Source organism: Haliotis rufescens, unplaced genomic scaffold, assembly GCF_023055435.1.
Source record: "Haliotis rufescens isolate VD_foot unplaced genomic scaffold, xgHalRufe1.0.p SCAF_10, whole genome shotgun sequence".
In the NCBI taxonomy this organism is placed as follows: Eukaryota; Metazoa; Mollusca; class Gastropoda; order Lepetellida; family Haliotidae; genus Haliotis; species Haliotis rufescens.
The window spans coordinates 41,539,883-41,667,409 of NW_025963780.1; the positions used below are offsets into that span (position 1 = coordinate 41,539,883).

At 39.1% G+C, this 127,527-nt stretch overlaps 3 protein-coding genes across 3 annotated transcripts; 2 read left to right on the forward strand and 1 right to left on the reverse strand.

The window, feature by feature from the left end:
- Positions 1-7,519: 7,519 nt before the first annotated feature.
- Positions 7,520-10,019, reverse strand: LOC124146708 (latent-transforming growth factor beta-binding protein 1-like). Its single transcript, XM_046517140.2, has 4 exons — positions 9,696-10,019; positions 8,773-8,901; positions 8,223-8,357; positions 7,520-7,737 (listed from the first exon to the last, which is right to left on the reverse strand). The coding sequence occupies exons 1-4, from the start codon at positions 9,754-9,756 to the stop codon at positions 7,631-7,633; spliced, it is 432 nt and encodes a 143-aa protein (XP_046373096.1). The 5' UTR covers positions 9,757-10,019; the 3' UTR covers positions 7,520-7,630.
- Positions 10,020-26,270: 16,251 nt separating this feature from the next.
- LOC124146738 lies at positions 26,271-94,092 on the forward strand. Its single transcript, XM_048390751.1, has 12 exons — positions 26,271-26,645; positions 35,305-35,341; positions 36,215-36,364; positions 40,183-40,307; positions 41,467-41,599; positions 73,503-73,714; positions 77,160-77,240; positions 86,371-86,500; positions 88,638-88,712; positions 89,310-89,435; positions 91,223-91,294; positions 92,708-94,092. Exons 1-12 carry the CDS (start codon positions 26,523-26,525, stop codon positions 93,652-93,654), a joined length of 2,211 nt encoding a protein of 736 aa, XP_048246708.1. The 5' UTR covers positions 26,271-26,522; the 3' UTR covers positions 93,655-94,092.
- Positions 94,093-112,901: 18,809 nt separating this feature from the next.
- Positions 112,902-124,184, forward strand: LOC124146739 (MOB-like protein phocein). The gene is made up of 8 exons (XM_046517183.2): positions 112,902-112,979; positions 114,775-114,837; positions 116,380-116,480; positions 116,830-116,872; positions 118,426-118,515; positions 119,859-119,938; positions 121,246-121,357; positions 122,233-124,184. Exons 1-8 carry the CDS (start codon positions 112,911-112,913, stop codon positions 122,356-122,358), a joined length of 684 nt encoding a protein of 227 aa, XP_046373139.1. The 5' UTR covers positions 112,902-112,910; the 3' UTR covers positions 122,359-124,184.
- The last annotated feature ends 3,343 nt before the right edge of the window (positions 124,185-127,527 follow it).

Sequence of the window (127,527 nt, forward strand, 5' to 3'; positions counted from 1 at the left end):
CTAACCCTAGTCTATGGACGTCACGGCCACGGTCAGACGTTGTTGACAATCGGTCTGTCCTGTTATAACGTTAAGAAGTGTAGTCAGATGTACACACAGCGACAAAACGAAACAAGGTTACAATTCAAACATATTTCGGCCAAATCCAACTATTTCAATTTGTGGAGGTTTCAACCCGCCAGGTCTACAAGCACAGATATGGCTACTGATCCCGATTGCTTAGGCCTCGTGCCCTCGCAAAATTGTTTCGCAATTTACATCTCCAAAGTTGCCAAATCGTATAAAATGCCTTAGCTACGTCACAGTTAGACACTGATTTTCAGTATATTAGACTGTTCTTTTGATAATGATAGCAATTATCCCTGTAGTATATCCAGTTTCCCGATGGTTAATTCTGACTCGATCGCCGAATGACGAGGGCGACGCCATGTTTGTTTATAAACAGTGAAAGCAGTCCTACTTGACCTTTGATATTTCCATCTCTATCCGCATATGACCCCAACGGATATCGTTTTTAACCGTTGGCTTTATCCTGCCGAGAAACCTACCCATTATATGATAAATAGAGATTACTACACGAGTGTCTATCAAATACCATTGATCTTACAACGAGCTGTTTCAAAAAGTATCTAACGAGTGAAAGCGAGTTAGCTACGCTTGGTAACAACGAGTTGTAAGATCAATGGTATCTGACAGGCACGAGTACAGTAATCTGTTTCTTACACACCCTCAAATCGCACCATTTTAGCATCGAACCGATGGATTTTGTCTATTCTCATGATTGCAGTAGCGCATTAATACATAACACCACTGTCATAAGTGACGTCATCCTATGTGCTGCTTACTACTCATAAATAATGTGACCCTACACAAAAAGGTTTCCGTCATATATGTGGATTATCAAGGCGATGATGAAAATGCAAAAAAGACAAAAATCAAGAACACGCTGGATGCCGAATTAAAAGTTTACACCTCAAAGAAATTACCAAATTTGTACAACAATGTTTACTTCCGTATGACATCACTACCGATGACCGACTTTTGCAAAACGGCGTGTACACTGAAATCAGTACACCTCCAGAGGAGGATTTTCGTTGATTGAGGGATCGTATATACATAAATGTGTCACATAAGTAATCAGAAACATTCTGACAATCTGCGTACTGTTATTTGTTTACCATTTTGTCCAACGTAACAAAGAGAATAAGTCAGAAATGCAGATAACTACCGTCGTCGTTGTGCGTGATTTAGCGTCAGTCATGGCGTCACACTTGTACGGATTCTAATGAATTTACCACATCATTGTAAAGTTTATATTTGGATTCCATTATTAGTGCAACGCTCCTCTTCCCATGAATATTCTCAAACGCGTGATCGAGCAAATGCATGAATATTTTGATTTGTTTACATTTCAGCAAGTACAGTTTTCCGAGCACAGTAGTAGTATATAGTGAGGGCGCAGGAACCCCTTTTGGTTGATCCGGTTGATCCAGGCGGATGCGAAGGTGATTGGCTGATCCAAGTCACGTGATCGGATAGGATGACTCATGCATCAACAGCGCGTCACAGGTGAGGGGGAATGAAAGGTGTGTGTTTATAAGACAGAAAAGAATTCATAAGAAAACAAAAGTAAAAGGTTATGAATAGAGCTATGTGTATAGCGTGCTGCCTTGAATAGACAGACCGTACCCGTCAGCCCAGTTTGAATTGAGCGCGCTTAACAACTGACGTGGCCTCGTCGTTTAACCCGCGCTCGCTAGAGCGTGCGACCCGGTTTTGATGAATACAGGGTGTGTGTTGAAAGTACAAGTACCACAATAGAGATGGGTTATGTCAACACGATATACGCCGGGTAATGTAGGAAAAAAACTGTACGTCTAGCTGGATCAGATCCATCTTATACGGTCTACACGTTGTACACCATGAACGTTGGACAACCTGTATGGAAAAAATACATAGAGACAAAATAGATAAGACTACGCAACCAGCAAGCTTGCAGTTTACGTTTAGCGCGCAAGAACGAGCTAATGTATAGCAGAGAGACTAAGCGACCGACCGCCCATAACAATGTCAACATACCCCGGCCTTACAATTAATGTTAACATACCAGCCTCGCCTGAAGCTTCCCATTCATAAATGGTGTGACCAGTGTCCCGTATGTATGATACGTTAGGGAACATGTGTTGTACATTTGTTATTTTAAAAGGGAGTTATTTCAGAGAGGATATATATGGGTATTCCCCCTCATTAAATCTTTCTTTCGTTGGTGTCTATTAAACGTATCCGGTATTTAATACATTTGAATGATGTAGGAAAGTATGTGCGTGAAGATGTTGTACCTATATCCGAACACGAATGTGTGACACCTTTCAATAGATCAATTACGTTTCTAACCACGACACGCAACATGACTATGAGCATGGTTAGCAGTTCATATTTATAAACACATCGTAAATGACAGATTTCTGATGAATGAACTCGCCCGCACACATGTCTATAGGGTTATGTTCGCCCGAACTGTAAACAGTGACACATTGATAAGAGGAAGGGTGTGTGGAATGCACTCGTCCTTGTAAGGGTAAAATACGCGTTTAAACGCACCATTTAAATGATGATGACATTACTTTTTAGATGTATTGGTATCAGTGAGTGAGTGAATTTAGTTTTACGCCACACTCGGCATTATTCCAGCTCTAGGACGGTGGTCTGTCAATAAACGAGCTTGGACCAGACAATCCAGTGATCAACAGCATGAGCAGCGATCTGTGCAACTAGGAACCGATGGCACGTGTCATCCGAGTCGGCGAGACTGACCAACCGATCCCCGCCGTCAGTCGCCGATAAGCATGGGTTACTGAAGGTCGATTCTATAAACCGGGACCTTCACGGGTGTAGTACGACGAAGACTATATACTAATATGCAAAAACTGAGAAAAAATAAACAGTTCATTCGTATCATTTATTGATTCGAGTCAATCGGTTCCATACAAAGCCGTGATATACGAATGGACAATAGTATTCACTCTGGAACATTATTTAGTCACTCATATACACATGCTGCTGCTGCTCGAAGGCCCTATTGTTTAAACAGCGAGTCCATGTTTTGAAACACATTTCGCACTGGACTTGCGGCGGCGGGTGGGCTTGTAACGGCGGGATGGCTTGACGCAGCGGCGGCGGTGGATGGAGTTGTAACGGCGGATGGGCTTGACGCAGCGGCGGCGGCGGCGTTAGCGGGTGGGCTTGTAATAGCGGGTGGATTTGCGGCGGCGGTAGCGGGTGGGCTTGTAATGGTCGGTGGACTTGCGGCGGCGGTCGGGCTTGTAACGGCGGCGGTATGCTATGTTTATTTCTCCTGTGTCGTAACATGACATCTCTCCTTGGAAACATTTTTTCACAGTCCGGACAGGTGGCAACCCTCATGGTGATTACAATACGGTGTGCGATTAGAGAGAGGAATTGTGAAACTGGGACCTCCTGGACGGAAATCGTTACAAGCAATGGATAAAGCATAGACTATAGACAACCATTCAACCTTAAAACATTCAACAGTGCGAAATGTGTTTCAAAACATGGACTCGCTGTTTAAACAATAGGGCCTTCGAGCAGCAGCAGCATGTGTATATGAGTGACTAAATAATGTTCCAGAGTGAATACTATTGTCCATTCGTATATCACGGCTTTGTATGGAACCGATTGACTCGAATCAATAAATGATACGAATGAACTGTTTATTTTTTCTCAGTTTTTGCATATTAGTATATAGTCTTCGTCGTACTACATCTGTCTATTCAAGGCAGCACGCTATACATTTAGCCCTATTGAATACCCTTTACTTTTTTTTGTTTACTTACGAATTCTTTTCTGTCTTATAAACACACACACCTTTCATTCCCTCCCCTCACCTGTAACGCGCTGTTGATGCATGAGTCATCCTATTCGATCACGTGACTTGGATCAACCAATCACCTTCCCTATTTTCACTCAACCTCCCTCAACCAAAACTACCTTCTGCGCCCTCACTATATACTACTCACAGTGTTAGTTTCCACACCTAATTTATTTCGCATGATTTCATCTGGATAATTTGCATTGGTGACAAATTTGTCATTTGTTTCTAATATATATGAGGAATTCAGGGATGCATGTATAGCATCTGAGTTTGAAATATACCTGATCGAATAGGCGTCTCATAACCGGCATTTTGTAAACACAATCCAATAAAACGGAACGTACACTTCGGCGTTCGTGAATGCGTATTTTCCAAAACATTCTAAACGATTCTAGGCTTATCAGCGACGTTTCTGTATTATCATTAGTGATATGATACCCGTGATCACTAATCACTAATGTATGCTATTTTTCTACTTTAATTATTCGAGCAAATATCCAATATTTAGATTTCTAAACACACAGCAAATGACGCCGTGTATTGTGATTTGGCGAGATTTACAATGTACCTAATTTTCAGAAGTCACATTCACTAATTATTCTTTGCCTAAAATGACAGCAAATGATAAACAGAAGAGTGAATTCAAAACTGCGAAGTGTATTAGTTTGCGTGATGTATTTTGAATTTTATTCGACTTCGAAGTGAGGGTTGAATAGGAGGGACATATGTGTCGCTGTGGCATCCAGGGTGTTTACACTCTAAAAAATGATAACGCAGCAGATAATGTAACTGGTAATAATAACAAACAAACACGTAGACGAGGACGAGTTTGTTTATTATTATTATCAATTATTACACGGACCTGTGGTTCAACAAGGCGTAGGTGAACATTCGACTGAATCACGAGCAACTTATCAATGACTTACAATCAGAGAAGTAGTCCGTCATCATCTGACCTAAGGTCATCACCATGGAGTAGCCAATCACGGGCCTGGAATTCGATCTCACACATATGTTTGATACCAGTTATCTCAAATGGGTTTCTCACCGACAGTTGTGTAAGAAACCTAGTTAACTCGAACTTCTTTTAGCTCGATATATCGTTTAAGATGATGTAATTTCGCGGCTGCGACAGACTTGTACATGAAACCACAGCTTTATTGATTATAAGAACACTGAGAGACGCAATACATCTAAAATTCCAGGCAAAAGAAAGAATACACTTATACACTCTTCAAAAAAAGAAACGCACAGGGAGATTTTTAGTAAATTTATTGTACCTAATAAAGTCGATATATTTCATTTAATATCATAGATACAAATATGAAATTTGGGGCTCGATAGTCACATGTTGTCGTTGAACAAAGGCATTGAAAACTCTTCATTGTCATGTCACATAAGGCCACAAGGTTGCGCTGAACTCTGAATCTCGTGTGACCGCCCCTGGCAGCAATCTCGGCTCTGCATCTCCTCGGCACTGACTGGATAAATGTACGACCTCTGTCCTGCGGAATTCTGCGCCATTCTGCTTGTAACGCGTTGGCCAGTTGTGGGAGTGTCTGCGGCGTTTTCCGACGTTGATGTACACGTCGATCGAGTTCATCACAGAGGTGTTCGATTGGGTTGAGATCTGTATATCCCTCCACCCCCCACCCCCCATGACACTACCGCCACCGAAATTGTCGAATTCACGTACCGATGTGGGGCAAAACGCTCATTTCAACGACGATACACACGTTGTCTTCCATCTCGCCGGTGAAGACGATATCGGGATTCATCGCTAAACCACGCCCGTGTCCCCTTTCTCAAATTCCAAGGCTATAAGGTATGGCACCAACGCAAGCGTCGCTGTCGATGGATCTGTGCCAAAGAGGGACGATAGCTGGTCTTCTGGGTCGGATTCCAACCTCGCGAAGATAGTTCCTGACAGTCTGGTCTGATATCCTCAAACCATAGATGCGTCCTGCAGTCTCCGTAGCTGTGGCTTTGTGATGACGCAGGTGGAACAGTCGAATGTAACGATCCTGTGCAGGGGTGGCAACTCTTGGTCGGCCGGTTCTCGGACGGTCTGCAATGGAATTGAACTGTGTGTATTGGTCCCAAAGGCGGCAAATGGTGCTGTGGTGGACGTTGAAGTGGCGTGCAACAGAAGACTGCGATTCCCCTCTTTGGATACGTCCCATGGCGATGTTCCGATGGGAAGCGCTGAGTTTCGGCATTTTCAAACTTGAAAAATGTTGACAAATGAATGACAAATTATTGGCTTATGCTTGCCTTTTTATTGCAACTACCGAGAGTTACAAATGCCATAACTTGCGCATGCATTTTCCTTGACTGTTTTCCTCCATGACATTTTTGTACAAGTATGAAAACAATGCCGTTTAAGACATTGCGATTCGACAATGGCTGCGTTTTGACGCACCTTTGCCGAATATCAGGCCACCAACATTTTCCGAAACATATATCCAATTTATATACTGGATTTTGTTTTGTAGTAAGGTTCAATGAACTACATACTACCTGTGCGTTTTTGTTTTTTTTAACCATACACGGTTCCCCCCTTGTTAAAGCCACCCGGGAATCGTTATGCTGAAGGGCCGGTTTCGATTCTCCACGTGGGTAAATTGATTGAAGCCTACATGTATTTCTCATTTACTCGCTTTAAGTGTCGCTGTTCTCCGTGCAGAAATCGTGGGTTCGAATCCAACATTTAGGTCTGTGAACACCATACCCGTCCTTATGAGTTTCACAAAAGCGGTAAACGTCTGAGACAAGCATCACTCCGGGTTTTTCTTCCACAGGTTTGAATAGATCCCGAGCAACCTTCGCCAGACGTACGTGGAGACTTAATAAGTCCTGTGGTCTGGCGCCAGACGTACGTGGAGACTTAATAGATCCTGTGGTCTGGCGCCAGACGTACGTGGAGACTTAATAGATCCTGTGGTCTGGCGCCAGACGTACGTGGAGACTTAATAGATCCTGTGGTCTGGCGCCAGACGTACGTGGCGACTTAATAGATCCTGTGGTCTGGCGCCAGACGTACGTGGAGACTTAATAGATCCTGTGGTCTGGTGCCAGACGTACGTGGCGACTTAATAGATCCTGTGGTCTGGTGCCAGACGTACGTGGAGACTTAATAGATCCTGTGGTCTGGCGCCAGACGTACGTGGAGACTTAATAGATCCTGTGGTCTGGCTCGGTTGATTGCGGGGCATTGTACCCCAGAGTGGGACGCTGTCAAATTATCAGTCACTGGTTTGTCAAGTCCAGCCATGATTATTTTTACACTGCCGTTTTTAAGCTGGAATGTTGGTGTGTGCGGCGTTAACAAATAAACAAATGCCCTGAATGTACCCAGAGATCGGATTAACAACAGTAAACAAAGGGGAAAGACAATTTATGGTTGTTAACCTTTTTTTTTATGAGGAACACAACGCTTCGGAGTATATACTTACTCCTTCATCAGGTTCCATCCATTTCACATTATGAAGAAGTAAATATGTATTCCGAAACGTTGAGTTCCTCATAATAAAGGAGTTGACATCCAGAAATTCTGTTCCCAAGTGCATCTCTTCTAAATTCCATTCAACGACTTAAAGTAAACAAAGACAACGTTAAATCTGCCATTCATATTTATTCATTGCAGTACATTTGTTTTTATTGATCTATTGCCAGACGTGTTGCGATCCTTCGCTGTCTACTTGGACACACTAGAACACTGTTAAGATGTTGTTCTTCTTACATCTCTCCAAACAGCAAAGACAAGAGCCAGATTGGCATGTTGCCAAAGATGTTGTTGTTGTTGTTATTGTTGTTGTTGTTGTTGTTGATGATAGGGAATATAGCTGAAACAGTAGGGCGTTTATAGTGAGCATACGAATCATATGTCATCGATTTGCAAGCTATGTGTTTTGAGATGTTGATATGTTGAGTTTGGCGCAACATTAAGCAATATTCCAAAACTATCGCGGCAATGGACTCAGTTTGGGCTGAAGACCGAAGTAGCACCCATGTGGGGAATCAAACCTGGTTTTCCGGCGTGATGCGGCACAGTTTGATGTTCTATTGTTCTATGTTCAAATATGAAAGTATTTATCTGACACCTGCTCTGAAATTAAATGTGTATGTTCGACTCCTGCCCCAAATAAAGCACTCTCTTTCTTCTTTGCCCGTTAGAATCATCTGAGGAAAAGAGATCAGGTCGCTTAGTATTTTCTGTCAGCCACTACCCCACCCCACCAATATATCCTTACAGTGGAACCCCGGTAGAATTTCTGGATTTCGAATTTCCTTGAGTCGGGATTAACTATGTTTACCGCCAGTCACTTACGTCGCACACAAGTCTTTCCGTCGGGGTAGTGCGGCACGAAGCCCCGGGAGCAGTTGCACTTGTAGTCGCCGTACATGTTGTGACAGAAGCCGTTAGGGCACAGGGCGGCGCTGGTGTAGTTACACTCGTTGATGTCTGGAAGAGAAACATGCACTAACACACTGGTACTACTGCTTCCACGCAAGAGAATATTCAATATCGAGTATCTGCCGTAACAGACTAAAGACAAAGTTGTGAATATTAAACGAATGGATTGCTGCAAATCAGTGATGACACCAGGTGTTCGCGAGAATGGGGAAAATGGTCTGCTCTGATAATTCTCTTTCGCTTACGTTTTATATTTACGCCCCAAATATTCCAGGTAATTCACGACCGTTAATAAAAATTGGAGTTTAGGTAATGCGGAACACTTGTTGTCAGAAGTTTGGGTAAAATGACACCCACCAAGTCAGGTCACCTAGTATGACCACCGGAGTCGCCTCTTACAATATACAAGCGAATAAGTTTGGTTAGTTGGGTCTTTCTTAATATTAGGATCATTGTTACTCACCTATGCATTCGAATGTCTGGAAGCTGAGTTCGAATCCTTGGTAGCAGACGCAGGTGGACGCCGTCCCAGCAGCATTGTCGATACATTTGCCTCCAAACCCACATCCAGAGATGGTGCAGTTGGTGGGAGCTGAGGATGGCAACGTCATGCAGTGACACGGATGTACTTACTGATCATTTCTAATACTGTTGACACCAACATAACCTGGTGTATATTTCCTGTTTTGTCGACAAGGACTCGGTTCTTTCAAATATCGAGATAAAGAAACACAGTTGTAATTCACATGTACAGTTATATATATAGCCACTATTTAATGCCGCGTCTGGACCAGACAATCCAGTGATTGACATCATGAGGATCGATCCACGCTATTTGAATAGGATGACAAACTGTCAAACAAGTCGACAGGTTTCTGGGAATCTCTGTTGGGATCCCCACGGAACAACGAAGTATAAATGTTAGGTAAATAAAAGAATCTGCTGTAATTGTGTTGACGTTTTTCAAATTTGACCCCTAATGGTGTTTGTCCATGTAGTTACTCATTGTACAAAAGTTCCATTATATTGCAAAATACAGAAGCATAATTAAGTTCCCACAAATTGGAGTTCAAACTAAACAAGTTGCAAAGTATATCATTGTATGACAGTAACTTATATACATATAGCAAAAAACAGAAGCAGGAGTTTCTAAAATTAAAATATTATATCCATATAAGTTACAACAAATCTTCAAGTTCTATTCCATATTTAAAAAGTAATGTATTCATTGTATGACAGTATCTTTCTAACGCCGCGTCTGGACCAGGAAATCCAGTGATTGAAATTAACATTAAACAAATTGCAGAGTATACGATTGTATGACAGTAACTTAGCTACATGATGAGTCTTTAACGGTTTACAACACCTGGTGCTTGAAACACTTACTTGCAGCAGAGGCAGAACCAGTGATGGCGAAGATGACACAGGCAGCTACAATGACGACCATGGTGTCGGAAGTTGGAGAACGGAACAGCTGAGGTGTTTAGGACGAGAATACTTGGCAAGGCATAGTGGCATGCTTTTATACCAAACACCACGATGCAAAAATAACAAACCGTTGAAAACAATTCCAAAGGCACGCGACGTTTAAATGACGTTTATGGCTTTTTTAACACTCACATAAAGGGTATGTTCCTTGGGTATGTCACCTTGGACATAAAAAGTAAGTTCGGGTCGGGTTAAAAGAGATCGTGGTAAGTTCATCGTCTCCGAGGTCATTTGCCACGCCAATGTCACAGTGGTTGACCTGTGCGCGTGACATTGTTTATCCTCACTGTGTTCAGGGTTGAATGACGGGCTTGTCAGTTAGTGAGTGACTGAGATTATATTGTTCAAACGAAATCCTAGATGGTGCACTAAAATAGGTCTATTCCACTATTTCAATTGTTGATAAAGTACACCAATTGATCCTTAGCAAACTGAATAGCTAATAGGTAGTGAATTTGGTTGTACGCAGTTTTTAGCAATAATCAATTGATATAATTGTAGGGGACACAGAAAACTGACTATACCAAAGCCACGTAAACGCGTTATTCACTAGGCTATACGACCGCTCTTAATTGAGATTATATTTGTATCTTTGCTTGTTACGCCAGTCAGCAGTATACCAGCTATGTATTTTTCATGTCTGGAATTGTATTGGTATTGGCATTGATGCCTGACTTGGTTCATGTGAGTAAGTTGTTTGACGTGGGCGTTTGTGTTTGGGCCCAAATAGGTTGTACTCCATTACTGGAAATTACTATTTAAAAGACTGATTGAATGCACCCCCCAACACCCCCAACTCAACTCTGAGTATATGTTCAAAAATAGGTTTTCAGCAACCCATGCTTGCCGTAAAAGGCGACTATGCTTGTCGTAAGAGGCGCCTAACGGGATCGGGTGGTCAAGCTAGCTGACTTGGGTCGAATTCCAATTGCATGGATCGATGCTCATGATGTCAATCACTGGAATGTCCGGTCCAGACTGGATTACTTACAGACCGCCGTCATATAGCTGGAATATTGCTGAGCGCGGCGTTAAACAACAAACAATCAAACAAGCAGACATGTAGCGATAGTGAGTCGTTATGGGTTTACGCAGTTATTTAAAATGTTCAAGCAAATCACTGAGTGGGATATAAGAAATTGACTGCACATCTGATACCCATGCCATGTCAAGGCTTTAAGAACTAGGCTACCCAGCCGCCCCTAACAGGGATTTTGTTTGTTTATTTGTTTGTTCTTTGTTTGACGCGATGGCCTGTAAATAATCGTGTCTGGATCAGGAAACCCGTACATGTAGAGGTGTTATTTGGTTTGATCAAAGTAGAATATGCTTCACTTCCGTTTATTTACAAATACAGTAAATAATCATAAACCATCAGTGTGCTTTGTAAATTTTTGTTTAGAATTGTACATGTATGATATCGTAAATATTCATATAAGAAAGACAAATATTATCGTAAACAAAAGAAATCGTTTTCGGAGGGCGTTTAGCTATGAGAGTTTAAATGTTTAGCTCATAAACGATTTAAAACGTCGTAACGTTTAGTTAACGACACAAATATCTACTTGTCCGATGAACAGGGTGTTTGCTTCTTTCCTGAAAACCATAAGCCTATCAGAAAAGTCAAAGAGAAAATGATTTGCCTTATAAAAAGCTCGGCGTTTCGCCTTGGCCTGGAGACAGGGGTTATACGTACGTGTGCGTGGTGTTGATGTCACCGTGAACGTGTTCCCCGGCGTCCCCGCACTGTACGTGACATACAGTTCAGGGCCGGGTCATCGTCGTCTTGTGGGCGTCCTCAGCTGACCGGCCACCAGCCTTGAGATGTCCATCATGATGAGGTTACACACATATACGTGCAGTGATTCGGAGATCCATCACTGAATCATTCTTAATCATTGATGCTTCCCTTTGCCTTCCAGTGCCACATTGTACCGACAATTTATTACCTTGTACCTGCACTTGGAAAATTCCAACTGTTAGTTAGAAATATAAATGTGGACTTGAATTATTTACGAAGAATGTACGATCTACGGTTTTGAAAGGAGACCTTTCTTTATCTGACATTGACTCTGCCTTAATGTTTGTTTGTTGGTTGGTTAATGCGACAATATTCCAGGTTTTTGACGGCGGTCTGTACACAATCGAGTTAGGACATCCTGACACGCAATTGGGATACGATGATATTGTAATTATATAATTAACCAGGTCACCAAGCCTGACCACCGATCCATTTAATCGCCTCTCACCTACAGAAAAGGCTGCTTGGGACCTAAACTGAAGGGCAAAAGAAAGTATACACCTATGTTTGATTGTGGCTAAAAATGAAACAAACAAGAAATCGTTCGAAAGAGTAATGCATTTGATACAAGTGTCATAGATGTTTGCAGTCTTTGCAGTGTTTCGGCAAATGTATTCAGCCTAGTTTTGTTAATGTTTGTAATTGTTTCGTCAAATCCAATTTTCAACTGTATACTTTCAGTTTATATTCCTGCTCGGAATTCCAACAAGACTCTGCCATAATGTCCCTGATATTGAAACTGCTCAGTAGAGGGCTTTAGTTGTCTTTTTCTGGTACCATTCTTCTGTATTAATGTAAGTATCCTTTGACCGTGTTTGGATATTACTAGGTCGTTATAGCTAGTGCCGTATTTATATTACAGTCAACGTGTCAAATCAGTTAGTGTGTAAAATGACACAAAATGTAACATTTTCACTTAGGCAAGCTACAAACGCCAAAATTAATCAGATATCTATCTATCTATCTAAAACTCATTATTTCATATCATTCTTTATTATTTCTCACATAAATACCATGTATAGTACTCGCATACATGAATGTATAGCACAGCTACTTCAGAACAAGCCATGATGGGGTCACCCCTTAAGTACTTTACTGCTAAGCCATACATCGCAATGACGTCATACTGTTCATGTGTTTATTGGTGTCAAGACAAACTTGGCACAAAAAACCTTAATGTGTTAGTTTGTTCAAGACAAACTTGGCACATTAAACTTAATGTGCTAGTTTGTTCAAGACAAACTTGGCACAAGAAACCTGGTGTGTTAGTTTGTTCAAGACAAACTTGGCACAAGAAACCTAATGTGTTAGTTTGTTCAAGACAAACTTGGCACAAGGAACTTAATGTGTTAGTTTGTGCAAGACAAACTTGGCACAAGGAACTTAATGTGTTAGTTTGTACTTAATGTGTTAGTATGTTCAAGACAAACTTGGCACATTGAACTTAATGTGTTAGTTTGTTCAAGACAAACTTGGCACAAGGAACTTAATGTGTTAGTTTGTTCAAGACAAACTTGGCACAAGGAACTTAATGTGTTAGTTTGTTCAAGACAAACTTGGCACATTGAACTTAATGTGTTAGTTTGTGCAAGACAAACTTGGCACATTGAACTTAATGTTTAAGTTTGTTCAAGACAAACTTGGCACATTGAACTTAATGTGTTAGTTTGTTCAAGACAAACTTGGCACATTAAACTTAATGTGTTAGTTTGTTCAAGACAAACTTGGCACAAGGAACTTAATGTGTTAGTTTGTTCAAGACAAACTTGGCACATTGAACTTAATGTGTTAGTTTGTTCAAGACAAACTTGGCACAAGGAAACTTAATGTGTTAGTTTGTGCAAGACAAACATGGCACATTGAACTTAATGTGTTAGTTTGTTCAAGACAAACTTGGCACAAGGAACTTAATGTGTTAGTTTGTGCAAGGCAAACTTGGCACATTGAACTTAATGTGTTAGTTTGTTCAAGACAAACTTGGCACAAGGAACTTAATGTGTTAGTTTGTTCAAGACAAACTTGGCACATTGAACCTAATGTGTTAGTTTGTTCAAGACAAACTTGGCACATTGAACTTAATGTGTTAGTTTGTTCAAGACAAACTTGGCACATTGAACTTAATGTGTTAGTTTGTTCAAGACAAACTTGGCACATTGAACTTAATGTGTTAGTTTGTGCAAGACAAACTTGGCACAAGGAACTTAATGTGTTAGTTTGTGCAAGACAAACTTGGCACATTGAACTTAATGTGTTAGTTTGTGCAAGACAAACTTGGCACAAGGAACTTAATGTGTTACTTTGTTCAAGACAAACTTGGCACAAGGAACTTAATGTGTTAGTTTGTTCAAGACAAACTTGGCACATTGAACTTAATGTGTTAGTTTGTGCAAGACAAACTTGGCACATTGAACTTAATGTGTAAGTTTGTTCAAGACAAACTTGGCACATTGAACTTAATGTGTTAGTTTGTGAAAGACAAACTTGGCACATTAAACTTAATGTGTTAGTTTGTTCAAGACAAACTTGGCACAAGGAACTTAATGTGTTAGTTTGTTCAAGACAAACTTGGCACATTGAACTTAATGTGTTAGTTTGTTCAAGACAAACTTGGCACAAGGAAACTTAATGTGTTAGTTTGTGCAAGACAAACTTGGCACATTGAACTTAATGTTTAAGTTTGTTCAAGACAAACTTGGCACATTGAACTTAATGTGTTAGTTTGTGCAAGGCAAACTTGGCACATTGAACTTAATGTGTTAGTTTGTTCAAGACAAACTTGGCACAAGGAACTTAATGTGTTAGTTTGTTCAAGACAAACTTGGCACATTGAACTTAATGTGTTAGTTTGTTCAAGACAAACTTGGCACAAGGAAACTTAATGTGTTAGTTTGTGCAAGACAAACTTGGCACATTGAACTTAATGTGTTAGTTTGTTCAAGACAAACTTGGCACAAGGAACTTAATGTGTTAGTTTGTTCAAGACAAACTTGGCACATTAAACTTAATGTGTTAGTTTGTTCAAGACAAACTTGGCACATTGAACTTAATGTGTTAGTTTGTTCAAGACAAACTTGGCACATTGAACCTAATGTGTTAGTTTGTTCAAGACAAACTTGGCACATTGAACTTAATGTGTTAGTTTGTTCAAGACAAACTTGGCACATTGAACTTAATGTGTTAGTTTGTTCAAGACAAACTTGGCACATTGAACTTAATGTGTTAGTTTGTGCAAGACAAACTTGGCACAAGGAACTTAATGTGTTAGTTTGTTCAAGACAAACTTGGCACAAGGAACTTAATGTGTTAGTTTGTGCAAGACAAACTTGGCACAAGGAACTTAATGTGTTAGTTTGTTCAAGACAAACTTGGCACAAGGAACTTAATGTGTTAGTTTGTTCAAGACAAACTTGGCACATTGAACTTAATGTGTTAGTTTGTGCAAGACAAACTTGGCACATTGAACTTAATGTGTAAGTTTGTTCAAGACAAACTTGGCACATTGAACTTAATGTGTTAGTTTGTGAAAGACAAACTTGGCACATTAAACTTAATGTGTTAGTTTGTTCAAGACAAACTTGGCACAAGGAACTTAATGTGTTAGTTTGTTCAAGACAAACTTGGCACATTGAACTTAATGTGTTAGTTTGTTCAAGACAAACTTGGCACAAGGAAACTTAATGTGTTAGTTTGTGCAAGACAAACTTGGCACAAGGAACTTAATGTGTTAGTTTGTTCAAGACAAACTTGGCTCATGGAACTTAATGTGTTAGTTTGTGCAAGGCAAACTTGGCACATTGAACCTAATGTGTTAGTTTGTTCAAGACAAACTTGGCACATTGAACTTAATGTGTTAGTTTGTTCAAGACAAACTTGGCACATTGAACCTAATGTGTTAGTTTGTTCAAGACAAACTTGGCACATTGAACTTAATGTGTTAGTTTGTTCAAGACAAACTTGGCACAAGGAACTTAATGTGTTAGTTTGTTCAAGACAAACTTGGCACATTGAACTTAATGTGTTAGTTTGTTCAAGACAAACTTGGCACATTAAACTTAATGTGTTAGTTTGTTCAAGACAAATTGGCACATTGAACTTAATGTGTTAGTTTGTTCAAGACAAACTTGGCACAAGGAACTTATTATAATGAAAAGTTATTGAAACATCTCGAAAACATAATACAAACTGGCAAAATGTGTCACAGTGGATCTGCATAAGAACACGAAAACTGTTGTTAATGTTGGGAATATCTGTGGTATGAAGGATATTAATTCGAATGAAAACGAAAATCAAACACTCAGGAATATCAAAGTATCAGCTTGGCAAAATATCATTAAAATAACATATCTGTAGATGAAAATTTATTTTATTTCCTATCTCTGAGAAGGAAGCCACACATCAGAACACACACATCACAGAACACAGAACACAGCACAACATACACGTCACATCACGACACATGCATTAGAACACGTGCATCATAGCACAACATACACGTCACTTCACGACACATGCATTAGAACACGTGCATCACAGCACACAGAACACAGCACAACATACACGTCACATCACGACACATGCATTAGAACACGTGCATCACAGCACAACATACACGTCACATCACGACACATGCATTAGAACACGTGCATCACAGCACACAGAACACAGCACAACATACACGTCACATCACGACACATGCATTAGAACACGTGCATCATAGCACAACATACACGTCACATCACGACACATACATTAGAACACACGCATCACAGCACACAGAACACAGCACAACATACACGTCACATCACGACACATGCATTAGAACACGTGCATCACAGCACAACATACACGTCACATCACGACACATGCATTAGAACACGTGCATCACAGCACACAGAACACAGCACAACATACACGTCACTTCACGACACATGCATTAGAACACGTGCATCACAGCACACAGAACACGGCACAACATACACGTCACATCACAACACATGCATCAGAACACGTGCATCACAGCACACAGCACACAACATAATGTGTGAAGCGCATTTCCGGTGTCCCCCGCCGTGATATTGCTGGAATATTGCTCAAAGCGGCGTAAAACCATACTCACTCACTCACCTCGAGTATTCAATGGTCGGTCTCTAAATTCCTGAATTTATGCTAATTTCAATAGAGCATGCGAGCGCATACTGTTTTGTAGCTGATTTTCTGACATATTGTTTATATTGGGATCTATCAGGAAGTAACCGCAATGGATGGTTTTCCATTGTGTTATAACAGCTGTTGTCGTTAACGTGGAATTGATAGATTAACAGAAACGCCCGATCTGGTGTTATATTGCCCCCATATATAGGGTATGGCAGAGTGGTTCACTCGGGACTATCGTGAAATAGTTACTGGGTATTTATTCCCCGCAGTATATCACCAGTGACAGGAGTTACGGCAGTTACATAGTTTACACGTAGATAACAACTGTCCAATTACAGGACCGTAGCGTGAACACACGCTTCCGCCATCAGACAGTAGGACCTGTACACTGGCGTCTGTCATCAGACAGTAGGACCTCTACACTAGCGTCTGTCATCAGACAGTAGGACCTGTACACTGGCGTCTGTCATCAGACAGTAGGACCTCTACACTAGCGTCTGTCATCAGACAGTAGGACCTGTACACTGGCGTCTGTCATCAGACGGTAGGACCTGTACACTTGCGTCTGTCATCAGACAGTAGGACATGTACACTTGCGTCTGTCATCAGACAGTAGGACCTGTACACTAGCGTCTGTCATCAGACAGTAGGACATGTACACTAGCGTCTGTCATCAGACAGTAGGACCTGTACACTGGCGTCTGTCATCAGACAGTAGGACCTGTACACTAGCGTCTGTCATCAGACAGTAGGACATGTACACTGGCGTCTGTCATCAGACAGTAGGACCTGTACACTAGCGTCTCTCATCAGACAGTAGGATCTGTACACTGGCGTCTGTCATCAGACAGTAGGACCTGTACACTGGCGTCTGTCATCAGACAGTAGGACCTGCACATTAGGGTCTGTCATCAGACAGTAGGACCTGTACACTGGCGTCTGTCATCAGACAGTAGGACCTGTACACTAGCGTCTGTCATCAGACAATAGGACCTGTACACTAGCGTCTGTCATCAGACAGTAGGACCTGTACACTAGCGTCTGTCATCAGACAGTAGGACCTGTACACTGGCGTCTGTCATCAGACAGTAGGACCTGTTCACTAGCGTCTGTCATCAGGCAGTTGGACCTGTACACTAGCGTCTGTCATCAGACAGTAGGACCTGTACACTGGCGTCTGTCATCAGACAGAAGGACCTGGACACTGGCGTCTGTCATCAGACAGTAGGACCTGCACATTAGGGTCTGTCATCAGACAGTAGGACATGTACACTAGCGTCTCTCATCAGACAGTAGGACCTGTACACTAGGGTCTGTCATCAGACAGTAGGACCTGTTCACTAGCGTCTGTCATCAGACAGTAGGACCTGCACATTAGGGTCTGTCATCAGACAGTAGGACCTGTTCACTGGCGTCTGTCATCAGACAGTAGGACCTGCACATTAGGGTCTGTCATCAGACAGTTAGACATGTACACTAGCGTCTCTCATCAGGCAGTTGGATCTGTACACTAGCGTCTGTCATCAGACAGTAAGATATGCGCATAATTAAGAAAAATGAATGCGTCTTAACACACGAAAAATGTAGTTTCCGTAAATTGTGTTTTTTAAATCGAGTTGTGGGCACACACATCATATTCTAGATCGACCTATGATCAGATTATGTTGAACTTGTATGACTGTTTACAGACAAACATGTTGGATTTATGACAACTCAGCCAGGTCACCCACGCACACCGGAACGTGTGTGTAGTATTGATCCATGTGGGCCACTATACCCGGATAGTCTTACTAATTCAACGCGTATCATGCAGTTTACGTCAGGGAGATAAGTACAGCTGATTTGTCATTGGGGCCGGATTCTGAATACTCGTTTGATGATTTGCTTTATTTCCGATGATAGTGGCAATGAGTTATATCACCAGATTTCAAACGCTACAAGACACTTGGATATTATAAAGTAGCGAGTGAGTGAGTTGGGTTTAACGCCGCTTTAAACAGTATTCCAGTTATATCGCGGCGTGTCATCGAACCCGCAATCATAGGTTTCTGGCGTACTCAAGGGACGCAACTCTGCACAGCGAATCGCGGCGCCTTAGACGACTGGGCCACGAGTGCCCCCATATTATAAAGTAACAATGCCTTGTAACACATTTGAAGGTGTAGAAACTATTTTCAAGCGGCACAGAGGTGATACCCCACGCAGCATTTACCTGTACGGATGTCTACCCCTAGCGCCATGTTGGGCTTTTTCCCACCGTGAAGCCAACACACCCCAACTCATCCAAACTCACTCCAACCACATTTTTATCCACCAACACACAATGTGTGTACACAGTTCCTTTTGTTTGATTATATGGAGCAAGAGCCGGGTTGTAATTATAGGTACCTATGACACTATAACAACGGGAGACACTGTAACAACTATATATGCAAAAGACTTTCTGTGTTTAATTACATAGCGTGTCATAATTTTGCTTAATGCTATTTGGAAAATGAAGAGCAAGAAAGAAGTATGACCACAGAACTAACAAAGTGCGTATGCTTCTTGATCTTAGGATATTACCCATGCGCACGGACAGCCTCAAAAACGCGAGAAAATGAAATGTCGTGTTTTTGTGGCCTGATTATACAAGTCGAGATTGCAAGAGTATACATCATGTCCTGATATCGCATTCTCGCGTTGTCGTCTTTTGGCAAAAAGTGCAATGTTAAAAAAGATCGCGAGAATGTCCCTTACAGTATTCCATACTCAGTGGCCCTATGAGCCGTGTTACAACAAATCTGCCACACCAATCACATTCTTCTGACCTCCGTGACAAAACTGCTCTTAATCCTTAACGTCGAATACATTTGACAGCTAAATTTATTATGCTGGGCTGAGTTACAATGTTATTGGCAGTCACGAACAAGTGATACAGTTCAATTAGTTGACTGGCAGGTGCGTGCTTCCGGTAAATGGAACAATCGATAGTTGGACGTGTAAGAGTGATGGTCGAGACACAGCTTCACCCCAGAAACGCGAAATCAGTGCTTACCTGTACAGTATGGATCCCCGTGCTCATACAGTTATTGTAGTGTATTATTGAAGCCATTACTTGTTTTCTTCCCCAAAACTACTTGCCTTCGTGTGTCTGTGTGTATATGTGTGCTCTCGTGTGTTTGTACCTGTGTATGTCTTTATGTGTGTGTGGGTGTGTGTGTGCGTGGCTGTGTGTGTGCGCGCGTGTGAGTCCGCATGTGTGTGGTTGTGTGTGTGCACGTGCTTGTATGTGTCTATATATGTGTGTGGTTGTGCCTGTGCGTGTGCGCGTGCATGTGTGCGTATATGTATGTCTGTATTCGTGTGCGTACTTGTGTGTGTACGTGTCACCCGTGAAGATTCCGGGGTAGAATTACCGTCTACAAACTGAAAAGGTTGGAAGAATGATGTTTGATGATAAATAAAATCTCTCCCTCGTGTCTTTTGATATCAAATATATCAACACTCGTTGATAAACGTGGGAAAAATCCTCGGCAAGCCTCGGAGTTTTTCCACTTTTTTCAAATCGTGTTGATATCTTTGATTCTCAAATATGTATACAGTGCATGTGGCAATCAACAGCAATAACACTGATGAGGAGTTTTTCTTCATGTTTCCACTCCTTTCCTCCACATTTAGCTGCCATACCGTTATATAACTGAATTACTGCCCAAAGAGGGTTAAACTAAAATCACTTACTTCACATCAGCAAACGCTTTAACTAGTAAGACCCAACATCGCCTCTTGTTTAGAAGGTATTATTACTTGTGTCAATAATAGTGAGGCCCGTGAAGACAGCAACCCATACTTGCCGTAAAAGGTGACTATGCTTGTCGTAAAAGACGACTAACGGGATCGGGTGGTCAGGCTCGCTGACTTGGTTGATACATGTCATCGATCCCAATTGCGTGGATCGATGCACATGATATCAATCACTGGATTGTCTGGTCCAGACTCGATTATATACAGACCGCCATCATATAGCTGGAATATTGCTGAGTGCGGCGTTAAACAACAAACCAACCAAACAACTTGTGTATGTGTCAGTATGGTTGTATGTGTGCGTGATTGTGTGTGTGTGCGTGCCTGTGTCCTGTGTGCCTTTATGTATGTCTGTATATGTGTGTGTATGGTTGTGGGTGCGCGCTTTGTGTGCGTATAAGTGTGCATGTGCGTGTGTTTGTGTGTGCGAGCTTGTGTGCGTGTCTTTATGTGTGTATGGTTGTATGTGTGCGTGATTGTGTGTGTGTGCGTGCCTGTGTCCTGTGTGCCTTTATGTGTGTCTGTATATGTGTGTGTATGGTTGTGTGTGCGCGCTTTGTGTGCGTATAAGTGTGCATGTGTGTGTGTTTGTGTGTGCGAGCTTGTGTGCATATCTAGATGTGTATGTGTGCGAGCGTGAGTGCATATCTGCATGTGTGTGTGTGTGTGAGCTTGTGTGTATATCTGCATGTGTGGGGTTGTATGTATGCGTGGCTGTGTGTGTGTGCGTATTTGTTTGTCTGTATATGTGTTTGCGTGCTTGCATGTGTTTGTGCGCATGTGTGTAACTGTATGTATGTATGTATGTGGTTAGGTGTGTATGCGTGCTTGTGCGTGTGTCTTCATGTGTGTGTGGTTGCGTGTTTGCGTGTTTGCGTGCTTGCTTGTGTTTGTGCGAGCTTGTGGGTACATGTTTATGTGAGCGCGCGTGCACGTATGGGTCTGTATGTGGGCTTTGTGTATGTTTGTGTGCGTGTGAGCGCGTGTGTCTGTAGATGTGTGTGTGTCCTTGTGCGTCCTTGTGCGCTTTATATGTGAGGTAAACCCTGTGCGCTTTGTGTGCGTGTGTGTGTGTCCTTTCGCCCTCTGTGTGTGTGTCCTTGTGCGCTTTGTGTGTGAGTACCCTTGTTCGCTTTGTGTGTGTGTCCGTATGAGCTCTGTGTGTGTGTCCTTGTGCGCTTTGTGTGTGTGTCCTTGTGCGCTTGTGTGTGTGTGTCCTTGTGCGCTTTGTGTGTGTGTCCTTGTGCGCTTTGTGTGTGTGTGTGTGTGTGTCGTTGTGCGCTTTGTGTGTGTGTCCTTGTGCGCTTTATGTGTGTGTTGTCCTTGTGCGCCTTGTGTGTATGTGTGTGTTGTCCTTGTGCGCTTTATGCGTGTGTGTGTCCTTTTGCATTTTTTGTGTGTGTGTCCTTGTGTGCTTTATGTGTGTGTGTCCTTGTGCGCTTGTGTGTGTGTGCTTGTGCGCTTTATGTGTGTGTGTCCTTGTGCTCTTGTGTGTGTGTGTCCTTGTGCGCTTTATGTATGTGTGCTTGTGCGCTTTAAGTGTGTGTGTCCTTGTGCGCTTTGTGTGTGTGTGTCCTTGTGCGCTTTGTGTGTATGTGTGTGCTGTCCTTGTGCGCTTTGTGTGTATGTGTGTCCTTGTGCGCTGTATGTGTGTGTGTCCTTGTGCACTTTGTGTGTGTGTCCTTGTGCGCTTTGTGTGTATGTGTGTGTTGTCCTTTTTGCGCTTTATGTGTGTGTCCTTGTGCGCTTTGTCTGTATGTGTGTGTGTCCTTGTGCGCTTTGTGTGTATGTGTGTGTTGTCCTTATGCGCTTTATGTGTGTGTGTGTCCTTGTGCGCTGTGTGTGTGTGTCCTTGTGCGCTTTGTGTGTTTGTGTGTGTGTCCTTGTAAGCTTGTGTGTATGTGTCCTTGTGCGCTTTATGTGTGTGTGCTTGTGCGCTTTAAGTGTGTGTGTCCTTGGGCGCGTTGTGTGTGTGTATCCTTGTGCGCTTTGTGTGTATGTGTGTGCTGTCCTTGTGCACTTTGTGTGTATGTGTGTCCTTGTGCGCTTTATGTGTGTGTGTGTCCTTGTGCACTTTGTGTGTGTGCCCTTGTGCGCTGTGTGTGTGTGTCCTTGTGCGCTTTGTGTGTTTATGTGTGTTGTCCTTGTGCGCTTTATGTGTGTGTGTGTGTCCTTGTGCGCTGTGTGTGTATGTTGTCCTTGTGCGCTTTGTGTGTGTGTATGTGTCCTTGTGCGCTTTGTGTGCATGTGTGTGTGTCCTTGTGCGCTTTATGTGTGTTTGTGTCCTTGTGCGCTTTGTGTGTATGTGTGTGTTGTCCTTGCGCGCTTTATGTGTGTGTGTCCTTGTGCGCTTTGTGTGTATGTGTGTGTGTCCTTGTGCGCTTTGTGTGTGTGTGTGTTGTCCTTGTGCACTTTGTGTGTATGTGTGTGTGTTGTCCTTGTGAGCTTTATGTGTGTATGTGTCCTTGTGCGCTGTGTGTGTGTGTCCTTTTGCGCTGTGTGTGTATGCGTGTGTTATCCTTGTGCGCTTTGTGTGTGTGCCTCCGCTCCATGTCGGAATATATTGTACCAGTTCCCAAACAGATCAAATGATGCTGAGCTTAATTGCACTCTGTCACTATAAATACAATTATATCAAACCTAACACTTCACCCCATTCCGGATATGGAAGTAAGGAAAAAATACTCAAGTCTTCTCTTTCGCTTTTATCAACCTTGAAAACAAACATCCGTGAGTCTGTACAGATATCAGGTTGTGATTGGCTGACTGACATACGTGGGTGCCTGATCAGGTTGTGATTGGCTGACTGACATACGTGGGTGCCTGATCAGGTTGTGATTGGCTGACTGACATACGTGGGTGCCTGATCAGGTTGTGATTGGCTGACTGACATACGTGGGTGCCTGATCAGGTTGTGATTGGCTGACTGACATACGTGGGTGCCTGATCAGGTTGTGATTGGCTGACTAACATACGTGGGTGCCTGATCAGGTTGTGATTGGCTGACTAACATACGTGGGTGCCTTATCAGGTTGTGATTGGCTGACTGACATACGTGGGTGCCTGATCAGGTTGTGATTGGCTGACTGACATACCAGGGTGCCTGATCAGGTTGTGATTGTCTGACTGACATACGTGGGTGCCTGATCAGGTTGTGATTGGCTGACTGACATACGTGGGTGCCTGATCAGGTTGTGATTGGCTGACTGACATACGTGGGTGCCTGATCAGGTTGTGATTGGCTGATTGACAAACCAGGGTGCCTGATCAGGTTGTGATTGGCTGACTGACATACGTGGGTGCCTGATCAGGTTGTGATTGGCTGACTGACATACCAGGGTGCCTGATCAGGTTGTGATTGGCTGACTGACATACGTGGGTGCCTGATCAGGTTGTGATTGGCTGACTGACATACGTGGGTGCCTGATCAGGTTGTGATTGGCTGACTGACATACGTTGGTGCCTGATCAGGTTGTGATTGGCTGACTGACATACGTGGGTGCCTGATCAGGTTGTGATTGTCTGACTGACATACGTGGGTGCCTGATCAGGTTGTGATTGGCTGACTGACATACGTGGGTGCCTGATCAGGTTGTGATTGGCTGACTGACAAACGTGGGTGCCTGATCAGGTTGTGATTGGCTGACTGACATACGTGGGTGCCTGATCAGGTTGTGATTGGCTGACTGACATACGTGGGTGCCTGATCAGGTTGTGATTGTCTGACTGACATACGTGGGTGCCTGATCAGGTTGTGATTGGCTGACTGACATACGTGGGTGCCTGATCAGGTTGTGATTGTCTGACTGACATACGTGGGTGCCTGATCAGGTTGTGATTGGCTGACTGACATACGTGGGTGCCTGATCAGGTTGTGATTGGCTGACTGACAAACGTGGGTGCCTGATCAGGTTGTGATTGGCTGACTGACATACTTGGGTGCCTGATCAGGTTGTGATTGGCTGACTGACATACGTGGGTGCCTGATCAGGTTGTGATTGGCTGACTGACATACGTGGGTGCCTGATCAGGTTGTGATTGGCTGACTGACATACGTGGGTGCCTGATCAGGTTGTGATTGGCTGACTGACATACGTGGGTGCCTGATCAGGTTGTGATTGGCTGACTGACATACGAGAACCCTCTCTGTACCCACACACTGGGGCCCTGGTCTGGGTTTCCCTCTCTCAGGTCAACTTCTATCGTGAATGTCAATAACTTCTAATCGACGTACAAATCACTCAACACAGAGGATCGACACTATGGCCATAAATTACTCTTTAAATTCTCTCATATGGCTCATTTGTTCCATTTTGTACATTAAATCACAGAGTTCGCAGCTGGATCAGGTGAGGCCTGTATATGCTAATACAGTTCCTGAAGCCCGAGACATAATGATGTGTTGTAGGCAAAGACGTTATGCCATCATTAAATACATTCAGACATATATATAGAGGCACGGCCTCGCTTCGCTTTGTTGTCAATGGCAGGACCCTGACGACCGCAAGATCCCGGCACTTTCACATGCTAGTCGTTGGAGTCGACGAATGGGTATCAGGAGGACACAATTTGTGCCAATGCTGACAGCTTGAATCGCTGCTTATCCCATCCACCACTGGTTTAAACGTTCTGGGCTGAAGTTCAATGTTTTACAGTTCTCCAAAAGCTAAAGTTTTGGACCAGACTCCGTGGCTTGGTTGTTTGTGTGTCATCGTGCGGCGATAGCGTGGGTTAGTGCTCATGTTATCAGTCACTGGTCTCTCTGCTCCAGACAAATAAAATGTTGGGTAAAAGAAAATATACTTTGATTTTGACAAAGCAATTACAAACATTATCGAAACGTTACTAGGTTGAAACAGTCGTCGAAACATTGCAGACTTAATGATTGTCCAAAACGCTGATATCCGTAAGGGGGCCCAGGTGGCCCAGGTGGCCCAGTCGTCTAAGGTGCCGCGATTCGCTGTGCAGAGTTGCGTCCCTTGAGTACGCCAGAAACCTATGATTGTGGGTTCGAATCCCGGTTCGCCCTGATTATGTTTCTAGGTTTGTCAGCACCATACACGTGCTCGTGGGTTTCACCGAAGTGGTAAATTTCTGAGACCTTTGAAACAGTTTGAGGTTGACAGTGTCGCTGAAGAGAAGTGAGTGGCGCTCGGTGATTAATGTGTATTAGAACCATGAGTACAACTACAGCCAAACACCGGGTGTGTCGAAGTTGAAGGACCTATGTAAATACTTCGAATTAGCCGAGGTTCGACACAACCGAAATCTGATGAATGAAGAAAGAATATGGAGAGACTATTTTTCCACTTCGAAACAACTGTAAAATCGACACAACGGTGTTAATTATTTAATTATTGATTCGTACTTAATACGTGTGGCTTTCAGGTTATTTGGCAAAATCCTAACTGACGATAATCAATCATTCTAGATGCAGTTTTCATAATAAACCTCTGCAGATCACACACACAGCATGGACGTTGTTCATCGCACCTGGTGCGCAGGTCGTATGATGATTTTAGTTGAGATGAGGTGAAATTGGGTTGAACGTCGTGTTCAAGATTATTACACTTATATAGGAACGTGCGTGTGTGTGTTTGTGCGTGTGAACCGGTTTTGTAGGGAAAGTTTCACGTTTAACATTGATACCCCACTCAGACACAGTCTACGAACTCCGAGCCGACCATTCCTTGTTTTATCCCCTCAATGAAAGTCTGTTTACCATTAGACTCAACTTTCCTCCAAGATAGCAGCGGGTTCCCGTTATGCGGGGCAGTTTATCATTAGAGATAAAGGATTTTCTATAAACACGTATGATTGGTCCCTGTTGGCAGGATCCCTAAACAACAGGATGCATATCGCTGCACTGCGATCTCTCTGACAGGCATGCTCGATGCGTGACACAGTTTACATTTGACGCTTTCAGCCGAAGTCAGTGTTTGATTGAATAACTGGTGTGACTCCAGGCTTGTCACTCTCTCTCTGTCATGGATCACTATGCGTGGACACTCTGCGTTGTATTTCTGCCTGTGGTGTTCCCTCAAGATATTGGCCTCACTGGGAACTGTTCTAACGATGACTCGGATTCCTTGGAAGTAAGGGGAACTGAGGTAAGTCAGAACACAGTCTGCACGTTGTTTCTTTTGTAACGTAAGTGTGTGAGTATGGCCTCTTTTAGCAATATTCCAGCAATATCACGGAGGGGGACACCAGAAATGGGCTTCGGCGTGACGAGCGAGCGCTTTAACCACTAGGCTACCCGACCGCCCCCTTTTGCAACGTGATATATATATAAGGCTAACTACCTGTAATAGGTAAAATGTTTACATTATGCTAAGTACCGGTACCGGTAATGGCCGAAGTGAGATTATAGAGAAACCTCCATGGCTCAGGCCCCGTTAATCGAGAAACCCGTCTTCGGGCGATTATTGAATGTTTGTTTGTTGTTCAACGCCGCACTCAATATTCTAGCTATATGACGTCGGTCTGTAAATTATCGAGTCTGGACCTGACAATCCAGTGATTAACGACATGACCATCGCTCTACTCAACTGGGACACGTCAATACAGAGATGGTAACTTCAGTACAGTGAATCCCAGTTAATCTGGACGATATCGTTTCCTACGGAGTACATTTAATTATAATTCCATCTTATTTGCATTTTTGGCCGAGGAAAAAATATACTCTGATTGTCTCGGAATTCAATCCTGTGTGGATTTTCTCAACAGGATAGTCTTGAAAGCGGGAGTTTCGGAACTAATGGGTCAGGACGAGAGATGCTCCTTATTAATACCAATGATTCGTTAGTCCGAAATTCGTCTATCCGGTAGGATTTATCCGTTTTAACGAGGTTTCATTAACGTCATTTATAAATTATAGCCGAAATGAGAATATCACGAATATAAAGTTAGAATATGTAAATTACACACTATATAATATATGCATAAAAATGTAATAATGTAACGCTTCCTGGGCTGCGTGTAGAGGGGCAAGGGTCCTGAGCTATTCATGAGCATAACCAGCCTGATCGCTTTCTTAAATGTATAGGGTTTAATAACAACAGGATCATTCATATTGGGTTATATTTCCTTACCACACAGCGGCATGCTCAAAGCGCTTCAGGGGCCAGGGGTGGCCCAGTCGTCTAAGGCGCCGCGATTCGCTGTGCAGAGTTGCGTCCCTTGGACACGCCAGAAATCTATGATTGTGGGTTCGAATCCCAGTTCGCCCCGATTATGTTTCTAGGTTTGTCAGTGGGTTCCACCGAAATGTTAAACGTCTGAGACCAGCATCACTTGGGGCTTTCCTACCACATTAAGCTGACACGCCGTGATATCACTGGAATACTATTAAAAGAGGAGTTACACCAAACTCACTCACTCACTCACTCAAAGCGCTACACCATTCTTGCCGGGGTCATTGGATTAGAGTGCAGTCGATTTCGTTCTCAGCTCCCTGAGGAGTGTAAACGTGTGATGATATCAGACCTTGTCCAGACCCATGAGTTTCTTTTGTTACACATGTGCGTGTTTCTGTATTTTTTTTAAAAAAGGAGTTTGTATCATAAGTCCGTAACCATCTCTTTTCGCAAAATACTTTTATTATGATAAGTATGACGATCGCGTAGGCAAACAGACAGGTTAACAGATACTAGCACCTTCATTAGTTTGTAAGTAGGGGGGACGCACGCACGCACGCACGCACGCACGCACGCACGCACGCACGCACGCACGCACGCATCTCTATCAATTTCCTTGTAGGTTTAAAATACCCTGCCTTGTATAATGCAACCCATGTTTATTTGTTGTTTAACGCCACATTCAGCTATATTCCAATTACACGACGGCAGTCGGTAAACCCTCGAGTCTAGGTTAGATTATCATGAGCATCGATCTACGCAATTGGGATACGATGACATGCATCAACCCAGTCAGCGAGCCTGACCACCCGACCCCGTTAGTCGCCTCTTACGACAAGCATGGTCGCCTTTTACGACAAGCATGGGTTGCTGAAGACCTATCCTTTACCCGGATCTTGACGGGTCGCAACCCATGAACCGGATATAACTTGACTCCCTGACCAGCTGTTTGTCTGGGCCAGGTTGACACACAAACACAAGTACATAGGAAGAAGAAAGCCGGATGTCTGTGATGAATGTGTGGTTGGGGGGCGGGAGGGTGTGTACATAATGCGTGTAGGCGTGAATAAATGGGTGAATAGTCGCGTTGTTGCAGACGTTTGTTGGGGGGTCGTGATTGAAGTGTAAGGGTGGTGTTATGTGCGTTCTGTTGTTCAAATGGGTTTGGAAGTCGGAGGGGTGTATAACGTAATAGATGTAATGTACTATTGTATTACACCTGGTAGGGATGTTCTTATTATTTAGGGGGCACGGGTGGCCGAGTCGTCTAAGGCGCTGGGATTCGCTGTGCAGAGTTGCGTCCCTTGGGCACTCCAGAAACATATGATTGTGGGTTCGAATCCCGGTTCGCCCCAATTATGTTTCTAGGTTTGTCAGCACCATACCTGTGCTCGTGGGTTTCACCGAAGTGGTAAACGTCTGAGACCTGCATCACTTCGGGCTTTCCTCCCACATTAAGCTGACACGCCACGATATAACTGGAATACTGTTAAAAGCGGCCTTGAACCCAACTCACTCACTCACTCTGATCACCTCGAATGGACTGCAGCATGAAGAGCCGGCTCTGCGACTTCGATGCCGTTGACATGGGCAGAGTGTACAGCTGCAGTTCATACAGGTGGTCTATGCCGCCTTCAAAACCTAGCAGTTTCTTCCTGAACGTCAGCTGAAATTGAAGTTTGTTACCGGTTGTATTTGTTTGTTTGTTTGTTGTTTAACGCCACACTCAGCACTATTCCAGCTATATGACGGCGGTTTGTAAATAATCCAGTCTGGACCAGAAAATGCAGTGATTGACATCATGAGTACTATCCCTGCAATTGGGATACGATGACATGAATCAACCAAGTAAGCGAGCCTGACCACCCGATCCCGTTAGTCATCTCCTACAACTAGCTTTGATTGCTGAAGACCTATTCTATCCCGGATCTTCACCTTTACAAGTCAAATTAGGACATAATCATGGACAAGCATGGGTTGCTGACTTTTTCTATCCCGGATCTTCACGGGTCTCGCGATGAATGACCAGCTGCAATGAGAGCGTTTACCGTGTGTTCGTTTGAGATTTCCGGTAATTTTTACAATTGTGTTATACTCACTCACTCACTCACTCACTCACTCACTCACTCACTCACTCACTCACTCACTCACTCACTCACTCACTCACTCACTCACTCACTCACTCTCACTCACTCACTCACTCACTCTCACTCACTCACTCGCTCTTATTATTTATATTACAGATGTCTTAATGTCGCAATTAATAGAAGTTCAGTTGTATAGTAAACCAGACTGGTCTGAACACAATCCATGTACTTTGCAGGGCTTTGTGCATCACACTAGCCAGGTTCATTGCTATTTGGGGGCGGTCGGGTAGCCAAGTGGTTAAAGCGTTCGCTGGTCACGCCGAAGACCCGGGTTCGATTCCCGACATGGGTACAATGTGTGAAGCCCATTTCTGGTGTCCCCCGTCCTGATATTGCTGGAATATTGCTAAAAGCGGCGTAAAACCATACCCACTCACTCACTCACTTTAAATCAGTTTCATTGCTAGTTGATTACGGCCCAATAGTCTGAGGCGCCGCAATTAGCTGTGTAGAGTTGCGTCCTTTGCGTCCGTGTCGTCATTCTGTTGTTTGAGTGCTCCATTGTCTTTACACTACATATTGTATGATTCTTCAGGATGTTTTTGACAAAGTGAAAGGGATTATCCTCGTACCTCTCAATTCCTTAAAAAACATGCAGAGATTATTATTGCATATGGAAACGTTTTTCTCTCTTTATTATGATTATGATTATGATTATTTTATTTTATATATTTTTTATATATTTATTCCCATCATTTCAAATACAAAGTATACATGGAACATATTACATTAAGATCAGCATGGTATATATTCAAATCGCCTTGTTGTACATTCAGTAGTTTGTTTCTCTGGTACATCTGGTAGATCTATATATAAGGTTTCTGTACAGAATAACAGAAAAATTGTAGTATTAAATCATATCTTGGTATTCTTGAATAATGTGTGGAATGAAGACCAAAAAGAGAAAAATTTAGCTTGTTTACAATTTGAGAAAGCAATAGATCTTGTAGCTTCATAATATTTAATTATTTCCCACTTTACTTGTTTAAAATGTGGGATTGATTTCTTTCTCATTTGTTTATAAATTACAAATTTTGCAATTAAAAATATAATATTTAATGGGTTATTGTTTTTTCCTTTAAATCCAAATAAAAGATTTTGGTTACTACAATCAATACTTCCTTCCACTGTTGTCCCTCACCAGTCTTTCAAATCCTCCCAAATATGAATTGTATATTGACATTCACAAAACATATGAATAATGGTTTCTGGGCAAGTTTTACAAAGAGTACATGTGGGGGTATCTTCATAACCAATCTTAAATAAATAACTATTTGTTGCAAGAATATAGTGTAGTATCTTAAGGTGGAACCAAATTAGGCTTACACTTTGTGTACATCTGTAAACCATCAAATTATATATTTCCCACTCTTCATTGCTAAAATCTTTTTGTAAAACATTTTCCCACTTAAGCATACCATGGGTTTTTACGAAATTTGGTTGTAGAAGAGTGTTATAAAAGTCTTTACTTCCGCCTTTGCAATTAATTATAAGTGATACATTGAAGGGTAATATTGGTCGTAAATATATTCCCGTATAATTATCTAAATTGTTGGTTTTACAATATTGGTGGACAGCACTTAATAAACCTTGATATGTAAGAAAATCAGTTTCAATTTTGTATGCTTCCACAAATTCTTCATAGGTATATATTTCCCCGCTATCTTTCAATAAATCACAAATAAACATTAAACCTTTACAGAACCAATTTCCATAAAATACCGGTTTTCCCCCAATCATAATATTGTTATTATACCATAGAGATTGGCTTATAAATTCAATTTTAGTCTTAATTTTATTCATTCCCAGGTATCGCGACCATGCCTCCAAAACCTCTTTCCAAAATAAATTTAAAACCTTTGGGATGATGTAAGTATTAATGTACATAGCATCTGCCATCCATAGTAATCTCTTTCTATTCGGTATACAATAAGAAACTAGAGTTGACCACTTGGACTGACTATACAGTAATCTCTTCACCCATACTATTTTTTGTGCTGCTATAACATCTTTTATAATGGGTACTTTAATTCCTCCATATTTTTTAGGTAATGAAATATTGCTTCTCTTGATTTTGTCTGGTTTACCCTTCCATACAAATCTAAAACATTTTTTTTGAAAATTTTCAATAGTTTCGACTGAAGGATTTGGTATTGCAGTGAATAAATGGTTTAGTTTTGACAATAGAAGGGATTTTAAGACTACATTTCTGCCTATTGGTGTCAAACTTCTTGCTGACCAATGATTCATTTCCTTTTCAATTTTTTCCAGTTTTTCCTCATAATTAATCTCCACTAATTTTTCAAGGTCCACATCAAAATTTATTCCTAACAATTTAAATTTTGTACTTGTCCAATCTAACTTCCATTCTTTACATAGTTTATACCGTGATCTCTTTTTGGATCCAATCCATATTATTTTGGTCTTATCTGTATTTACCTTTAATCCTGAAAATCTAGCAAAAAACTGTAATGTATTCATTACTGCATAGAGGCCATTTTCTGTACCATCTAAACTTAGAGTAGTGTCATCAGCAAATTGAGCTAAGATATGTTCTACATTTCCCATTTGAATTCCCTTAATCTTTTTGTTGCTCCTAATCATAATTGCCAGTATTCCAGCACACATAATAAATAAATATGGTGATAATGGATCGCCCTGACGACAACCTCTAGTTAGTTTAATGAAAGAACTTGCAAAACCATTTACTAGAACACTTGATTCCATACCATTAAAAAATGTTTTTACCCACTGTTGTATATTTGGTCCAAATTTAAAAAATTCTAAAACATCTAAAATAAATTTTCTATCCACTGAATCGGAAGCCTCGTCACTTCTCCAATATATCTTCCAGGAACAAAACCTTTTTGGTCTTCATGTATAATTTGGGGTAGTACTTTTTTAATTCTGTTTGCAATTATTGCTGATGCTAATTTATATGAGGTATTCAACAGTGATATTGGTCTCCAGTTTTTTAGAAATAATTTAGATTTGTTTTCTTTAGGCAAACATGTAATCAATCCTTGTTTTTGTGTTATTGATAAAGATTCATTTATGTATGCATAATAAAGAGAATTTATTAGATATTTACCAATGTCATTCCAAAAGAATTTTAAAAATTCTGATGTAAAGCCATCGGGTCCAGGGCTTTTATCATTTTTCATATTTTTTAATGCTACAAGAGCTTCCTCATAAGATATTTCACCTTCTAAATCTAATGAAATATTTGTGTCTAGTCTTGGAATATTTATCTCAGTGAAAAGCTCTTCTAAATTAATTTGTGTACATTCTTCACTGGAATATCATTTTTGATAAAATAATTTTGTTTCTTCCAATATCTCAATTTAATTTGGGCCATTTAATTTAATTACTGTTCCATCACTTTTTATCAATTCACTAATAGATTTATTTAAAAAATTTCTATGTTCTAAATGCAGAAAATATTTGCTGGGTTTTTCCCCATACTCTATCTATTTTGCTTTTGACCTGACGAATAATCCCTGTGTCTTAAGTTTATATATATCCTCCCTTTCTGCTTTTAGTTCATCTATGGTGCTCAATATTTTGGTCTTTTCCAATTCTAATTCTACATTATCTATTTTTGTTTCCAGATCATACAGTTTAGTTTCTAATTCTTTTTCTCTAGCAATATTTTTGTTTTGTTTTGTGGATGAATAATATATTGACTCTCCTCTAATAGCAAGTAATATGGTTTCCCATAATAACTGATCATTAATCACATACCTTTTACCTTCCAAATATGTTTTATCCTCATATTGATTAAGGGTAAACTTTATTATTTTCTTTATTTGTTCAACATATTCCTTATCATACAACAAAGAATTATTAAATTTCCAATATCCTTTTCCTCTTTCCATATCTGATAAATTAAATGTCATCAATGTCAATCAAAGAATGATCAGAGTTTAAACTTGGACTAATATCACATTTAATAATGTTTAATTGGATTTTGCTGACGCCATGTAAAACGCTTTTCATTTGGATTAGATTCCCTCCATGGATCTTTCAGATCCAACAGATCCATTATTTCTAAAACAACCTTTCTCGATTTAGGATTATTTATGTGTTTATAATTAAATGTATCCAAATCTATATCTTGTATTAAATTCCAATCTCCACATAAAATTATTCTGTCCCCTTTTAATTCAGTTATAGTTTCTTTTATTTTTTCAAAAAATTCTGATTTATCCAAATTTGGCCCATAAATATTAATTAGTGTGTATACATATTTTTGTATTTCTATATTTAAGGCAACATAATTTCCTTCATCCTTATCTAATAATACTTTGGTAACTTTGAACTCAAAATTATTATTAAATAAAATTGCTGTCCCTCTTGCATTTCTTTTAAAAGGGGCAATATAACATTCTTTATAACCCCATTCCTGCTTTATTTGTTGTTCTTGATCTGCTGTAAAATGAACATCTTGTAGACAATAAATTTGTGCTTTTTTACTTCTTAAAAATTTAAATATTTGTTTTCTCTTAAATGTACCTCCGAGGCCTCTACAGTTTAATGACATCACAGTTAATTTATTTTTCCTCACAATTAAATTTACTCATATCTATATATTGTACTGAATATACTTTATTAAATATTGTAAAGACTATCATCACATCAAGTTCGCACATGTAGACCCTATATTGAAAAGGGTGGGATTTTTTATACAGAAAACAAAATTCATATAACTGTATCAAAATTATACTTAAAACGACTTCCATTTGGAAACATTGTTCGCTACAACCCACCTTTATGAAATAATGTTCATATATATGCCTCTTTGTACAATATTATTAAGAGTACCTGGCTGTATATAATTTTCATATAAAGAAAAAGAAGAGAAAAAAAGTAAAATAAAAATTAGAATAAGTTTTGTATATAACCACTTCACAACAAAACTGTCCCAATTCTGCTATAGATGACTACGGTTAATCCAGACCTCACTCCTATTATCATGGCTATAACAAAATATGTAATTGTTTATATTATTTGTACATTTTTGTATACCCGATCATATCACACTTAATCTCATGGTAATTAAATACTATAGATCAGGTCATGATTATGATTATGACTATTATTATTATTGTTATTATTATTATTATTATTAAAAAAAAGTAGCCGCTATGGTTGATAACACACCACTTGAATCACGTCGCAGACTTTAATCCCATCCCCAGTGTTTTGTTTGTTTACACTAGAGTACAAAGTCTTTATAACAATATTCAGAATATACATTTCAATATCCACAGGGTAGCAGCATCTTAATACATTGTATTCAGAATGAACATCTATATTTAAATCTTATTTAGGGTAACCCATTCTACATCTCAATACATGTATGTCTCGCACATTCTAAATCTGGACCATGTTAACGCACCTCGCATTTTGATTAGACACTCACATTCTACTAAGATACTTGCACTGTTGCCCGCGTATAACTCCGTTGTGTTGTATTACAGAGAGACGATCTGTCATGCCAGCTGTTCGAGGTTAATAGTGAGTATATATCGATATCCAAAGTCAACGTTATACATGCTGTTGGATATTTACAGTGAATCTATAGCGATTTCACATGTCAACCTCATGCATCTGTTGAATATTGACAGTGAGTATTTAGATATATTACGTGTCAACGTCATGCATCTGTTGGATATTGACAGTGAGGATATAAAGATATTACATGTCAACGTCACACATCTATTGGATATTGTCAGTGAGTATGTAGAGATATTAAATGTCAACGTCATACATCTGTTGGATATTGACATGGGCATATGGTGATATCACATGCCAACGTCATACACCAGTTGGATATGATCAGTGAGTATGTAGAGATATTACATATCAACGTCATGCATCTGTTGGATATTGACACTGAGAATATAGAGATATCACGTGTCAACGTCATGCATCTATTGGATATTGACAGTGAGTATGTAGAGATATCACAGTCAACGTCACACATCTGTTGGATGTTGACAGTCTTTACATAGTGATATCACACTTCAACGTCATGCATCTGTTGGATGTTGACAGTGAGTATGTAGAGATATGACAGTCAACGTCACACATCTGTTGGATGTTGACAGTGAATACATTGTGATATCACACTTCAACGTCGTGCATCTGTTGTATATTGACAGTGAGTATGTAGAGATATCACATGTCAACGCCATGCATATGGTGGACACTGACAATGATTGTAATGAGATGTCACATGGCAACGCCATGTGTGCAGTTGGAGAATGGCAGTGAGTCTATAGTGATATCACATGTCAACGTCGTGCATGCTTTTGGATTTATAACTCGGTTGGAGACAACCGCTCAATTGTTTTAAGCGAAGTTCAAAGCTGAGAATGTCTTTTTCAGGCTGTAACGACGCTGATCTGCCCCCGAATGTAGGGGGAGACTTCATGGGGCCACCGCAAACCCTGGAGGTTGATGGGGCCCTTTACCGTAATGAGACGTCGGGCATCCGCTACCCGCAAATAGTGATCACTTGGACACCGCCCGCAACAGGTAGGCTTCTGAATAGTCTGTAACCATCCTCAAATGTAATATATTATGATTAATACACTGTACCCATGCATCATCGCTTAGTATTGAGTGGGTACACGCACGCACGCACGCACGCAAAATGCGCTCGGGTATCTGGTTTCGATTATGCACTGCCTGTCAATCACTTACACTTACTCACCGTTCTCAAGTGCGGCGCCAGGCAACAAATCTTACGTTTGGTGGATTTTTTGTGAGTGGTGGGTTCTGCCGGTGGAACGGGACATGCTTGTCCTTATCGCGAGCGTATGGTGCCATTCAGTGGTCAATTTCTGTGTTTTTCACAGCTGTTTTACTTTTTGAGCTTAGTGGAATCTGTCCCGGCGGGTGATCGAGGCTGATTGTTCTCTGATATATTGATGTTGACATACAGTGAGTGAGTATGGTTTTACGCCGCTTTTAGCAATATTCCCGCAATATCACGGCGGGCGACACCAGAAATGGGCTTCACACATTGTACCCATGTGGGGAATCGAACCCGGGTCTTTGGCGTGACGAGCAAACGCTTTAACCAGGCTACTCCACCGCCGTGTTGACAGACAGACAGACAGATTAGTCACACATCGTAATACAAGATGTACTAGGTGGCGAGGATGGACAAACATTGTTTGCATTTAATTGTTTCTAAGCTGGAATGCTTTATGTACATTGTCTGCTGACTGAATGAACTTATATAAATATTATTTATAAATGTGACGTGATCTGAGCTGTGGTCATCTAATGGACATTTAATTACAAAGGGAAACTCATCTTCCAGCTCATTTTCCTTGCCTCTCGAAGAACAATATTGCTACCGTGTCTGCCGGTCTCAATTCCAACGCATGAGACAAGTGTCTTAATCTAGTGAGAAAAGTTTTGTTTTAAAATAATTTTCGTAAACAAATGCTCGTTTGAATTGCTTCAATGACATAAAAAATGAACGAATATCTAAGTTATTGATAACGCAATGTGATGTACTGATCCAGCACACGTGGTTTGAATAGTGACATAAAAAAATTATATTCACATCCAGTGGTGACATCCGGGCAAACGTCTGGAGTTCAGAGCTGAATGCTCGCTATAAAGTCACGTCACAAATACGTTTGCTGTATCCGTCCTTACACGTTCTCTTGGCGTTGTTGATTGGACGAAACAAGAAATTCAGGGTATTGAGTGAAGCAGAAGGCTTTCTGTTTGCTGCTCGGGACCAGTCACTTTCCACTCGAAACTGTCAATGTCTGATTTTGCATCAAAATGTAAATATGAAATGTAGATTATGTAATGAATTTACTGAGACTGTCCAACACATTGTCAGTGGATGCCCAGCTTTGGCACAAACACAGTATCTTAAGCGACATGATGGAGTGGCTCGATCATTATATTACCGTCTTCGCCATGCTTGTGGTTTTGACACAGAGGTCCATCCACGGTATGACCCGGAATATGTAGGGGGCGTCATGGAAAATGATAAATACAAAATTCTTTGGAATAGGCCCATTTACAGCCTCAGACGTATCGAGGCCAACAAACCTGATCTTGTCCTTTTTGATAAATACAATGAAATCATTTATATCATTGAATTGTCCCATTTGACACTAATGTGATTGACAAGATTGAGGAAAAACATCGCAAATATGCGGACCTCGCTTTCAAAATGTCACGCTTGCATCCCAAGTACCAATTTGTCCGACTCCCCATTGTTCTCGGTGCCTTAGGTTTGGTACCTTCCAATCTGTTGACTGACATTGGGAGAGTACCCGGGTTTGCTACCAGGAATACAATCCTTCTGTCAATCTGGGTAATGCAGAAGACTGCAGTGTTAGGGGGTCGTCACATTCTCCGAAAACCTCTGGGTGGGTTTGACTAGGCAGCGCTTCCTGGGAGAAGTCCCATTCGCTGTCTGGGCTGCGTGTAGAGGGGGCAAGGGCCCTGAGCTGAGGATGAGCCTAACCAGCCTGACTGTGCCAGGATCACCCAAACCCTCTTTGCTGCATTTTTCATTTTAATCTGTACATAATAATTATGGGCTATTTATATTGCGCATATTTCTCCATATATTGCGAACGCACCACTCAGAGGCCTGCTCAAAGCGCTATTATTACCCCGGTCACTGGATTAATGTGCACTCAAGAATCATTCTCAGCTCCAAGGGGAGTATACAACCCAAGCTTTCTGTTAGGTGCTAGAAGATTAACAATGAGCATGACGAATGCTGCGCGACGTCTTCAGATAAATTGTACAATGCGAGCTATTGTCTGACTATATGTACTCCCTTGTGGTAAGATCAGCTCATCCGAGAGGAAGCAGCCTTAAGACATCACTAATAACATCTGTAAGATACGGAAGCACATCACAATATGTGTAAACAGGGCATCAAACAAGATCCGGGTTAGAATTGGTCTGCAACGACCAATGATTATCATAAGAGGCGACTAACGGTATCGAGTAGACAGGCTGGCTGACTTGGTTGATGCATGTTACATAGATCGTGTAGATCTAGACTCATGATGTTAGTCACTGCGCTGTCTGGTCCAGACTCCACTAGCCGCAGACCGCTGTAAAACAGCTGAAATATTGCTGAGTGCGGCGTTAAGTAACAAACAAACAAACAAGCAAACAAACAATACATCTAACAATCTATTCTCGTCACCAAACATATCCCTGTTATCCTGCAAGCTGCACGTGTACGCTTCTTTAGCTGAAAGAAAATACAAGGAGGATTTTACTTGAATAAATCCGAACTTGTTTAAAAGAAGCAAAAAAACAGGCACTATGTCATTTTGGCACCCTTTATGTGCTGATTTCATGTACCTGTCGCTAGCTCTGCGGTTTGGACAGAACCCCTCCATCCTCCTTTTACGATGATGCAATGCCAATATCCTGAGAGGTGGCGTCAGACCTTTGGAACGTCATTCCTTTGTGCGATTGTTGTCTAACGCTGTACCCGGCAACGTGACAGCCATATGACCGCGATCTGTAGATATTCCAGCCTGGTTTTGACGTATGACATTATCGTTATCATGTTAACATATCTTTTGTTGTTTCAAGAATATGAGTAAATACGCTGTGGTGCTACTGGATTGTCTGGTCCATCACTGGATTGTCTGGTCAAGATTCGACAGTTCACCGTCTTATGTCAGGAATACTGCTGTGCGCCTTGCCCAACAGACAAAGATCTATTTTTTATGCAATTTGTGAGAGTGGCTGGTGCTACCGCTAGAGCAGGACACTCTTACCCATTTCGCGAACACCTGGATCATCACTGATTTTCAGTGATACGTTTATGCAATTACCACGGCTGTTTTGCATTCTACGCACAATCAAATCTATTTCGTCTGATAATCAAGATTTATTATTCTCCGGCCTTGACGATATATATTTTGTGAAAACATACATCTTTGAAGTAAAACCCAAGGTGACGTTAACAACGTGTTACAGCAGCGCGTATTAACTAAATCAAATCAAATCTGTATAACAATATGGTCTTGATTACCACTTGTTTCACCGCTAAATTGGAATCTACCTGAACGATCGACAATATATACGTTTCTTTCAGTGGCATTTAAAGTTGGTGTGATGAAGTAAGACGAGTCCTATGGATGAACAACTTCTTTATTACAATTAGTGCGACGTTTCGGTGTAGATCCTAACACCTTTATCAAGCAAGATATGTTGTTAAGCACTATCCATCATGATCACTTGCTTGATAAAGGTGTTAGGATCTACACCGAAACGTAATAAAGAAGTTGTTCATCCATAGAACTCGTCTTACTCCATATATACGTTGTATATTGTGTTTGTAGCATCCGGGTTCCAGAATCTGAAGGGTTTCTATGTGGAGATCCAGAGAGTCATTGCTGGCTATCCACAGCCCGTGTGTCGAGTTCTTGACTTCTCCCAAAACAATTTTACCAAAGATGACTATAAGGTAATCATGAGTGTGAAAGAGTTATTATGGCTAAAATGGATAGAATTATCATAAAAACGCCCGCATGTTATCAGAAATGAGCGGGCCACTGTAACTTGATAATGCCCTCATATTACTTGACGACGGGCCATTATCACGCCCGTTGTTAGGTGACGTCATAGGATAGGGATAGGTGACGTAACGTTCAATAGTGACGTCATCTGGTTTGTTCTATGACGTTTCCATATTTGTAAAAGTGGGTCAGTGACATTCGTGTTGATTGCAGTAAATGTTTCAAAATCGACATTGTTGTTTCTTTTCATTTGATAACAAATTCCATCCATTTTAGCTATAATAACGGTAACGCTATTTTTCAGGGCATTATCATTTACAGAAGCCCCCGGTCTTTTCAACTGCCCTCCTTCGTCGGGCAGTTAATGGAAGACCTCGGGCTTCTGCAAATGATAATGCCCTGAAAAATAGCGTTACCCTTATAATATTTAAAGTCACAGCGGCAATATTTCAGCCAGACCATTACAGGTGATCATGATAATTATGTTTGTCCTTCATTAGTGTGATAGGCACTGTCAAACGGGCGGCATTTCACATGAATTGAGAAGCAAAAGAAACTGTACCTCTCTGGTGATTTTATCATATGTTTGATTTTCAATTGGAAATATCTTAAGTAAACGATATTATGACTGTTAAACCGAAATAATCAAATTTAACAATAGGTCTTTCAAATTTCAATAACACAATAACAAACTTGGTATACTTTCTGTTGACCCTCGGTGTCTTTCCGATAACACAATTGTAGAAATTACCGGAAATCTCAAACGAACACACGGTAAACGCTCTCATTGCAGCTGGTCATTCATCGCGAGACCCGTGAAGATCCGGGATAGAAAAAGTCAGCAACCCATGCTTGTCGTAAAAGGCGACTATGCTAGTCGTAAGAGGCGACTAACGGGATCGGGTGGTCAGGCTCGCTTACTTGGTTGATTCATGTCATCGTATCCCAATTGCAGGGATAGTACTCATGATGTCAATCACTGCATTTTCTGGTCCAGACTGGATTATTTACAGACCGCCGTCATATAGCTGGAATAGTGCTGAGTGTGGCGTTAAACAACAAAAAAACAAACAAACAAATACAACCGGTAACAAACTTCAATTTCAGCTGACGTTCAGGAAGAAACTGCTAGGTTTTGAAGGCGGCATAGACCACCTGTATGAACTGCAGCTGTACACTCTGCCCATGTCAACGGCATCGAAGTCGCAGAGCCGGCTCTTCAAGCTGCAGTCCATTCGAGGTGATCAGAGTGAGTGAGTGAGTTGGGTTCAAGGCCGCTTTGAACAGTATCCCAGTTATATCACGGCGTGTCAGCTCAATGTGGGAGCAGGTCTAAGACCACTTCGGTGAAACCTACGGGCACGGAAATGGTGCTGACAAACCTAGAAACAAAATCGAGTTTGATCCCACAATCATAGGTTTATGGGCGTGTCCAAGGAGTGCAGAGCAAATTGCGGCGCCTTAGACGACTGGGCCACCCGTTCCCCCAGAGTTTTGCCAACTGTTTACCAATATGTTCCAGTATGCTAGACTGGAATGGCAGTAATTACTAAGGTACACTAGTATGTATCTGGACTATAAGTTAGTACGGTGATCAGTTGGTATGCAAGTAAACTGGCGTACATGCAGGTATACTAGTCCGGTGGTATGTCAGTATGTAAGTGTGTTCAATTGAAATGGGGTTTAACGTCGTGTTCAAGATCATTGCACTTATATAGCAAAATTCATGCACGTGCGTGTGCGTGTGTTTTCGTGCATGTGTGCGTGCGGCGTGTGTGTGGGGGTGCATGTGTGCGTGTGTGCGCGCGGTGTGGATGTGTGCGTGTGTGTGCGTGCGGCAGTGTATGGGGATGCATGTGTGCGTGTGTGCGTGTCACTGACCAGTTGTCGCCATTTTATTTCTGACATATTCCGTGTACAAAGTTAACTGTACCAATAACATTTGTGAAATTATGAGCTTATGCGCTTATTTCTGTCCGTGGAATAAGACTCAGTTGATTTCTGTTATAACGCTACGATAGGGAATCAAAACAGTGGAAATAGAACTTTCCCGTCGACTTACCAGTTATCGCCATCGTCTTAATAGCACGTGCCACGTGATCACGTGCACCGCTACAGTTATACACATTAAAACAAATTTCAGTTTCTCGGGTATAGCACACAATTTATTTATTTTTAAATGAATAAGTAATGTTATTATCAATTTGTCGTTTCCACACTGACAAAAGCCAATATTAGATAATATGCATGTATGTTGTAGATGATATGCATGTATATTGTAGATGATATGCATGTATGTTGTAGATGATATGCATGTATGTTGTAGATGATATGCATGTATGTTGTACATGATATGCATGTATGTTGTAGATGATATGTATGTATGTTGTAGATGATATGCATGTATGTTGTAGATGATATGTATTAAGTTGTAGATGATATGCATGTATGTTGTAGATGATATGTATGTATGTTGTAGATGATATGCATGTATCTTGTAGATGATATGTATGTATGTTGTAGATGATATGCATGTATGTTGTAGATGATATGCATGTATGTTGTAGATGATATGCATGTATGTTGTAGATGATATCCATGTATGTTGTAGATGGTATGCATGTATGTTGGAGTTGATATGCATGTGTGTTTTAGATGATATGCATGTATGTTGTAGATGATATGCATGTATCTTGTAGATGATATGCATGTATGTTGTAGATGGTATATATGTATGTTGTAGATGATATGCATGTATATTGTAGATGATATGCATGTATGTTGTAGATGATATGCATGTATGCTGTAGATGATATGCATGTATGCTGTAGATGATATTCATGTATCTTGTAGATGATATGCATGTATGTTGTAGATGATATGTATGTATGTTGTAGATGATATGTATGTATGTTGTAGATGATATGCGTGTATGTTGTAGATGATATGCATGTATGCTGTAGATGATATGCATGTATGCTGTAGATGATATTCATGTATCTTGTAGATAATATGCATGTATGTTGTAGATGATATGCATGTATGTTGTAGATGATATGTATGTATGTTGTAGATGATATGCATGTATGTTGTAGATGATATGCATGTATGTTGTAGATGATATGCATGTATGTTGTGGATGATATTCATGTATCTTGTAGATGATATTCATGTATCTTGTAGATGATATGCATGTATGTTGTAGATGATATGCATGTATGTTGTAGATGATATGCATGTATGTTGTAGATGATATGCATGTATGTTGTGGATGATATTCATGTATCTTGTAGATGATATGCATGTATATTGTAGATGATATGCATGTATATTGTAGATGATATGTATGTATATTGTAGATGATATTCATGTATCTTGTAGATGATATGTATGTATCTTGTAGATGATATGTATGTATCTTGTAGATGATATTCATGTATCTTGTAGATGATATTCATGTATCTTGTAGGTGATATGTATGTATCTTGTAGATGATATGTATGTATGTTGTAGATGATATGCATGTATGTTGTAGATGATATGCATGTATATTGTAGATGATATGCATGTATGTTGTGGATGATATTCATGTATCTTGTAGATGATATTCATGTATCTTGTAGATGATATGCATGTATGTTGAAGATGATATTCATCTATGTTGTAGATGATATGCATGTATGTTGTAGATGATATGCATGTATCTTGTAGATGATATGCATGTATCTTGTAGATGATATTCATGTATGTTGTAGATGATATTCATGTATGTTGTAGATGATATGCATGTATGTTGTAGATGATATGCATGTATGTTGTAGATGATATTCATGTATCTTGTAGATGATATGCATGTATGTTGTAGATGATATTCATGTATGTTGTAGATGATATGCATGTATGTTGTAGATGATATGCATGTATCTTGTAGATGATATGCATGTATCTTGTAGATGATACGCATGTATCTTGTAGATGATATGCATGTATGTTGTAGATGATATGCATGTATCTTGTAGATGATATGCATGTATCTTGTAGATGATATGCATGTATCTTGTAGATGATATGCATGTATCTTGTAGATGATATGCATGTATCTTGTAGATGATATGCATGTATCTTGTAGATGATATGCATGTATCTTGTAGATGATATGCATGTATGCTGTAGATGATATGCATGTATGTTGTAGATGATATTCATGTATGTTGTAGATGATATGCATGTATGTTGTAGATGATATGCATGTATCTTGTAGATGATATGCATGTATGTTGTAGATGATATGCATGTATCTTGTAGATGATATGTATGTATGTTGTAGATGATATGTATGTATGTTGTAGATGATATCTATGTATGTTGTGGATGATATTCATGTATGTTGTAGATGATATGCATGTATGTTGTAGATGATATGCATGTATCTTGTAGATGATATGCATGTATCTTGTAGATGATATGTATGTATGTTGTAGATGATATGTATGTATGTTGTGGATGATATTCATGTATCTTGTAGATGATATGCATGTATCTTGTAGATGATATGTATGTATGTTGTGGATGATATGCATGTATGTTGTAGATGATATGCATGTATGTTGTAGATGATATGTATGTATGTTGTAGATGATATGCATGTATGTTGTAGATGATATGCATGTATGTTGTAGATGATATGCATGTATGTTGTAGATGATATGCATGTATGTTGTAGATGATATGTTTGTATGTTGTAGATGATATGCATGTATGTTGTGGATGATATTCATGTATCTTGTAGATGATATGCATGTATCTTGTAGATGATATGTATGTATGTTGTAGATGATATGTATGTATGTTGTAGATGATATGCATGTATCTTGTAGATGATATGCATGTATGTTGTAGATGATATGCATGTATCTTGTAGATGATATGCATGTATGTTGTGGATGATATGTATGTATGTTGTAGATGATATGTATGTATGTTGTAGATGATATGGATGTATGTTGTAGATGATATGCATGTATGTTGTAGATGATATTCATGTATCTTGTAGATGATATGCATGTATGTTGTAGATGATATGCATGTATCTTGTAGATGATATGCATGTATCTTGTAGATGATATGCATGTATGTTGTGGATGATATGTATGTATGTTGTAGATGATATGTATGTATGTTGTAGATGATATGTATGTATGTTGTAGTTGATATGTATGTATGTTGTAGATGATATGCATGTATGTTGTAGATGATATGCATGTATCTTGTAGATGATATGCATGTATGTTGTAGATGATATGCATGTATGTTGTAGATGATATGTATGTATGTTGTAGATGATATGTATGTATGTTGTGGATGATATTCATGTATGTTGTAGATGATATGCATGTATGTTGTAGATGATATGTATGTATGTTGTTGATGATATTCATGTATGTTGTGGATGATATGTATGTATGTTGTAGATGATATGTATGTATGTTGTAGATGATATGCATGTATGTTGTGGATGATATGTATGTATGTTGTGGATGATATGCATGTATATTGTAGATGATATGCATGTATGTTGTAGATGATATGCATGTATGTTGTAGATGATATGCATGTATCTTGTAGATGATATGTATGTATGTTGTAGATGATATGTATGTATGTTGTAGATGATATGCATGTATGTTGTAGATGATATGCATGTATGCTGTAGATGATATGCATGTATCTTGTAGATGATATGCATGTATATTGTAGATGATATGCATGTATGTTGTAGATGATATGTATGTATGTTGTAGATGATATGCATGTATGTTGTAGATGATATGTATGTATGTTGTAGATGATATGCATGTATGTTGTGGATGATATGCATGTATATTGTAGATGATATGCATGTATGTTGTAGATGATATGCATGTATGCTGTAGATGATATGCATGTATGCTGTAGATGATATTCATGTATCTTGTAGATGATATGCATGTATGTTGTAGATGATATGTATGTATGTTGTAGATGATATGTATGTATGTTGTAGATGATATGCATGTATTTTGTAGATGATATGCATGTATGCTGTAGATGATATGCATGTATGCTGTAGATGATATTCATGTATCTTGTAGATAATATGCATGTATGTTGTAGATGATATGCATGTATGTTGTAGATGATATGTATGTATGTTGTAGATGATATGCATGTATGTTGTGGATGATATTCATGTATCTTGTGGATGATATGCATGTATATTGTAGATGATATGTATGTATATTGTAGATGATATGTATGTATCTTGTAGATGATATGTATGTATCTTGTAGATGATATGCATGTATGTTGTGGATGATATTCATGTATCTTGTAGATGATATGTATGTATGTTGTAGATGATATGCATGTATGTTGTAGATGATATGCATGTATGTTGTAGATGATATGCATGTATGTTGTAGATGATATGCATGTATGTTGTGGATGATATTCATGTATCTTGTGGATGATATGCATGTATATTGTAGATGATATGTATGTATATTGTAGATGATATGTATGTATCTTGTAGATGATATGTATGTATCTTGTAGATGATATGCATGTATGTTGTGGATGATATTCATGTATCTTGTAGATGATATTCATGTATCTTGTAGATGATATGCATGTATGTTGTAGATGATATGCATGTATGTTGTAGATGATATGCATGTATGTTGTAGATGATATGCATGTATGTTGTGGATGATATTCATGTATCTTGTAGATGATATGCATGTATATTGTAGATGATATGCATGTATATTGTAGATGATATGTATGTATATTGTAGATGATATGTATGTATCTTGTAGATGATATGTATGTATCTCGTAGATGATATGTATGTATCTTGTAGATGATATGCATGTATCTTGTAGATGATATTCATGTATCTTGTAGATGATATGTATGTATCTTGAAGATGATATGTATGTATGTTGTAGATGATATGCATGTATATTGTAGATGATATGCATGTATGTTGTAGATGATATGCATGTATGTTGTGGATGATATTCATGTATCTTGTAGATGATATTCATGTATCTTGTAGATGATATGCATGTATGTTGAAGATGATATTCATCTATGTTGTAGATGATATGCATGTATGTTGTAGATGATATGCATGTATCTTGTAGATGATATGCATGTATCTTGTAGATGATATTCATGTATGTTGTAGATGATATTCATGTATGTTGTAGATGATATGCATGTATGTTGTAGATGATATGCATGTATGTTGTAGATGATATTCATGTATCTTGTAGATGATATGCATGTATGTTGTAGATGATATTCATGTATGTTGTAGATGATATGCATGTATGTTGTAGATGATATGCATGTATCTTGTAGATGATATGCATGTATCTTGTAGATGATATTCATGTATCTTGTAGATGATATTCATGTATCTTGTAGATGATATGCATGTATGTTGTAGATGATATGTATGTATGTTGTAGATGATATGTATGTATGTTGTAGATGATATGCATGTATGTTGTAGATGATATGCATGTATGTTGTAGATGATATTCATGTATGTTGTAGATGATATGCATGTATGTTGTAGATGATATGCATGTATGTTGTAGATGATATGCATGTATGTTGTAGATGATATGCATGTATCTTGTAGATGATATGTATGTATGTTGTAGATGATATGTATGTATGTTGTAGATGATATCTATGTATGTTGTGGATGATATTCATGTATGTTGTAGATGATATGCATGTATGTTGTAGATGATATGCATGTATCTTGTAGATGATATGCATGTATCTTGTAGATGATATGTATGTATGTTGTAGATGATATGTATGTATGTTGTGGATGATATTCATGTATCTTGTAGATGATATGCATGTATCTTGTAGATGATATGTATGTATGTTGTGGATGATATGCATGTATGTTGTAGATGATATGCATGTATGTTGTAGATGATATGTATGTATGTTGTAGATGATATGCATGTATGTTGTAGATGATATGCATGTATGTTGTAGATGATATGCATGTATGTTGTAGATGATATGCATGTATGTTGTAGATGATATGTATGTATGTTGTAGATGATATGCATGTATGTTGTGGATGATATTCATGTATCTTGTAGATGATATGCATGTATGTTGTAGATGATATGCATGTATGCTGTAGATGATATGCATGTATGCTGTAGATGATATTCATGTATCTTGTAGATGATATGCATGTATGTTGTAGATGATATGTATGTATGTTGTAGATGATATGTATGTATGTTGTAGATGATATGCATGTATTTTGTAGATGATATGCATGTATGCTGTAGATGATATGCATGTATGCTGTAGATGATATTCATGTATCTTGTAGATAATATGCATGTATGTTGTAGATGATATGCATGTATGTTGTAGATGATATGGATGTATGTTGTAGATGATATGCATGTATGTTGTGGATGATATTCATGTATCTTGTGGATGATATGCATGTATATTGTAGATGATATGTATGTATATTGTAGAGGATATGTATGTATCTTGTAGATGATATGTATGTATCTTGTAGATGATATGCATGTATGTTGTGGATGATATTCATGTATCTTGTAGATGATATTCATGTATCTTGTAGATGATATGCATGTATGTTGTAGATGATATGCATGTATGTTGTAGATGATATGCATGTATGTTGTAGATGATATGCATGTATGTTGTGGATGATATTCATGTATCTTGTGGATGATATACATGTATATTGTAGATGATATGTATGTATATTGTAGATGATATGTATGTATCTTGTAGATGATATGTATGTATCTTGTAGATGATATGCATGTATGTTGTGGATGATATTCATTTATCTTGTAGATGATATTCATGTATCTTGTAGATGATATGCATGTATGTTGTAGATGATATGCATGTATGTTGTAGATGATATGCATGTATGTTGTAGATGATATGCATGTATGTTGTGGATGATATTCATGTATCTTGTAGATGATATGCATGTATATTGTAGATGATATGCATGTATATTGTAGATGATATGTATGTATATTGTAGATGATATGTATGTATCTTGTAGATGATATGTATGTATCTCGTAGATGATATGTATGTATCTTGTAGATGATATTCATGTATCTTGTAGATGATATTCATGTATCTTGTAGATGATATGTATGTATCTTGAAGATGATATGTATGTATGTTGTAGATGATATGCATGTATATTGTAGATGATATGCATGTATGTTGTAGATGATATGCATGTATGTTGTGGATGATATTCATGTATCTTGTAGATGATATTCATGTATCTTGTAGATGATATGCATGTATGTTGAAGATGATATTCATCTATGTTGTAGATGATATGCATGTATGTTGTAGATGATATGCATGTATCTTGTAGATGATATGCATGTATCTTGTAGATGATATTCATGTATGTTGTAGATGATATTCATGTATGTTGTAGATGATATGCATGTATGTTGTAGATGATATGCATGTATGTTGTAGATGATATTCATGTATCTTGTAGATGATATGCATGTATGTTGTAGATGATATTCATGTATGTTGTAGATGATATGCATGTATGTTGTAGATGATATGCATGTATCTTGTAGATGATATGCATGTATCTTGTAGATGATATTCATGTATCTTGTAGATGATATTCATGTATCTTGTAGATGATATGCATGTATGTTGTAGATGATATGTATGTATGTTGTAGATGATATGTATGTATGTTGTAGATGATATGCATGTATGTTGTAGATGATATGCATGTATGTTGTAGATGATATTCATGTATGTTGTAGATGATATGCATGTATGTTGTAGATGATATGCATGTATGTTGTAGATGATATGCATGTATGTTGTAGATGATATGCATGTATCTTGTAGATGATATGTATGTATGTTGTAGATGATATGTATGTATGTTGTAGATGATATCTATGTATGTTGTGGATGATATTCATGTATGTTGTAGATGATATGCATGTATGTTGTAGATGATATGCATGTATCTTGTAGATGATATGCATGTATCTTGTAGATGATATGTATGTATGTTGTAGATGATATGTATGTATGTTGTGGATGATATTCATGTATCTTGTAGATGATATGCATGTATCTTGTAGATGATATGTATGTATGTTGTGGATGATATGCATGTATGTTGTAGATGATATGCATGTATGTTGTAGATGATATGTATGTATGTTGTAGATGATATGCATGTATCTTGTAGATGATATGCATGTATGTTGTAGATGATATGCATGTATGTTGTAGATGATATGCATGTATGTTGTAGATGATATGTATGTATGTTGTAGATGATATGCATGTATGTTGTGGATGATATTCATGTATCTTGTAGATGATATGCATGTATCTTGTAGATGATATGTATGTATGTTGTAGATGATATGTATGTATGTTGTAGATGATATGCATGTATCTTGTAGATGATATGTATGTATGCTGTAGATGATATGCATGTATGTTGTAGATGATATGTATGTATGTTGTAGATGATATGCATGTATGTTGTGGATGATATGCATGTATGTTGTAGATGATATGCATGTATGTTGTTGATGATATGCATGTATCTTGTAGATGATATGCATGTATGTTGTAGGTGATATGTATGTATGTTGTAGATGATATGCATGTATGTTGGAGTTGATATGCATGTATCTTGTAGATGATATGTATGTATGTTGTAGATGATATGTATGTATGTTGTGGATGATATTCATGTATGTTGTAGATGATATGCATGTATGCTGTAGATGATATGTATGTATCTTGTAGATGATATGTATGTATCTTGTAGATGATATGTATGTATCTTGTAGATGATATGTATGTATGTTGTGGATGATATGCATGTATGTTGTAGATGATATGTATGTATGTTGTAGATGATATGCATGTATCTTGTAGATGATATGTATGAATGTTGTAGATGATATGCATGTATCTTGTAGATGATATGTATGTATGTTGTAGATGATATGTATGTATGTTGTAGATGATATGCATGTATCTTGTAGATGATATGTATGTATGCTGTAGATGATATGCATGTATGTTGTAGATGATATGTATGTATGTTGTAGATGATATGCATGTATGTTGTAGATGATATGCATGTATGTTGTGGATGATATGCATGTATGTTGTAGATGATATGCATGTATGTTGTTGATGATATGCATGTATGTTGTGGATGATATGCATGTATGTTGTAGATGATATGCATGTATGTTGTGGATGATATTCATGTATCTTGTAGATGAAATGCATGTATATTGTAGATGATATGTATGTATGTTGTAGATGATATGTATGTATGTTGTAGATGATATGTATGTATGTTGTAGTTGATATGTATGTATGTTGTAGATGATATGCATGTATGTTGTGGATGATATGCATGTATGTTGTAGATGATATGCATGTATGTTGTGGATGATATTCATGTATCTTGTAGATGATATGCATGTATATTGTAGATGATATGCATGTATGTTGTAGATGATATGTATGTATGTTGTAGATGATATGTATGTATGTTGTAGTTGATATGTATGTATGTTGTAGATGATATGCATGTATGTTGTAGATGATATGCATGTATGTTGTAGATGATATGTATGTATGTTGTGGATGATATGCATGTATGTTGTGGATGATATGCATGTATGTTGTAGATGATATGTATGTATGTTGTGGATGATATGCATGTATGTTGTAGATGATATGCATGTATGTTGTAGATGATATGCATGTATGTTGTAGATTGTATTCATGTATGTTGTAGATGATATGCATGTATGTTGTGGATGATATGCATGTATGTTGTGGATGATATGCATGTATGTTGTAGATGATATGTATGTATGTTGTAGATGATATGCATGTATGTTGTAGATGATATGCATGTATGTTGTAGATGATATGCATGTATGTTGTAGATGGTATTCATGTATGTTGTAGATGATATGCATGTATGTTGTGGATGATATGCATGTATGTTGTAGATGATATGCATGTATGTTGTGGATGATATGCATGTATGTTGTAGTTGATATGTATGTATGTTGTGGATGATATGCATGTATGTTGTGGATGATATGCATGTATGTTGTAGATGATATGCATGTATGTTGTGGATGATATTCATGTATGTTGTGGATGATATGCATGTATGTTGTGGATGATATTCATGTATGTTGTGGATGATATGCATGTATGTTGTAGATGATATGCATGTATGTTGTAGATGATATGCATGTATGTTGTGGATGATATTCATGTATGTTGTGGATGATATGCATGTATGTTGTAGATGATATGCATGTATGTTGTAGATGATATGCATGTATGTTGTAGATGATATGCATGTATGTTGTAGATGGTATTCATGTATCTTGTAGTTGATATGTATGTATGTTGTAGATGATATTCATGTATGTTGTAGATGATATGCATGTATGTTGTGGATGATATGCATGTATGTTGTAGATGATATGCATGTATGTTGTGGATGATATTCATGTATCTTGTAGATGATATGCATGTATATTGTAGATGATATGTATGTATGTTGTAGATGATATGCATGTATATTGTAGATGATATGCATGTATGTTGTAGATGATATGCATGTATCTTGTAGATGATATGCATGTATGTTGTAGATGATATGCATGTATGTTGTAGATGATATGCATGTATGTTGTAGTTGATATGCATGTATGTTGTAGATGATATGCATGTATGTTGTGGATGATATGCATGTATGTTGTAGATGATATGCATGTATGTTGTGGATGATATTCATGTATCTTGTAGATGATATACATGTATGTTGTGGATGATATGTATGTATGTTGTGGATGATATGTATGTATGTTGTGGATGATATGTATGTATGTTGTGGATGATATGCATGTATCTTGTAGATGATATGTATGTATGTTGTAGATGATATGTATGTATGTTGTAGATGATATGCATGTATCTTGTAGATGATATACATGTATCTTGTAGATGATATGTATGTATGTTGTAGATGGTATGTATGTATGTTGTAGATGATATGTATGTATGTTGTAGATGATATGTATGTATGTTGTAGATGATATGCATGTATGTTGTGGATGATATGTATGTATGTTGTAGATGATATGCATGTATGTTGTAGATGATATGCATGTATGTTGTAGATGATATGTATGTATGTTGTAGATGATATGCATGTATGTTGTAGATGATATGTATGTATGTTGTAGATGATATGCATGTATGTTGTAGATGATATGCATGTATGTTGTAGATGATATGCATGTATCTTGTAGATGATATGCATGTATGTTGTAGATGATATGCATGTATATTGTAGATGATATGCATGTATGTTGTAGATGATATGCATGTATGTTGTAGATGATATGTATGTATGTTGTAGATGGTATGCATGTATGTTGTAGATGATATGCATGTATGTTGTAGATGATATGTATGTATGTTGTAGATGGTATGCATGTATGTTGTAGATGATATGTATCTATATTGTAGATGATATGTATGTATGTTGTAGATGGTATGCATGTATGTTGCAGATGATATGCATGTATATTGTAGATGATATGCATGTATGTTGTGGATGATATTCATGTATGTTGTGGATGATATGCATGTATGTTGTAGATGATATGCATGTATGTTGTAGATGATATGCATGTATGTTGTAGATGATATGCATGTATGTTGTAGATGGTATTCATTTATGTTGTAGTTGATATGTATGTATGTTGTAGATGATATTCATGTATGTTGTAGATGATATGCATGTATGTTGTGGATGATATGCATGTATGTTGTGGATGATATTCATGTATCTTGTAGATGATATGCATGTATATTGTAGATGATATGTATGTATGTTGTAGATGATATGCATGTATATTGTAGATGATATGCATGTATGTTGTAGATGATATGCATGTATGTTGTAGATGGTATTCATGTATGTTGTAGATGATATGCATGTATGTTGTGGATGATATGCATGTATGTTGTAGATGATATGCATGTATGTTGTGGATGATATGCATGTATGTTGTAGTTGATATGTATGTATGTTGTGGATGATATGCATGTATGTTGTGGATGATATGCATGTATGTTGTAGATGATATGCATGTATGTTGTGGATGATATTCATGTATGTTGTGGATGATATGCATGTATGTTGTGGATGATATTCATGTATGTTGTGGATGATATGCATGTATGTTGTAGATGATATGTATGTATGTTGTAGATGATATGCATGTATGTTGTAGATGATATGCATGTATGTTGTAGATGATATGCATGTATGTTGTAGATGGTATTCATGTATGTTGTAGATGATATGCATGTAAGTTGTGGATGATATGCATGTATGTTGTAGATGATATGCATGTATGTTGTGGATGATATGCATGTATGTTGTAGTTGATATGTATGTATGTTGTGGATGATATGCATGTATGTTGTGGATGATATGCATGTATGTTGTAGATGATATGCATGTATGTTGTGGATGATATTCATGTATGTTGTGGATGATATGCATGTATGTTGTGGATGATATTCATATATGTTGTGGATGATATGCATGTATGTTGTAGATGATATGCATGTATGTTGTAGATGATATGCATGTATGTTGTGGATGATATTCATGTATGTTGTGGATGATATGCATGTATGTTGTAGATGATATGCATGTATGTTGTAGATGATATGCATGTATGTTGTAGATGATATGCATGTATGTTGTAGATGGTATTCATGTATGTTGTAGTTGATATGTATGTATGTTGTAGATGATATTCATGTATGTTGTAGATGATATGCATGTATGTTGTGGATGATATGCATGTATGTTGTAGATGATATGCATGTATGTTGTGGATGATATTCATGTATCTTGTAGATGATATGCATGTATATTGTAGATGATATGTATGTATGTTGTAGATGATATGCATGTATATTGTAGATGATATGCATGTATGTTGTAGATCATATGCATGTATCTTGTAGATGATATGCATGTATGTTGTAGATGATATGCATGTATGTTGTAGATGATATGCATGTATGTTGTAGATGATATGTATGTATGTTGTAGATGATATGCATGTATGTTGTAGATGATATGCATGTATGTTGTAGATGATATGCATGTATGTTGTAGATGATATGCATGTATGTTGTAGATGATATGCATGTATGTTGTAGATGATATGTATGTATGTTGTAGATGATATGTATGTATGTTGTAGATGATATGCATGTATGTTGTAGATGATATGCATGTATGTTGTAGTTGATATGTATGTATGTTGTAGATGATATGCATGTATGTTGTGGATGATATGCATGTATGTTGTAGATGATATGCATGTATGTTGTGGATGATATTCATGTATCTTGTAGATGATATACATGTATGTTGTGGATGATATGTATGTATGTTGTGGATGATATGTATGTATGTTGTGGATGATATGTATGTATGTTCTAGATGATATGCATGTATCTTGTAGATGATATGTATGTATGTTGTAGATGATATGTATGTATGTTGTAGATGATATGCATGTATCTTGTAGATGATATACATGTATCTTGTAGATGATATGTATGTATGTTGTAGATGGTATGTATGTATGTTGTAGATGATATGTATGTATGTTGTAGATGATATGTATGTATGTTGTAGATGATATGCATGTATGTTGTGGATGATATGTATGTATGTTGTAGATGATATGCATGTATGTTGTATATGATATGCATGTATGTTGTAGATGATATGCATGTATGTTGTAGATGATATGTATGTATGTTGTAGATGATATGTATGTATGTTGTAGATGATATGCATGTATGTTGTAGATGATATGCATGTATGTTGTAGTTGATATGTATGTATGTTGTAGATGATATGCATGTATGTTGTGGATGATATGCATGTATGTTGTAGATGATATGCATGTATGTTGTGGATGATATTCATGTATCTTGTAGATGATATACATGTATGTTGTGGATGATATGTATGTATGTTGTGGATGATATGTATGTATGTTGTGGATGATATGTATGTATGTTCTAGATGATATGCATGTATCTTGTAGATGATATGTATGTATGTTGTAGATGATATGTATGTATGTTGTAGATGATATGCATGTATCTTGTAGATGATATACATGTATCTTGTAGATGATATGTATGTATGTTGTAGATGGTATGTATGTATGTTGTAGATGATATGTATGTATGTTGTAGATGATATGTATGTATGTTGTAGATGATATGCATGTATGTTGTGGATGATATGTATGTATGTTGTAGATGATATGCATGTATGTTGTATATGATATGCATGTATGTTGTAGATGATATGCATGTATGTTGTAGATGATATGCATGTATGTTGTAGATGATATGCATGTATGTTGTAGATGATATGTATGTATGTTGTAGATGATATGTATGTATGTTGTAGATGATATGCATGTATGTTGTAGATGATATGCATGTATGTTGTGGATGATATGTATGTATGTTGTAGATGATATGCATGTATGTTGTAGATGATATGCATGTATGTTGTAGATGATATGCATGTATGTTGTAGATGATATTCATGTATCTTGTAGATGATATACATGTATGTTGTGGATGATATGTATGTATGTTGTGGATGATATGTATGTATGTTGTGGATGATATGTATATATGTTGTGGATGATATGCATGTATCTTGTAGATGATATGTATGTATGTTGTAGATGATATGTATGTATGTTGTAGATGATATGCATGTATCTTGTAGATGATATACATGTATCTTGTAGATGATATGTATGTATGTTGTAGATGGTATGTATGTATGTTGTAGATGATATGTATGTATGTTGTAGATGATATGTATGTATGTTGTAGATGATATGCATGTATGTTGTGGATGATATGTATGTATGTTGTAGATGATATGCATGTATGTTGTAGATGATATGCATGTATGTTGTAGATGATATGTATGTATGTTGTAGATGATATGCATGTATGTTGTAGATGATATGTATGTATGTTGTAGATGATATGCATGTATGTTGTAGATGATATGCATGTATGTTGTAGATGATATGCATGTATCTTGTAGATGATATGCATGTATGTTGTAGATGATATGCATGTATATTGTAGATGATATGTATGTATGTTGTAGATGGTATGTATGTATGTATGCTGTAGATGATATGTATGTATGTTGTAGATGATATGTATGTATGTTGTAGATGATATATATGTATGTTGTAGATGATATGTATGTATCTTGTAGATGATATGCATGTATGTTGTAGATGATATGTATGTATGTTGTAGATGGTATGTATGTATGTATGCTGTAGATGATATGTATGTATGTTGTAGATGATATGCATGTATATTGTAGATGATATATATGTATGTTGTAGATGATATGTATGTATCTTGTAGATGATATGTATGTATGTTGTAGATGATATGTATGTATGTTGTAGATGATATGCATGTATGTTGTAGATGATATGCATGTATCTTGTAGATGATATGTATGTATCTTGTAGATGATATGTATGTATGTTGTAGATGATATGCATGTATGTTGTAGATGATATGTATGTATATTGTAGATGATATGCATGTATGCTGTAGATGATATGCATGTATGTTGTAGATGATATGTATGTATGTTGTGGATGATATGTATGTATGTTGTAGATGATATGTATGTATGTTGTGGATGATATGCATGTATGTTGTAGATGATATGTATGTATGTTGTAGATGATATGCATGTATGTTGTGGATGATATGCATGTATCTTGTAGATGATATGTATGTATGTTGTGGATGATATGCATGTATGTTGTAGATGATACGCATGTATGTTGTAGATGATATGCATGTATATTGTAGATGATATGCATTTATGTTGTGGATGATATGCATGTATGTTGTAGATGATATGCATGTATGTTGTAGATGAAATGTATGTATGCTGTAGATGATATGCATGTATGTTGTAGATGATATGCATGTATGTTGTGGATGATATGTATGTATGTTGTAGATGATATGCATGTATGTTGTAGATGATATGCATGTATGTTGTAGATGATATGTATGTATGTTGTGGATGATATGCATGTATGTTGTGGATGATATGTATGTATGTTGTGGATGATATGCATGTATGTTGTGGATGATATGCATGTATGTTGTGGATGATATGCATGTATGTTGTGGATGATATGTATGTATGTTTTAGATGATATGTATGTATGTTGTGGATGATATTCATGTATCTTGTAGATGATATGTATGTATGTTGTAGATGATATGTATGTATGTTGTGGATGATATGTATGTATGTTGTAGATGATATGTATGTATGCTGTAGATGATATGTATGTATGCTGTAGATGATATGCATGTATGTTGTAGATGATATGCATGTATGTTGTGGATGATATGCATGTATGTTGTAGATGATATGTATGTATCTTGTAGATGATATGTATGTATGTTGTAGATGATATGCATGTATGTTGTGGATGATATGTATGTATGTTGTGGATGATATGTATGTATGATGTGGATGATATGTATGTATGTTGTGGATGATATGCATGTATGTTGTGGATGATATGTATGTATGTTGTGGATGATATGCATGTATGTTGTAGATGATATGTATGTATGTTGTAGATGATATGCATGTATGTTGTAGATGATATGCATGTATGTTGTAGATGATATGCATGTATGTTGTAGATGGTATTCATGTATGTTGTAGATGATATGCATGTATGTTGTGGATGATATGCATGTATGTTGTAGATGATATGCATGTATGTTGTGGATGATATGCATGTATGTTGTAGTTGATATGTATGTATGTTGTGGATGAATGTATGTTGTAGTTGATATGTATGTATGTTGTGGATGATATGCATGTATGTTGTGGATGATATGCATGTATGTTGTAGATGATATGCATGTATGTTGTGGATGATATTCATGTATGTTGTGGATGATATGCATGTATGTTGTGGATGATATTCATGTATGTTGTGGATGATATGCATGTATGTTGTAGATGATATGCATGTATGTTGTAGATGATATGCATGTATGTTGTGGATGATATTCATGTATGTTGTGGATGATATGCATGTATGTTGTAGATGATATGCATGTATGTTGTAGATGATATGGATGTATGTTGTAGATGATATGCATGTATGTTGTAGATGGTATTCATGTATGTTGTAGTTGATATGTATGTATGTTGTAGATGATATTCATGTATGTTGTAGATGATATGCATGTATGTTGTGGATGATATGCATGTATGTTGTAGATGATATGCATGTATGTTGTGGATGATATTCATGTATCTTGTAGATGATATGCATGTATATTGTAGATGATATGTATGTATGTTGTAGATGATATGCATGTATATTGTAGATGATATGCATGTATGTTGTAGATCATATGCATGTATCTTGTAGATGATATGCATGTATGTTGTAGATGATATGCATGTATGTTGTAGATGATATGGATGTATGTTGTAGATGATATGTATGTATGTTGTAGATGATATGCATGTATGTTGTAGATGATATGCATGTATGTTGTAGATGATATGCATGTATGTTGTAGATGATATGCATGTATGTTGTAGATGATATGCATGTATGTTGTAGATGATATGTATGTATGTTGTAGATGATATGTATGTATGTTGTAGATGATATGCATGTATGTTGTAGATGATATGCATGTATGTTGTAGTTGATATGTATGTATGTTGTAGATGATATGCATGTATGTTGTGGATGATATGCATGTATGTTGTAGATGATATGCATGTATGTTGTGGATGATATTCATGTATCTTGTAGATGATATACATGTATGTTGTGGATGATATGTATGTATGTTGTGGATGATATGTATGTATGTTGTGGATGATATGTATGTATGTTGTAGATGATATGCATGTATCTTGTAGATGATATGTATGTATGTTGTAGATGATATGTATGTATGTTGTAGATGATATGCATGTATCTTGTAGATGATATACATGTATCTTGTAGATGATATGTATGTATGTTGTAGATGGTATGTATGTATGTTGTAGATGATATGTATGTATGTTGTAGATGATATGTATGTATGTTGTAGATGATATGCATGTATGTTGTGGATGATATGTATGTATGTTGTAGATGATATGCATGTATGTTGTAGATGATATGCATGTATGTTGTAGATGATATGCATGTATGTTGTAGATGATATGCATGTATGTTGTAGATGATATGCATGTATGTTGTAGATGATATGTATCTATGTTGTAGATGATATGTATGTATGTTGTAGATGATATGCATGTATGTTGTAGATGATATGCATGTATGTTGTGGATGATATGTATGTATGTTGTAGATGATATGCATGTATGTTGTAGATGATATGCATGTATGTTGTAGATGATATGCATGTATGTTGTAGATGATATTCATGTATCTTGTAGATGATATACATGTATGTTGTGGATGATATGTATGTATGTTGTGGATGATATGTATGTATGTTGTGGATGATATGTATATATGTTGTGGATGATATGCATGTATCTTGTAGATGGTATGTATGTATGTTGTAGATGATATGTATGTATGTTGTAGATGATATGTATGTATGTTGTAGATGATATGCATGTATGTTGTGGATGATATGTATGTATGTTGTAGATGATATGCATGTATGTTGTAGATGATATGCATGTATGTTGTAGATGATATGTATGTATGTTGTAGATGATATGCATGTATGTTGTAGATGATATGTATGTATGTTGTAGATGATATGCATGTATCTTGTAGATGATATGCATGTATGTTGTAGATGATATGCATGTATCTTGTAGATGATATGCATGTATGTTGTAGATGATATGCATGTATATTGTAGATGATATGTATGTATGTTGTAGATGGTATGTATGTATGTATGCTGTAGATGATATGTATGTATGTTGTAGATGATATGTATGTATGTTGTAGATGATATATATGTATGTTGTAGATGATATGTATGTATCTTGTAGATGATATGTATGTATGTTGTAGATGATATGTATGTATGTTGTAGATGGTATGTATGTATGTATGCTGTAGATGATATGTATGTATGTTGTAGATGATATGCATGTATATTGTAGATGATATATATGTATGTTGTAGATGATATGTATGTATCTTGTAGATGATATGTATGTATGTTGTAGATGATATGTATGTATGTTGTAGATGATATGCATGTATGTTGTAGATGATATGCATGTATCTTGTAGATGATATGTATGTATCTTGTAGATGATATGTATGTATGTTGTAGATGATATGCATGTATGTTGTAGATGATATATATGTATATTGTAGATGATATGCATGTATGCTGTAGATGATATGCATGTATGTTGTAGATGATATGTATGTATGTTGTGGATGATATGTATGTATGTTGTAGATGATATGTATGTACGTTGTGGATGATATGCATGTATGTTGTAGATGATATGTATGTATGTTGTAGATGATATGCATGTATGTTGTGGATGATATGCATGTATGTTGTAGATGATATGTATGTATGTTGTGGATGATATGCATGTATGTTGTAGATGATACGCATGTATGTTGTAGATGATATGCATGTATATTGTAGATGATATGCATTTATGTTGTGGATGATATGCATGTATGTTGTAGATGATATGCATGTATGTTGTAGATGAAATGTATGTATGCTGTAGATGATATGCATGTATGTTGTAGATGATATGCATGTATGTTGTGGATGATATGTATGTATGTTGTAGATGATATGCATGTATGTTGTAGATGATATGCATGTATGTTGTAGATGATATGTATGTATGTTGTGGATGATATGCATGTATGTTGTGGATGATATGTATGTATGTTGTGGATGATATGCATGTATGTTGTGGATGATATGCATGTATGTTGTGGATGATATGCATGTATGTTGTGGATGATATGTATGTATGTTTTAGATGATATGTATGTATGTTGTGGATGATATGTATGTATGCTGTAGATGATATGCATGTATGTTGTAGATGATATGCATGTATGTTGTGGATGATATGCATGTATGTTGTAGATGATATGTATGTATCTTGTAGATGATATGTATGTATGTTGTAGATGATATGCATGTATGTTGTGGATGATATGTATGTATGTTGTGGATGATATGTATGTATGATGTGGATGATATGTATGTATGTTGTGGATGATATGCATGTATGTTGTGGATGATATGTATGTATGTTGTGGATGATATGCATGTATGTTGTAGATGATATGTATGTATGTTGTAGATGATATGCATGTATGTTGTAGATGATATGCATGTATGTTGTAGATGATATGCATGTATGTTGTAGATGGTATTCATGTATGTTGTAGATGATATGCATGTATGTTGTGGATGATATGCATGTATGTTGTAGATGATATGCATGTATGTTGTGGATGATATGCATGTATGTTGTAGTTGATATGTATGTATGTTGTGGATGAATGTATGTTGTAGTTGATATGTATGTATGTTGTGGATGATATGCATGTATGTTGTGGATGATATGCATGTATGTTGTAGATGATATGCATGTATGTTGTGGATGATATTCATGTATGTTGTGGATGATATGCATGTATGTTGTGGATGATATTCATGTATGTTGTGGATGATATGCATGTATGTTGTAGATGATATGCATGTATGTTGTAGATGATATGCATGTATGTTGTGGATGATATTCATGTATGTTGTGGATGATATGCATGTATGTTGTAGATGATATGCATGTATGTTGTAGATGATATGGATGTATGTTGTAGATGATATGCATGTATGTTGTAGATGGTATTCATGTATGTTGTAGTTGATATGTATGTATGTTGTAGATGATATTCATGTATGTTGTAGATGATATGCATGTATGTTGTGGATGATATGCATGTATGTTGTAGATGATATGCATGTATGTTGTGGATGATATTCATGTATCTTGTAGATGATATGCATGTATATTGTAGATGATATGTATGTATGTTGTAGATGATATGCATGTATATTGTAGATGATATGCATGTATGTTGTAGATCATATGCATGTATCTTGTAGATGATATGCATGTATGTTGTAGATGATATGCATGTATGTTGTAGATGATATGGATGTATGTTGTAGATGATATGTATGTATGTTGTAGATGATATGCATGTATGTTGTAGATGATATGCATGTATGTTGTAGATGATATGCATGTATGTTGTAGATGATATGCATGTATGTTGTAGATGATATGCATGTATGTTGTAGATGATATGTATGTATGTTGTAGATGATATGTATGTATGTTGTAGATGATATGCATGTATGTTGTAGATGATATGCATGTATGTTGTAGTTGATATGTATGTATGTTGTAGATGATATGCATGTATGTTGTGGATGATATGCATGTATGTTGTAGATGATATGCATGTATGTTGTGGATGATATTCATGTATCTTGTAGATGATATACATGTATGTTGTGGATGATATGTATGTATGTTGTGGATGATATGTATGTATGTTGTGGATGATATGTATGTATGTTGTAGATGATATGCATGTATCTTGTAGATGATATGTATGTATGTTGTAGATGATATGTATGTATGTTGTAGATGATATGCATGTATCTTGTAGATGATATACATGTATCTTGTAGATGATATGTATGTATGTTGTAGATGGTATGTATGTATGTTGTAGATGATATGTATGTATGTTGTAGATGATATGTATGTATGTTGTAGATGATATGCATGTATGTTGTGGATGATATGTATGTATGTTGTAGATGATATGCATGTATGTTGTAGATGATATGCATGTATGTTGTAGATGATATGCATGTATGTTGTAGATGATATGCATGTATGTTGTAGATGATATGCATGTATGTTGTAGATGATATGTATCTATGTTGTAGATGATATGTATGTATGTTGTAGATGATATGCATGTATGTTGTAGATGATATGCATGTATGTTGTGGATGATATGTATGTATGTTGTAGATGATATGCATGTATGTTGTAGATGATATGCATGTATGTTGTAGATGATATGCATGTATGTTGTAGATGATATTCATGTATCTTGTAGATGATATACATGTATGTTGTGGATGATATGTATGTATGTTGTGGATGATATGTATGTATGTTGTGGATGATATGTATATATGTTGTGGATGATATGCATGTATCTTGTAGATGGTATGTATGTATGTTGTAGATGATATGTATGTATGTTGTAGATGATATGTATGTATGTTGTAGATGATATGCATGTATGTTGTGGATGATATGTATGTATGTTGTAGATGATATGCATGTATGTTGTAGATGATATGCATGTATGTTGTAGATGATATGTATGTATGTTGTAGATGATATGCATGTATGTTGTAGATGATATGTATGTATGTTGTAGATGATATGCATGTATGTTGTAGATGATATGCATGTATGTTGTAGATGATATGCATGTATCTTGTAGATGATATGCATGTATGTTGTAGATGATATGCATGTATATTGTAGATGATATGTATGTATGTTGTAGATGGTATGTATGTATGTATGCTGTAGATGATATGTATGTATGTTGTAGATGATATGTATGTATGTTGTAGATGATATATATGTATGTTGTAGATGATATGTATGTATCTTGTAGATGATATGTATGTATGTTGTAGATGATATGTATGTATGTTGTAGATGGTATGTATGTATGTATGCTGTAGATGATATGTATGTATGTTGTAGATGATATGCATGTATATTGTAGATGATATATATGTATGTTGTAGATGATATGTATGTATCTTGTAGATGATATGTATGTATGTTGTAGATGATATGTATGTATGTTGTAGATGATATGCATGTATGTTGTAGATGATATGCATGTATCTTGTAGATGATATGTATGTATCTTGTAGATGATATGTATGTATGTTGTAGATGATATGCATGTATGTTGTAGATGATATATATGTATATTGTAGATGATATGCATGTATGCTGTAGATGATATGCATGTATGTTGTAGATGATATGTATGTATGTTGTGGATGATATGTATGTATGTTGTAGATGATATGTATGTACGTTGTGGATGATATGCATGTATGTTGTAGATGATATGTATGTATGTTGTAGATGATATGCATGTATGTTGTGGATGATATGCATGTATGTTGTAGATGATATGTATGTATGTTGTGGATGATATGCATGTATGTTGTAGATGATACGCATGTATGTTGTAGATGATATGCATGTATATTGTAGATGATATGCATTTATGTTGTGGATGATATGCATGTATGTTGTAGATGATATGCATGTATGTTGTAGATGAAATGTATGTATGCTGTAGATGATATGCATGTATGTTGTAGATGATATGCATGTATGTTGTGGATGATATGTATGTATGTTGTAGATGATATGCATGTATGTTGTAGATGATATGCATGTATGTTGTAGATGATATGTATGTATGTTGTGGATGATATGCATGTATGTTGTGGATGATATGTATGTATGTTGTGGATGATATGCATGTATGTTGTGGATGATATGCATGTATGTTGTGGATGATATGCATGTATGTTGTGGATGATATGTATGTATGTTTTAGATGATATGTATGTATGTTGTGGATGATATTCATGTATCTTGTAGATGATATGTATGTATGTTGTAGATGATATGTATGTATGTTGTGGATGATATGTATGTATGTTGTAGATGATATGTATGTATGCTGTAGATGATATGTATGTATGCTGTAGATGATATGCATGTATGTTGTAGATGATATGCATGTATGTTGTGGATGATATGCATGTATGTTGTAGATGATATGTATGTATGTTGTAGATGATATGCATGTATCTTGTAGATGATATGTATGTATGTTGTAGATGATATGTATGTATGTTGTAGATGATATGTATGTATGTTGTAGATGATATGCATGTATCTTGTAGATGATATGCATGTATGTTGTAGATGATATGTATGTATGTTGTAGATGATATGTATGTATGTTGTGGATGATATGTATGTATGTTGTGGAAGATATGCATGTATGTTGTAGATGATATGCATGTATCTTGTAGATGATATGTATGTATGTTGTAGATGATATGCATGTATGTTGTGGATGATATGTATGTATGTTGTGGATGATATGTATGTATGTTGTGGATGATATGTATGTATGTTGTGGATGATATGCATGTATGTTGTGGATGATATGTATGTATGTTGTAGATGATATGTATGTATGTTGTAGATGATATGTATGTATGTTGTAGATGATATGTATGTATGCTGTAGATGATATGTATGTATGCTGTAGATGTTATGCATGTATGTTGTAGATGGTATGCATGTATGTTGTGGATGATATGCATGTATGTTGTAGATGATATGTATGTATGTTGTCGATGATATGCATGTATCTTGTAGATGATATGCATGTATGTTGTAGATGATATGCATGTATATTGTAGATGATATGCATGTATGTTGTAGATGATATGCATGTATGTTGTAGATGATATGCATGTATGTTGTAGATGATATGCATGTATGTTGTGGATGATATGCATGTATGTTGTAGATGATATGCATGTATGTTGTAGATGATATGCATGTATCTTGTAGATGATATGTATGTATGTTGTAGATGATATATATGTATGTTGTAGATGATATGTATGTATGTTGTAGATGATATGCATGTATGTTGTAGATGATATGTATGTATGTTGTAGATGATATGTATGTATGTTGTAGATGATATGCATGTATCTTGTAGATGATATGCATGTATGTTGTAGATGATATGTATGTATGTTGTAGATGATATGCATGTATGCTGTAGATGATATGCATGTATGTTGTAGATGATATGCATGTATGTTGTAGATGATATGTATGTATGTTGTAGATGATATGTATGTATGTTGTAGATGATATGCATGTATCTTGTAGATGATATGCATGTATGTTGTAGATGATATGTATGTATGTTGTAGATGATATGCATGTATGCTGTAGATGATATGCATGTAAGTTGTAGATGATATGCATGTATGTTGTAGATGATATGTATGTATGTTGTAGATGATATGTATGTATGTTGTAGATAATATGTATGTATGCTGTAGATGATATGTATGTATGCTGTAGATGATATGCATGTATGTTGTGGATCATATGCATGTATGTTGTGGATGATATGCATGTATGTTGTAGATGATATGTATGTATGTTGTAGATGATATGCATGTATCTTGTAGATGATATGTATGTATGTTGTAGATGATATGTATGTATGTTGTAGATGATATGTATGTATGTATGTTGTAGATGATATGCATGTATCTTGTAGATGATATGCATGTATGTTGTAGATGATATGTATGTATGTTGTAGATGATATGTATGTATGTTGTAGATGATATGTATGTATGTTGTAGATGATATGCATGTATGTTGTAGATGATATGCATGTATATTGTAGATGATATGCATGTATGTTGTAGATGATATGCATGTATGTTGTAGATGATATGCATGTATGTTGTAGATGATATGTATGTATCTTGTAGATGATATGTATGTATGTTGTGGATGATATGCATGTATCTTGTAGATGATATGCATGTATGTTGTAGATGATATGCATGTATCTTGTAGATGATATGTATGTATGTTGTAGATGATATGTATGTATCTTGTAGATGATATGCATGTATGTTGTAGATGATATGCATGTATGTTGTAGATGATATGCATGTATGCTGTAGATGATATGCATGTATGCTGTAGATGATATTCATGTATCTTGTAGATGATATGCATGTATGTTGTAGATGATATTCATGTATCTTGTAGATGATATGCATGTATGTTGTGGATGATATGCATGTATGTTGTAGATGATATGTATGTATGTTGTAGATGATATGTATGTATGTTGTAGATGATATGTATGTATCTTGTAGATGATATGTATGTATGTTGTGGATGATATGTATGTATGTTGTAGATGATATGCATGTATGTTGTAGATGATATGCATGTATGTTGTAGATGATATGCATGTATGTTGTAGATGATATGCATGTATCTTGTAGATGATATGCATGTATGTTGTAGATGATATGCATGTATCTTGTAGATGATATGCATGTATGTTGTAGATGATATGTATGTATGTTGTAGATGATATTCATGTATCTTGTAGATGATATTCATGTATCTTGTAGATGATATGCATGTATGTTGTAGATGATATTCATGTATCTTGTAGATGATATGCATGTATGTTGTGGATGATATGTATGTATGTTGTAGATGATATGCATGTATGTTGTAGATGATATGCATGTATGCTGTAGATGATATGCATGTATGCTGTAGATGATATTCATGTATCTTGTAGATGATATGCATGTATGTTGTAGATGATATTCATGTATTTTGTAGATGATATGCATGTATGTTGTGGATGAGATGTATGTATGTTGTAGATGATATGCATGTATGTTGTAGATGATATGCATGTATGTTGTAGGTGATATGTATGTATGTTGTAGATGATATGCATGTATGCTGTAGATGATATGCATGTATGTTGTAGATGATATGCATGTATCTTGTAGATGATATGTATGTATCTTGTAGATGATATGCATGTATGTTGTAGATGATATGCATGTATGTTGTAGATGATATGTATGTATGTTGTAGATGATATGCATGTATGCTGTAGATGATATGCATGTATGTTGTAGATGATATGCATGTATGCTGTAGATGATATGCATGTATGTTGTAGATGATATGCATGTATCTTGTAGATGATATGTATGTATGTTGTAGATGATATGTATGTATCTTGTAGATGATATGCATGTATGTTGTAGATGATATGCATGTATGTTGTAGATGATATGCATGTATGCTGTAGATGATATGCATGTATGCTGTAGATGATATGTATGTATGTTGTAGATGATATGCATGTATGTTGTAGATGATATGCATGTATGTTGTAGATGATATGCATGTATGCTGTAGATGATATTCATGTATCTTGTAGATGATATGCATGTATCTTGTAGATGATATGCATGTATGCTGTAGATGATATGTATGTATGTTGTAGATGATATGCATGTATGTTGTAGATGATATGCATGTATGCTGTAGATGATATGCATGTATGCTGTAGATGATATTCATGTATCTTGTAGATGATATGCATGTATGTTGTAGATGATATGCATGTATGCTGTAGATGATATGCATGTATGCTGTAGATGATATTCATGTATCTTGTAGATGATATGCATGTATGTTGTAGATGATATGCATGTATGTTGTAGATGATATGTATGTATCTTGTAGATGATATGTATGTATGTTGTAGATGATATGCATGTATGTTGTAGATGATATGCATGTATGCTGTAGATGATATGCATGTATGTTGTAGATGGTATGTATGTATGTTGTAGATGATATGCATGTATGTTGTGGATGATATTCATGTATCTTGTAGATGATATGTATGTATGTTGTAGATGATATGCATGTATGTTGTGGATGATATTCATGTATCTTGTAGATGATATGTATGTATGCTGTAGATGATATGCATGTATCTTGTAGATGATATGCATGTATGTTGTAGATGATATGCATGTATCTTGTAGATGATATGCATGTATGCTGTAGATGATATGTATGTATGTTGTAGATGATATGTATGTATGCTGTAGATGATATGCATGTATGTTGTAGATGATATGCATGTATGTTGTAGATGATATGCATGTATCTTGTAGATGATATGTATGTATGTTGTAGATGATATGTATGTATGTTGTAGATGATATGTATGTATGTTGTAGATGATATGCATGTATGTTGTAGATGATATGCATGTATGTTGTAGATGATATGCATGTATATTGTAGATGATATGCATGTATGTTGTAGATGATATGCATGTATGTTGTAGATGATATGCATGTATGTTGTAGATGATATGTATGTATCTTGTAGATGATATGTATGTATGTTGTGGATGATATGCATGTATCTTGTAGATGATATGCATGTATGTTGTAGATGATATGCATGTATCTTGTAGATGATATGCATGTATGTTGTAGATGATATGTATGTATCTTGTAGATGATATGCATGTATGTTGTAGATGATATGCATGTATGTTGTAGATGATATGCATGTATGCTGTAGATGATATGCATGTATGCTGTAGATGATATTCATGTATCTTGTAGATGATATGCATGTATGTTGTAGATGATATGCATGTATGTTGTAGATGATATGTATGTATGTTGTAGATGATATGCATGTATCTTGTAGATGATATGCATGTATGCTGTAGATGATATGCATGTATGCTGTAGATGATATTCATGTATCTTGTAGATGATATGCATGTATGTTGTAGATGATATGTATGTATGTTGTAGATGATATGCATGTATCTTGTAGATGATATGTATGTATGTTGAAGATGATATGCATGTATCTTGTAGATGATATGTATGTATGTTGTAGATGATATGCATGTATGTTGTAGATGATATGTATGTATGTTGTAGATGATATGCATGTATGTTGTAGATGATATGCATGTATCTTGTAGATGATATGTATGTATGTTGTAGATGATATGCATGTATGTTGTAGATGATATGCATGTATCTTGTAGATGATATGCATGTATGTTGTAGATGATATGCATGTATGCTGTAGATGATATGCATGTATGTTGTAGATGATATTCATGTATGCTGTAGATGATATGTATGTATGTTGTAGATGATATGCATGTATGTTGTAGATGATATGCATGTATGCTGTAGATGATATGCATGTATGCTGTAGATGATATTCATGTATCTTGTAGATGATATGCATGTATCTTGTAGATGATATGCATGTATGCTGTAGATGATATGTATGTATGTTGTAGATGATATGCATGTATGTTGTAGATGATATGCATGTATGCTGTAGATGATATGCATGTATGCTGTAGATGATATTCATGTATCTTGTAGATGATATGCATGTATGTTGTAGATGATATGCATGTATGCTGTAGATGATATGGATGTATGCTGTAGATGATATTCATGTATCTTGTAGATGATATGCATGTATGTTGTAGATGATATGCATGTATGTTGTAGATGATATGTATGTATCTTGTAGATGATATGTATGTATGTTGTAGATTATATGCATGTATGTTGTAGATGATATGCATGTATGCTGTAGATGATATGCATGTATGTTGTAGATGGTATGTATGTATGCTGTAGATGATATGCATGTATGTTGTAGATGATATGTATGTATGTTGTAGATGGTATGTATGTATGTTGTAGATGATATGTATGTATGTTGTAGATGATATGCATGTATGCTGTAGATGATATGCATGTATGTTGTGGATGATATTCATGTATCTTGTAGATGATATGTATGTATGTTGTAGATGATATGCATGTATGTTGTGGATGATATTCATGTATCTTGTAGATGATATGTATGTATGTTGTAGATGATATGCATGTATGTTGTGGATGATATTCATGTATCTTGTAGATGATATGTATGTATGTTGTAGATGATATGCATGTATGTTGTAGATGATATGCATGTATGTTGTAGATGATATGCATGTATCTTGTAGATGATATGCATGTATGCTGTAGATGATATGTATGTATGTTGTAGATGATATGTATTTATGCTGTAGATGATATGCATGTATGTTGGAGTTGATATGCATGTATGTTGTAGATGATATGTATGTATGTTGTAGATGATATGCATGTATGTTGTAGATGATATGCATGTATGCTGTAGATGATATGTATGTATGTTGTAGATGATATTCATGTATCTTGTAGATGATATGCATGTATCTTGTAAATGATATGCATGTATGTTGTAGATGATATGCATGTATGTTGTAGATGATATGTATGTATGTTGTAGATGATATGCATGTTTGTTGTGGATGATATGCATGTATGTTGTAGATGATATGTATGTATGTTGTAGATGATATGCATGTATGTTGTGGATGATATGCATGTATGTTGTAGATGATATGTATGTATGTTGTAGATGATATGTATGTATGTTGTAGATGATATGCATGTATGTTGTGGATGATATGCATGTATGTTGTAGTTGATATGTATGTATGTTGTAGATGATATGTATGTATGTTGTAGATGGTATGTATGTATGTTGTAGATGATATGCATGTATGTTGTAGATGATATGCATGTATGTTGTAGATGATATGCATGTATGTTGTAGATGATATGCATGTATGTTGTGGATGATATGCATGCATGTTGTAGATGATATGCATGTAAGTTGTGGAGGATATGCATGTATCTTGTAGATGATATGCATGTATGTTGTAGATGGTATGCATGTATGTTGTAGATGATATGCATGTATGTTGTAGATGATATGCATGTATCTTGTAGATGTTATGTATGTATGTTGTTGTCACACATCTTGGGAAAAAACCAATAGAGTGATGAATTGAAGAGTGAAAAAATATTGGTCACCCAATGAAAAATGTAATAACCCAATTAAAATAGAAACTTTCGAGTAAAAACTGGATTGCTCAAAATGTTATCTGGACCTCTGAATGTTGTAGATGGCACGTCTCCTGCACACTGGTCCGCTGCTGTGTCCTATACGAAGAGCTACCCATCAGTCCCAGCAGGTATCACAGCTCGCTTCAGCCTCGCCCCAAAGGACTTCGGTTTCACCAATTACATCTTTACCCTTGTGGGAGAAAGAAATATGCAGAATTACCTAGAAAGATGCGAGATATCTACCGTCCAGGCGTCTACTTGTCAGGGAAAAGTAAGTCTGGGACCATGCACTTTGATCACCTTAATTACATATCTTGGGACTCGTTAAGATTCCGGGGTAGAATAGGTCTTCAGCAACCCATGCTTACCGTAAAAGGTGACTATGCTTGTCGTAAAAGGCGACTAACGGGATCGGGTGGTCAGGCTCACTGACTTGGTTAATGCATGTCATCGATCCCAATTGCGTGGATCGATGCTCATGATATTAATCACTGGATTGTCTGGTTCAGACTCGATTATTTACAGACCGCCGTCATATAGCTGGAATATTGCTGAGTGCGGCGTTAAACATCAAACCAACCAACCAACCAACTTATCTTGGAGCTAATAGTTCCAGCAGAGCTAGTTTCACTCGTTGAATAATCCTTCGAGATGAAAGCAAGAAACAGGCTACTTAGGTCTGCAGCCATGGTTCGGACTGCTATGTTGATACAGTAAACTACGGTTATAACGAACACGCTTATAGCGAACTGACGGATATAACGAACTTACTTTTTTGGTCCCGACTATTTGCTGTTGTTATACTGTATATATGCTTATAACGAACTACGGTTATAACGAACTAAATTTAGCAGTCCCTTTGAGTTCGTTATAACCGTACTTTACTGTATAATCGAATTTTTGTTTTGTTTATTATATACGTGTTTGGGTCGTTTACAACTAAGGGATGAAAATCGAAAGATGGATGAAAGAGGCCGGTCTTTTATGACATTGCTCTAATCTACTGAAAATAAAAGACAAAATGCAAAAACACTTTATAATATTTTCCCACTTTAACATAACCCTCCCCAAATCATGTGTATTATGTAACCGCCAAACATTTTGTTGATCTTCCCCTGAGTCTCTCTGAATCACAACCATCGCACCCCTCCCCCATTGCATCACAGTGCTTTGCAGACCATTGTGACGTCATTGGTTACCGTGCCATCACAATCTAATGGCTCTGCTCCTCTCCTGAAGCTGTTAGTACTTTTCAGCTGTTAAGCCCCCGTTACACCATCCAATACAATACAATACAGTCCTATCCCCATGCTGTCCCACTCTATCCCCTTCCAATCCCATTCCAAATCCCATTACCATCCAACCACATCCCATGACAACCCATCCCCTCCCACTTCACCCCACCCCTTCCCATCCCATCCCATCCCATCCCATCCCATCCAATCCAATCCCGTCCCATCCCATCCCAACCCATCCCATCCCATCCCATCCCATCCGATCCCATCCCATCTCATCCCATCCCACTCCAACCCATCCCATCTAATCCCATCCCATCCTATCTCATCCCAACCCCATCGCATCCCAACCCATCCCTTCCCATCCCATCCCATTCCATTCCATCCCATCCCATCCCATCCCATCCCATCCCATCCCATCCTATCCCATCCCACCCAATTCCATCCCATCCCATCCCATCCTATCCCATTCCACCCAATTCCATCCCATCCCATCCCACTCCATCCCATCACATCCTACTCCTCTCCACTCCACTCCACTCCACTCCACTCCACTCCACTCCACTCCACTCCACTCCTGTCCTGTCCTGTCCACCCCTGTCCACTCCACTCCACTCCACTCCACTCCACCCCACCCAACCCCACCCCACCCCACTCCACTCCACTCCTCTCCACTCCACTCCACTCCACTCCACTCACATCACATTCTACTCCTCTCCACTCCACTCCACTCCACCCCACCCCACCCCACCTCACCCCGCTCCACTCCACTCCTCTCCACTCCACCCCACCCCACCCGACTCCTCTCCACTCCACTCCACTCCACCCCACCCCACTCCACTCCACTCCACTCCACCCCACCCCACCCGACTCCTCTCCACTCCACTCCACCCCACCCCACTCCACTCCACTCCACTCCACTCCACCCCACCCGACTCCTCTCCACTCCACCTCACCCCACTCCACTCCACTCCACTCCACTCCACCCCACCCCACTCCACTCCTCTCCACTCCACCCCACCTCACCCCACTCCACTCCACTCCACTCCACTCCACTCCACTCCACCCCACCCCACTCCGCTCCACTCCACTCCGGCCCATCCCATCCCATCCAATCCCATACCATCCCATCCCATCACATCCTACTCCTCTCCACTCCACTCCACCCCACTCCGCTCCGCTCCACTCCACTCCACTCCACTCCACTCCACTCCACTCCACTCCACTCCACTCCACTCACATCACATTCTACTCCTCTCCGCTCCACTCCACTCCACCCCACCCCACCCAACCCCACCCGAACCCCACCTCACCCCACTCCACTCCACTCCACTCCTGTCCACTCCAACCCACCCCACCCGACTCCTCTCCACTCCACTCCACTCCACCCCACCCCACCCCACCCCGCTCCACTCCACTCCGGCCCATCCCATCCCATCCCATCCCATCCCATCCCATCACATCCTACTCCTCTCCACTCCGCTCCACCCCACTCCTCTCCACTCCGCTCCGCTCCACTCCACTCCACTCCACTCCACTCACATCACATTCTACTCCTCTCCACTCAACTCCACTCCACCCCACCCCATCCAACCTCGCCCCGCTCCACTCCACTCCACTCCGGCCCATCCCAACCCACCCCACCCCACTCCACTCCACTCCGGCCCATCCCATCCCATCCCATACCATCACATCCTACTCCTCTCCACTCCACTCCACCCCACTCCGCTCCGCTCCACTCCACCCCACCCCACCCCACTCCACTCCACTCAACACCACTCCACTCCACTCCGCTCCACTCCACTCCACTCCACTCCACTCCACTCCACTCCACTCCACTCCACTCCACTCACATCACATCACATCCTACTCCTCTCCACTCCACTCCACTCCACCCCACCCCACCCCACCCCACCCCACCCCACCCCACCCCACCCAACCCTACCCCACCCCACCCCACCCCACTCCACTCCACTCCACTCCACTCCACTCAACTCAACTCCACACCACTCCACTCCACTCCGGCCCATCCCATCCCATTCCATACCATCACATCCTACTCCTCTCCACTCCACTCCACTCCACTCCGCTCCACCCTCTCCGCTCCACTCCGCTCCACTCCACTCCACTCCACTCCACTCCACTCACATCACATCCTACTCCTCTCCACTCCACACCACCCCACCCCACCTGCTGTTTTGTCAGCAGTGGCGGATCAAATATCGGGTCCATAAACAAAAATTGGTTTCAGAGTGAATTGTTGTATTGATTCATTTATGTCGTAGTTTTAAGTAAACAGAATGTCGACACCAGATGTTTTTTCATCAATATTTAATACTCAGGTGTTCGCCTCTCCGCTTCCTGAATTACTTGTTCGCTGGGGAACCGAACAGATAATAGAGGTCGCCCCGCTTTCATACCTGAAGATTAACATTCTAAAATTCAAATAAAAAAATAACACTTAAATTCTCTCGTTTTCAGACGTACGACAAACCTGCAGAAAATGCCACTTCAATCACCATTACGTTTACTGTTGATGTGGCGGATACATACAAGATTAGGGTAAGTTTCAGTTCGCCAATAGTGCCAGATGAAATCTGGAGTTTAGGGTCAGTCTACAATGTGACGGTGTGACAGTACAAAGACGTAAATGTGTGACGGTTTTACAGAACTAGCGTAGATGTTTGACGGTATTACGGTGTGTGCGTGTGACGGTGTTACAGTGCACGTTGGATGAGTGTGGATGTGTGACGGTTTTACAGAACTAGCGTAGATGTTTGACGGTATTACGGAGTGTGCGTGTGACGGTGTTACAGTGCACGTTGGATGGGTGTGGATGTGTGACGGTTTTACAGAACTAGCGTAGATGTTTGACGGTATTACGGTGTGTGCGTGTGACGGTGTTACAGTGCACGTTGGATGGGTGTGGATGTGTGACGGTTTTACAGAACTAGCGTAGATGTTTGACGGTATTACGGTGTGTGCGTGTGACGGTGTTACAGTGCACGTTGGATGGGTGTGGATGTGTGACGGTTTTACAGAACTAGCGTAGATGTTTGACGGTATTACGGCGTGTGCATGTGGCGGTGTTACAGTGCACGTTGGATGGGCGTGGATGTGTGATGGTTTTACAGTACTAGTGTAGATGTTTGACGGTATTACGGTGTGTGCGTGTGACGGTGTTACAGTGCACGTTGGATGGGTGTGGATGTGTGACGGTTTTACAGAACTAGTGTAGATGTTTGACGGTGTTACGGCGATGAGAGTTTGACGGCGTAACAGTGCACGTTGGATGGGCGTGGATGTGTGATGGTTTTACAGAACTAGTGTAGATGTTTGACGGTATTACGGCGTGTGCATGTGGCGGTGTTACAGTGCACGTTGGATGGGCGTGGATGTGTGATGGTTTTACAGAACTAGCGTAGATGTTTGACGGTATTACGGTGTGTGCGTGTGACGGTGTTACAGTGCACGTTGGATGAGTGTCGATGTGTGACGGTTTTACAGAACTAGCGTAGATGTTAGACGGTATTACGGTGTGTGCGTGTGACGGTGTTACAGTGCACGTTGGATGAGTGTGGATGTGTGACGGTTTTACAGAACTAGCGTAGATGTTTGACGGTATTACGGTTTGTGCGTGTGACGGTGTTACAGTGCACGTTGGATGAGTGTGGATGTGTGACGGTTTTACAGAACTAGCGTAGATGTTTGACGGTATTACGGTGTGTGCGTGTGACGGTGTTACAGTGCACGTTGGATGGGCGTGGATGTGTGATGGTTTTACAGTACTAGTGTAGATGTTTGACGGTATTACGGTGTGTGCGTGTGACGGTGTTACAGTGCACGTTGGATGGGTGTGGATGTGTGACGGTTTTACAGAACTAGTGTAGATGTTTGACGGTGTTACGGCGATGAGAGTTTGACGGCGTAACAGTGCACGTTGGATGGGCGTGGATGTGTGATGGTTTTACAGTACTAGTGAAGATGTTTGACGGTGTTACGGCGTGTATGTGTGACGGGTTGACAGCGTACATGTTTGATGGTGTGTATTGTGACGGTTTTACGGCGAACATGTTTGATGGTGTGTATTGTGATGGTTTTACATCGTACATGTTTGATGGTGTGTAATGTGACGGGTTTACATCGTACATGTTTGATGGTGTGTATTGTGACGGTTTTACAGCGTACATGTTTAATGGCATGTATCAGTGATGGCTTCAAAATGTGCATGTTTAACGATGTTTCGGCATTACCATGTAGATGTTTGATGGCATGCATGTGACCCTGTGACAGTCATGAAGCACCACGGACAGCACGTGCAAGGGTGTCTGGGTGTGTGTGTGTTGGGGGGGGGGGGGGATGGGGGGGGGGGGGGGGGACATGCTAGATTTACCGTTGTCACTCAGACTCGGTTGTGAGCAGACGCATATTGATTTCTTGGAAACAAACGCTCAAAGACACTTTATTAAACACATTTAATAAATGGAGCAACAGCATTGGTCATGCGACGTTACATGACATAGAGATGTTGCAGGGGGCCCACTCTGTCATTGTGGGCACGATACCTACAAAGACATGACGTCGATGATCGACGCCAATCTGGACGCCCGAGGGCAACAACTCCAGCCCAGGACAGATTAGTCGAAACGATGGCATTAAGAATCGGTTGCAAACTGCCACTCAGATAAAGGACCGATTGCAACAGGCAACTCGTGTAAGAGTACATGCCCAGGCGGCGCAAAATCGTCTGCACAGATGGCATTTGCGTGCAAGACGTCCACGTGTCATCACATTACTTACTGCACGGCATTTGAGTCAGAGGCGTCAGTGGCATCATCACTGGGACAACATGTACAAACATTAAACTTTAAATTCTTAAAAGAGGAATGTCCTTATAAATAAAAGCGACAAAACCGTTTTCATATTCATAAGAAATCTTTCCAAATTCAGACAATATCATGAGCATGCGCCTATGAACCACTATTAATTAGTGCACACGGTGACACCCGTCACAAACACGTGCCAAGGCAAGTCAATTGCTCCCTGAAAAAAGCACGGGAATATGTTACAAGTCAAAATAGGGCTTTACATTGGACATATTTTTGTCACTGATGCGTCAAATTTGGAAATGTCCTCCACATGTACTTTAAACAACTTTTGAGCAAGAGTCGTATGACGCCCTTTGTAATCTTCTCAGAAAGACGTTAATTCGTTTGATGTTGTTACGTACGTTTTAATACTCTACCGCCGAGTCATACCGAAATGTACGTGTTTTGTGATTTGAGATAGGAACGTCAATGTTGTAAATGAAGACATCTTCTCGTGGCAAGGGAGTTAAGTGACTGTTAAAGTCCAGTTTCCAACCTTGCCGAACTAGGCTGCAATAATAAACTTATAGTTCGGCTGGACTAACGAGTCTTTGCATAGTCCAATCAAAATCGCGTAACGAAATCGACATCCGGTCGGTAAACAACGTCGAGCAGGATTTGCAAAGGATGTGTACTGTCAACTGGGCGTCGAAAGATAATGTCCAGTTGTTTTCATGTTTTTAATCAAGATGCTCTCATGTTTTGATGCACTTCGTGAAGTAAGACCCGTTTTATTACAATATACAACTGAACCGCAAAAGAAACGTCACCCCAAGTAACATTTCATGAAAAGTTGTCATTTAATTATCTTGGTTATGTTTGTCAAAGTTTCTAAAAGTTAACATTACCTTGTCCGGAAAAATGAAATTTGATGATAAAAAAAAGCAGATGACAATAAAACCGATCGACCAAACGCATCATGGCAACGGCCATGGTAACCCGATGCACGTGAGTTCCGTGCAAATTGAAATGTACATGCGTTTCCCCATTTTTTGCCCTATAAAAATCCACCCAGATCGGATAACATTCATTCGTTATTGGATTGCTACCACATGCCAAGATTGACAAGAAATCAGCGACACCAAGCCCTTGGACGATTGCAAGGTGGAAAAACCACCCGGCAAGTAGCCAATGCATTTCAAGTCCACGTAAGGACCATATATAGGCTCCAGCAACGGTACCAGACCACCAACACTACAGATGACCGACCACGTAGTGGAAGACCAAGGGTCACCACCCGACGTCAGGATCGTCAGATTGTGCGACAGCATCTTCAAGGTCGCTTTGTTACTGCTGCGGAAACTGCTCGACAGACCATGGGGACACACCAGCGACTCATTAGTGCGGACACCGTGCGTCGACGATTGACGAGCAGACACCTCCACTCTCACAGGCCTAACCGAGGACCCATTCTGACAACACGTCATCCCCGGGGCCATCTTCAGTGTGCAACACAGCACCAGCATCGGTGCCACCAGCAGTGGAGAAGAGTCCTGTTCTCAGACGAGAGCCGTTACTGTATCTAAACAGCAGATGACAGAGAGAGAGAGAGAGTCTGGCGACGCCGTGGGGAACGTTATTCGGATGCTTGTTTTGTTGAGAGAGGGGTGGTTCGAGCATCATGGTGTGGGTTGGAATTGGTCTTGCACAGAGGGTCGGCCCTGTGGTCTTCCAGAACATCGGTCCTGGGAGAGGCATTGGTGTCACAGCAGCTCGGTACATTGATCAAGTCTTGAGACCACACGCCACACCTCATTTGGCACGTCACCGCAACCACGAGTTTCAGCATGATAACGTCCGTGCCCACACTGCGAGAAGAGACTTCCTCCAACAGAATGGCATCAGAACCAAGCAGTGGCCTACCCTCAGTCCCGATTTAAATCCCATTGAGCACCTATGGGACGAGATTAAAAAAACGGCTGATCCTCAGAGTGTGGGCTCAAGTGCCTGTGGCCTTCATCAACCGCCTCATCCATTCCATGTATCGACGTTGCACGGCCGTCATCAATGCACATGACGGACACACGAGATACTGACTTGTGATGCCATTTTCTCAGAAACTAGTGTTGTGTTTCACTTTAAGAATATTTGACACTTTAAATTCAACATTAATGATCAGTTTTGCCAAGATTCATCTTTTTAATATGTCTCAAAGTATGTTTGGACGAATAAGGTTTCTCATATATCTATCCATAGTAACGTTTCTTTTGCGGTTGAGTATATTTTGATCATCGATCAGATCGTCCTCACTGAGCGCCACCATTTTGTTTGAAGCAAATGCAAGTGATCTGAGAGGTGGAATCTGATTGGTCAATAGAAGAGGCCTAGAAGGGACATAACTCGTAATAGCCACTGGTGGCGCTACGATCGAGCCCAGAAATTCTAGACTAAAGTACTCATGGAAATGAAAAAAACACCTGTTTTGCTGGATTTAATAATCGACACAAAGCATTACGTAAATGTAAATACGAAATAAGAAAACAACTGGAAAAGTACTAGTCTGGATTTGCTAGTTTTATCTCAGTGCTCAATACAAAATGTACTTTACAGGAGGTAATTTGTAGGCACTTTCAACATTCAAAAATAAAACTAAGTCCAAATTGACATGGCAGAAACAGGCTATAGGCATTATGCAAATTAGCCTGGAAAAAAGTTATCAAAACAACAATAAAAATAACAGCTATGTTTATGTACATAATAATAATGACATGTAAGTTGTTGTTTGAGAAGGGAATATGTTACTTTTACGTTCTGATATTTTGAGGATGATTCACTATCCCACAATGCCACTCACAAATCACTAACCACTGACAAATCACATGCACGTGGATTTCAAGCACCTGTTTTCACCTGTCGTCAAGGTGCCATAGGTCATGGACATTAACCTTGATCTACTAACACCTGGTTATGCACAGTTTCACAATAGTCTGTTTTGTTAATATTTTTACACACTTTTACGTGTAAAAAGACATAAAACCCTTTGATACGCTGTATTTGTGCCAAGGCCCAATTAGTACTAATTGAGTTGTTTGAATATTGATATAATTTGTATATTTACTGCATTTATTTAAAATCTGAGTTCGAAAAAACAGTTGTTTTTTTCATTTCCGTGAGTACTTTAGTTCGGCAATGGTGGAAACTGGACTTTTAGAGTCAGTTAACTCCTTTGCCTCGGAAAAATGGAATGAAGAGTGTACAATAGTCTAATACAGTATGAACATTGTGCATACAAATTATGCATCCACGAGTGAGATCTGCATATTGAACGGAACTCGAGTCTGTTTACTGCAAGGCCACTCGGCACCTGATTACGCCTCTGAAAAACACTACCACTGATTCCAAACGTTTGTTGTTTGAGACAACTAAAACGGAGATCACAACTTCACAGCAGAGAGCACACCAACAATGGCCATTTATGGGTGTAGATTTCACATGATTTATTTGGTAAATTGTTTCCGCTAAAAGGCACTGAAGTGTAGATTTATTCATATAACATTTCTCGTTGACAATGCAAATTATTTTTGTTGTGGCAACGGTAGTCTCCAGGTTCTTTGGTGCCTGTTACAGCGTTTCAACCGTACGCAAAGGGCCTAATTGTAACTCTGAAAGCGCATGAACACAATACCGGAAAACATCATCAAAGAATAATTGCACATTATTCTACTGTTTTACTGTCCAGATCATATTACACTGCAGCATTATTAATCTCCTCCAGTCAAATGAATAATTGACATAAATGACACGATCGTTACGTTTTGCCCTACTTTTACCCTGAATAGTATAGTCGACAGATGATATGCCGTTCGATTCCACCAACTTCAACACACCGTCGCTATGCTACGTTGGTGTAGGCATACAATGTGGGAAAAATGGAACAGAGCAAGTCAAGATGATATGCCCATGTACCAGTGTGAGTGAGTGAGTATGATGTTACGCCGCTTTTAGCAATATTCCAGCAAAATCACGGCGGGGGACACAATATATGGGCTTCACACATTGTACCCATGTCGGGAATCGAACCAGGGTCTTCGGCGTTACAAGCGAACGCTTTAACCACTAGCCGTTCCCGACTGTAATCTGCCTTGTCAGCCTGGAAATGTTGACTCATACAGGGACCAGATGAGTAAAAGCCTTTTACTTGAAAGATCTGAATGTGAAATGTTACTTAATGATACACATTACCGTATGATGGTTGCTTGACGTGCATGGCTAAAACACTTTAAACCCGGAGACAAAACTCAGATATGCTCATCTCTTATAAACCTAAAAGGAGACACTTAAGGCGTCTAACAAAACAATTACCTTAAGGAAATTGAGCGATCAGCTTCACTTGATATTAATGCTTTTTATAAAACTGTTAGAAAATAACGAGTGCGGGTGGCCGATATACATATACTTAACCATAAGCATGAATGTGGTTCTACACCCTCAGACATTTGCAATTTATGTGGTAAATATGTTTCAGATTTAGCCAAACCCTACAATAATGAAAGATTTGATGAGGTTTGTGAGAAGACAAAACTCGTAAGGTACAGATATTTAAACAGATACGAGAGAGGCATGACGAGGAAGTGGGAAAATAATTTACATCCAGATCAGAGAGGCCATCAGATCAATCAGCAGGAATATATCTCCAGGACCGGATCAAATTACAAATAAACATATCATTTGTGCAGGAGAACATCCTATTTATTCCTTATATATACTTTGTAATTACATATTATAAAACTGCAATACGTACCTTATGACTATAGACTTGGCAGGGTCATACCAATATAAGAGGGAAGAATGAGAGATCTTAAAAAGGTATTATTCTAACAACATGTCTCTGTGAGCTCTTTGAAAAATTACTGCTCAAACGTATAGAAACGGTGTAGGTTCAACCCAGATTTCCCTGATATTTCAGAATAAGATCACTGAGCTATTACATTACGTCAGTATTTACTTTCATCGAAGGTATTCAATTTTACATACAAAGTGACTCTGCAGTCAGTGGCCCTTTCTTAGATAATGAAAAAAACATTCAATAGAATATGGCACAACGGAGTATTTTACAAATTACATGAATAGAGGAAATACGTGGAAATTACTACATCATTGTTTTATATTCTCTAGGTGAAATCTCAAGACAGATATATTGTTCAACAAGGTGTTGGCCAAGGCTGAGTAATCCCTGCTTGGTGTTTTCTTGGGTTTTTTCAAATGATCTCATTACAGGCCTTAGACAAGCGCGATGTGGCATTCGTCCCTTGATATCAAGGTGGCGCCTAACATATAATCCATCAAAAAACGCAATAGTTGTGTTCACTCAAGCAAAACGCAAGGGTCATACGTTTCATTGTAAACTTGGTGATACACACAATACTATCACTGATTCTACAGTATTTGGTGGCATACCCTTAGCGTATAACCTGTCTTGTAAAACAAGAATTGAAAGGGACTGTCACAAAGCAAGGCAAAATATTAACTCCTTAAGATCTTTAGGAGTAAATACTTATGATCTTCATCAATGTCAAGCGTGAAATTATGGCTTAGAATGATACTCAAACCAGTCTTTATTAATGTGAATTTCTCTTTGACATCAAGGGTCAACAAGCCGATCTGTTCGAAAGCACATCTATGCATATGAATTTGAATTTGTGTGGAAATGTATATATGCACCAAGCAAATGATAGAACAATGAACTCATGTTTGTGTCGTGATGAGAAAATACGTATACCGTGAACTGTTGACCGATTACTCATCCCTTTACAGATTCTCTGAAATCACTGTGTTTTGTTTCTGCTGATTAAATGAATGACAATGGCAGCATCGAAATAATCATGATGGTCAGTAGGAAATGTAATTTCAATATCGATTCCTTTTTATGTTTGGTAAACTCGAGCCTTCTGTCGTCTTTGCTTTAATATAACATCTGCAACATGAAAACTGTCTTGACGAAATCCATCATTTCAAAGGTTGGATTTGTAACAATTTCCAAATGTTTTTTGGATGCATATTTACACTATAACAGTATTCAATACCTAACTAATTATAGGGCCTTTACACAGGATGGCGACCTTTGTGCCTCCCGTGTGCGACCATAAAATGTGCCAGGTTGTCGTTGGAGGCTCAAAGGAGGCAGAATGGTTGCCTAGGTCGTTCCAAGGTGGTACACAGGAGGTTCAGACATCGCCATCGACACCATGGTCGTCGTAAAATGTTGAACATGTTCAAAACAGTCGCACAAAGGTCGCCGAGGAGGTTGGTTGCTCAAAGGTGGTTCAAAGGAGGCAGAAGGGAGGCACAAGCATTGCTGTTGTTGCAGAATGAAGGCCCAGTAGACGCCCAATGGTCAGCAGGTAATAGATGCGTTCTGCTGCAAATATATTCTGTCAATCTGGGCGATGCTTCTACCTCCCTTGTGCCTCCTTTGGGCGACCAACAGCGTGCATTGAGCGATGACTGTGGCGACCGCCGTGCCTCCATTCGTCGACAACCACAACCCTTGAGACACCATGGCAATGCTTATGCCTCTTTTCTCCCTCCTTTGAGCTACCTGTAGTGCCTTCTCCGCCTGCCTATAAATAGAGGGTTGTACCTGCAGTGTTTCATTGTGGTTGCAAACGCTGAACAACTCGAACAGTTACTGCTGAACAACTGCTGGAGCAATTACATAGAAAGATGATTTTCTGGGTTTAGGCGACCATTGAGCGTCCTGGCCAGTTTTTGATTGCTCAAAGGTGGCACAAAGGTCGCAGCCCTGTGTAAAGGGGCTTAAGCCAAACATGATATGGTGGGAATATTGCTTAAAGTGACGTAAAACCATCCTCACTTACTTTCAGCTCGAGCCCAAAGATCCCTATTGGAACGATCCCAACCGCTGTCTGTGTTACGAGAAGAACTCTGACACTACCCGCTCGTGTATAAGATGCATCATTACCATAACTGGAGACATTTCCGTCGCTCAAGATGGTAGGTGATGACCTACAATGTCAGCTTTATCTGATGTACAACACGTGCGTGATCAGTGTTGCCTGTTGTGCCAGCGTAGAATAATTTGGAATAATCGTTGTTTCAGCGTTAGTGGATATACATGTAGAAGCGTGACCAGTATTAAGTCAATGTAGAATATTGATTTGAGGTCTTCGAACAATCTCATTAAAATCAGTTCTCGTTTTTGCCAAAAAACTGTCGACATCACATTACAGCTTACGTCAGAACGATCTTCATCCTATCAATCAGAGCGTCACTTACCAGATCGGGAAAGTGACAGTGAGAATGTGTTTTCTTATCATGCAACCTAGAAAATGTTAACACCAGGTATTCGAACGACACTTAATAGCTCTATGGTTACTCCCACCTCGTCGTCTATGTATCGCTTCAATGGGATAAACATTTGAAACGAGACTTTTCACGGCTTTCACAGCTATTCGACATTCCAGGATTTTCTTCTGTTCAGCTTTACAATGTTGAATCGATAGAATGGAAGTCACCTGTTTAAAACTGGTGCCATAAAATTCTGATTGGCTTTTGTCTACTTCATGTTTGCCATTTCATAGGTTGATCATAGTTTGTGAAAGGTCGTTCTCACATGACTTGTAATGGGTTGTCCTCAGATCTTTGGGTAAAGATGTTTATGAGATTTTTCTGTCGATGTTCGTTTTGGGAGGTGTAGAATATTGTTATGGGATCTGTTTTGATAGTTTCAGCCAACGAGAATAGTTATTTTGTGTCATCGATGTTACTTTAAGGCAGAATACATCTTTTGGGTCGTCGAAGTTAGCCTTAGGTAATACAGCATATTGTTGTGGAATCATTGTTATTAGATTTATCTTATTTAGATCAAAGTCTTCGGGTATTCGTTTTATTGATTTTCGTTGTGAGAGGGCGACGTTTGTTTGTATGTTGTTTAACGCCACTATATGTGCTCCAGGATGCCCACTGGTAAACAAGCTCAGTGACATTTGGGTAATCCTGCAATTATCACGGATAGGATTTCATAGATATATTTTTTGTGCATGTCCTTGTTTTCATTTTAAGTGTTTATTTCTTTCAGTGTCGTTTTTTTCCTCTGGTTATATTCCAGCCATCGTCAACAGTTTCATTCAGTATAGCACCTACCCAAAGCAAGACGGTACACAGTCAAACCTCGTTACTTTGGACCCCGTTAATCTGGACACCCCATATTCAGAACAATAACTGTTTTGGCTGCCGGTTTATCATTAACAGGACTATGGTGATTCGCTAATTCAGAAATGTGTTCATCTGGTGATTTCAATGGGAACTGCCCGGGATTTGAATGTGTATGGTATTTGTATCCACAAGTCATTGTTCTATATATAAACTGAGGAAAAGGGAGAGTATACCGAGTTTGTTTTTTATTTAATTAATATATTGAAAGAACCGTTGTTAAATGTATATTTACCCATCACTCACTCCTTCACATGTAATCTGTGGCTGCGTAAGTTTGTGTAAAAATAGTTTTTTTCTTTATTTTTATATGTTATAAAATCAAATTATATTTTAGAAAATAAAACCATGTTGAAGTATTATTTCAGTGCTGAATAAGCGTAGGAAGGGTTTATATTTGGAGTATGATGTCACTAATTTAAGATATTTTCAATTGAAAATCAAACATATGATTAAATGAACCTCGGGGTGTAGTTTCTTTTGCTCTCTAGTTTACTCCCGGTCCGGGGATCAAGCACTTGTTTCAGCAGCCATTGTATTCTCCAATCTTAAACGATTCGGTTTAATTCCTTCTACCACCTCATTTCGTAAGTTCGATTTGTACAAAAGAAAAGCCACAACACAAATATGCAGTCGATAATGGCCCCTTTTAGATGTAGAAAACACTGCATTCGTCGTGTAATATCCACAACAATATAACCGCATGTTCATCTTCATTCGGAAATAGTCGTTTTAGTTCGTTTTCGAGATACACACATTAACACGCTTCGCAGATATGTAAATTCTCCAGACACGTCCTCCTATGGAGGTGTCAGATCCTCACACCGAGGGAAAAGGACCAAAGGAAAAGATATGATTTAAATTGCATTGTAAATTTGATCAACTTTTCTGAAGAACCGCATCCTTTACCATCCTACAGGAGGAACATCCCCGACAGCGCACACGAGAACAACAGGCACCACAAGGACCACAGACCCTATTGTGACTTCACCAGGTAAGGTCTAGATCGGATCTGAAAATGCATTTGGGTGGTATGTGAAAGAAAAACCGAAAACATACATGTTATATAATAGTTTCGAGCGGGGAATGGAAAGTGGGGTGACACGGGTGGCCCAATCTCCTCGGCACCGCAATTCGCTGTGCTATGTTCCCTTAGTCGTGCCAGGAACCGACGAATTATGATCATCACAGAGTTGCCCTGAAAATGATCCTAGATTTGTCAGCACCATACCCGCGATCGTGGGTTTTACACAAGAGGAGAACGTGGGAGACCTGCAACACATCAGCTGACACTGCGTGACATAACTGAAATACTGTTCAAAGTGGCGCAAAACAACTCACTCAATCACTCCGGAATAAAGGTAGATCAGGATAAATCCCTTCGTTGGCTGGTCACGCCGAAAGCAGGTGTAATTCCCAATGTGGAGCTTTTGTTTCCTTTACAACGCCGCGATATGTTACTTTAATAATACTTAAATCGGTTACATTTTACTGAAACCGTTTTATCTTATCTCACATCTTTCGTGTGTCTCATTATCTGTCAATCAAGAATTGTGACATGTTTCATCTTGTATTTTTAATATTATTACAGTTCCAGCTGCAGTTGGTGTGACGTCGGAGAATGTGACCACGTTAGTTGCGTCTCTTGTCGGCGGCCTGGTCGGCCTTGTCTTTGTATCTATGGTCGTTGCCCTCCTGTGGAGAAAACAACGTGCTGGTAAGTAGAGGCACTGCAGATTGCGCGCAAGTTTGGCACCGACCATTTAATATTCCTATTGATAGTTTTTCAGCTATGCGTTATGGAACTGCTTTATTAAGTCAAAAAAGTGCATCATTGAACAGGAATGTTCAGAGTCTGGGTACAATATAAGTCAAGGTACATTATGGAACAGTAGGTTACAATAGTAGTAAGATACATCATGGAACAGTAGGGTACAGAATTGGTCAGTAAGGTACATTATGGAACAGTAGGGTACAATATTAGTAAGATACATCGTGCAACAGTAGGGTACAGTAGTAGTCAGTAAGGTACGTTATGGAACAGTAGGGTACAGTATTGGTCAGTAACGTGCATTATGGAACAGTAGGGTACAGTATTGGTCAGTAAGGTACATTATGGAACAGTAGGGTACAGTATTGGTCAGTAACGTGCATTATGGAACAGTAGGGTACAATAGTAGTCAGTAAGGTACATCATGGAACAGTAGGGTACAGCATTAGTCAGTGAGGTACATTTTGGAACAGTAGGGTACAGTATTAGTCAGTAAGGTACATCATGGAACAGTAGGGTACAGTATTAGTCAGTAAGGTACATCATGGAACAGTAGGGTACAATATTAGTGAGATACATCATGGAACAGTAGGGTACAGTATTGGTCTGTAATGTACATTATGGAACAGTAGGGGACAATATTAGTCAGTAAGTTACATTATGGAACAGTAGGTTACAATAGTAGTAAGATACATCATGGAACAGAAGGGTACAGTATTAGTCAGTAAGGTACATCATGGAACAGTAGGGTACAGTATTAGTCAGTAAGATACATCATGGAACAGTAGGGTACAGTATTAGTCAGTAAGGTACATCATGGAACAGTAGGGTACGGTTTTAGTCAGTAAGGTACATTATGGAACAGTAGGGTACAGTATTAGTCAGTAAGGTACATTATGGAACAGTAGGGTACAATATTAGTTAGTAAGGTACATCATGGAACAGTAGGGTACAGTATTAGTCAGTAAGTTACATTATGGAACAGTAGGGTACAGTATTAGTCAGTAAGGTACATCATGGAACAGTAGGGTACAGTATTAGTCAGTAAGGTACATCATGGAACAGTAGGGTACAGTATTAGTCAGTAAGGTACATTATGGAACAGTAGGGTACAGTTTTAGTCAGTAAGATACATTATGGAACAGTAGGGTACAATAGTAGTCAGTAAGGTACATCATGGAACAGTAGGGTACGGTTTTAGTCAGTAAGGTACATTATGGATCAGTAGGGTACAATATTAGTCAGTAAGATACATCATGGAACAGTAGGGTACGGTTTTAGTCAGTAAGGTACATTTTGGAACAGTAGGGTTCAGTATTAGTCAGTAAGGTACATTGTGGAACAGTAGGGTACAGTATTAGTCAGTAAGGTACATCATGGAACAGTAGGGTACAGTATTAGTCAGTAAGGTACATCATGGAACAGTAGGGTACAGTATTAGTCAGTAAGGTACATTGTGGAACAGTAGGGTACAATATTACTCAGTAACGTGCAGTATAGAACAATATAAGTCAGTAACGTGCATTGTGGAACAGAAGGTTGTAAGGTGTAGCATCCTACCTGACTGCTTTTTATTTCGTGAACACATGGTGGCATCACTGATTTTCAGTGGCCCATTCATATATATAATTTTCACAGCTATTTTGACCTTTACGTCATATGGAATCTGGTTGGGCGGATAATCAAGAGTGGTGATTCTCCTGCATTGACTTTTTATATTTATATATTTTCAGCCAGAAACGATTCCACTTTTAACCTGAGGTCTGGTCAGAACGATCTCCGGCACGAAAAGTACACACATCATGGTATGCTGGAAACCTTACTGAATAACACTGAAAGATAGAGTGAGTGGATGAGTGGACATCTTTTTTTCCTCTTCCATCTTTAGCACGAATGGGCGTGTAAGTATTGTGTCGAAGACGGTAGCCGGACACATGTGTCATACGTGACGAGCTCAATATGCAGTGAATCCCCAACACTGCCCGGACCGCCTCAGTGGTCCAGCGGTAGAGTGTCCCCCCGGAGAGCGGAGGTCTTGGGTTCGATCCCCGGCCGCGGCATACCAAAAGAAGTTAAAAGATGGTACTTGTTGTTACCCTGTCCGGCGTTCGGCATTAAGGCTAAAGCAAGGACTGTTTGGCTCGGAGTATACTGTGTCTTAGTAGGGTATTCATGTTAAACTGCGGCATGGTATCTCAGTGTGCTAGCACTATAAATCAGCATCAGTCCGGACAAGTACAAGCAGCCTCACACACGCACGCACGCACGCACGCACGCACGCACGCACGCACGCACGCACCATATATATATATATGCATGCGATATAGGAATACAAACTATATTATACCAGCCTATACTACATATTTTGTATTCCATCTCAATGTTTTCACTGACCAGATCAAGACATTGTATTTCGCCGATGTTGACGGGTTAAGGCCATTACGGTAGGGTCTGTAGGTCCGAATCCCCGCAGCATGTGATCGTCTTGTGTCTGCTGAGACTACGAACTAGTCTCGTCAACGCCGATGACGTAACCGTCAGAAAACTGTCGCGCAGATGATACCAGCGCAGAAGGCGGTCCTCCTATGGGATGGTGACACGTGATCTACCGCTTCGTGGCCTGTCCCTTGTGTGCCCAGTCTGGTGGCATTGCTGATGTTGTCAGTCGGCTGCACCTAAGCGTTCTTGCAAGACTCCACCCACCCCTCCACCCCCACCCCTACACCATTCTCTGTTCTGCCGATAGCCTTGGCATGTTTCTCGCGCCTGCTGTTATCAGCTGTGATGTTTTGAGATCCAATCCCTTGCTTTTTATACCATCTGTGCAGTTACATCTCGTGCTGTCATTAACAACGCCTGTTTTTTACAACACCCAAGAAGAATCTTTTTCTCAAAATGTACGAACTTCTAACCGTCAGATGATGCTGAGTGTGTTTTGTCAATCGCTTTTAACCTGAATTCCTGTTCACAATCTAACCATGTATTTTGTTTAGGGAAAAGATCAAGCTATCAGTAAACGTGACTAAATTGAAGTAAACGTGGCTGAATACACGTACCTTGAATTATTTCGACACACAGTCATCTGCAATATACATTCGACAAGCGAAGTCGGTTCCAAAGTCAATATATCGTGGTCAAATCTACACACAACCTAGCTCTAAATTGAAAACAGAGAACATTTATCTCCTTTCTAAATCGCCCATGCCTGTATGTTCCAGAGCATCTTGTGAAGAAGGTTTATTTGCTGTATGCTGAAGACCACAAAGATCACATCAATGTCATCACCAATCTGGCCATCTACCTGAAGGACCGCTGCAACTGCAAGGTGTTCTTCTTGCCTTGGTACCGTGGCACCGTCCAGTCAACAGGCGTCTATCAGTGGATCATAACACACATCGACCAGGCAGACTATGTCATCGTCATCAGCTCGGAGGCTGCGTTCAACCTGTTTGATTCTCGGAGCACCAACATCTCCTACCGAGCCGAGGACGAAGGGCCGGAGGGGGACAGCTTCTCCCCAGCCATGACGCATGTGATGGCCAAATCCTCGGAACCCGGTTTCTTCAAGAAGACCATATTAGTATACTTTGAGTACACGAAGGAGGATTTCGTCCTGAAGGAGATCAGCCCGGGGGTTCAGTATAAGTTGCCTAAACATTTCAGGGAGATGCTATGCCACATCCATGAGATTAATGCTGAGAACAGGAAACAGATTGATGGTATGGACAACCTACAAGCCACTACGGGAGGCCGTAACTTCTTAGAAGCTGTAACCAAAGCCAAACACTTCGAGAAGTCGGATCCTGGATGGTTTGGGAAAAGGTTCAAGCGACATGATTCGGCTTACGGCTCCGTGCAAGATGAAGCGGAAGTGGAGGATTCGGTCTCAATGAAAGCAAGGCCTGATTACGTCAACGAAGCTTATGATTATGATGATGAGTTTAAGAGTGCTGTAACATATAACACTGCATATGATTTAGCTCACCCGGAAGACATTGCACCCCCCAGCGAGGTTGCAACTGACACGTCAACAAACTACATCAACATGCAGTTTCAGCGCATCAACATGGCCAACGGCGGCCCACAACGTGAGAGTCTTGACTTCCTCCCACCCAGTGAGACATACACACATACCGACACTACCGTCAACATGGAGAGCATCTAGGATAAACAGGGGGGGGCAAATAAAACCTACCGGCCAGTCCACGTGATGATTGTTTGTTTGTTTGCTGTTTAACGCAGCACTCAGCAATATTCAAGCTGTATGACGTCGGTCTGTAATTAATCGAGTCTGGACAAGACAATCCAGTGATTGACATCATGAGCATCGATCCACGCAATTGGGATCAGGTCAGCGAGCGATGAAATATGATAAGTCCAAATATTAATCTCCATGACATGACGCAATGTTCAACACTCCCGACACATTGTATATAACTATACTTCTTATGTATATTTTGATGTTGTACATACTAAGTCTGGTGAAAAAAACAAATACCGTATTCGACGTAATAAGCGCCCCGCTCTAATAAGCACCCACGGCGATATTTGCTAATATATGGCAAGTAAACAATCCCAATTAGCATCCCCTCCGATTGATCAATGTATACAAGACTTATTTATTCGTGTATAATACGCACTCGTGTGTTATATGCACCCTTAACTATGGGCAATTAAATTCTCGAAAAATATATCTGTCGTATATAAACAGTTCAGACTGTCAGCATAAACCACGAAATTTATCTTTTAACTCTGTTTTTTCCACCAAAATAATATTCTAATAAGAGCCCCCTATTTCTAATTTTGAGAGCGCCCTGGGCGCTTATTACGTCGAATACCGTACATGTCACATGAGGCCTTTAATTAATGACTGACGTGATGCGATACAATATACTCCCACTGTTGCCTTCAAATCGTCCATTATTCACCCAGCACCTCGGGTTTAGTTTGTGAATGCGTTGTCCTAATATAAATATTTGTCATTTCGAAATAGGTGAGTGATTTAGGCAACTTTTAACCTCAGTGCAGCCATTCCGGGGCATGTCGGCGAGAGGCCCCACAGGGGTCATATCTCAGACCAAGGATCATTATCGGATATATGAGGAGGACGGAGTCCTCTAATGCTGTTTTATTGTGTTATTGTTTTCGAAAGAAGTCTTAGTGAAATGGGGCAAATCATCTTCTCGGGGCACTGATGATAAAGAAGATGGAGAAGATGGGGTGGGGCGGAGGGACAAAGTATCTTGACTTGTACCATATGTTCCCGTGTTTTTTCAGGTGAACAGTTGACTTGCCTTTGCATGTGTTTGTGACGGGTCCCACCAGTGGGGCAGGATACGCTCACCTTTTTGCGAACACCTGGTATCATTAATATTTGATAGTGATTCATAAACACGTGCTCATGATATAGTCGGAATCGTACAATCGACTCGGCTTTATGCAGAGATTTTTTTTGAATATGGAAAAGGTTTTCTCGCTGTATTTACATAGGTAAAATATGTGAAGCTCTATATCTGGTCTCCTCCGCTGAAATATTGATGTCATGTTGTTAAAAGTGGTAAAATCACTCACTCACTTTGTTAAACAAATGTTAAGCCTCGCTTTTACACTTTCCCAGGTGTCCGTACTACGGTGGCGTATATACGACAACCACAGTTTATGTGTTATAGCTGTATTCTGGACAGCCAATAAACTTTACTAAAATAAAAATATACTGTTGTCCATTTTTTACAATGAACTAGGGGGCACAGGTGGCCCAGTCGTCTAAGGCGCCGCGATTCGCTGTGCAGAGTCGCGTCCCTTGGGCAAGCCAGAACCTATGATTATGGGTTCGAATCCCGGTTCGCCCCGATTATGTTTCTAGGTTTGTCAGCACCATACCCGTGATCGTGGGTTTCACCGAAGTGGTAAACGTCTGAGACCTGCATCACTTCGGGCTCTCCTCCCACATTAAGCTGACACGCCGCGATATAACTGGAATACTGTTAAAAGCGGCGTTAAACCCAACTCACTCACTCACTCACTTACAATGATTTACGTGTTTCAAGGAAGGGAGGTACCATCTGTAGCCGCTCGGTCTTATTCCGTTACCTATATGATTCCTCGGACAGCGCTGGAGTTCCGAACATTTTCTTGTCCTGCTTTGGTTAATTTTGACACTTTTTGCCTATTTTTGTATCACTTATAAAATCTATCAATTACCGCTAAAACAGTATAAGTCCGGACTAGAACAAGCAACCATACACACAGGTACACGTGGCTATATATGTGCAATGACTTAAAACGTACCGTTAAAACTCATTTCACTCCACCTAATCCATTCTCATTGTGGCATTGTCCTTGTACGAGGGTTGAATGTCAATTGACGTGATACAAGCGGAGGAGTGACATTTGTGTATCTCGATATGGAGTGAGTGAGTATGGTTTTACGCCGCTTTTAGCAATATTCCAGCAATATCACGGCGGGGGACACCAGAAATGGGCTTCACACATTGTACCCATGTCGGGAATCGAACCCGGGTCTTCGGCGGGTCTTCGGCTTTAACCACTAGGCTACCCGACCGCCCCTTCTCGATATGGAAGTCCAGAGTCCAACAATACATCAAATCAAAATATACCTGACCTTACAGCCTTGAAAGATAAAATGTACTTCCTCGACGGTGATTTTAAAGGGCGACTATGTATGCTTGGTCACTTTGGCAGATTAAGCAAATAAGTTTGATTGAAATCGTTTAAACACTCTGTTTGGTAACTCAAACTGTTTGATGCTGTAAATGAATACCCCGATTACAAGGAAACTGTGATCTAGTTTCACACATGGCTCTGATAACATCGATCTCAACGTTAACGGAAAATTACCGACGACGCAAGAGCGTAGTCCGTCTATAAATACACAGCATTCACGAAGTTCAATCATTGTCATATAAACACACCTTCACGGATTTGGTTGCAAGTGTAAACAAAGAAACATACATATTGGCTGAGTGGGATAGATCTCTGACTTTGTGTTCTGATGATTAAGTGCTTCACTCTTGCAGGGTGGGTTCGAATCCCGGACGGGACTCAACCCGAAAAAGTAGACTCTGTACTTTACTGAGAAAGTCTTATCCCAAATATAACTTTTGTTACATATGACCTCTTTCTAAATGGAATTATGTCCTTATTCTACGGAATTTTCAAAAAAGTTAACGTTCATTGTCATTGATAGTAGTAAGACATCTGATATGTCATGTTGGCACGTACTAAGGCTTATCTAGCTCTTTGTATAGATCTCCCTCTTTGACGAGTACGGCTTGGGCACCTTTCATGGCCCCCCTATTGGTGTTCCCATTTTGCCTGTGCTGGGGGTGGGGATGCAAGGGAATTTACTTTTTGACCAATATTGAACGAAAACATCATTGATATACCTGAAGCTTACAATTAACTTCTTAGCCAAATCCCATTATTTGATTTTACCAATAGAACTTATGATTCATATGTACAAGAACTTATGATTCATATGTACAAGAACTTATGATTCATATGTACAAAGAAACAGATTAGAAAGGTGGGGAGCACCGTTGCTGTCCCTGCGGATGCCTGCTTCTTGCCTTAATGCCATGTCCCTAATTCTACCCAGAATTTTCCTGAATTTTCCTGAATTTTCCTGAGCCTTTGAATATAAAAATGTAACTTAATATATGGTCACCGTAATAGTGACCAATATTAGCAACACACACACGCGTATTAAGTGTCTCAGTATCACATACATACATACATACATACATACATACATACATACATACATACATACATACATACATACATACATACATACATACATACATACATACATACATACATACATAATTGGAGTGGGGCGCATCATAATAGGACCTGCACAGTAGAAGTGGTGCACATCATTATAGGACCTGCACAGAAGGAGTGGAGCGCATCATTATAGGACCTGCACAGTAGGAGTGGTGCACATCATTATAGGACCTGCACAGTAGGAGTGGTACACATCATTATAGGACCTGCACAGTAGGAGTGGTGCACATCATTATAGGACCTGCACAGTAGGAGTGGTGCACATCATTATAGGACCTGCACAGTAGGAGTGGTGCACATCATTATAGGACCTGCACAGTAGGAGTGGTGCACATCATTATAGGACCTGCACAGTAGGAGTGGTGCACATCATTATAGGACCTGCACAGTAGGAGTGGTTCACATCATTATAGGACCTGCACAGTAGGAGTGGTGCACATCATTATAGGACCTGCACAGTAGGAGTGGTGCACATCATTATAGGACCTGCACAGTAGGAGTGGTGCACATCATTATAGGATCTGCACAGTAGGAGTGGTGCACATCATTATAGGACCTGCACAGTAGGAGTGGTGCGCATCATTATAGGACCTGCACAGTAGAAGTGGAGCGCATCATTATAGGACCTGCACAGTAGAAGTGGAGCGCATGATTATAGGACCTGCACAGTAGAAGTGGTGCACATCATTATAGGACCTGCACAGTAGGAGTGGTGCACATCATTATAGGACCTGCACAGTAGGAGTGGTGCACATCATTATAGGACCTGCACAGTAGGAGTGGTGCACATCATTATAGGACCTGCACAGTAGGAGTGGTGCACATCATTATAGGACCTGCACAGTGGGAGTGGTGCACATCATTATAGGACCTGCACAGTAGGAGTGGTGCACATCATTATAGGACCTGCACAGTAGGAGTGGTGCACATCATTATAGGACCTGCACAGTAGGAGTGGTGCACATCATTATAGGACCTGCACAGTAGGAGTGGTGCACATCATTATAGGACTTGCACAGTAGGAGTGGTGCACATCATTATAGGACCTGCACAGTAGGAGTGGTGCACATCATTATAGGACCTGCACAGTAGGAGTGGTTCACATCATTATAGGACCTGCACAGTAGGAGTGGTGCACATCATTATAGGACCTGCACAGTAGGAGTGGTGCACATCATTATAGGACCTGCACAGTAGGAGTGGTGCACATCATTATAGGATCTGCACAGTAGGAGTGGTGCACATCATTATAGGACCTGCACAGTAGGAGTGGTGCGCATCATTATAGGACCTGCACAGTAGAAGTGGAGCGCATCATTATAGGACCTGCACAGTAGAAGTGGAGCGCATGATTATAGGACCTGCACAGTAGAAGTGGTGCACATCATTATAGGACCTGCACAGTAGGAGTGGTGCACATCATTATAGGACCTGCACAGTAGGAGTGGTGCACATCATTATAGGACCTGCACAGTAGGAGTGGTGCACATCATTATAGGACCTGCACAGTAGGAGTGGTGCACATCATTATAGGACCTGCACAGTGGGAGTGGTGCACATCATTATAGGACCTGCACAGTAGGAGTGGTGCACATCATTATAGGACCTGCACAGTAGGAGTGGTGCACATCATTATAGGACCTGCACAGTGGGAGTGGTGCGCATCATTATAGGACCTGCACAGTAGGAGTGGTGCACATCATTATAGGACCTGCACAGTAGAAGTTGTGCACATCATTATAGGACCTGCACAGTAGGAGTGGTGCACATCATTATAGGACCTGCACAGTAGGAGTGGTGCACATCATTATAGGACCTGCACAGTAGGAGTGGTGCACATCATTATAGGACCTGCACAGTAGGAGTGGTGCGCATCATTATAGGACCTGCACAGTAGAAGTGGAGCGAATGATTATAGGACCTGCACAGTAGAAATGGTGCGCCACATTATAGGACCTGGACACTAAGGCTGGTGCGCATCAATTTAAGACTGATATGTATGATGATTTCGTTATTTATTAATTATATTGCATAATCTGTATATTTTGAGATTCTTCGCATTTATCTGGAGGAAGTAAAGACATTCATTCATTCTTTCATTCAATAGGTGTAAAGAGCTTAATTATGAAAAAAAAGTAAAAAACACGTCCCATTTTAATTCTGGAAACCCAAAAGTCCAGAAACTCTACGGTCTTTGCCCAGTCTCGGTTAAAGGTATTTACAAAATTAAACATGCTGTTTTCATGGGAACATACCAAGGAAGAAAAAATGAAAAAAGAATTGTTCAAAAACCCAATATTTACACTATGTCGCCCATGGACAGGCCCATGGGTAGGCCCATGGGCAGGCCCATGGGCGAGAATATGTTCCTTTACTCAAAACTCATGTTTTTGTTTCGCAAATACATGCGGGTGTTCTTACAATTTTCATGGCACATAATGTAACTCAATTTTACTTCATTCAGCTATTTTATAGCGCTATTGAAATATTTAGCCCATGGGCGAGAAAAGGTTTGGCCCATGGGCGAGAAAAATATTTCCCTTTGCTCAAAACTCATGTTTTAGTGTCGCATATACATAAAGGTGTTCTTAGAAGTTTCATGTCACATAATTTAACAAGTTTTAACTTAATTCAACTATTTTACGGCGTTATTGAAATATTTCGCTCTGGACGAGAAAGATTGGCCCATGGGCGAGAATATTTTCCATTGCTCAACCGTTTTAGTTTCGCAAATACATAAAGGTGTGTCTACAAGCATGACACATGATTCAACTATTTTACGGCGTTATTAAAATATTTCGCCCATGTTTTCGTCAGTCCCTTTAAAGCATCAACTAACCGTGTGCAAAGTATATTGTATCGTGTTAAATATACTTTATATTATGTCATTACATTACTAGTTAAAGATATACCTGCTGTCGGTCAATTACGATCTACCACACCACGCGTGAATAAACAGTTATGCAGGTGTTGCTGTGGGCAAACACCTAGCCTGAAAATGTTTATTTTTTTGTGGATACATGGTTTACAAATGTTCGTTGATATGTGGATATATTAAGCACAAAGACAAACAAATGTTTATGAAAGATGAATTAGTGCCTTGATATATTCATCAAGATGTGTATTATCGTTTAATGGGGTAGGTATGCAATATACAGGTACGCGTGCGCGTATTTTAATGAAAAAAACTATTCGTCTTTTATTGCATAACGTTTGGCTGAATATCTTACATTCTAACGAAATCTCGAAATAATGATTTAATTACATGCGGTGGCGAACTGACTGAGTGAATATTGTGACACAATCGACTTTAAACCGCACAGATGTATCTTCAAATGTGTTACATCTATAGATTAGTATTATATCTACCCATATACCACTTTATAATGTCACGGTACATCGTATTTAAAGAAAACAAGGGGCTCAAAGTGAAGCACTTTTACCGTATTTTCTTAAGAAAATCCAAGTCAGAAGTGTTCGGTCCGACTTGGCCCGGGCTGTCAAAATCAAATTAAACCTCACAGATGTGTCATCAAATGGATTCACATCTATAGATTAGTATTATATCTACCTAAATACCACTTTATAGTGTCTCAGATCGCTGTACTTAAAGAAAACAAGGGGCTCAAAGTGAAGCCCTTTCACATCTACATTCTCAACATAGTCTCGATCAGAAGTGTTTGGCTTGTGTTGGGTCCGACTTGGCCCGGGCTGTCAAAATCGACTTTAAACACACAAATGTGTCTTCTAATGGGTTTACATCTATAGATAAGTATTATATCTACCTAAATACCACTTTATAGTGTCTCAGATCGCTGTACTTAAAGAAAACAAGGGGCTCAAAGTGAAGCCCTTTCACATCTACATTCTCCACATAGTCTCTATCAGAAGTGTTTGGCTTGTGTTGGGTCCGATTTGGCCCGGGCTGTCAAAATCGACTTTAAACACACAAATGTGTCTTCTAATGGGTTTACATCTATAGATAAGTATTATATCTACCTAAATACCACTTTACAGTGTCTCAGATCGCTGTACTTAAAGAAAACAAGGGGCTCAAAGTGAAGCCCTTTCCCCTCTATATTCTCAACATAGTCTCTATCAGAAGTGTTTGGCTTGTGTTGGGTCCGACTTGGCCCGGGCGGTCCAAATCGACTTTAAACACACAGATGTATCTTCAAACGTGTTTACATCTATAGATTAGTATTATACCTACCTATACACTACTTTATGATGTCCCAGTGTATCGCATTTAAAGAAATCTGAGCCGTTAAAGTCAAGCACTTTTACTGTATTTTCTTAATACAAAATGTCAAAATCAACTTAAACCTCACAGATGTATCATCAAATGGATTCACATCTATAGCTAAGTAGTATATCTACCTATATACCACTTTATAATGTCACGGTACATCGTATTTAAAGAAAACAAGGTGCTCAAGGAGAAGCCCTTTCCCCTCTACATTCTCATCATAGTCTCTATCAGAAGTGTTTGGCTTGTATCTTCAACTCTGCACAGCGAATCGCGGCGCCTTAGACGACTGGGCCACCCGTGCCCCCGACACACAAGAGACTCAGTAACATTCACGCACTATTGGGAATATCAAAGTAAGTTTTACAATAAACTACGGTTTTAACTAATTCAAAGGGAACATTAATTGTAGATCGTAATAATTTAGTTCGCAAGACAATGGGCAATGGGCAAGCATCGTGTCCTGGAGATGATGGAATCAAATTTCACACCAACCGTCAACTATGGCAAAACTCAACGATCGTGTCAATTATGCAAAGTGTCATTAATTTGACTTGGGGTGTGTTATTCATGATGCAGTGTAATATGATCTGGACAGTAAAGCAGAAGAATAACGTGCAACAAATTATTTATGATAATTTCCGTCGTTGTGTTCATGGCTATTCACAGTGACAAACATAAACAGACGGCAGACATCTGTAGAGGTGAATCCATTCGATGATACATCTGTGAGGTTTAAGTTGATTTTGACAGCCCGGGCCAAGTCGGACCGAACACTTGTGTGACTGTTGAGAGTATAGGGAGAAGAGGTCTACTTTAACCAACGTGTCTGCTTTAAATACGACGAACAGTGACATTATAAAGTGGTATTTATTGAGATATAGTACGTTCCTACAAATATAAACGCAATGCCTACAGATGGAAATTTGTATCACGATAGCTAGAAGTATTTGATACGTTTTAAATCTTATTTCGGTTAACGATTGCTCTTTTACAGGTTAGCTAGATCAGTGACGCTTACACACAGCTCCACTTTCTAGTTTTCACGCGATTTACTCCGAATTACTTAATTATGGTGCACTTTTTTGTTTGGTGATTGTTCATTCATGTCATGTGTTTATATCTCATCAATTATATGAAGGTATGATCGCCGATAATGAAGTAATTAGCCAATAACACTTTGGCCCGTCTTGGCCCGGCCCGACTTTTAGGCAATGCCCTGTACATGTATATTTTTTGTGGATACATGTATTACATATTTTCGTTGATATGTGGATATATTAAGCACAAAGACACAAAAAGTTGATAAAAGGTGAATTGGTGCCTTGATATATATATTCAACGAGAACGAATCTTGTATTTTCTCCGCGATCCTGATGTGTATCATCGTTTAATGGGTCATTCATTAAAAATATGTTGTGAGGCGATATTAAAGGAGCCGCTCAATTTACACAGTGTCGTCCGTTTCGCGTGAACTACCACCCCACCCTGTCAGTAAGAGTTATGTAATCGGTACACAAATATATTTGGTGCGATGTCAGTGTGGAAGGAGTTTGAATTACGTCCGCCACTGGCCACAGAAATCCTCAAAGTATAGTAACAATCAACAAGGCCAATGCCGTACTAATAACCTAGTGACTCACGTAACAACGGCTGTCAATCTGTCTGCTACAGCTACCATACCATCATCTCTGTCACAACTGGCGTATTAACGGCTTATTCAAAATATTAATTGTAGAAACGTCGTTAACAGACTAAAGTACGTCGTATTCAGTCCTCAAATGGATGTTACCTTCCGTATATCATCTAACAGCCCTGTTTGTGAAAATATGTACTAGACATAAGATTTAAAGACTAATTAAATCAATTGTAAGACCGCATAGACCATAAAACCGAATAAAATATGTCTTGGTATCCTCTCTTGTGTATTAGATGATGGTAATGACCTGAAATGTTATAACGTTAGATTAAGAAGGAGAAACACTGAAGTGTTTTACAATACTTGGAAACATGAGCAATAAGATGTAGCAGCATAAACATGCATGGAATAGGGAAAATGGTGCAAACAAATTGAAAAGGATTTTAATACAAAATTATTGAACTAAATAACTGAAGGGGTGCCCAAACTTGTTTGACAGTTATTCGTGTGTTGTAGACAGTCGAATGGGACTCATGTGTGTACGTAGGGTACGCATATCTATTGCCAGTTTTAGTACTCATACACTTTCTCTTTTTGTGTTGATATGATTTCTATTTTCGTACATGATATGATTTCATTTTTATCTTTGGCTGCTATGTTTATATATGTTCGAGTAGCTGTCTGTCCCTCATAAATTGACATTGTTCTGCCTCGCTATTGCATCTCTTGACTACAGGAGATCTACAGCATATAGGGGATCTAACTGCAATTCTTGTTTTAACCAAGCCCGGGTTTGACATTCCAGTAACTGGATTCAGGTTGATTGCAAGATATGCATACCTCGTCATAGTGATTGTTGTGAATTCCTCAAAGTTTTGTTTGTTTGTTAGTTGTATAACGCCGCACTTAGCAATATTTCAGCTGTATGACGGCGGTCTGTAAATAATCGAGTCTGGACCAGACAATCCAGTGATTGACATCATGTGCATCGATCCACGACATTGGGATACGATGACATGCATCAATCAAGTCAGCGAGCCTGACCACCCGATCCCGGTAGTCGCCTCTTACGACTAGCGCTGTCGCCCTTTTACGCCAAGAATGGGTTGTTGAAGATCTTCACGGGTCCATTGACGCAGGGATTTCTGTAAAGTCATTCAGACAGCATACAATGCCAACTCAAAAATTATACTCAGTGTCTCCGCAAAGTAATATAGTACGGTACTTAGGGTACATGTCAGATTATACTCAGGTTAAGGAGATGTTTAATCCATATAACGTGTTATCATTCTACCTAACAATGTATTATATGAAATGAATGCAAAACAAACTCAACGGCTAAAAGGTTTAATTGAAAAAACTACCCCTGGTCTTGCCTAATAAAACAACTGCAACCCGACACAGATTAAACGCAACTTACAAACACAATCTTAGATTATTAAATCATTGTCTCTATTATCAGCCGCTACGTTTGTATCGTTTGCATTGTACAAAGAAATATTTTGTCTGTCCTTTTGCAGATTTAGCCTTAGGATGTGCTCATTCGAATTAGGAACGAAAATAATTGCTTATCATAAGTATATATGATACAGTTAAAAGTTACTTGTACACTGTAGATGTATTCACTTTAAAGTCGTATACGACCTTCGCGAGCGAGTTGAATGATCCAGGTTAATTGGAACGAAGTCTAGAAAGGGTTATAAAGTTTTGTATTTGGTAATGTGTAGGTTTGTTAAATATGATTTTTTAAAATTTAAAATTTATTTCAGTATGTAAAAACATAATTATGCGCTTAAAAACAGAGCTGACTTGATGGGAGATGTGGCGTTAGCCACCTGAGATTGTCTTTTGGACACGGTTTAACCTTACTGTGTCCTCACCCTGGTTGTTGTTACCGTTGTTATAATGCTCATTGCATTTTTTGGTTACAGTCTGTATCACTAAAGTGGACATGTGCAGGTGAACTCTGTTCAATTAGTATATGAAATGCCCAAAAATGTGAACTCAAGACAATAATAACCTGAGAGTAAATCCACGTGCGTCTGCCTTTCCCCTCGTTCACCTTCGAAATCCTTGATTATTATATCATGCCAGAGTTCTGAAATTCAGTGACAATGTTGCTGAACGGTAGAATCTGATGGACGTATTGTGCAGAACCTGTTTGACACTGTGGGTTCCAGGACCACTAACACTCTGAGCTGAAAAATATTTGGTCCTAACCGCCCCAACATCTACAAGTTTGTAAGCTTGTAGACATCATTAAGAAGAAATTAACAGTCCCATGCTGAGACCTTTCTCAAAATTCCGGCCGGCTGCCAACAAAGAGAAGAAAATATCGCAACACCGACACAAGTGTGCTCAGTCAAACAAAGAACTTACGACCGGCAGAAGACAACTCCAGTTGAATATGCCGATGCTGTATCTCAACCGTGTTGGCCTGAAAATTTAAACATGCTAATTAAATCCATAATCGAAAAATTATTTTTAATAAAAACCGTATCTTAATTTGTTCTTGCACTGTATCATATCGTGTATTTCATCTGTATATGTGTGATGTGTATATGTATAAATGACTACACTTATACCGCATATTCTGCAACAGACTATAATTAATCACCTTATTATTGTCTCTCCATTTACCATGGCTGACTGCACTAATACCCTTTTAACAGTGGACACCGATTTCAGTATACATGTAGGCTCTTTGTTCAAAAAGGAATATGCAGGAAATTATATGGAACAATTAACTGTGTACTAATAATCACATGTTTGAATGTTATCAGATTTGCGTTCTGAGATACAGTGATGTAAGCATCTTCTACAATTAACAATACATGTATATAATAAAATACAAAACTCTCTGCCGGAATATTTTGTGGAAATCATTCGATCAAGTAAAAATGACTGCGAGACAAGACGAATCAACTATTTATACCCGATAAAAGAAACTGCCTTATTTTAGGAACAGTGCTATAACAGGACATTTGAAATTTTTAACAAGCAGATACATTAGAGACAGTGACTAGACTACATGTACGTAATCCGTATCAATCAAAGGTGTAAAAAAACTGAAAATCATATCTGTCGGAGACCCACCAAATTACCAAGTTTTATCATTACTATATTTATTACAATGCAAATACTGTAGTGATACATTTGTCAGAGGAGAGGGCATACAAACAAGTATATTGCTTCCATGTGTGAATGCAGGTTGTACTTGGCATCTCAGTTCTCAGTTTCATACTGGTTGTATATCTGAATTTGTATATGGAACCATGCGCACAGCATGACAATTACATGCTATTCGTCAGTCTAAAACACACATAACACGGTCAAACAATTTTGGGCACCGCTTTTGCAAGTTATTTAATACAATAATGTTTTATTAAAATCTATTTCAATTTGTTTTCACCATTTTCCCTGTTGTCAGTCGTTGTTACGTGCGTCACTAGGTAATTAGTACGGCATTGGCCTTGTTGATTGTTACTCAACTATACTTTGAGGATTTCTGTGGCCAGTGGCGGACGTAATTCAAACTCCTTCCACACTGACATCGCATCAAATATATTTGTGTACCGATTACATAACTCTTATGGACAGGGTGTTGTTTTTTTCTGAACTGTTACCATTTTCATACCCAAAGTGACAATGCAGTTAAAAGGTGCTTTAGTGTCACAATATTCACTCACGTTTTCCTCAATCGCATTGAAACATAATTCCCACTGGTCAGTTCGACACCGCATGTAATTAAATAATTATTTCGAGATTTCGTTAGAATGTAAGATATTCAGCCAAACGTTATGCAATAAAAGACGAATAGTTTTTTTTCATTAAAATACGCGCACGCGAACCTGTATATTGCATACCTAGTGTCACGTAATTGCCCAGTGTGATGTATCAGCGGGGCATAAAATGATAAATGAAATAGAAACTAAACTTTAATGTTGTGGAAAATAACTCCAATGAATTGGAGTACACGCACATGGATTCGTATGATAAACTGTCAAAACGTTTTGAGAGGTAAGGCCGGGTTCATTAAAGATCGCTACAAAATGTAAACAGGTGAAATTTGTAGAACTTCTATAAAGGAAACATCCAATCAAATGCCCTTTTTAAAAAGTAATGTAATGATATAATATAAAGTATATTTAACACGATACAATATACTTTGCACACGGTTAGTTGATGCTTTAAAGGGACTGACGAAAACATGGGCGAAATATTTTAATAACGCCGTAAAATAGTTGAATCATGTGTCATGCTTGTAGACACACCTGTTGAGCAAAGGTAAATATTCTCGCCCATGGGCCAATCTTTCTCGTCCAGAGCGAAATATTTCAATAACGCCGTAAAATAGTTGAATTAAGTTAAAACTTGTTAAATTATGTGACATGAAACTTCTAAAAACACCATTATGTATATGCGACACTAAAACATGAGTTTTGAGCAAAGGGAAATATTCTCGCCCATGGGCCAAACCTTTTCTCGCCCATGGGCTAAATATTTCAATAGCGCTATAAAATAGCTGAATTAAGTAAAATTGAGTTACATTATGTGCCATGAAAATTGTAAGAACACCCGCATGTATTTGCGAAACAAAAACATAAGTTTTGAGTAAAGGAAAATATTCTCGCCCATGGGCCAAACCTTTTTCTCGCCCATGGGCGACATAGTGTAAATATCAAGTTTTTAAACATTTTTTTTTCATTTGTTCTTCCTTGGTATGTTCCCATGAAAACAGCATGTTTAATTTGTAAATAACTTTGACCGAGAGTCGGCAAAGACCGTAGAGTTTCTGGACTTTTGGGTTTCCAGAATTAAAATGGGACGTGTTAAAATCATATTCTTTAGTTTAAAACATCCTAGTGCACATCGCACAAGAAAAGAAATCACGCATATATTGCCTCATCAGGCTATGCAAAATACGCACATGTCCTGCTTTTGTTTGTTCAAACTCTTATCTCGTACACTTCAGGAAACACTCAAGGTATCATGTGACTTGTGCAGGCACTGAGTGTCACGACCACGCTCAGATAAGATAACACCGCCAGGAGGATATGGTGTCAGGAAGTATGAGGACATCACCGGCGGAACAGCTGAAGCAGGTCAAGGTGTGTGTGTTTGGTAGGGTATGTGTGTGGGTGTGTGTGTAAGTGGAGTGTGCGCGTGTGTGGGGGTGGGGTGGGGTGGGGGGCGGCGGTTGAGTGTAGGAGTGGGGATGGAGGGTGCGTGGGTGCGGGTGAGTGTGTGGTTGTGGGCCCAACCCTGTTTAACATCATGGTCAATGATCTATTTGATCATATCAACACTCCTACGCAAATTTCTAAATTCGCTGATGACGGAGCAGTATGGGTAGAGCACAGATATATTTCTCAAATCTGAAAAAAAACTCCAGTCAGCCCTGGACGGAGTAGATCAATGGTATAATAAATGGGGGTTCACCCTTTCAAGTGAAAAAACTGTGGTAGTTCTATTCAAACGCAGGGGGACAAGATGCTATCATACCCCGTGTCTCCATAAAGGGCAAACCAAACAAATTCGAAAAATCAGCAATATTTCTAGGGGTGATAATAGATCAACACCTCAGTTGGCGCAAACACATAGGATATGTGGAAAACAGTGTCCAAAAGACCTGAACGTATTTCAGGCACATCTTGGGGCACATCGAGGGACCCTCATCAGTTGGGCCTCTATAAATCACTTATCGGATCAAAAATAGACTATTATTCACTCAGCATCAAATATATATTGTCTTGAACCGCCTCGGTCGAATACAATGCAAAGCCCTGATGCTGGCCACAGGTGCAGCAACAGGCACTTCACTAGAAGCACTACAACCGGAAAACTCCCATTGAAACTAAGAAGAGAGCATGCAATAGTATCGTACTGGGAACGAACATCAAACGTTTTGTTGAAAAGGATATGGCAAGACAAATACACCCGAGACGAAGTCCTAGCTCGGAAAAATCCCTTACTAAAGCCATCTAGGATACCAGTACGAGAACTCATCCGAACTCACAATTGTGATGACATTCAGCCACCAGAATATAACTACAAAGGGCTACACCCTCCCTGGACTTTAAAACTCCAAAAGTTAACACTGCTTTAACATCAGAAGTCACTAAAAAAAGAAAACTCAACCTTACTACGATCAGTAGCTATCACTAAACTTCAAACTACCTGGGACAGCTGGACCCATATATACACTGATGGATCCAGGAATCCTATCAACAACATTGTTTGTTGCAGGATCCATATCCATAGCTCCAAACCCCAAGCACATTCGGTTTGCCTGCCTGATGGTCAGTCAGTATTCACGGCTGAATTGGAGGCAATTCATCATGCACTCAAACTCATACCGGAACTTCCGGAAGCAAAGGCAGTCGTCCTATCAGACTCGCTAAGTGCACTTCAAGCCACCAGCGGCAGAAACTCAAACTCCAGGCCAAACACAGTCAATTATATTCTTTACAAATATACAAAACTATCGGACCAAGGGAAACAGGTGGAGTGTTGCACCCCGTCTCACATACGTATTCGTGGAAATGACAAAAGCAGACATGGTGGCGAAGCTAGCTCTAGACAACGCGGAGATAAAGCCTATTCCCTTTGGTAAACTAGAGCTAAAACGCAAAATCAAAGCCTCCATAGCCCAAAGTTGGCAAGCACAGTGGGGCGCAAGTAAGATCGACAGGTGGCTTTACAACTTTCAACCCAAGATCCACCAAAAGCCATACTCGTACTCAATTAAAAGAAAAATTTGAAATAGCCATCACACGCATCAGACTCCGTCACAAAATGCACCATGACAATGTATGTCCATACTGCAATCAATCTGAATCCATTGCTCACTTGTCTGGGTTCGGTTAAATCAAGAATTGCAGTTAGATCCGCTCTCTGTCCTCAATCTCCTAAAGCCAAGAGATGCAATAGCGAAGGCCAAACTAACACTATTTCTGAGAGGTGGACAGCTACGCGAGCGTATATAAACAGAGCAGCCAAAGATAAAACTGAAGTCATATCAATGTACGAAAACAGAAATCATATCAATACAAAAACAAAAACAAAAACTCACACACATAAGTCCCAAAGAGGGACAGGTCAGCCGAAACCGCCGAGGCAGAAACACTTGAAGAAACAACAACATCATTACTACAGTAAACTACGGTTATAACGAACACGCTTATAACGAACTGACGGATATAACGAACTTACTTTTTTGGTCCCGACTTTTTGCTGTAGTTATGATGCATATATGCTTAAAACGAACTACGGTTATAACGAACTAAAATTAGTAGTCCCTTTGAGTTCGTTATAACCGTAGTTTACTGTATCTCTTACCTACACGACTTTACCATTTTTATATAATTAATTTAACCCCATTATATACAGTTTTTGGGGGGTCAGGTGTTTTTATATTATTGTCCCATATTAGAATCTCCAAATTCACCCCAACCTGACCCCGACTGGGAAAAAGCGGTCGTAAAATCTATGAAAACTATAAAAACTTGCTTCACAACGGTTTTAGGAGCTTTTCCGAAACGTCGTTTTTACAGTTAATAAAGTAGTTGTTATCCATATATTGTGCCTACGTTGTCATTCGCCAACTTCTAAGTAATGCCGATCAAACAATGTATACGTTTCACCACCCTTGCACCCCTTATGGTGTATTCTCCCTGCAGTGTTTCATTGTACGATAAACGGGGCGGTCGGGTAGCCTAGTGGTTAAAGCGTTCGCTCGTCACGCCGAAGACCCGGGTTCGATTCCCGACATGGGTACAATGTGTGAAGCCCATTTCTGGTGTCCCCCGCCGTGATATTGCTGGAATATTGCTAAAAGCGGCGAAAAACCATACTCACTCACTCACTCCCTCATTGTACGATAAACAACTCCCACTTGTCGTTTATTTCTTAGATATAAAATAGCTACGCCTTAAATCACAAAGAAAAATAAAGAACGAAGCGTGGTTTATTGCACGATTAAACATTGACATGTTCCATCATGACGTCATTTCTGGAGATTTGAATATGACGTCGAAAATTGATGACCTCCTACGTTATTTTAGTGTGAAGTAAGCTGTTCCATAGATGAAGATGGGCTACGCAGATCAACGCTATGGCCGAACGATCACATCCAAAATGCGAGAGATATGATAATCGGTATTAGGGGAAAGGTGGGGATAAATGATTGTGAGAATATGCAGGAAATACCAAATATAACTCACCTTTTCGAATTGGACATATTCTATTTAGGGTGTCATCATTATTAAATATCTTTAAAGCTGGTACATTTTATCTACATCCTAAAGAGGCTGTACATACTGTTTCTTAAATACATAGTGTTCAGGGTTGTATTATTACATACTCAGCATGTATCTAGTTTCTAGTTTGTTGTTTACGCCGCACTGAGCAATAGTCCATCTATATGACGGCGGTCTGTATATAATCGAGTCTGGACCAGACAATTTCAGTGATTGACATCATAAGCATCGATCCACGCAATTGAGATACGATGACATGCAGCAACAAAGTCAGCAGGCCTGACCACCTGATCCCGTTAGACGCCTCTTTCGACAAGCATCGCCGCCTTTTACCGCAGAAATGGCTTGCTGAAGACCTTTTCTACCCCGGATCTTCACGGAACTACTCACAATGTACAAGATCGTATTGTTATATATTCATCATGTACAGGGTCGTATTGTTATATACTCATCATGTACAGGGTCGTATTGTTATATACTCATCATGTAAAGGTCGTATTGTTATATACTAATCGTGTACAGGGCCGTATTGTTATATATTCATCATGTAAAGGTCGTATTGTTATATATTCATCATGTAAAGATCGTATTGTTATATATTCATCATGCAAAGGTCGTATTGTTATATACTCATCATGTAAAGGTCGTATTGTTATATATTCATCATGTAAAGGTCGTATTGTTATATACTCATCATTTAAAGGTCGTATTTTTATATACTCATCATGTACAGGGCCGTATTGTTATATACTCATCATGTAAAGGTCGTATTGTTATATACTCATCATGTACAGGGTCGTATTGTTATATACTCATCATGTAAAGGTCGTATTGTTATATACTTATCGTGTACAGGGCCGTATTGTTATATACTCATCATTTAAAGGTCGTATTGTTATATACTCATCATGTACAGGGCCGTATTGTTATATAGTCATCATGTACAAGATCGTATTGTTATATGCTCATCATGTACAAGGTCGTATTGTTTATGCTAATCGTGTACAGAGTCGATGAGAATGTTGTGTGTATGAAGAATATCTGAATGTTTTATACAAGAAGAATGTCTGAATATTTCATGTAAGACGAATATCTGCTAATGTTTGTTGAATGTATATATTCTAAAAATGTAATGAGAGTTTAAAACACCCCCTTGTTGTGTTTGGCTAGTTCTGTTTTTGCACGAGTCTTTGAGCATTTGTCTCCTAAATGAGTTTAAAAGGCCAAGTTTAAACTAAATTATATAATTATCCAGTTTGTAGAAGAAACCCCCTGGTTAATCTGTCAATCTGTATTTTCTCTATTTCAGTGGTATGACGCTTAAATCATAATTGTTCACGTATATACAAAATAAGTAACAAAAAATCATATGTAAAACACAGGATTCGATCCTCCCATCCAAAGACGATGAGTTTGGCGGAGGATATAATTATCTTACAGAGTTATGTCCCTTGTTGACCAAAATGAAAATGGCTGCCACCGATACTGCAGGCACGATTGTTAGGAGGAATCGTCCTGGTACTAAATCTCAGGTGTGTTTTACGATTATTCAACATATGTCTCAATTATTGGTCTGTGATACGCGTGAACGCGCTTGATTATTGATGACGCGGCGTGAAACAATTTGCGGATTTGATTCACCATCCAGTAGCACCTTGTCAAACATGAAACAATGTCCGAGTCAACCACTCTACTTCATGTTCATGATGATGAAAACATGCACTATAGTTTCCACACACTGCAAACTTACTATAAAGCTACATTGAAATCGTGTTTGGGCTTTCTATAGTGTTTTGAATTAGCCAGATGTACTCGCAAACAATAATATCGGTGATCAATTTCTTTAGCCTAGTTCTTATATCACATCATACCAGACAATATAGGCCTATAACATGACATATTATCGCGGTGTTGGTACATCTTGGAATCCACATCCCCTGTCGACTGTCTGCTTATGCAAATCTAAGCATGGTATTTCATAGCTTGATCGAATACAGGACTCGTTGCGGTATGTCTTGGCAACTCGTAAGTAAACACCTTAACTTTTTTTGTGATAGTTTCTGGAAGATTTGTGAAGTGGAATTACTTCCTCCATTCGGAATTGGTAAGAAAATAACCCATTTGTTTGGGTGATGTCCCTTAAATAATGATACAGTGATAATATAGAGTTGCCCGCCCTTGTGTCACTGATTACAAGTACTTTGTTGACCCAACATGGAAAAGAAAATTGGCATCGATCAATCAATCCTAACTGATGTGTCATAAAATTTGAACAAGAAACATTTGGCGTACAACATATTTAATTGGTTAGTAATTATGTGCCATCACGATCCACTGCAATAATCTAGCGTACCCATATGGTTTCAGATCTTACATATTGTGAAATGTTTAGATGCATAAAATTCAACACTCAATTAGCTTTTGGAAGTTATGCACTTTACCGGGCTCCCTTTTTCAGGACTCTTGAACTAACATAGCTGATGGGCTAATCTTATTAGCCAACACCCAACCATGGGAGTATGGGAGCTATCACAACTAATGAGTGCTCATTTACCAAGTCATCAGCATCCGATTGGTTACCTTTCTACGCATGCAAAACTCAAAACTTGAAGAAAAAAAACTCTTCAGATTACATATGATTCATTCCTCAAAAGCAATCGCTAACCCATGCCCTACCTCCCAACTAACCCTAAGGATCATAAAAGGGGTGTTTGATCGGCATGTGGTTCCCGACCCTAAGGATCGTGAAGGGTTGGAAAGAGGATCCAAGGGCTAAGGATTGAGTTGGGGTAACCTACCCTTACCCCAACACAACACAACTTACCCTAAGGATTGAAGAGGCATGTGAGATCTGTGAAGAGTGAGCCACAGTCTGCAGCCTGAGCCAATATAGAAACGGCGCTTAAACTAGGACTAGTCACCTCGGAATCAGTGTGCAGTGTCTGAGTGAGTGAGTATGGTTTTACGCCGCTTTTAGCAATATTCCAGCAATATCACAGCGGGGGACACCAGAAATGGGCTTCACACATTGTACCCATGTCGGGAATCGAACCGGAGTCTTCGGCGTGACGAGCGAACGCTTTATCCACTAGGCTACCCGACCGCCCCTGCAGTGTCTTAGTGGGGCATTCATGTTAAACTGTGGCATGGTGTCTCTGAGCTAGCACTATAAAATCGGCATTAGTCCGGACTAGTACAAATGCACATCGCTATGTAAGTGCATTAATCTTGAACGCAACATTAAGCGCCATTTCACCTCATCTCACCAGTTCAGTGTGACGTTAAACTGAACATGTTAAACTCTCAACACTCTTTTTGTTCATCTAGAACTGGTGCAGCTGGCAGGATGAGTCCTTTGAGGAGATGGACAGCACACTTGCAGTGCAACAGGTAGGAAGGGCTTGTCTCAAAGGTCACAACTCCACCATCAGTGCTACAGTTATTGTGATTCTATATCATTTCAGTGAGCGAGTGAGTGAGTTTGGTTTAACGCCGCTTTTAACAGTATTCCAGTTATATCGCAGCGTGTCAGCTTAATGTGGGAGGAAAGCCCCAAGTGATGCAGGTCTTAGACGTTTACCACTTCGGTGAAACCCACGAGCACGGGAATGGTGCTGACAAACCTAGAAACATAATCGGGGCGAACCGGGATTCGAACCCACAATCATAGGTTTCTGGCGTGCCAAGGGACGCAACTCTGCACAGCGAATCGCGGCGCCTTAGACGACTGGGCCACCTGGGCCCCCCTATATCATTTCAGGCATCAAGGCTGTTGTCAAAGGTAGAGACATGGCCACTTATGGTATTTATTTCAGTCTGTCAAAAATGTTTGAGTATTCTAGCATGATCTTGTCACGTTGTCATTTCCAGGGGCATGGGTGGCCCAGTCGTCATTCGCTGTGCAGAGTTGCGTCCCTTGGGCATGCCAGAAACCTATGATTGTGGTTTTCAAATCCTGAATCCCCAATTATGTTTCTAGATTTGTCAGCACCATACCCGTGCTCGTGGGTTTCACTGAAATGGGAAACATCTGAGACCTGCATCGATTCCGGCTTTCCTCCCACATTAAGCTGACACCCTGCGATATAGCTGGAATACTGTTAAAAGTGGCGTTAAACCTAACTCACTCACTTTGTCATTTACACATGTTCCAGGAGATTTAGAGTCAGTATTAAAGTGAGGACTTTTATTGAAAAAGCTTGCTTGATCAAAAGAAGTTTGGCTAGATATGGGTTTCAGGCTTCAGTCACAGACTAGTTTTTCATAGCTTAAGCATTCTGTAGGTAGGAGTATCTTCCGCGGATCAGTAAATTACTGCAAATACTAGTGACCACAAATTTGTCTGATGGTTCCTCCCATAAACACCCCCAAATTATTGACCACGCTCCATTGCAAAGAAGTTTGAGCTGAAAAGGAAAATATCTCATCCCTTATTATGTTTGGGGCCAATAGAATCTTTAAAGGAGTTAAATGTAAATTTAGTCTCATTCTTATCAGATTGTTTACTCTGACTTGATACCTCTTTGTCTGTGTCAAGATCTGACCAATATCATGTCCATGGGAGGTCAAGTCTTGACCGCTGTCACTCTAGTGTTACTGCCACATCAGGCTTTCATGTCGTCATACATGCAATACAGTATCAAGGTGGTGTAAAAGTTAAGCTCGTCCCACTCACTCACTCTAACACATGTTCATATCTGTTAAGTAAATCAGTATTGTTTTGTGAAAGTTGTTTTGAAGATACATTCACAGCAGTAGAAACTAACAATTTTGGTCCTCTAGTCCTTATAATGATAATATATAGCAAAACCCTTAAAAATGGCAAATTTCTACTACTGGTAGTCCAAACTATTGGGCAGTTTGGCAAGGATCACAGGACTAGTGCCAATTTCTAACCCTGCATTCTGAAGTAGATGTTTTGTTTTTATTCAGTTCATTCAACAAGCTATCAGAAAGGACTTCACCAATGTTGTTGAGATCCTGACCCCCCCAGAGGGCCAGGATGAGGGGGTATGGAAGTATGAACATCTCAGGTGAGTCTCCCTGATGTCATTGCGGTCCTGACACACAGGCCCACGCCCCCACCCTGATTGGTCATTATTCATTGTGTTTTGAAGTTTTTAGGAAATGGTTTTACAGGTCTTAATTATGGTATTTTAAATAATTTATTTAAACTGATACCAACAGTTTTAACTCATTTGAGGTCGGGAATAAAAAAAAACACTTCTTTTCATCTTATTTACACATTTAAATTTTTTGCAGCCAATTTTGTTTAAAAAGCATGTTCTGAGATACGTTGTTCAGTTCATTTGTTTGTTTCTTTCTATACTTTTGACACATATTTGAAGTACCGTTGAAGCAGTCTTCATGATTATTTTTCAGACAATTCTGTATGGAACTTAATGGATTGGCAGTTAAGTTACAGGTAGGTTTCATATGTCAATGTTTGCTGATAAGTTTATGATGATAGATATGATGTCATCATAGGTTTAGAAGCATCATCCACCTGTGAAGATCCGGGGTAGAATAGGTCTTCAGCAACCCATGCATGCCATAAAAGGCGACTATGCTTGTCGTAACAGGTGAAAAATGGGATCTAGTGGTCAGACTCACCGACTTGGTTGAAATAAGCAGTCTTGATTGAACCTGTGAAGATCTGGGGTAGAATAGGTCTTCAGCAACCCATGCAGGCCACTCACTATGCTTGTGGTAAGAGGCTAATAACGGGTTCAGGTGGTCAGGCTCGCTGATTTGGTTGATGTATGTCATATCATCCCAAGTGCATGGATCGATGCTCATGATGTCAATCACTGGATAATTTACAGACTGTTGTTATATGGCTGGAATATTGCTGAGTGCGGTGTTAAACAAAATAAATAAACAAATAAGCAAGCATCATCCTAACATCGTAGCAATTCTGTGGCTAGAACAGAGGTCCCTTGTGCTATCTGCTGTAAGGTCACGAGTGGGATTCTTACTTGTGTGTCACCATTCCCTGTCTGCATGGGATGTTGCTCATAACATCAATCACTGGTTCGTCTGGTCAGAGTCAGAGTAATCACAGGCTACCATCATTGAATATTGGCTATAATATTGTTAGTGTGGCCTTAAACAACAGGAAGCAAACATCATCCTGACACATGATCTGAACTTGTTTCCTGGGGAGATTCTTAGGCAGGAAAGGTGCCTTTGTCCCATGCTCCTTGTCAGAGCTGACTGAATGGTAGGGGTGACTATTGGGGCTGTTTTCACTATTGCCATTACATTAATGTAGACCGCCTCCGTAGTCTAGTGGTAGAGCGTCCGCCTGGAGAGCAGAAGGTCCGGGGTTCGATCCCCGGCCGTGTCATACCAAAAGACGTTAAAAGATCTTACTTGTTGTTACCCTGTCTGGCGCTCGGCATTAAGGGGCTAAAACAAGGACTGGTCGGCTCGGAGTCAGTATACTGTGTCTGAGTGGGGTATTCATGTTAAACTGCGGCATGGTATCTCAGTGAGCTAGCACTATAAATCGGTATCAGTCCAGACTAGTACAAGCAGCCACACACACGGGTACATGCACATCACTATATAAGTACAATAATCTTGGATGCTACTTAACCCCATTTCGCCTACATTAATGTAATGGAAATGAATAACGTATTGCTGACAGTTTCGAAGTTTTCAGCCATTTTCCTCCCTGTCGCCACTCAAAGCAAAGGGAAGTAACTCTATTAATGTTTATTAATTCTTGCTAACCAACACACAGGCAGATTTGGAATTTGCACAATTTATGTTTTGACTATAACCAATTGCAACTATTGTGGTGCTATTACCTGAAAAACAACTAGTTTCTTTTGACCTTACCATTTTGTTTTCAGTTATTTTTTTACTGATTTTTTTATTATTTTACAATTAAATTGTTCAAGCCCTGACACAAGTGAAGGTTGATAGGAGTTTTGTAATAACTGTGTTTGTAAATTGAGTGTTTTTCATCAGCAAAGTGACTGCAACCCTGAGACATGCACCCAGATGACCGCCACGGAACAGTGGATCTTCCTTTGTGCTGCCCATAAGACTCCAAAGGAGGTAAGGGCTGAGAGATATGTGAAATAACTTTAAGATTTTTGCTTTAAGAAATTTAGGGGGCTTCCTTGGGGTTTTGTCAAATTGTCTGTGCAACCCTGATAATCATTTGAATATTATTGATGGTGTAAATTATTTTGTCAGTGTGTGTTAAAACTCTTGTTCCCACTGGCCTGGAGTTGTCTTTGTTTTGCCACTAACATCTAGTCTCTGAAATGAACACATCTTACATAAAAAAACAGTTGTTCAGTTATCTTAATAAAAATATAATAAAAAGGAGCCCAGTGACTCTCTTCATTTTCCGATACTGCAGTGATCTAGACTTGCCAAACATTATAGACTTACATGGGCTGTATTTGATATATATTTGTATCAGGGTCTGTAAGACAGACGAGTAGACTGGCAATTTTAGGAGTGTCATCGTGCTCTCTGATTGTCAGTTTTAGTATTGCTATAGGGACATGAAGGTATCAATTGATGATATATTTAGTTATTCTGTATGTATATAGATATATGGTTTTCTATGAATACCTGCAATCAATCAATTTGATGCTAATATGTATGTTGAATAAGATGATCCATAAATTGTTTGAAGTTTCTGTCTTAATTGTCATGGGGTATCTTAATCATGGTAATCTTAATTAATGTGTACATTTCTGTGGCTGTGAATTAATTTAGTATGAATTTTCATGAATTTGTTTTAATATGGCTTAAAAAAAGAAAAGAATTGGTTCTTCGGCAATGACTTTTGAAAATATAGTAGGGGTGGGCGGTTGTTTTTGTTGTTGTTGCTTGTTCAAACAATTATGAAACCAGATAAACATTTGTGTATCATCATCCTGGGAAAGGGCCTCCAAACATACCTAAACAAGCATACAAACTCCTATTGCTGCCATTACCATGACACAAGATGTGCAGTAAAGTAGTGTGCATGTAAAGGGAAGTAACTGTGTGCTATGCTGGATCGCCTTGTTTTTAAGTGAAACTGTAAGTCAGTAGTGTGAACCCCTGAAGATCCAGGGTAGAATAGGTCTTCAGCAACCCATGCTTGCCGTAAAAGGCGACTAACGGGATCAGGTGGTCAGACTCGCTGACGCGGTTGATGCATTTCATCGTATCCCAATTGCATAGATCGATGCTCATGATACCAATCACTGGATTGTCTGGTCCAGTCTGGATTATTTACAGACCACCTTCAAACAGCTGTAATATTGCTGAGTACGGTGTTAAACAACAAACAAACAAACAGTAGTGTGATACGTATCATATCGCAAGAATGAGATGATACTCAGCTCTACATGTAAGAGTGGCATGCCTCACTTAGGGTAACTTTTGTGTTGTGACAGTGCCCAGCAATAGACTACACCCGGCACACCCTGGACGGAGCAGCCTGTCTACTTAATAGCAACAAGTACTTCCCTAGCAGGTGACAACATCTCTTTGTTACACATAGGCCCTGTGGTGATTCGTAGGCAGAATAGGTCCACAGTACCTGATGACTGATGTAATAGATGACTGTCAGGCCCCATGTTTCATCAATCTTGGAATGCATTCGTGGTCTAGTTCATAGAGCAACTGCCCAGAGAGCGGAAGGTTGATTGTTTGATTCCTATCTGCGTCATACGAAAAGACGTTGAAAGATGGTACTTGTTGTTTCCCTGATTGGCGCTTGGCATTATATGGATAAAACAAGAATTGTTTGGTCAGTATCATCTGTCTGATAGGGGTATGCATGTTAAACTGTGGCACAATCTCATTAAAATCAGATCTTAGTTTTCGCTACTGCTAAACAAAGATCTGAAGACATCCCATTACGGGTCACGTCAGAACGACCTTTTCGCGAATTTTGACCGACCAATGAAATGACTGACAAGAAATCGACATTGGCCAATCAGAAGGCAGCTTTCGCAAGCTTTACGACACTAGTTTCAAACTGGCGACTATGCTTCGAAACATATTTTGACGTATTCTCGGTTAAAAATTTAAAAACTGATAAGAAGAACATTCTGGAATGGCTTGTAGATAGCATAAGTTGTATGGATATAATCATAAAACCTGTAAGTGTCGTTCGGAATACCCCGTGTTAAATATATCGTGGTTGCATGATTAGAAAACACATTCCGAATGTCCCTTTCATGATCTGGTAAGCGACGCTCTGATTGGTTGGATGAAAGGTCGTTATGACGTGACCCCTAATGGAATGTCCTCAGATCTTTGTTTAGCGATAGCGAGAACAAAGATCTGATTTCAATGAGATTGACTGTGGCATGGTATCTCAGTGAGGGAACTGGTATTAGTGACTGGGCCTATTTTTGGGGGTAGGGGTCTGGGTGAGCTGGGTGGTAGGACTGAAACATATTTTCATATATTGCTGACCCCCTTCCCAATTTAATTGAACCCTTTACATGTCATTTTTTCATAACCTTTTAGGGGGCGGTCGGGTAGGCTAGTGGTTAAAGCGTTCGCTCATCACGCCGAAGACCCGGGTTCGATTCCCGACATGGGCACAATGTGTGAAGCCCATTTCTGGTGTCCCCCGCCGTGATATTGCTGGAATATTGCTTAAAGCGGCGTAAAACCATACTCACTCACTCATAACCTTTTAGTCTGGACAAGTACAAGCCCCCCAACCCCCCAGTCATACACACACATCCCTAAATAAGTATATAAGTGCAATACCGGTAATCTGGAACATAACCTCATTTCACCTCACCTGTTTTGTCTTTGTTCCAGAGTGAGCATCAAGGAATCCTCAGTAGCCAAGTTGGGGTCCGTCTGCCGCCGTGTGTATCGAATATTCTCACATGCATACTTCCATCACCGAACACTGTTTGATGAATATGAGGTGAGCGTTTCATTTCCAAGTTTTATTAGGTTGTTGTACAGTAAACTACAGTTATAACGAACACGCTTATAACGAACTGACGGATATAACAAACTTACTTTTTTGGTCCCGACTATTTGCTATAGTTACGCTGTATATATGCTTATAACGAACTATGGTTATCATGGTTATAACGAACAAAAATTAGTAGGCCCTTTGAGTTCGTTATGACCGTGGGGGCACGGGTGGCCCAGTTGTCTAAGGCGACGCGATTCGCTGTGCAGAGTTGCGTCCCTTGGGCACGCCAGAAACCTATGATTGTGGGTTCGAATCCCAGTTCGCCCCGATTATGTTTCTAGGTTTGTCAGCACCATACCCGTGCTCGTGGGTTTCACCGAAGTGGTAAAGGTCTAAGACCTGCATCACTTCGGGCTTTCCTCCCACATTAAGCTGACACGCCGCCATATAACTGGAATACTGTTAAAAGCGGCGTTAAACCCAACTCACTCACTCACTCACTCGTTATGACCGTACTGTACTGTATGTACAATATTCACATCACTGGGCAGACTATGTTCCCAGTACTCAATGCTTGTCTCCCCTTGGGGATTTTAGGGCAGACAGTGTCCCAAATACCAGATGATTGTCCCCTATGGGAATTCTAGGTCCCCATGCCTCAATGCACCTAGGATCCCCATGACAACCAGGACTAGGTTATTTAGAGGATGATGTGACTGCAAGGTAAATTATTCACTCACTTCACCCTCAGGTGTGATGTAATGACTGGACAATTTACAGTTGGTCAGCTAATAACATGAATAGTATGCTTTGGTTTGAAGATGCCATTCCTTTGTTCACATGGAAGCAGTTTTTGTACATTTTGTATGTGTTTTCAGAATGAGACTTACCTGTGCCGTCGATTCACCCAGTTTGTGACAAAATACAATCTGATGTCCAAAGACAACCTTATTGTTCCTATACTGGAGGACCAGCAGTCTATAGAAGGGGAGAGTGAAGCCTAGAGTATCTGTCCCTGCCTACTTCAGGGAGCAGCAGTACAATACTCAGCCTGCTAGAGCACCATGTAACACAGCATTGTGAAAGACTACAGCAGATTGTAGCGAAGCATGTGCTGTAGGGTGTAACATTCAACATAGATTCGTCATCATGATACTTGGTGTCCCAATACATGTTTTGCAGGAAGAGAAATTAACGCTACCCTGAACCAGTTTCACATATGGTAAAGTTTCAAACATTTTGTGGATGTTTCTATGTTATCACTAGGGCTAGTAGACTTTATAGTTTATTCTCTATCCCTGTGTTGTGTCAGGAAATCATGCACTGACGCACCTCCATGTGTTTGAATGAGGAGGGCATACTATGTAGCATGAACAGGGATAGATCTCTTACAAGGAATCTGCTTCTCACAAACTTCATGTAAATAACAGGAATAGCTTACCCATTTCGGAGAACTGAGGTTTTCCAGTTCGTGATTTGTCAGGTTTTTTCACCAGACAGAAATTCTATGGTGCCAGATGACTATCTTTTACAGAACAATATCTTTTACAATACAAAAACTTCATGCTCATTAATGCACCACCTGTTTTATCTTTGCATATAAATGCTTGTCATAAGGGGACAAACAGGATCGGGTGGTCAGGCTCTCTGACATGGTTAATGCATTTCATCGTATCCCAATTGCAAAGATTAATGCTCATGTCAATCACTGGGTTGTCTTATAAAGACTCGATTATTTGCAGACCTCAGTCATATAGCTGGAATATTGCTGAGTGGGGCATTAAACAACAGACAAAACAAAACACACAAAAAAAATCAAATCAAATCTGTTTTGCAGCCACAAACAAAATTGTTGTCATAAATGCATAATAGAAAAAAACAACTAGCATCAACGATAAATTCCTTTAATCATTTTTCATTATTATGAAATCTCTTCAACATGTTCAAGTACCAGGGAGAACAAGATACTTCCTCACATTGTAGGTTCTCTGGGATGTAATCAGTGCACTGATAGGTTTAGAAAATAACAAATGTCACACAAAAATATCAAAAAGATTCAGACAGTTTGCCATTGTCCACCTTGCTTCAATGCTGTATCAGGATATGTTCTGTTATTTACACCATTAATCTCCAGTTTATCATGGTGATATAAATTAATTTTAGACAGGAGAGTTGTATATTCCAAATTAGTTCATTTCAAAGAAGAATCTTGTACAGTGTTCAAACGGTGTGGCACGGACGACACCAGAAAGCAATTACTGTACATATTGTATATAATGTGTATTTATCAGTGTCTGTATGTGTTTGTACTGCCAGTGTTGCATAGTCGTATACCGCATTGTTAGCGATAAAATTTTCGAACTCTTGCATGCATGTGTATCATCCTCTTTTAATATATATAAATACTACTCAAAAGAAGTTAAGGAACATGTGACTGTTGATCTGTCATGGCTTGTGGGTATAGCAACACACAACCTTCAAATTGTAGGTGTTCCTTAACTTGTTTTGAGTATCATAGATTCAGTATGAGTAATTGTTTAGGTATTTTATTAGTAAAATCCTTGTTTTGGCTCCTGAAAATTGACAATCATACTCATCTGGGAGATCACAGAATAGAATATAATCTGGATAGAACATGGACTTGATAAGAAAAACGTTTCTGTTGTCATAGATACTTCAGCATGTTCAGGAAATATAGATTTTGTGTACCTCTGAACAAATTATGACATGCTATGTACAGTGTATAAGTTTGTGTTTTTGTAACAATGCTTACACTTTATGTACAGCACATCAATATCATAGGACGTAAAATAAACTATCTGTGTTCGTATGAAGGTATTTTGTAATCTTTTCCAGGAAGAGCGAAGTTGGTTGCCATTCTAGCATGTCAGGTGTACCACTATGTCGCTGTTGTCATAAAGCATGTGTGTGTTGACCAGTACCAGTTACAGGATCAAATAGCAACCATTGTCATGGAGACAGTTGTCATGACTGCAGCTGTGTGTTGACCTCTACTTTACAGTACTATCATGAGTGGAAAATCAAGAATGGGCAAAATAAACAGTTCTTTCAGGGTTTCAGTTCCATGAAGTTTCTAGGACACTGAAACTAGTCGTCGAAAATGTTACGAAGATTTTGTAACATTATATAGAGGAAAGTCCTTTCAGAATTTGCTAAGGTCAAGAAAATGTCCTTATTACATTTGTCTCTTGCAAAATCACTGACTTCTGAGTGAAGAGTGAGTGAGTATTGTTTTACGCCGCTTTTAGCAATATTCCAGCAATATCACGGCGGGGGACACCAGAAATGGGCTTCACACATTGTACCCATGTCGGGAATCGAACCCGGGTCTTCGGCGTGACGAGCGAACGCGTTAACCACTAGGCTACCCGACCGCCCCTCTGAGTGAAGAGAAAACACTTGAACAAGGCAATTCAAATAATTTATTTAGATGATATTTATATGAAATATCAGCTCATGCAAACAAAAGCGCCAGATCTTGTTTGTTTTGGTTGATCAGATCTTTTCAATAGAACCACTGGGCCTCGGCACTTGTTGACCACTGTTGACAATACACACGATAAAAACACTCTTTGTATCATAAAAGTAATATCAGTGTTCATATATCTTCAGCATGTTTAGACAAGAAATGAGCAGTTATGGAAGAAACAAGTTGAAAGACACTTGTGAAAAAGTTCAATGACCATAACACAGAAAGACACTTGTGAAATAGTTCAATGACCATAACACTGTTGAAAGACACTTGTGAAATAGTTCAATGACCATAACACAGAAAGACATGGCAGAACAGGTACATAATTAAACATGGAGTAAACCCTTGAAACATGACTAATCACATTTAAATCATCACAAGCTCTGAAAGTGACTTGAACAGGCTACAAAACATCATGGCTAGTCTCTCCTTGTCACCCATCTATGAGTGAGTGAGTGACTTGGGTTTAACTCCGCTTTTAACAGTATTCCAGCTACAACACAGGTGCAGGTCTTGGATGTTTACCCCTTTGGTGAAACACAGGTATGACAAACCTAGAAACAAAATCTGGTGAACTGGGATTCGAACCCATGATCGTAGGTTTCTGGTGTGCTCAAGGGACAATTCTGCAACAGTGAACTGAGGTGCCATAAGTGACTGGACCACCTGTGCCCCCAACCCTTTTTGAACAATTCATTGTAGGCTGGAAAATCCAAATCACAGTCCAAACAAGCACTGGGCACTAGGCTAAACATCAAGCGTGAATCCCCTTAGAGCTTAGTATTGGGCACTGGGGATCTACATCAATCCTGAATCCCCTTAGAGCTTAGTATTGGGCACTGGGGATCTACATCAATCCCGAATCCCCTTAAAGCTTAGTATTGGGCACTGGGGATCTACATCAATCCTTAATCCCCTTAGAGACTAGCACTGGGCACTGGGGATCTACATCAATCCTTAATCCCCTTAGAGCTTAGTATTGGACACTGGGGATCTACATCAATCCTGAATCCCCTCAGAGCTTAGTATTGGACACTGGGGATCTACATCAATCCTGAATCCCCTTAGAGCTTAGTATTGGGCACTGGGGATCTACATCAATCCCGAATCCCCTTAGAGCTTAGTATTGGGCACTGGGGATCTACATCAATCCTTAATCCCCTTAGAGACTAGCACTGGGCACTGGGGATTTACATCAATCCTGAATCCCCTCAGAGCTTAGTATTGGACACTGGGGATCTACATCAATCCTGAATCCCCTTAGAGCTTAGTATTGGGCACTGGGGATCTACATCAATCCCGAATCCCCTTAGAGCTTAGTATTGGGCACTGGGGATCTACATCAATCCCGAATCCCCTTAGAGCTTAGTATTGGACACTGGGGATCTACATCAATCCTGAATCCCCTCAGAGCTTAGTATTGGACACTGGGGATCTACATCAATCCTGAATCCCCTTAGAGCTTAGTATTGGGCACTGGGGATCTACATCAATCCTGAATCCCCTTAGAGCTTAGTATTGGGCACTGGGGATCTACATCAATCCTTAATCCCCTTAGAGACTAGCACTGGGCACTGGGGATCTACATAAATCCTTAATCCCCTTAGAGCTTAGTATTGGACACTGGGGATCTACATCAATCCTGAATCCCCTCAGAGCTTAGTATTGGACACTGGGGATCTACATCAATCCTGAATCCCCTTAGAGCTTAGTATTGGGCACTGGGGATCTACATCAATCCTTAATCCCCTTAGAGACTAGCACTGGGCACTGGGGATCTACATAAATCCTTAATCCCCTTAGAGCTTAGTATTGGACACTGGGGATCTACATCAATCCTGAATCCCCTCAGAGCTTAGTATTGGACACTGGGGATCTACATCAATCCTGAATCCCCTTAGAGCTTAGTATTGGGCACTGGGGATCTACATCAATCCTGAATCCCCTTAGAGCTTAGTATTGGGCACTGGGGATCTACATCAATCCTGAATCCCCTTAGAGCTTAGTATTGGGCACTGGGGATCTACATCAATCCCGAATCCCCTTAGAGCTTAGTATTGGGCACTGGGGATCTACATCAATCCTGAATCCCCTTAGAGCTTAGTATTGGACACTGGGGATCTACATCAATCCTGAATCCCCTTAGAGCTTAGCATTGGGCATTCGGGATCTACATCAATCCCGAATCCCCTTAGAGACTAGCACTGCGCACTGGGGATCTACATCAATCCTGAATCCCCTCGGAGCTTAGTATTGGGCACTGGGGAACAACATCAACCCTGAATCCCCTCAGAGCTTAGTATTGGGCACCCGGGATCTACATCAACCCTGAATCCCCTCAGACCTTAGTATTAGGCACTGGGGATCTACATCAATCCCGAATCCCCTTGGAGCTTAGTATTGTGCACTGGGGATCTAAATCAACCCTGAATCCCCTCAGAGACTAGCATTGGGCACTGGGGAGTGTCCCTAGCTTGTTCCCATAATTCTTCACAGGTTGAACATATATATACCTGAGACTGACTGACTGACTGAGTATGGTTTAACGCCCCCTTTAGCAATATTCCAGCAATATCACGGCGGGGGACACCAATAATGGGCTTCACACATTGTACCCATGTTGGGAATCGAACCCAGGTCTTCAGCGTGATGAGCGAACGCTTTAACCACTAGGCTACCC

Excerpts from the sequence above, each read along its gene's own strand:
- LOC124146739 (XM_046517183.2), top strand. The coding sequence starts at position 112,911 with ATGAAAATGGCTGCCACCGATACTGCAGGCACGATTGTTAGGAGGAAT. Across the intron at positions 112,980-114,774 it reads GTCCTGGTACTAAATCTCAG|AACTGGTGCAGCTGGCAGGA; the intron begins GTGTGTTTTACG and ends TTGTTCATCTAG. Across the intron at positions 121,358-122,232 it reads CACTGTTTGATGAATATGAG|AATGAGACTTACCTGTGCCG; the intron begins GTGAGCGTTTCA and ends ATGTGTTTTCAG.
- LOC124146738 (XM_048390751.1), top strand. The coding sequence starts at position 26,523 with ATGGATCACTATGCGTGGACACTCTGCGTTGTATTTCTGCCTGTGGTG. Across the intron at positions 35,342-36,214 it reads CCAGCTGTTCGAGGTTAATA|GCTGTAACGACGCTGATCTG; the intron begins GTGAGTATATAT and ends TGTCTTTTTCAG. Across the intron at positions 77,241-86,370 it reads CGGATACATACAAGATTAGG|CTCGAGCCCAAAGATCCCTA; the intron begins GTAAGTTTCAGT and ends ACTTACTTTCAG.
- LOC124146708 (XM_046517140.2), bottom strand. The coding sequence starts at position 9,756 with ATGGTCGTCATTGTAGCTGCCTGTGTCATCTTCGCCATCACTGGTTCT. Across the intron at positions 8,902-9,695 it reads TGGTTCTGCCTCTGCTGCAA|CTCCCACCAACTGCACCATC; the intron begins GTAAGTGTTTCA and ends TGCCATCCTCAG. Across the intron at positions 8,358-8,772 it reads CCAGACATTCGAATGCATAG|ACATCAACGAGTGTAACTAC; the intron begins GTGAGTAACAAT and ends TTTCTCTTCCAG.